Here is a 144,179-nt window from a genome sequence, read left to right on the forward strand (position 1 = left end):
ATAAAAGGCATTGAGTACTTGACTCAAGACATTTCAGATTTTCATTTTTAATTAATTTGTGAAAATAATCTACAAACAATTCCACTTTGACATTATGGGGTATTGTGTGTAGGCCAATGACACAATCTCAATTTAATCCATGCTCTAACACAAAATATGAAGGGGTGTGAATACTTTCTGAAGGCACTGTGCAGTGGAAACAATTCTACATACAATGTGGGATTGAAACCTCATTGGTTCATCGCAATTTTCATGCCTGAGCTAGTTCAGGTGGATTTCTCACTTCATACAGTTTGTATAATCACTTGATTTTAGAAGAGATGTGGAGCTTTAAAACAGAGAAACAAGTCTCAGATATCCAGTTGACCTCAGATTTATTATATTTCCTAATTCTTATAAAAAAGATGATCTTAATGTTCATGTGTAACACCATTGCCTTGGACATAGGTTTAGTATGGATGCACTACTGATACGTACTCCATGGAGAACTAGAGTTTTCAATATTTCACACCTATGTTCATAACAAATCAGGTCCCCAAGAAATAAAAACCAAAAGGCATAATTTTGACATCAGTATTCTGGATTATTCCATACTAGATCAACAACCATATAGTACCAAATATAGGGATTGTATAGCAAAGGATAAGAAACCAACTAAATTGATGTGCAGTACATCCTCAGCATTCAATCAACTTACACATGTAACTTCATCTCCATTGGTGAATAAACTATATCTAAACAAGTGTTATATATGAAACAATCAACACTTCTGTTGACATTTTAAAGTGGTAATGTTCTCAACTCAACTTCTGACCTGAGCTTTTCCATTGTGGCAGATAATACATTTTCAACCAATATAAAATCATACCGTTCGTCTGCCTGGAGGTAAACTATGATAGAAACCACTTCAACAAATGTTGCCTACTGTAATGGAAAAACACAATCCAGGCACTATTGGATTATCTTGAATTATTTGGGTGAATGAGTTGACAGAGGTGCGAAGAGGAATACGTTTATCAGTTTTCTTTAAACCAGAGTGGGCATGTTTTGCAATTGAGTGTACCTTCATTTTAAGAGGTAATCTGGTCTTTATACAACCAAGTACTATGATTAAATCCATACTAATAATGTGATAGAATCACATTGCTCCAAAGAGTAGGGTATGAATGTTTTCCTTCCCACCTCATTTCCCAACTAGATGTTGACATAAGTGATTACCATTTAAGAATCAAGACATGACAAAAATTCCAGAACAAATAAATACAAATAGTTTGTAAGACTGGAAGGAAGCACTGGAAGGAATTAATACTCTCTGAAAAGAACAGAATTGCCCACTGAAGGTCTTTCCTTCCTGGTGGAGACCGAGAAAAGAGGCGTAGCAGCTGTTGTGTTGCTTCTGTTGCCAGAGAGAATCAGGTCAAGGATTAAGATTTTGTTCATCATGCCACTCATGCTTCACTCAGTACCTGTGAAGAGTAAAATAGTATGGATAAAAGTGAGACAAAGGACAGAAAATACCTGGTGTAGGAATTTCACTAGGGTGGGAGAAATGCCCTTAATTGCTGTATGAGGTGTCTGACACGTACAGTAAATGATTGTATTTGTAACAGGGTTACCTTTCTTGCAAATTCAGGGAGGATGAATGATGCTCTGTGGATCTCCGGGTTGTAATACCTCAGGTTCATACTTTCCACTTCATTTGTTGAGAGTTCTCTCACTGGATCTCTGAAAGCGGTTTGCTAAATACAAAAAGACAATTATTGTAAGAATATGGGACTGTGACTGACCTTGGAAAAAAAGTAATCACTACGGAAGTGGGTTTCAGAATGTTTTTAAATACTTTGCTTGTTTAGAGGCCTGAAATACGACTTTCTCACGTCTTGGAATAGACCTGTCAATGTAAGGTTCATACATGCATTATAAACCATCTGAAGTCATCTTTTAACATATGAATCCCAGAAATCCTTACATGCAATTATTTAAGGACTTCATGCATGTTAGTTAAGCGCATGCCTTTTTTGATCACAGTGAGAATAAATCAATAGAACAATTATGAATGCATCCAAAGTTAGATATACAGATAAAATGTTCTACAAGTTGGATTGGGAAGGATCTTAGACCATTCATCCATACGGAATCCTTCCAGATTCTTTATATCCTTAGTCTGCGCTTATGGAGTTCCCTCTTCAATTCAAACCACAGGTTTTCAATGGGTTTCAAGTCCAGAGACTGAGATGGCCATTAAATGTGGATTTTGATGTGTGCTTGGGGTTATCATCTTGCAGTCAAGTTTCAGCCTCCCCGCAGAGGCAACAATGTCCTGGTACGGGGTAAAGTTCATGATGTTGTTGACCTTAACAAGGGCCCCAGGACCAGTGAAAGCATAGTAGCCCCATAAAAGATCCACCATATTTTTACAGTAGGTGTGGGGTTATTTTCTGCTCATGCATTCTCATTTCGACATCAAAACCCACCACTGGTGTGTGTGTGTGTGGCCAAATGGCTCTATTTTCATGTAAACGCCTGGAGTTTGCTAAACGTCTTTGGCACTTGGATTGGAACCGAAGCTTTGCTCAGTATTAGACCTTGTTAGTGTCACTTCTCTCTTTCACTGCATTTATTCAGAAACAAAGTAGCCTAATCCCAAAAATATATTTAATTTAACTAGGCAAGTCAGTTAAAAGGCCCCTTTTTTCTCCACTTCCTGTCTGAATGACGTGCCCAAAGTAAACTGCCTGTTACTCAGGCCCTGAAGCCAGGATATGCATATAATTGGTACCATTGGAAAGAAAACAATGTAGGAGAGTATAACAATAGATATGGTGGGAGAAAATCCAAAGAAAAACCAACCAGAATTATTTTTTTTGAGAGACCATGCTCTTCCAATGACCAGTATAAGGGAATACTAAATTCTAGCTCCCAGGATGCAATTCCTATGGCTTCCACTGGGTGTCAGCAGTCTGTTCAAGGTTTCAGGCTTGTAACTTGAATAACGAATAAGAAATACGTTTTAGTACGAGGACACCGGCATGGAAATCCGTGTTTGCGCGCGCCAAGACGCACCTGCTAAAATCGGTTTCCTATTGAACATACTTCTTTCCGTAATAAATATTATAGTTTGATTACATTTTAGGGTATCTGAGGAATAAATACAAATGTATTTTGACTTGTTGAAACAAAGTTAAGGCGTAGATTTTCGGACTCCTTTCTTTGCATGTTGAACGAGTGGATTACTCAAATCGATGGTGCCAACTAAAGACTTTTTGGGATATAAAGAAGGATTTTTATCTAACAAAACGACACTACATGTTATAGCTGGAACACTGGATGAAAAATCAGAGGAATTTTCAAAATGTGAATATTTAATCGCTATTTGTAAATTTATGAAACCTGTGCCAGTGGAAAAATATTTTGATGTGTGGCGCCGTCCTCAAACAATCACATGGCATGCTTTCGCTGTAATAGTAACTGTAAATCGGACAGTGCAGTTAGATTAACAAGAATTTAAGCTTTCAACCGACATGACACTTGTATGTACCTAAATGTTTAATATTCACAATTTTTATGATTATTTATTTGAATTGCGTGCCCTCCAGTTTCACCGCTAGCTGGAGGCCTAGGCTTAATAAGTAATTAAGAACACATTTTTATTTTCAATGACAACTCACTGTTCCCCGGTAGGCCAACTGCCTTGTTCAGGGGCAGAATGACAGACTTTTACCTTGTCAGCTCGGGGATTTGATCCACTAGGCTACCTGCCGCCCTGGTTGGACAAGCAAATGTATAGGCTACAGATGAGATGGCATTTCAGCTGCAAATACATTGATAATTTTCAACCCGATCAGAAACATTGTGGTCACAATCTTACTTCCTAAATGGTATCACTGATGTCTCTTGTTGAATTTGGGTACTATTTCACGATAAGGATTTATCGTGGACTCCCGAGTGGCGCAGCATCTCAGTGCAAGAGGCTTCACTACAGTACCTGGTTCGAATCCAGGCTGTATCACATCCGACTGTGATTGGGAGTCCCATAGTGCGGCTCACAATTGGCCCAGCGTTGTCCGGGTTTGGCCGTCATTGTAAATAATAATTTGTTCTCAACTGACCTACCTAGTTAAAGGTTAAACATTTTAACGGTTTTTCTTTAATCCATTTAGATATCCTGGGCACAACACACATTAGTATTCATTCCATAGAGGCTATCAAAGGCAACTGTTTCCATTTTTTTATAGATAAGTACATTGTGGCCTGCCTTCCTGTAATGTCAATGATCCAAATCAATAATTCCATATTGTCCTTTTTTTTGTCAATCGCTGGCTTGTAACCTGATGAACAATGTTAATTGGCAGATGGAATAATTTCCAATTATGTTGTAAGGTTAAAGTAATGAGGTTACAGGATGGGCCCAAGCACACCTAAGAATTTATTTTAACTCGGTGCACACACCTGCATGGACGGAGAGCAACGACGTGGTACGTGGCGTTGTACACACACAGGCTTACACATAAGACACGCACTCTACACACACATGGATTTTGTATTGTAGATATGTGGTAGTAGAGTAGTGGCCTGAGGGCACACAATGTGTTGTGAAAAGTCTTATGAAATGTAATGTCATAACTGTCTTAATGTTGCTGGACCCCAGGAAGAGTAGCTGCTGCCTTGGCATCAGTTAATGGGGATCCTTCATAAATACAAATACATTTTCAGGGACCTTTTTTTGGCTGTTGAGCACTAGTTTCAAAACTACTTGCTTAAAAAGTATACAAAAACATTAACATGTCTTTAACTCATTAAATTCCATAGGTAATGAACCACTAAGAATTACGTTACTGAAGACAGAAAAAAGCTAACCGGGACAAAGACTGACACTTACAGCATTTTTACTGCACAGCATAAAGCCAATCTGACCACTTGGGTAGGTGGGAATGGTGCAGTAGGCATAATCTACCACTGGGAACAGTGTCTTGCAGAAGGTCCGCATCTCTTTAATCAGCTCCAAGTGGAGCCATTGACACTCTCCTGTGGAATTTAGAGGCAAACAAAAAAAGGTGGGTCAATTCCGTCAGTGTTATTGATCTAACCGACTGCTATAGAATCAAACTATTTCCTCACAGGGCAATAAGTAAGCTGCTGAGCAACATTTGCTGCAAATAAAGATAGGGATGGTCTTCTGACTCCCCTCACCAATTGAGCATTTATCTTATTGGCAATCTTGCTATAATAATGTGATATAGGTAGCAACAGGTTCCTGACAAGTTTAGATTGGCTGTCTATTTACCTCGATACTGCTATGAATTGCACACACTTTGCCATCTTTTTTCTATTAACGATATCTGAAGCGTCAGTAGAAATCATGTCACCTTGGCAACAAAGAATTCCACCATCTCGTAAGGCTGTCTTCATTAGTTCATAATAAGACTCTTTGAACAAACTCTCAGCAGGCCCTGTAACAGCAAGAAAAATATAAGTAACTGGATTAGACTTACAGAAAAGTGAACAAGCACACTAATTACACAGAAATATGAGTAAATAAAACACTCATGTCGCAGGCATCTGTTTCCTTACCAACAGGGTCAGATGAATCTGTTATAATGATGTCAAAGGCATCCTGGTTCTGTTTCATGAACTCAAATCCATCCCCAACATTCAGAGTGAGTTTGGGACTGAAGAACCCTTGCGCCATACCAGGGAGGTATTTCTTCGACACATTGATTACATCCTTAAGGGCAAAGTGAATATTATAACAAACTTCACACTTCTGTGTCTTCTATGCTGTTACCAGTCAATTATATTTTGAGAAAAGAGCACGATTCCAGTCAGTGTTTGGTACCTACCTCATCGATTTCACACTGAACCACTGATTCAACAAGTGGGTGCTTTACCACTTCTCTCAGGACGCCACCATCTCCCCCACCAATAATCAGGACCTGCAAAGAGAAGGGAATATTCATTATAATAAGTGATACAAGACACCAAATTCCAAAACTTCCCCAAAAGGTAATCTGTCCTGGATTCTCTACAAGGCACAATTAAGTCTTGTAGTATAATATGTTCAACTGAATTTATGGTGGGATGACTATACCTTTTTGGGGCAAGGGTGGGAGCACAGAGGTAGGTTGGCTATCATTTCTTGGTAGGAAAACTCATCTCTCTCTGTGCATTGAATAACTCCATCCAGCACAAGTACATTTCCATAGGTTTTGCTGAAAATATATGGTATGAGATTACTTACTTGAATGACTAATTAGTGCAAACAAATAACCCCAGAAACCACTAGAAGAGCAGGAACAGGTCAAAAATGGACAGACTGGATGTGGTTGCATGATAATAAATCAGGGATGGGTTAGGGGTGTCAAATACAAGTCATGACTGGCAAGATAAAGCTAGCAACCTAGTTAGCCAACTAACGTTATGTATATGAGACAAGTTGTGCCAAGACATGCTAACTAATGTAGGCCTACTTACGTTACTTAGCACACATAATATTGCAGCAATTTCAATGACGAAAGTGAGAGATGGCAACATTTGGGTTCATGACATCTGGCAAGTTAAACTAGCTAGATAGTTAGCTTTGGCTAGCTAACGAGCTAACATGAACAAAATGACCGCGACACACAATCAAAACAAATAACTAGCTAGAAAACCTTGGGACACATTTCCTCCCTTAGAACCAATTAGGTAACTATAGTAGCTAGGTTAACGACGTTAATGTATTGCTGTCAGCTAGCTAGGTAGATACGTTTGCTAGCTAATTAACGTGAGCTAACTAGTTAGCGCTAGCTAAACTTCTAGCAATAATGATTAGATGAGAGATCAGTTACTTAACCTTTCAATTTTAAAAGCAGCCTAAATACTAGCTAGCCAGCCACTCAGCGTTACATAACTAGCTAACTTGGCTAGCATAAACAGTTGTATTGCTGGCTAGCTAGCGTTAGCAACCTAGTTAAATAGCTAGCTACTTACCTCCTGAAAACCATGACATCTTGAAATTTAGATTTTTGTTGGTAAAGAACCTCTTCTACTTGCAGACTCATCGCTTGTCCAGGCCATAACGTACACGTTTCTGTGAACCATCCGTCTTTTATGCTGTCCATTATTGATGCAGTCAAAGTTTACAGTTCGTTATATTAACAAACAAAAAATATTTGTTAATGTTTCATTCAAAATAAATCTGACTGAGTTGTGAACCACGTTGGGGCGTGTAGCATGCCTTCTTCGCTTTGGTATCTTCTTCGGTGGGTTTATCAGCGGTTGGCATCCAACGTTATGTTTCATTACCGCCACCTACTGTACTGGAGTGTGGGACAGAGAGGGAGAAGCTAAATCCCACCTGCCAGCCCGTTGCTCTTAAAAATATATAAAATATTTGAGACTATATCTAATGACGTTCTACTCAATATAATCTTTAAACTAATTTCCTGTATCCCCCTTCTTCCTCAAACTAGATCTCAGCTTCCCTCTGATACTGCCCACACTATAGCAATATTTAGGCTCCTGAGTGGCGCAGAGGTCTAAGGCACTGCATTGCTGTGCTAGAGGCGTCACTACATATCCTGATCCGATCCTGGGCTGTATCACAACCGGCCGTGATCGGGTGGCGCACAATTGGCCCAGCGTCGTCCGGGTTAGGGGAGGTTTTGGCCAGGGTAGGGCATCATTGTAAATAAGAATTTGTTCTTAACTGACTTGCCTAAGACGTGGATGTTGATTTAAGGCAGCCCCCCGCCCCTCTCTGATTCAGAGGGGTTGGGTTAAATGCATTAGACACATTTTAGTTGAAGGCATGCAGTTGTACAACTGACTAGGTATCCCCCTTTCCTTTTACCTTAAAGGTTAAATAAAAAATAAAATATGCTCCATGGTCTCTGTTTCCTGGCAATAATCACACTTTCCTGTTGGATGCTTTCCTATCACATTTAAAGTCTTATTCAACCGGCTTTGTTCCACCCGTAATCTAGTAAAAATAGCCTCCTCTCTTCTGTCCTTTGCTGCCGTCCCTGACTTTCCTCTGTACTTGAAATACATGCCTGCCCTTAGTATCTCTATTCCCCTGCTCCTGCCATCTCTGCATCATCACTGTCCATAACAGGCCTTTTGCCTCTGCCTTGCTCATTGAAACTGCAACATCAACATCCCCACTACTAAGTGCTTGTTTAGCCAGTACATCAACTGCCTCATTCCCCTCCACCCCACATGGGCTGGGAAGAAAGTAAATATTCTGTATACCCATCTGTCTAATCCTGCCATGGGTTTGTAGTACATCCTAAATTAGGTCTCGTCTGCTACGTAATCTAAAGGACTGCAGACTCATCAACATCGCATATGAATCAGAGAAAAGAATTACTCTGTCTGGTTTAACTTCTTCCACCCACTGCAAGGCCAACAGTAACGCCATCAGCTCCGCCGTATATACACAGTACAGCCAGATGATCTGTAATGATCCGTCCTGTCCTTGGATCTTTTGAACCATCTGTGTAAATGGCCACAGAATCCTGATACACAGTATCCAGACGTCTATTAAACAAATCAGATCAACACCCTCCCTTTCTTTCAGTAGTCTCTCCAACACTAGATGAACGAATGGAGGCGGGAGTAGCTTGACTTTGGTATCATGGCGTTCAAACATTTTGTTTGTGCATGGCGTCACCTACTGTGCCGTAGTGTGTGGTCGATCGTGTTAGATTTTGTGATACAAAAAATTGAAAGGAAGTGTGAAAAAATGACCACCAACTAACCCTACATCAATTTACCACTATTTCATACAAATTAAATCACCACCCCATTCCACTACTTTGACAGTGGTGGTCAGTGTGGTTTAAGATGATGATATTTATTTTTTTATGAGCATGGCCTTATTTCTTTTACAGCATATTTCGGACGACTGTCATTCCTATTCCATTCACCCAGCTCAATGTATCGTCGATAGGTTTTGGCCTTTACATGATACTCAAATTTTCTCTATACCCATCATGAGGTTGCTACAACCTAGCCTATGAATGAAAGTTTACAACGTAGGTGCACAGGTCAAGAGAAATTTGAGTAATCAAGGTGACAGACATTGACAAATTCAATACCGCCTTGCACAATGCTGCCTGCATCTAACTGCAACTGTTGGACTTATAACACCCTAGATCAAACAAGAGCTTCTATTAGACAAATTCAGGTATGTTTTTCAACGTTTCATTCCGTTTGCGAAACGTTTTTCAACAGAATCGTCAGAATGAATACACCCCATATCACACACAAACACAGTTAACTTTTATAGCAGCCACATACAAACAGCATAATCCCTTTGAACGCTGGATGATTCCTTCTCGCATCTACGCGCTCTCATTCTCTCACCTTTTCCCTTCAGTCCACAACACATCAGCTGACTGTGACCAGGCAACAAAAATCTTTCCAAGCCAAACTTGCATATCATAACCGCTACACACAGCCTACATCGTTGTCAACATATTAGCTAACGTCAAGTAAACATAGCTACAAGAACTAACGTGTTAGTAAACCCGCTACAATCATGCAGTACAGTGTACAGTTAAGCAAGCAGTTACACCGGCAGGCCTCAGTGTGTAAAGGAGTGCATAACTGGCTGCAGGGAAGTCAGGTGCAGGAGAGCAGAAATGGGTAGCAAACGGAGCCCTTTATTGAGGCGAACAAAACACGGCACTCAGAAAACTAAACACACTCAGGTTACAATAACCCGGCGCAAACCAGCCTGGAGTACACGTACATTTACATACAGTGGGGAGAACAAGTATTTGATACACTGCCGATTTTGCAGGTTTTCCTACTTACAAAGCATGTAGAGGTCTGTAATTTTTATCATAGGTACACTTCAACTGTGAGAGATGGAATCTAAAACAAAAATCCAGAAAATCACATTGTATGATTTTTAAGTAATTAATTTGCATTTTATTGCATGACATAAGTATTTGATAACCTACCAACCAGTAAGAATTCCGGCTCTCACAGACCTGTTAGTTTTTCTTTAAGAAGCCCTCCTGTTCTCCACTCATTACCTGTATTAACTGCACCTGTTTGAACTCGTTACCTGTATAAAAGACACCTGTCCACACACTCAATCAAACAGACTCCAACCTCTCCACAATGGCCAAGACCAGAGAGCTGTGTAAGGACATCAGGGATACAATTGTAGACCTGCACAAGGCTGGGATGGGCTACAGGACAATAGGCAAGCAGCTTGGTGAGAAGGCAACAACTGTTGGTGACTGTTGGCGCAATTATTAGAAAATGGAAGAAGTTCAAGATGACGGTCAATCACCCTTGGTCTGGGGCTCCATGCAAGATCTCACCTCGTGGGGCATCAATGATCATGAGGAAGGTGAGGGATCAGCCCAGAACTACACGGCAGGACCTGGTCAATGACCTGAAGAGAGCTGGGACCACAGTCTCAAAGACAACCATTAGTAACACACTACGCCGTCATGGATTAAAATCCTGCAGCGCACGCAAGGTCCCCCTGCTCAAGCCAGCGCATGTCCAGGCCCCTCTGAAGTTTGCCAATGACCATCTGGATGATCCAGAGGAGGAATGGGAGAAGGTCATGTGGTCTGACGAGACAAAAATAGCTTTTTGGTCTAAACTCCACTCGCTGTGTTTGGAGGAAGAAGAAGGATGAGTACAACCCCAAGAACACCATCCCAACCGTGAAGCATGGAGGTGGAAACATCATTCTTTGGGGATGCTTTTCTGCAAAGGGGACAGGACGACTGCACCGTATTGAGGGGAGGATGGATGGGGCCATGTATCGCGAGATCTTGGCCAACAGCCTCCTTCCCTCAGTAAGAGCATTGAAGATGGGTCGTGGGTGGGTCTTCCAGCATGACAACGACCTGAAACACACAGCCAGGGCAACTGAGTGGCTCCGTAAGAAGCATCTCAAGGTCCTGGAGTGGCCTAGCCAGTCTCCAGACCTGAACCCAATAGAAAATCTTTGGAGGGAGCTGAAAGTCCGTATTGCCCAGCGACAGCCTCGAAACCTGAAGGATCTGGAGAAGGTCTGTATGGAGGAGTGGGCCAAAATCCCTGCTGCAGTGTGTGCAAACCTGGTCAAGAACTACAGAAAACGTATGATCTCTGTAAATGCAAACAAAGGTTTCTGTACCAAATATTAAGTTCTGCTTTTCTGATGTATCAAATACTTATGTCATGCAATAAAATGCAAATTAATTACTTAAAAATCATACAATGTGATTTTCTGGATTTTTGTTTTAGATTCCGTCTCTCACAGTTGAAGTGTACCTATGATAAAAATTACAAACCTCTACATGCTTTGTAAGTAGGAAAACCTGCAAAATCGGCAGTGTATCAAATACTTGTTCTCCCCACTGTATAACAAGACATGGGGGGAAACAGAGGGTTATATGCAAGATGAGTAATGAGGGAATGCAAACCAGGTGTGCGGGAAAACAAGACAAAACAAATGGAAAATGAAAGGTGAATCGGCGATGGCTAGAAGACCGGTGACGTCGACCGCAGAACGTCGCCCGAACAAGGAGAGGGACCGACCTCGGCGGAAGTCGTGACACAGTGGCAATACATTTATAAAACCAAAAGCTTACCTTGACTTGGAAGAGTTCCAGTGTTGGATAGCCATAGCCAATTAGGTAACATAGCATCCTTCTCTTTTTGAGCCGGGTGTTTGAGTAGGCAAAACTGGCTAACTGCATTCTCTAGCTAAAAAAATACAAAATCTCTCTTGCTTCTCCTTAATTTTTAAATAATTACATTTGTTCAAAACTGTTCAACAATTGTCTTTCTTTGAGTCAACTACTCACCACATTTTATGCACTGCAGTGCTAGCTATCTGTAGTTTATGCTTTCAGTACTAGATTAATTCTGATCCTTTGATTGGGTGGACAACATGTCAGTACATGCTGCAAGAGCTCTGATAGGTTGGAGGACTGTCCTCCAGAAGTTGTCATAATTACTGTGTAAGTATGGAAGGGGGTGGGAACCACGATCCTCCTAGATTTTGTATTGTATTGTTTGTATTAAGTCAATGTATCCAGAGGCTACACCATGACTCTACCCTAGAGAGTGCTGTTGAGGCTACTGTAGACCTTCATTGCAAAACAGTGTTTTTTAATCAATTATTTGGTGACGTTAATATATTTAGTATAGTTATCTAAAAGGATAATTTTAATGTTTCACTATTTTTATTTGTATGAAATTCACTGAGGATGGTCCTCCCCTTCCTCCTCTGAGGAGTCTCCACTGTGCTTTGACCCTAACTGATACTACACCAGGCTAGGGGTTTTCTAGTTCCCACCACAACTTTACTTCTTGTGTTTCTCTTCTTTTTCGCCACTGTAACCCACTCATTCTCACTCTGTGCTATTATCTTCACCCGACTCACTAGCAGTTTAAAACAAAACCACAGTTTCCTCCATCTTTTCCTATACTCTCCTTCATTCCGAATCATCCGGCCGCTCTTTGAGCCACCTTCTGTTCTACTCTGACCCTAGCCCAATATTGGACTAAAGGAGCCTAACGTTACTCCTTAGTCCAAGGACCTTACATGTTCTGTTTAAAGGCCGAATTGGCTCAGGAAGCCAAAACAGACAAAAACTCAATCTAAATGTGAATTGATTCTCAATTGCGGTACGGTTCTAGAAACATAAATCCCTCTACTTTCACATCACATCAAAATAATTTCATAAATGCAAAATACACTGTTTTAACACATCTGCAGCAAACAGTATTTTTCAGTGAAAACACATTTGTGGCACCTGTCTTCCGTTTACACACAGGTGTTCAGAGACTCAGATAGCTAATTAGCACAGGTGGTCCACTCTGTCTTCCATCTGTTTTCCGTAAACAAGCGCCGTAACATGGAAATATGGCCATGTGGGAACCCTAACCCTATAAAAGGTGCGTATCAATGTAACCTTTATTTTATTATTATTTATTGACGATATGAAAGATAAAAGGTCCTTATTCTTCCAAAACCGTACCGCAAGCGATGCGTATTCATTTTCAGACCAAGCACCACAGCTTTTAAGAAAACTACCCCCTACAGAAGATGCCTTCGTCCAATTACTTATGTGTAATGTAATGGAACTGAGAGTCATGATCAAGGGCTACTCTGACCCTGGCAACCTAAACCTGTCTCTCACGCACTGGACACTCCTGATCCTCAGCAACATGGGCACTCCCACAATTGACACGTTTTTTTTCGTCACCGATACTACACATTCCTTTGTCCCATGCCCTCCTGCACACTTCTCACATCTCGGAATCTCCCTACTACACACTGCTACAACATGACCATAAGCTTGGCATCTGAAACACCTTAATGGGTTCAGCACAAAAGCTCTCATGGGATAACTGACATATCCTAACATGACTTTATCAGATAAAGACTCTGCTTCAAAACTCAAAAGGACAGACAGTGTCTTCTCAGTTTCACCACGCTCGCCATCAGGTCTACTTCACACCAAACGGCGGGCGTCACAGACTCAGGGAATCTTCAATTTCAGTTGCATCACCTCAACCCTTAATGTCACCCCAGTAATCACTCCTTTCAAAGGCACCCTGCTCCGGAGAGCAAAGCAAGTCACAGGTCTTGTCCCTAGGCGAGTGACACAAAGTGCCTTTTCCCTCTGGATGGAAGAAACAAAGAAGATCATCACAAGTCCACTTCAAGCTACCTTTACCGACTTCACAGTACCCAACTTCTTTTCTACCCAGCCTGATACTACATATGGATCAGCCAAAAGGCAGGGATCCACTTTCTCCAAAAATGCAACTCCCACTGGGCCCGAATCATCCTTTGCATGACCTTCGGGCGAGGCTCAGACCACAGGTAATTCATCTTCAATCTTGTCAAGTAAAATTTCTGAGCCATCAGTATTTGGCCCCATTCTTCCTCAACACACATCTTCCCAATGCACTTGGCTCTTCTCCTTCTTCCTCGCTGTCCATAACCACATCTACCCGTTCACCATGCTCATACCGTGCCTTCATCCGCTGTACTGCTTGCAGAACATGCACTGATGGCCTTTCTCCAATACCCACCTTCTCTTCCTTAGCCCAATTTACTAGTCTGGCTATCTCCGGCCTCTCCATGCTCACAAAATATGGGTTACTCTGCCCGCTTGTTGACATCAACCAGTACGTCACATTATGACGCACCTAGCATGCGTTCTTCTTCTGTGATGTTTTATGGCGAATGACACGCAAAAAGATGACTGCACCTCTACATGCGTCTTCCTGAAGAAATGTGCCTGTCCATTAGGCTGCCTTCCTTGAACCCTCCATAAAGGTACACGTGAACTTAAAAATATACACTTCCGTTCAAAAGTTTGGGGGGCACTTAGAAATGTCCTTGTTTTTGAAAAGAAAAGCACATTTCTTGTCCATTAAAATAACAAATTTATCAGAAATACAGTGTAGACATTGTTAATGTTGTAAATGACTAGTGTAGGTGGAAACGGCAGATTTTTTATGGAATATCTACATAGGTGTACAGAGGCCCATTATCAGCAACCATCACTCCTGTGTTCCAATGGCACGTTGTGTTAGCTAATCCAAGTTTATCATTTTAAAAGGCTAATTGATCATTAGAAAACCCTTTTGCAATTATGTTAGCACAGCTGAAAACTGTTGTTCTGATTAAAGAAGCAATACAACTGGCCTTTTTTTGACTAGTTGAGTATCTGGAGCATCTGCATTTGTGGGTTCGATTACAGGCTCAAAATGGCCAGAAGCAAAGAACTTTCTTCTGAAACTTGTCAGTCTATTTTAGTTCAGACTCCTCAAGTCCTCAACTGGCACCTTCATTAAATAGTACCCGCAAAACACCAGTCAACGTCAACAGTGAAGAGGCGACTCCGGGATGCTGGCCTTCTAGGCAGAGTTCCTCTGTCCAGTGTCTGTGTTCTTTTGCCCATCTTAATCTTTTATTTTTATTGGCCAGTCTGAGATATGGCTTTTTCTTTGCAACTCTGTCTAGAAGGCCAGCACCCAGGAGTCAAATGTAATCTATTACTTCTGTACTGCCATAGTAGTAGCATATACTCAGATCCGGGCGGCCCTATACGCTCACTACGCAAGTTGCCTGGGGCCCCGCAAATTACGCAAAGGCCCCGCTTCCCCCTCGTGTCAAAGCAGGTGTCAATGTTTACAACTTCGATGAGAGGATGAAGCGGAACTATCCTTCATGAACAGAGAAAAACAACATGGAGAGTGAATTGCGGGAACAGCAAGTTTGATGTCAGCAAATAACACTAACATTAGGTTGATGTGCTAGCTTGCAGTGCATCTCTCTCTAGTCTGTCTGTCTTGCTAACCTAGCTGGGCAGTGCATCTCTTGGTCTGTCTGTGTCTTGCTTGCCAGCCACTTCCAGGGCTGTGACTTTGTGCCTGACAAAAGTGAGAGTGAAATACAACTATTTATTACGTTTGATAAACGCCAATGGGCAACGGTGTTTATAATTTGCAGCTGGGAAAAGATAACTGCGTCGTGTGTGAACATGCGTTCATATTCACGTGCACGAAATGAAACTTGCACTTTCCAGCAGCAACCTCTGGAGACAAGTCCAGACAATATATGGGCGTGATGGCACTCCGCATAGGTGCACAATTTTAAAATAAGACAATAATTATCTAGTCTCTCAGTCAAGGTTTAGTTACAACTCTGGACTAATGCAAGATGGAAAGCAATGGATTGACATTGACTATTGATTTATATATTGAATTTAAAATGTTGATTAGCTGTGCATACTGGGAAATACGGATGCACATCTCTCAGTAAATAATAACCATCAAGTATTCAGCCAAGCCATAGTATAAATAGTATTTTATATTTGAAAATGTATAAAAAGGAAATCTGGGGGAGCCAGTTTGAATGGGCCTGATGCAGCTGATAAAATGTATAATAGTATTGTTATCTATAATTTACAGGTGCTGTGCTTAAGTTTGTCAGTAGAAGAGATGCTGGATCATCAACCAGTACAAGCACCTACTCAGTTGATCCACATCCAGCCTCAGACAGTACTAACACAGACCCAGTACAGCCGGCTTCAGCAAATACTAAAACAGACCCAGTACTGGCAGCTCAGCAAGTACTAACAGACCCAGTACAGCTGGCTTCAGCAAGTACTAACACAGACCCAGTACAGCTGGCTTCAGCAAGTACTAACACAGACCCAGGTGAAGTACAGGCAGCCTCAGCCAGTACTAGCACACCCAGAGGTGTTCAGCCAGCATCAGATACAATAAGCTCAGACCCTAATAGAACAGTTGCTGCTCCACCAAATGACCCAGCAGATTGGCCCCCAGTGTTAACAGACTTTATGAGGACTGAGTTTGTGCACAGAGGTTCATTCAAACCAGGACTGTATTTTTCTTACCCTAAAGACAAGTCTAGAAGAGGTTTCCATTCAGGCTTATTACAGAGACAGATGTCAAGAGACAGATGTCAAATGGGGAAAAGATTACCAGGAGCTGGCTTTCATACTCAATCAAAAACAACGCTGTGTATTGTTTTTGCTGTAAGCTCTTTTCTACAAAAGACTACAAAATAATAAAGGAAGGCGTGAATGACTGGTCAAATATCTACGCCATTCTGAAACACCATGAGGGTAGTCCTGAACACACACACAATATGATTAAGTGGAGAGAACTTGATCTGTGCCTAAGTCGGGGACAGACTCTTGACCAGATACAAATGACAATTTTGGGGGCTGAAAGAAAGATGGCGGGATGTCCTTACACGTTTAATAAGTATCACCCAGTCTCTGGCGGAAAGAAAGATGGTGAGATGTCCTTACACGTTTACTAATAATCACACAGTCTCTGGCGGAAAGAAACCTAGCATTCAGGTGTTCATCAGACAAACTCTTCCAACCAGATAATGGAAACTTCCTAAAAGAGGTTGAATTAATGGCAAAAATTTGACCCCGTTATGGAAAATAATCTCAGCAAAATTAAAGATGGAGAGACACATCCTCGTTACCTTGGGAAGCGCACACAGAATGAGCGGATACAGATTGTGAGTGACAAGATTCTGGAAGCAATAGTGACTCAAGTAAGAGACTCAAAGTACTTCTCCATTATCTTGGACTGTACACCTGACATTAGTCACCAGGAGCAAATGTCCATTATTCTGAGAAGCATGGCTTTAAAGGGAAAGCCAGAGATCAAGGAGCACATCCTCGGCTTTGTGAATGTTGAGGTTACAACAGGCTTGAATCTGTCCACTGTCATCTTAGATAAGCTAAACGAGCTGAAAATTCAATTTGAAGCTTGCAGAGGGCAAGCTTAAAATAATGGGGCCAACGTGAAGGGCAAGTACCAAGGTGTACAATCCAGACTGCTAAAAAAAAAATCCCAGAGCCGTGTTCATCCCATGTGGAGCACATACTCTAAATCTTGTCATTGTAGATGCTGCCAAATCTTCAAAAGATGCAGTTGGGTTTTTTGGGCATGTGCAAAAGCTCTTAACCTTCTTTTCAGCTGGCACACAAAGATTGAGTGTTTTGAAGAAACACGGGAACATAACCGTGAAGTCATGGAGTGATGCAAGATGGGAGAGTAGGCTCCAAAGTGTTCATGCAATCAGGTATCAGGCTTCTGAGGTTTGGGAGGCATTACTGGAAGCCAGACAGATGATCAACGATCCTGTGGCCAAAGTGAAGGCACAAGCACTTGCAGAGGAAGTTGGGTCCTACCGCTTCTTGATTTGCTGTGTCGTATGTGTGATACTGACAATGACAAACAAGGTGAACAAGCTCCTCCAATCCACCTCAATGCAGTTAGATATCGCAGTGAATTTAATCTCAAATGCAAAGACCTCTCTCACTACATACCAGGAAACTGGATTGTCTGAGGCCCAGACAACAGCCAAAAGCATTTGTGAAGAAATTAATGTGGAGGCTGTTCTGAAAGAGAAGAGACTGTGAAACAGCAAAACACATTTCAGCTATGAGGCTCCTGATGAACCAGTGACTGATGCACTGAAAAACCTTGAAGTCAACTACTTCAACATTCAACACAGCGACTCCGCTGTGACATCCATGGATGAGAAATTTGAAACACTCAACCAGGTGAAAACCAAATATGGAGTGCTGCTGAACTTCAGCACTGCCTCTCAGATGTCCAGTGAATCTTTAAAGGCTCAGTGCATGGAAGTTGAAAACTCTAACCTTCAGAGATGACTGTGACATCAGTGGAATGGATCTGACACACGTCATTCAGAATTTACCCGATCTGCCATCAGATAAGATGACTGCATTTGAGCTGCTTTCCTTTCTCTGTGAGAAAAACCTGGAGGAACTAAAAAAAAAAAACTGGAGGAATTCAATAAATATTGTTTGTTTATACCTCCTTCTGTTCTGTATAGGTCTACTTATTCTTAGACCGACAGATGGAGCAAAATGTTTTAAAGGAGGGAGGATTGTAGTGGGAGCACTGGGGTGTCAGGTGTGAGTGTGTGGCAATGGCAATCGGTTTACATGTCTCACGGGTCAGGTAGGAGGGCCCCTTAGCAGAATTTTGCTTAGGGCGCCAGGGAGGTCAGGACCGCCTCTGCCTATACTATATCACATTCATTACCAAGCTTAATTGCATTGAACTAATTTTAAATATTTTAAGTGTCCATTCTTTTCTTTTTATCTCTAAGCATATCATAATATTTCAAAATACAATCGCGGGAAAACGATTGGGGAATTTTTGCAGTACATACAACCGGCCTCACAACCAGTATTTGTCTCCCCTTTTCATAGGTTGCAGACAAGCCTGCATAGCTACGGGAAGTTGTTTTGAGTAGCGGGTGCTGAACACAAAATACAAAAAAGAAATCAGCATTGCATGCATCTATGCAGACTAACACAATCCAAGTCCTAATGTGATGAGTAGCCTAAGCATAGGACAAGATTCGCTAACAGTATCACTGCAGCCTAAATTAATTTAACTCATGGCTGTTTGCAAAAAAGCCTGTTGTGAACAGCACGCACATTTCTTTATAGATTACCGCATAATTACAATGGGTTTGTGTGTGAGTGAGAGAGATAAGAGGGTCGTTGTAACTAAATGAATATACGCAAGATTGTAGCTAATAAAACTGAGCACAAAAAGAAACGGTTTCAATACCATTGACAGCTATGCGAGCCATTGCGAAGAAAACCTCTGCCTTGTATCCAGCACTGGCAGGTGGAAAACTCACAGGGCCTTGCCCAGCACTGATTTGCTTAGTGGGCTAGTAAGCCTATATGCTTGCCATTATCAGCAACAGACGTGCGAGCCATGGGTGAGAAAATGCCATGTTCCTAATCTAATATTGTTCTCATACCCCGTTCGCCAAGTTTAGAATTGTAAAAAAAAAAAAAAAAATAGATTTTCTACCCCCAACTTCATCGCAGGAAAACATCGTTTGGGATGAAAATCGCTATTGGTGTAAAGAGAAGACAATGAGACGGTCTTTTACTTATCAAAATTCTAAATTTGAGCGAACAGTAGTCTATTTTATTGGCACCAGCAGAGAGCATCGTCCATATCCCTGTGACTAAAACCTGCAACATTTTCTCTGTACCCCATGACAAAGTGTAGAATTTCAGAAGATAAGCTTTAAAACAGTTTGCGTCATGAACAGTGCTTAAATAGATGTGGTGTGCGTGCAGGTGCAGGATTTTCCCCTATGCTGAAAAGGGGGGGGGGGGGCCTGAGTGAAAAAATTCTGGAACACTTGACCTACTGGATTGGAGAAGAGTTTGAGATTAAGAGTTTTTCAGTGATAACACAAAATTCTTAATTTTTTTTTATTTTTAAAGCGCTCCTCCTGCAGACCCCTCGCCCCAGTTTCGGAACAATGCATTAGGTAGTCAGATTTTAGTCAGGGATAATTTTGTCTTGCCTCGTTTTAGTCAACTGAAAAATCCTTTTTGTTTTTTTCTAGGTCTATTTAGTCAGTTATAATCCCGCCAATTGCCACTGAAAAATAGGTGTTTGATGAATACTACTGTTGTTTACGAAATTAACACTGGGTCACTCATACGAGAAAAAAAAAGCACAAATCCTTGGCTGTGGATAAAAGCTTCTGCTAAATGGCATATAATATACAGTATATTTTGTCATTTATCATCTGCGTATTTTGAGGTAGCCTAGAATAGATATGTCAATTTGGTTACTTTTTTTTCTGTCTTTACAAGATAGTATCAGTCAACAGACATTACTACATACTTTTTCAGAGCAACAGTCAGTATAACAATGGAGATTTCCTATGTTCCTGTACTTTGGCTCTCCCCTCTCAACCATTACTTTCAGCCAGGTATAATAGAACTTGTTGCCCATCAGACAAGTCAGGTAAAGTACTTGTTGCACATTAGACAACAGTCACTGGTTGCTGTTCATTTACACAACTAATCTTGGAAAGGTACTCAATTTATGAAAACTACTGCAAATGTCTTCAAAATGATAATTCCCAAAGTCAGCATAGTTTTGACCAGTTCCTCTTTTAATGAGCGGCAGCCAATAACTGTATGAGCTATAACAACAAGTGCGTTTAAAAATGTACCTGAAAGTCTAGTCGGAATGTTTGCAAGCACATTTTGTAAGGATTCCATCAACAAAGAAAATAAATTAGACAAATTCCCTTAAAAACGATTTTAATAAGCAGGTTGCAAATACTTTGTTAAAGAAAAAAATATTTTCTGCACCATTGTATTAATATAGGGTAAATAGATCCAGACAAAAAAAATCTAATTTTAAAACATGTTTCCTTTTTGAGAAGAGAAGTTCATTGATGGGTAGACCTATCTTTTAGGCCAATTACGACGGACTCCTCTGCAAGATGAATAAAGAAAACCAACAGTAATATTAGTGGAACAATCAAAACTGGAATTGTGATAGGCATAGAAAATGGATATGCATGGATGCACGTCACAATGGTAAAATGTAAACTGGAGACACCCGCCATTTTCTAGCTAGCAAAAGTAGAAGAGTGTTAATTAACTGTAAACAATTTTAGGTGGCTAGCTAAGCACCATGTCTAACTGTGGCTAAGCAATTAACTTATTTACTTCTTCCTTTTTTTTTTTTTTACAGCAAATATCTTTGCAAGCAAGTGCGATGGTGTCTCCAAAACAGCAAGCATGAATCTTGTTACCTTTCGGATTTTCCACCAAAAAAGGACATACTTCGGTTTCCAGCACAGGCGTTCGATTTTTGTGCTTTTGCATTTTTCTACAGAAACCAAAAGGAATGTTCACTTGATATTACAATAATCATGAGAACTGTTACTTTCCCACAAATATCTTGCCAGCGTTAAAGGTAGACTTAGCAAGATGATGTTGAATGCACAATGTACACACAGTGGGTCAATTTGGCAAATGTAATAATTATAACTTGATGTTAATAATACCTTTTTCCTGGGTTCATGGCCTTGTCTGTCTGGATCAAACTGTTTACCATCATTTCCTTTGGCCCCTAGAACATCAAAAAAGTATTTATTTCACCACATACAATGAGAAAGGAAGGTCATGTGTGGAGATGCAAAATAATCTCATCAGCCAACTACAAATATCATGACCAAAGTCAGATAGAACATAAACAAATACATGTGGTTGCATACCAGCAAAGACCTTGAAATCTGACTGGCTGTAGTCATACGGTTTGAAAACCAGAGGTGGTGTAGAGTCCTCGTTTTTCTTCTCAGCAGCTTTCATTAGTTTCTTGTTAGGTTTTGGGGTCGACTCTCCTGTCTCACTGGCAACCCTCTCCCTTTTCTTTCCTCCTGGTTTTATAGATTCCTGATGGAAATGTAAACACAATGTAATGAGATAACTTGCCTGCACAGAATTGAAAATGTTTTCTTATAGCTCTGAAGAAATGTGAAAACTACCCACTGAAGCTTGCTGACGCACAGTCGCAACATTCTGAAGTGATTCCTGGTAGCTCTGCTTGGCCTTCTTCCTTTCCTCTGTAGGACAAGAAATCTCACAATATTCACAAAGGATGGTTGGAAATAATATTAGAAAGTTAATTTGAATCAAGTCAAGTACACCACACCTGCTGCTGCCTTTGCCTCTTCCTTCGCTTTCTTTTTGGCCTCTACCTCCTTCTGCTGCTGTTCCATACTCTGCAGCTTCCATCTATTACTGATCTGTTGAAACATCGTGGATAATATAACACAAGCAGGACAAATGAAGTTCGACAGTTCGAACTTCAAGATAATATTGACCATCTCCGAGTTCAGACTTCAGTGGCATCATTTCTGCCACAATCATTATGAACAAATATCAATGAATTAAATACCTCATATATTTTCGTAGAGGGGTCGAACTTAGCATTTTTGGAGATATGGATGTCGTTTGACGGTAGATACTAAAAATAAGAGGATGCATTATAGCAACACAAAACAAAACACATCATTGGTTAACCAAGCATTACCAGGTCAATGCATCTTACCATTCGGAAAGGGTTCTGAAAAGACTCGACAACCCTGCATGCTTTCTGTTGAGCCACTGTGAGGTGACCAGGGTATTTGACTGTGTCCTCCTTCAAAAGAAGCACAAAACACACAAGTCACCAACCGACATCATTACAGTCACATTTCAAACAGTTTTATAACAGACAACAAATCTGAGAGGTGTACTGTAGTGTACCATTCATTCATGGGCCAAAACACAAACAGACATCAGATAGTTCTTACCTCAAACAATGTGATTTTCGCTGAAACCACTAGACCCATCATTTTATGCATGTCAACCTCCTCTCCCTGCTCCTCGTCAGAAAAGAGTGCCCCCTTTTTGGTTGAGAGTTCTGAAAGTAGACGCAAAGTACATTTTCATTTGTTTAATTGACTATAGCCAAGGACAACATAATGTTAACAATGGACTTAAGATATATCTTACCATTTGGGGTAAAGCTGGGGAAATCACTTTCAGAGACTCTGGATGTATCATGAGGACCAAAAAGAGGAATTTCTGGCTGCAAAAAGAACCAATCCATGGCACTTCAGATATAGGCAGTTTTGCTCATAAATGACCTGTGAAAATGTATAACCAAGTGGATGTGGTATCAATTAATTAGTTTTACAAACCTTTATGGGCGTGAGTGCTTTCTTCTTCTCAGCCACAATTTCAGCCTATATACACACACACACGGAAAACATTGATTAAAGTGAAACCCATGGTATAAAACGCAGGGGGCAAACTACATGCCCTCCATGACACCTACAGCACCCGATGTCACAGGAAGGCCAAAAAGATCATCAAGGACAACAACCACCCGAGCCACTGCCTGTTCACACCACTACCATCCAGAAGGCGAGGTCAGTACAGGTGCATCAAAGCTGGGACCGAGAGACAGAAAAACAGCTTCTATTTCAAGGCCATCAGACTGTTAAAACAGCAATCACTAACTCAGAGAGGCTGCTACCTACATTGAGACCCAATCACTGGCCACTTTAATAAATGGATCACTAGTCACTTTATACAATGCCACTTTAAATAATGTTCACATAGCTTACATTCCTCATATCATATGTATATACTGTATTTTATACCATCTATTGCACCTTGCCTATACCGCTCGGCCATCACTCATCCATATATTTATATGTACATATTCTCATTAACCCTTTTAGATGTGTGTATTAGGTAGTTGTTGGGGAACTGTTAATTACTTGTTAGATATTACCGCACTGTCGGAACTAGAAGCACAAACACAAGCATTTCGCTACACTTGCATTAACATTTGTTATCATGTGTATGTGACCAATAAAATTTGATTTGAGTACCTTTATTCACTAGTTACTTATTTGACACTATAACAGCATCAAGTCACCCAAACCAAGATGTGTCAGGCTGGTTAGCAAGGTTGTCATCATTGAAAATAGATACTACTCAATAAATTCAGGTAGTTGATTGGGGTTAAATATAGGAAACAATCAACACTGCCCCCAGACATGTCTCACCTTGAGAAGGGGCATCTCCCTGGCCTGCTGCACCAATAGGTGGAGCTCGTTGACCTGCTGCCGCACCAATGGGGGGACAGGGTTACAGCAAGCAATGATGCCCTGAGGCTCTCTGGTAGAAAAAACAAACAGATGGGGATTGTTTAACATGGTATTAATGTTTGTGTGTGCATGCGCGCAGGTGTGTGTTTTGGGGGGGGGGGGACAGGCATCTCTCAACTTACTTGGGCAGGATGTCAGAGATCTTAATCATCATATGATTGGGCAGGACATATCTGAAACACACGGCAAGCAAGTTTAAATAAAAGTCATATACTTAACAAAAACCCTTGCCATTTTTATTATTTCTATCTCAGTTTGAGATGAATCAGGTGATTTTACATCTCAAGCAGTGTGAGAGGTGCTTACTGGGGAAAGAGGGTAGGAAATATAAAAACAGTTGTATGTAGCAGACAGTATAAAGCTGGCTTTCATAGACCAACTTCACAATCCTAACCAAATACTCTTGAGCATCAGCTCCTAAGCGAGCAAACGGCAAATGGGTCCATAGGCAAGACCCTCCCTACCCAGTGCTCTCATCCTCCTGTCTGGCCAGCTTGTCCCTCCAGCCGTACAGCAGTCGGAAGGCAGTTAGCTGCTGCGTGTTGAACGCCTTCTTCTGCTTCCTCAGCAGGTCCATGTAGGAGTTCTCAGTGAAGAGTGGCTTCATGTATTTCTGCAGAGAGGGGTTTTCGTTGTTAGTGTCTGAACAAGTTAACTAGGCCTAGGTGGTGCGGTAATGTTCAGTCGCGCTATTCAGCTTGAGAAGCATACCTTCAATGAGATGTCTTTGCTTTTGTGCCAGACCATCTGCAGCAGGGCAGGCTGCCCGTTGCCCACTTCCCACAGGTCCACCCTCAGCCGATCGTAGACATAGAGGAGGTAGTGGGTATCTGCCCGGGCATACTGAAACATCTCATCTGGCAAAGGCCTAGGGAAAATCAAAAGCAATTCAATCAAATCATATTTTGCACCCAGGCCAACATGAACAGATTTAAGTGAAAACTATTTAGTACACATTCATGAACAATCAGAGCACACATGAACATCTACAACATCAAAGTGCATAATAGAGGGTTAGCGAAATGACATTACCGTATTCTCCAGTCTGCCAGTTGGTAGCGTTTGTCAGAGTCCACGTTGCAGAACAGCTTAAGCAAGTGGTCAAGCGAGTGCCTGCCCAGGTTAAGGGTACGTGATGCCTGGTGGGTGTCAAACATGTTGACAATGTAAAGGCCTAAATCCTTTTGCAGCCACTCAATATCAGAATCGGCACCATGGAAAACCTGCAAAAGTCATATAAACCTACATTAGTGACTCAAATTCTAGGCTATACTGAAGTTTCTGTAAACTGAAATGCTAAGCCTGCTACCATTGCCATTATTGGGCATTGTGCTGTGAAATCCAAAATGTGCCTAGACAACCAGGCAATGACCTTGACGATGGCGGGATCTGTGAAAGCCTCATTGAGTATGTACAGCTCACTACGCAGCACCAAGGTGTCTATAATGAAGTCTTCATCCCGTGTTGAAATCTGCATCAGGCAGGTGATGCCCAAAAAACTTCTGTAGGAGTGGTGCTAAGAAAGAAGATACACATGATTCAACAGAAAATAGGATGGGTAGGACAGATGAGAGGTGACAAAAGGCTAAAACTAGCAAGCGTTCATTTTCCCCATCTTTAAAGCTTAGTTATTTGAGGTACAATTTACCTCCAGATCTACTGCAAACTCCGACGTCTTGGCCAGTTTCTCGTTTACTGCCACCAGATCCTCCAGATTGTCAATGAATGAGCACTTTGTCTCAGCAAGTGGTTTGTACATCTGAAAAATCAAAACACAGAAAATGAAGTCTGGCATCAATTGAGAAAATGTGTCACACAAAGATAAAAAAACAAACATTTCCTTAATCGTGCTAGAGGCGAACTTGACTAATATTAGCTTTCAATAAAGATATCCAACAGCTTTCAATAAAGATATCCAGCAATGTCAAGGTCAACAAAGTGCCAGGCGTCATGGTCAAAATGCTTCATGACCGTGTATTTAGCTATTCAAAAATAAAAGTGACACCGGATGGACTTGACAAGGTCTCAGGCATGATAATGCACATTTTTGTTTGCAGCAAAGTAGCCCAATGTTGCAGGTTTTGCTGAATATATTATTGTAATCTGCAACAAGCACCCATGTGGGGCATTTTCAAGTGAAAATATTGGACTTTATTATTTCCTATATACTTTCATGGTTGTTTTTATTGACTCTCCCCTTTAACTGCCCCTAATACAGGGATGAAACTAGACACCTTTTGTCGAAATTCCCCGTTATGAAACCAAAATAGTTTGTATCTTGCTAGCTGGATCGAATTATCCGTTATAGCGTGCCAGAGAAATGTTGAGCAACATTAGCCAACTGAACTGATCAAATAATTTAGTTTATGGTGTGAAAAAGTCAGACAGCTAACGTTAGCTAGCTAATGTTACAACATCAGATGACCCAACGTTAGTAACCTAAACAATTCGCTCTAGTATGATAACGTTATACGACTCCTTGCCGTTCCTCAAGTTAGAACGCGTTAGTTACTTACTGGACCCTGGCAATCTGAAATGTTAACTAGCTAACGAACTATCTGTGAACTAATGTTTTCCCTCCACAGTACAGTAAATTCATTTTCAGAATGAGAGAATTGTGTGAAAATGAGGCGTTGCTTGTTAAACAGTTAAGTGTCGCTGGGGCTGGCTTAAGCTGGATGCCACTATAGAGGTGAAAGGACCACCACACACTTTCCCTCTTTCTCACGTTTTCAATACAGTGGATAAAAAGGGGTATGGCAGGTGTACTCTCTGCCTGAAAGAGATCAATTATGTCAACAAAGGGTATCATGCTCTGCTGGCACATTGTACACTTTCTGCCTGTGGACATCTGTTCTACAATGTAATAATGTGCAGTAGCCCAAAGATACTGCTTTTGTTGTGTTGAATTTGACAGTAGCACTTGTGAGTGAGGGGGGATTATTACATTTTTTACTCAGTGAACTTTATTTTTGCACACATGTAGCCTTGTGCACTGGATCAATGTCTACTATAGTGGCCACTATAATATAACAAATTCCTCGTTTGGCCGCCTCTCCTTCCAGTTCTCTGTTGCCAATGACTGGAACGAACTACAAAAATCTCTGAAACTGGAAACACTTATCTCCCTCACTAGCTTTAAGCACCAGCTGTCAAAGCAGCTCACAGATTACTGCACATAGCCTATCTATAATTTAGCCCAAACAACTACCTCTTCCCCTACTGTATTTATTTTGCTTCTTTGCACCCCATTATTTCTATTTCTACTGTGCACATTCTTCCACTGCAAATCTACCATTCCAGTGTTTTACTTGCTATAATGTATTTACTTCACCACCATGGCCTTTTTTTGGCTTTACCTCCCTTACCTCATTTGCTCACATTGTATATACTTATTTTTCTACTGTATTATTGACTGTATGTTTGTTTTACTCTATGTGTAACTGTGTTGTTGTATGTGTCGAACTGCTTTGCTTTATCTTGGTCAGGTCGCAATTGTAAATGAGAACTTGTTCTCAACTTGCCTACCTGGTTAAATAAAGGTGAAATAAATAAATAAATGGGCCACTATAATAGAGCAAAAATAGAATGCCTGTTTGTTTCATTCTATTTCTACTTAACAGGATCTCAGCCGAAAGAAGTTAAGATGTTTTTTCCCCAAGTGCAATATTTAGATGTGTGTGGTCACAAGCGTTCTATTATAAAAGGCTGGCATGGCTAACAGCAAAATCAGTGTATTGTTTTTTCTTACCTTGAGTGTCATTTGCAATAAAGTCGAGGCAACAAATAATTGGAATGCTTTCCTTACATTTTTTTTTGCTGTGAGTTAGGTTCACATTAACCACTTTATTTTACACAGACTGATCATGTAGGTCATATTCTTTGTTTAATTAGTTAAAACCTGCATTTCCCCCTAGAAGGGATTTTTTGCATGTTTCAGTGAAAAAAAGAGAAAAATAACCTTTTTGGGCCCTCACCAGTTTGCATCCCTACTAATAGAGTCCATCATTAATTTTGCCAACACAACAGTGGTGGGCCTGATAGCCGACGAGACAGGGAGCAGGTGAGAGCACTTGCAGTGGAAAATTACATCTCCCTCAATGTCAGCAAAACCAAGGTGATCGTGGACTACCGGACACAGGAGGGGACACCCCCCATCAACAGGTTGCAGTAGAGGGTCAAAAGATTCAAGTTCCATGGCATACACATCACAGAGGACCTGACATGGACCAATCACACAGACAGTGGTGAAGGCACAACAGCGCCTCTTCAACTTCAGGCAACTGAAAAAAACTTGGCATGGGACCTCAGATCCTCAAGAAGTTCTACAGCTGCACCAATGAGCATCTTGACCGACTACATCATTGCCTGGTAGGGAAACTGCACCACACACAACCGCAAGACTCTACAGAGGGTGGTGAGGATGGCTCAATACATCACCGGGGGCGGGCTCCCTGCCCTCCAGGACATTTATAGCATCCGGTGTCTGAGGAAGGCCCGGAAGATCAAGGACTTCAGTCACTCGAGCCATGGACTGTTAACTCTTACCATCTGACCAACAGGCTCTGAGACAGCTTCTACCACCAGGCCATCAGACAGATAACCCTAGCTGTCTACCTGCACCTCAGAGACTATTTGCACTGACTCTCCACACAAGCACACAACCACAAAGTCAATGCTGCTGTTCTATTTTATAACATTTATTCAACTGCGCGACCAAAACACTATCCATTTTATATTTGTATACAGTCATACTTGTCATAACACATTAATTTGTACTGTATATACTATTGTGGACATATCAGTTATAATACTATGTATATACCTTATAATTACTAGTAATTTTTTATTTGACCTTTGTATATTATTGATATTGTACTGCAATGTTGAGTGAGCTAGCACAAAAGCACTTTACTGTACTTTTATATCTGCAGTGAACTGTGTATGAGACTAACACAATTAGATTTTGAGTCCGTTAAAAGAGTCAACTTGAGCAAAGTGAGATGTATAATAATTGATCTACAAATAATATTCCCTGCTAAATAATAGGTTTTGTGCGATCAAGATTCAGAGCCTCCCCTGACTCAGGCAATCCCCCCACCAAACACACACACGCACAACCAGACATTGATTATAGACAACTTGTGTAAATAACATTTCCTCTAACTCTTTACCTGCAGCGACACTAGCAAGATAATGCTTAAAATACCGGTAAAAGCAGTGTCTAATTTTATCGCCCAAAACGCAGGATCCTAGTTATGACGCTATACCTCAAATAAAGTGTTAACCAAACAATTTACCTGGAGTTCAGGCTTGGACAGAAGATTCTCGGGTAACGCAAGGTGATCCAGTTCGTATTGGTATGGGTGAGCGAACCTATGGAGGAAAAATTATAGCAATGTCAGATGGGATATTATCACATTTCTACCTTGGAACAAGAAAGTACACTGACTCAGAATGTCTTACATGTCTTCTACATGCTCCTGAGTTCTCTGCTGGTGAATGAAATCAGCCAGGGCGGCAGGGACATCCAAATCCTCTGGTCTCTCTTTGCGAATGTGTTTGTTGGTAAAATCTACGACAGGAAAGGTGGGATCAATGGACGTCTTCATCGCACTTCATTATTGCATGTACAATTTATTTAATTGGTACTTTTTAGTAAATAATTGTATTTTTGGCAACTACATGGAACACAATGATACATAGTTTAGTTATCTTATGAACCCTTAAGAGGCCAAAAGAGTTGTGATCAGGTGATCATATTGGGTAATACAATGCTGATGTGTCATTTCTAAATACCAGGAAAGTGTTGGCACAAAAATTAAGTTACAACTGAATTTATTTGAAATTATGGCAAACGCGACTTACATGAAGGAAGTGGTTTTATTGCATTGGGCTTGACGAAGATCTTGGGAGTAAACGGTGTGTTGCTATTGTCAACTTTTTCCCGGAATTTCAACTGAGGTCTGGTGACGTTTCTGGCTTGGAGGAGTCGGAATGTCTCTGAACTACGTCCAGAACCAGAGTCACCCCCCTGTTCAATAAAGACAAAAAACAATAATACTACCATAGAAGAGGAACATTGCAAACAATGTTAGAAACATTAACTTTTCGTTAGATGTGGACATTTTATCTCCACTTCCTACCGCCAAAAGGACAACCGGTAAAGTACACTAGCTTTCAAAAGTTCAGGGTCACTTATAAATGTCCTTGTTTTTGAAAGAAAAGCAATCAGAAATACAATGTAGACATTGTTAATGTTGTAAACGACTATTGTAGTTGGACACGGCCGATTTTGAATGGAATATCTACTTAGGCGTACAGATGCCCATTATCAGCAACCATCACTCCTGTGTTCCAATGGCACGTTGTGTTAGCTAATCCAAGTTTATCATTTTAAAAGGCTAATTGATCATTAGAAAACCCCTTTGAAATTATGTTAGCACAGCTGAAAACCGAGGCGTCTTTCTCAAACTAGACACTAACGTACTTGTCCTCTTGCTCAGTTGTGCACAGGGGCCTCCCACTCCTTTCTATTCTGGTTAGAGCCAGTTTGCGTTGTTCTATGAAGGGAGTAGTACACAGCGGTGTACAAGATCTTCTATTTCTTGGCAATTTCTCGCATGGAATAGCCCTCGTTTCTCAGAACAAGAATAGACTGACTAGTTTCTGAAGAAAGTTCTTTGTTTCTGGCCATTTTGAGCCTGTAATCGAACCCACAAATGCTGATGCTCCAGATACTCAACTAGTCTAAAAGGCCAGTTTTATTGCTTCTTTAATTAAAACAACAGTTTTCAGCTGTGCTAAAATAACCCTTTTGCAATTTTCTAATGATCAACTAGACTTTTAAAATGATAAACTTGGATTAGCTAACAATGTGCCATTGGAACACAGGAGTGATGGTTGCTGATAAATGTAGATATTCCATTAAAAAGAAAATCTGCCGTTTCCAACTACAATAGTCATTTACAAAATGAATGTCTATACACTGTATTTCTGATCAATTCGATGTTATTTTAAATGGACAAAAAATGTGCTTTTCTTTCAAAAACAAGGACATTTCTAAGTGACCCCAAACTTTTGAACAGCAGTGTACGTTTAAATATTTTTTTCAACATTCTGTCTGGTAGAGATTATTGCGTCTTTTACAGCGACTTCTTTCAGACTGATATCCATGGCGTAACATGATAACAGTCGTGATGTTTAGACAATAGTTCTGACAGGTCTGTAATTTTGTGGCCCCTGTGCCAAGAAGCTTTGTTTCTGCACCTTACGATTCCAACTGGATACGACGATCTTAGGGGGCTGAAAACCTGCGGGCATGACAGGTTGCTGGCTCCTGTTGACTCCGGCAGCATCATCAAGCAGAATACCCTGAAAATCAATTTTTAAAAAGTGTTGACTTCAGAATAATGGGGAATTAGAAAAGTGATTAGTTCAGAATATGCTGCCACTTTGGTATACATACCACTTTCTCAAGAATTACATCATTGGAGTCAACCACCAAGTCAAATCTTTCCTCCAACCCCGTCAGTTTGTTGCGGTCTCTCATGTGAGCTCTGCAGCCATGGTGGTGCATTATCTGACTCATACTGATCATGGGAAGAAAAATACAAACATGTTGGGAAGATGGTGCACGAGTGACTTTTATGCCAACCATTTTTCATGGCAGCAATGTCAAACTGTTTACAATCCAGTACTACTTTACCAGTATGTACATGTGGCCCGACCACAGCTAAGGGCCGTTTTCTTATGGACACAGACCTTAGCCGTGGTATATTGGCCATATACCACAAATACCCAGGGTGCCTTATTGCTATTATAAACTGGTTACCAAAGTAATTGGAGCAGTAAAAAGAACACCCGTGGTATATGGTCTGACATATCATGACTGTCAGCCAATCAGCATTCAGGGCTGCTGATGTGAAGACGGGTCATAATAATGACTGGAGTAAATGGAATGGTATCAAACGTTTGGAAACCATGAGTTCGATACCATTTCACGAATTCCATTCAAGTCATTACTATGATCCCATCCTCCCCAATTATGGCACCACCAAGCTCCTGTGAAATAAAGCAATGCATTATGGGGTTACAAATTATAACTCACCAATGCAACAGTCCATCTCCTTGAGTTTCACAGAATTCTTGAAATCCGGGGAAGCTGCGATATAAGTCATATTCATCCCCTACTTGCGGTAGACTGGCAGATGCCTTGGTAGCTGCTACGACAGTGCCAAGTCCATACTATAGAAGAGAAAGGGTAAGGCTTACTCAAAGATAAAATTACCTTTATGCATAATCCATCTTGCTAGCGTCACCAAAAATGGATATACTGACAAGATACATGGTTAAATGCTACTAGCCTCATACCATGAATAGCAATCTCAGACAACTCCCGAGTGTTTTTTCTCAAAGTTTCCGGGATGTCACGTGTCCTACTCACAGCAGTACACTCTTAACTTAACCATTATGAAACTTCTATTCGAGCAAATAAACAAACCTCTCGTAGAAAATAAGTCATAATTTTTTTGTTGTTGACCCAATGTGACATTCTCATTGACCTCCATACAAAATATCCTTGCTTTGTCTAAACAACGAAAAAACTCCACCTGCTGGTGGGAAACAGGGTTTACGCTGAGTTGGGCCTCTGGTATTACTGTGTGAGGATTCTCCCTAGCTAGGTAGCGAGAAGTGGAACCTGGCGTGACCATCCTGAACACCCGAAACAAAGCTTTTGCTTATGTTGTGCATAAATTATTTTGTTAGAATCCATGTTAAAGCATTAGATCGGCTTGCTAACGTAGCTGCTGCTACTACTACTGCTATTACGAGACATATAGCTAACGTTAGTTAGCTAACGTTAGCTGGTCCACGTTTTACACGCTGCACACAGTATAGCTCGTTAGCCAGCTCACTACCTTCACAAATGCATCCACATCCTTGAACCCGGGACAAAACTCGTTGTCCACACCAGCTTGGTCTTCGTTAAGAGATTGATTATTATTTTGTTTGTTACTGTTTGAAGAATCCATCTCTAATTTCTGTACATGCGAGTGGCAGGAAGCAACCGCGCTTGGTTTTTCTTCTTCACCATTAGATTTTATGGGTAACACTAACATTAGATGAGCAATAGCGCCACTATCCGGACTGGAGTATAGAGCAGAGACAGAACGCACCATATTTCAGTTGTTTTGAGTAACTTAAAAATAAAAATATATATAGCATATATCACTCACATACAATTAAAACCCCTAAATGACTAGAGTGCCCTTAGTAAAATAACCCTAGAATTGTTTGTTCTGTCCCCCATCTCCCACTGCTCAATAGCCTATGATCTACCAACTTGCACCCACCCTGTGTTGGCACTACTGTGAAATGCACAAATATTTTATTAAGCTTTGTGTAGGCATAGGTTAATTAAAGGGCAGGCCTGTTTTTGCGGCCCCTGCATTCTATTTCTCTCCTCACACAAGTCCATAAGGCTGTTGTAATTAGAAGATTGTACCAGCGGATGGCAGTGTTCATCTGAGTATTGTCCCCATCTTCCTCCATGTATATCAAAATGTACACAGATTTGCAGTTGTTATCGCAATGCAGCGAAATGCTTGTATTTCTAGCTCCGACAGTCCAGTAATACCTATAAATACAAAACAATACACACATAATCCATAATCAAGTAAATAATAAGAAATTAGGAACTATCAGAATGAGCAATGTCAGTCGTTAATATACAGTATATATATATATATATTACAGACTCTGAAATTTTCCACCCACATAAAAAGCTTATTCCTCTCAAATTTTGTGCACAAATTTGTTTACATCCCTGTTAGTGAGCATTTCTTATTTCACAAAACAATACATCCACCTGACAGGTGTGTCATATCAAGAAGCTCATTAAACAGTGTGATCATTACACACGTGCACCTTGTGCTGGGGACAATAAAAGGCAGTGTGCAGTCGCAATGGCGATTGCATCGTCCTTGGATCTGTTGGGGGCGGTATGTGAATTGTAGTAGGTCTAGGATGTCGGATAAGGTGGAGGAGATATGGTCCTTAACTAGCCTCTCAAAACACTTAATTGTGACAGAAGTGAGTGCTATGGGGCGATAGTCATTTAGTTCAATTACCTTCGCTTTCTTGGGTACAGGAGCAATGGTCTTTCAGGTGTTAAAGTGGTTTCCTTTTGATCCACTGATCAATAGCATGTGTAGTGCAGCGCTCTGGGCATTGACACATAGACAAGTCTTTATTTGGATCTGTGGTGTGTGGAGAGGAACCTTTTCTTTTCCATTCCTCTTCATATTGATCTTTGTACAGGGTCCTTTTTTCTTATTATCTTAAATAGATTTTTCCTGTGTTTCATATATATTTCCACACTATAAGGTTCAGATTGTACTATGAAAATTATGATAATGCCCTTTTAGTGTAAGAGCTGTTTGAAAAGACCGCCTGAAATGTCAGCCTGTTTTGGTGGGATGAACCTTCACCAGGCAGTAAATTATTTAATACACCAATAGGAAAGAGTTCCAAACCTCTCTGCCAATTACAGCTAGTCTTCAGTTTTCCCTTCCCCACTATTTTATTTAACCAGGCAAGTCTGTTAAGAACAAATTCTTATTTACAATAACGGCCTACCCCAGCCAAACCCTAACGAAGTTGGGCCAATTGTGCACAGCCCTCCCAAATACAGCCTGGAATCAAACCAGGGTCTGTAGTGATGCCTCTAGCACTGAGATGCAGTGCCTTAGACCGCTGCGCCACTCGGGAGCCCTAAGACCACTCCCAGACAGTCCTAGCAAAATTCTTGCTAGAGAAATCGCTTTTTTTCTAAGAAACTATTTTGTTTCTTTTTGACATTTTTTTATTATTAAACAGTCACTGTAAGGTACTTAATTGTTACCCGAAAATGATTTCATATTGAGATAAAAACGGCTGCATTGGACCTTTAAAAGCGTCTCTGCAACACTGGGTTGATAGATATTTCAGCACATAGAGTACCTTCATATGCTGTTTGTGAGAGGAAAGGGGCTGGACTTGAACAGTGGACACACAAATCAAATCAAAAAAGTGTATTGGTTTAGCAGTAGTTATAGCGGGAGCAGCAAAATGCTTATGTTACTAGATCCTAACGATACAGTAAAATGTCAGACAATTAAAATGTAAGAAAAAAAATATTACAAACTATGTAACCATAAATTGTACTGCAGATCCATAGATGGTAGATCTATCATGATACAACGGGAGATAACGAGCAGCGTTAGTTCCCGTGCTTTGGATAAATCACGATTTCGCAGGTGTTCGCGTTCCACTGCTTAGACGTTGCATCATCAACCAATGGTTGCATGCCACGGTATCGACCGTGTCATCGACCGACAGATTGCTATAAAATATGATATGGTTAGTTGATAGGTAAAATACTGTAATGAAACAGCAGGGCGCAGGTCTCGAACCCTCGACCCCCTAGCCCGAGGTCCGGCGCGCTATCGACTATTCCGCAAAAGCATGCTCGTGCGGTAAAGTCGATTTCCGCGTTTATAAACCCACGGTCGTTACACTACTCCCTCCAAAGAGCGCGTCCTCGCGCAAGCTTGCGACTCTACGTCAGGAAGAGTACAGGAACGCGCTCACCGGCCAAGCACACGCACTGTCCGATCACTTCTGACACCAGTGTAATGAAACAGCAGGGGGCAGGTCTCGAACCCTCGACCAAGGTCCGATCACTTCTGACACCAATGTAATGAAACAGCAGGGGGCATGTCTCGAACCTTCGACCTTCTAGCCCGAGGTCCGGCGCGCTATCGACTGTGCCGCAAAAGCATGCTCGTGCGGCAGAGTCGATTTCCCGCTTATAAACCCTGGGTCGTTACACTACCTATCCAGGCTTTGTAAGATCTGGCAACGTCAAAACAGTCGAACGCAACCAGCATCTTTCGAATTTCGGAAGGGTAGGAGAAATTTGGCCCATAAACTTGCGGGTAACTTGCAAAAGAGGGTGAAGCTCTTCCTTCCGGTTTCGATCGTCGTTCTATCTCTTCTCTTAAGTATGGACCCAGAATTTAACCGAGCATCTGACCAATTACGCAAGACTTTTGTTCTGCCTTAACCGATATTAATGGACACATGGCTGTAATCCTGAAAAGTTGTTATTATAGTAGCATTATGCTTGTGTCCAGTACTATCATTTTCTTGTGATTGCAGTTATGCAGTGTCTGTGCATATGTCAAAAATCTATTTGATCTTTTAAAAATAGGAAGACACAGAACTAAGTCTTTAATGGTGCACTCATGTGCACTTCATGGAAGGATCCTTTGGTCAGCTGTTCAATGTCAGCAAATCAATATCAGTAGTTGGACAAATCAGAAAAAGATATGAATGAAATAAATACTGACTATTCTACTTTCTTGGTCAAAGTAGACTGCCATTATACAGTATAAGTCACACAACTCAACAACACTGAAGAGAACATCCTCTGTAAATCGTTTTCCTTTAATTTTTTGTTTTAGAAAACATAAATGCACCAAACAATATTGTACATGCACAGATTCAGTATACAAGATCAGCCAATTACTTTTCATCGTGAAAACATTCTTGATACAATCTCATGGAGATCACTTAACATTGTTTTAATACTGCAGTGTGAAACATAAAGACCAAGTGTTGCTAACCACAGCCCCTAAACTTTTTTGTCACGAAAGACTGGCATTATAGGTGACCAATTAACTATACAGTACTGTTTGATGTCAGTCTTTACTTTTAATAATGCATTAGTCAAGCTCAATAAGTTTGAATCATGTTGTACAAATATAGTGCTACAAAAAACAGATGATCGGTTTTCCAAGTACCATTCATAAGGGAAAACGTTGCTGTCCGTTGACCAAATCGTCACAATATCACTCTGGTATAGTTAAGAATTCTTGAATTTAATAGGGATTGCATTCAAAATTAATATTGCATTTTGGGGACAAATCAAATTAAAGTTTCCTTCAAGGTTTTACACCTCTTTGAGGGCATTGGTCCATATCATAGTACATGGGAGCGACAGACCAATCAAAATGTATTTCTAAACAAGTTAGAACTTATTTTTTATCTCTTTAAAGCAACACTTGACCTTTGTGTAGAATTGTCAACTAAAAAAGCCTGTAATCAAACATAAAAAAACAAGATCTCCACAGTACTTACGGTATACATTACAAAACAAAGATGGAGGTGACCTTTCTGCATTAAGGACACAAAGTTCATAGACTGTATATTGTGAGTTTCTAATCAGTTAAACATTGAAATCAGTCATAAAGATACAGTTTCTTTTGTAAACACTGGTTGGTTTGTAATGAAATAAAACAGAGTGTACAGATGAACCACGAGAAAGCCACGAAAACAAGCATATCAACAAAAACACATTACTCAAAGACAGCTTTCTTTAAGTTGCCAGCAGTGGTAATGAGATCTGATCTTATCATCCAACAAAGCCCTTTACAACTGTTGCCTTTTTTAAACGTATCGGTTGAACTTGGATCGTGCTCATTAGGGCACGCAATGGAAAACATTTTGCAATGGGAAGTGAAAAGGAGCCTTTCTTAGTCCAGGTAGTCCCTCCATGTTTGAGTTAGTTTTCTTCCATTTGGTGCTTAATAAACACAACTCCGTTTACACCATCGCAGATGTGCAACTTCATGGTGTTGTTATTCTATTTGAAAGTGAGCACAAAAATGTCCCAAATGTTTGATTGCCAGAACAATAAATTATTTGGAGCTTTATAAAAATGACTCACTGGCCTTCCAAAAGACACCGTCATCTTTTTATTATTTTTTTATTACATTTTTTACTTTAGTTAATTTGGTAAATTTTTTCTTAACTCTTCTTGAACTGCACTGTTGGTTAAGGGCTTGTAAGTAAGCATTTCATGGTAAGGTCTACACTTGTTGTATTCGGCATTATGTGACAAATAGTGTTTGATTTGATGCAAGGTAATATGCATCTATTAACACACACACACACACACACACACACACACACACACACACACACACAACCATATTTCCATCCTGATGGAATCGTTCTGATTTAGCTCCTCTCACTGAATCCTGATACATTAATCTTCTGTGGTGTCATAGAACCATTAGTCCTATGCCCTTTCCCATAGAGGCCCCTAGGCTCACTCTAATTTATTAATATGTTTTAATTGCTGCTAAATCATGGCAGATATCAGACTTTTCATTTGTCAAGTCAGGGCATTAAATAGACCACTGTATCATGTGCTGTCAGCCGTCTGATATAGCTGCTCTCTGCTTTATGACCAGTGAAGTTGGTGTGTAAAAGACTGAACACCTGAGCAGTTGAGGCTACGCTGAAAAATATGTAGGGCCTATAGTACAATACATAAGTTTCAAGAAAAGGCTAATTGAACCTTGAACAAATGATAGGCAAGTCTAGTACATATTTAACACAGCTGACTATAAGTCAATGTCATGCATGAGTTCCATATACAGTAAGGCTCCATGGATTTCTTGGGGGTAAATGACTTTGCCTGCTTGGGTCTCAGCTAGTGGCTCAATTTCAATGTCAGACTGGCACATTTGGCACCATTTTCACCACGCAACAGGCGAGCACTCTGGCACAAAATGGCTGCCGTGCATCACCCAGGTGGGTGTCATATTGGTAGTGGGTGCGGTGCGGTAAAGACAGTCCTCCTATTAAAAGCAATCTATCCATCCACTGTAAGGTCAGTTTTTAGATTTTGTCTCATTATAGTTGTAAGGAGCCCTCGTGATACAATCAAGTCTCTACCACAATGACAAAATGAAAACATTGAGAAAATGGCTTGCACTCTCTCAAACAGCTCTCGTCTTATGGGTTTCATGTAGCACATAATTATACGATAATGATCACTTAAAGAGCTCTGAAATGCTGCACAACACTGACTATAAGTCAAGTGAAGCGATTTTCTTTGTCACACTCTTACACAGATCTTCAAAGGCACAGGCACAGGCAAATGGTTGTGTCTACTCAATGAGTAAGCAAGAGAACTTAACTTGGCTCAGCCAAACACCAGTAAAAGTTTTTGCTTCGATGACCACCTCAGAGTACGTCAAAATTACAAAAGTCAACTTCATATCGCAACCTTGAAAGTTTAAATGACAAGTATTATTACCATAGGTAATAACTTTCATAACTAGCTTTGAGTGTGACAAGGTTTAATTACAAATGAAAATATGAAGGGAAAAAAAGCATGGCATCGCTAGCTTAACATTTAGCCTACAACTAAACGATTCAAACTACTTTGGCACATGAATGGAAGTAAGGCATTTGTATCATTCAGGGCTCCAAAAAGTCAAAACAGCACATTCATCTGAACATCCACCTAAAATGTACAACCCAAGCAGATACCTTCAGAAGTTGACAGCACTTGACCTAACACAATGTTCATCAAAACATGTGCCCAAACAACAACAAAAATTTCTTCACAAACTCCCTAAATGAATGCGCTTATTGTCTTGCCTCCAAAATGGATGGTCTCTACCATTACTTTCACACAGTTAGAAAAAATTATAATTGTAGATGGGTCATTTGGAATGGAGCAGAGACAGCTTATTTTATCTGTAAACCAGATAGTAGCCTGACATTCTGTCACGATGTAGACCTGAACGTTGAAAATGCGATGCCGAGGAGCAGAGAGACAGGGGATGTGTTCAGACTCCAGGCCTTCGAGCCTCGCGCACTCATACCTAGAACAAAGCACAACACCAACATTAAGGATTTACGAAACAGAGAGAGATAATACCTCAACGTAGGTATTTGCCCCATGTAATGTTATTTTTGTGTTTTTTTCCCCTCCTATTTTTTTATATAATAGAGCCAAATAGCAGTTATGAGATGCAGACAAATCGAATAGTGAAGGGGTGGGACTAGGGAATCGAACCCTGGTCTCCAGGGGCGATACATGTAATCCAGAGTCGGCAGCACTACCTCTAGACCAACTTACACCACCCATGTCATTTTCACATGAATAATAATGCATTCCTATTAATATACATCCCTAGCTAATTAACACATGCCTTCAACACAGCATGTTACATAATCAAATATAACAATTAAGACCAAATGAAAGCTGACTCAAGAGAAAAATTAGGGCGAAGCAAATTTGCTAATACGGTTTGTGCTTCCACACAAAATGGGTGTTAAAGGAAAACAAAAAAGAAGTACAAATACAGACTCTGTTTATTTCTTTATTTTCAGACAAAACAAATATACAACATAGAGGGGGGGGACACTTCTTATCTGAAAATACATTTTATAAATAAGGCCAGTTTAGAATGCAATCCTCTCCATCCTTTTCAGTGGCTCAACACAGAATATCAATATTACAAAATATAGCTGCAAGCAACCATAGCTGGGTTCAAAACTCATGGCACCACAGTGCCATTATCAGGACAAAATGGGATTCTCGATGAGCTACTTCTGTACTCCTTAAAGCTAGAATCCTTAGTAGAAACAATAACAGAGCTGCCACCCCGCCTCTGTTTTGGTAAAAAGCTGAGGCATGGGCCTGGAGAAATGTAACCACTCTCAAATTCATAGACAGAGCTATGTATACAATGACTGACCATCCACGATGTAAAAATTATATACTGAACAAAAATATAAATGCAGCATGTAAAGTGTTGGTTTCATGAGCTGAAATAAAAGATCCCAGAAATGTTCTATACACACAAAAAGCTTATTTCTCTCAAATTTTGGGCACAAATTTGTTTACATCCCTGTTAGTGAGCATTTCTCCTTTGCCAAGATAATCAATCCACCTAACCAGTGTGGCATATCAAGAAGCTTATTAAACAGCATGATAATTACACATGTGCACCTTGTGCTGGGGACAATAAAAGGCCACTCTAAAATGTGCAGTTTTGTTACACAACACAATGCCACAGATGACTCAAGTTTTGAGGGAGCGTGCAATTGACCTGCTGACTGCAGGAATGTCCACTAGAGCTGTTGCCAGACAATTCAATGTTAATTTCCTTACTATAAGCCGGTTGTTTTTGAGATATTGGCAGTACGTCCAACCAGCCTCACAACCGCAGGCCACGTGTAACCGCTTCATCCCAGGAACTCCACATCTGGCTTCTTCCCCTGCGGCATCATCTGAGACCAGAAACCTGGACAGCTGATGAAACTGTGGGTTTGCACAACCAAAGAATTTCTGCACAAACTGTCAGAAACTGTCAGATGAATCCCGGTTTCAACTGTGGTAGAGCGGTTTGCTGATGTCAACATTGTGAACACAGTTCAACATGGTGGCGGTGGGGGTATGGTATGGGCAAGCATAAGCTACGGACAAAGAACACAATTGCCTTTTATCGATGGCAATTTGAATGCACAGAGATACCGTGACATGATCCTGAGGCCCATTGTCGTGCCATTCATCCGCCACCACCACCTCATGTTCCAGCATGATAATGCACAGACCCATGTCGCAAGGATCTGTACACAATTCCTGGAAGCTGAAAATTTCCCAGTTCTTCCATGGACTGCATACTCACCAGACATGTTACCCATTGAGCATGTTTTGGATGCTCTGGATCGACGTGTACGACAGCGTGTTCCAGTTCCAACCAATATCAAGCAACTTCGCACAGCCATTGCAGAGGAGTGAGACAACATTACACAAGCCACAATCAAAAGTTTGATCAACTCTATGAGAAGGAGATGTGTCGCGCTGCATGAGGCAAAGAGATGCATATCTGTATTCCCAGTCATGTGAAATACATAGATTAGGGACTAATTAATTCAATTCAATTGACTGATTTCCTTATATGAACTGTAACTCAGTAGAATCTTTGAAATTGCTGCATGATGAGTTTATATTTTTGTTCAGTGTACTTTTAACCATGTTTTGAGGATATACAGTGTTGGTTTACATTTACATTGTTTACAAACATTGGAGTTAAACAAGCTTATATCTTGGGTTCTGATGGGGTATTACAGTTGAACAAAGCTCATGGAGGCATATATAAGTTCTATTCTTCAAGAATCAATGGGTATACACAGTGTACAAAACATTGGGAACACCTTCCTAATATTGAGTTTGCCGCCTTTTGCCATCAGAACAGCCTCCATTCCTCGGGGCATGGACTACAAGGTGTCGAAATCATTCCACAGGGATATTGGCCCATGTTGACTCCAATGCTTCCCACAGTTGTGTCAAGTTGGTTGGATGTCCTTTGGGTGGTGGACCATTCTTGATACACACAGGAAATTGTTGAGCGTGGAAAGACACAGCAGCGTTGCAGTTCTTGACACACTCAAACCGGTGCGCCTGGCACCTACTACCATACCGCGTTCAAAGGACCTTAAATTGCATCTGAATGGCACACATACACAACCCATGTCTCAATTGTCTCAAGGCTTAAACATACTTCTTTAGCCTGTCTCCTCCCCTTCATCTAAACTGATTGAATTGGTTTTACAGGTGACATCAATAAGGGATCATAGCTTTCACCTGGATTCAACTTGTCAGTCTATGTTCCTAATGTTTTGTACACTAGTGTATATCAGTCATTTATGTCTAAAAATCGATGTTGCAACTAAGGATTCTAACTTTAACACACCTGCCAAATATCGTAACTCCATATCAAATAGATCATGCAATATGCTTTTGATGGATTTTTAAAAATGTTTAATGATGTTGACAACTGAACGTATTTTTTGCCAGAACCACTGGACTGACCGACACCAAATTTGGTAAATAGCTTCTATGGACCCACGTCTTAAAACCCACGTCTTTATTTTCGAAGACTCTAGTTTAAACAACATGGCCGTTATAAGCCAATGATCTTGCGTTAATGTTTTTTTCCTGTCCAACAGCGCCACCTTGGGCCAAACTGACCATACTCTAGAGGTTAGCTAGGCTCACATCGCTGAGCATGTGTGCCAAAGTCAAACAGATCAATAGATATAAATATGTGCCTGTCGTAGAGCCACAGTGTTGTTAATCTGCATGTGCTTGCATATGTTGAGTCTTGACAGTGTTTGTTACAATGTATCAATATAAATATCCATGTCAGATTCATATGCATTTATGTGTCAGGTCACGCCCACTTTAATGTTTATTTGTCCATAGCTGCCATGTTGTTTGTGATACTAGTCGGAAAAATATTGTTTTCAGAGACCTTGGTCCATAGATGCTATATATCAAGTTTCATCCAGGTCTGCCCAGTCCTTCCGGTCTGCCCAGTGTTTTCCACAAAATTCTGAATGGAGGAATATCCATCATGGCGGACCTATGTACCTATGTATTTTGCGACTCTAGGTCAAACGGGGTGAGGGGCATTTTCAATTGTGTGTTATAGCGCCACCATCTGGCTAACTGGCATGGCATTGCATGAGAGGGTGTGGACTATAAGCCTTTACCATCATGCCAAGATGCACCCTCCTAGGCCTTACCATCTCACAGACATTTGCATGTTAATTTTCTGTGATGGAAGAACCGGTTTAAAAATAATGACAATAGGATTTCTCAATGCTTTGCAGCTCGAACTACTAATAATGAACTTCAACAAAAACAATAAACAGTGCCGGCTCTAGCCTTTTGTGGGCCCAAAGCGAGCTTCGCTGCTTGAACCTCTAATTAGCATTTAAAGGAAAGGAAGAGGTCTCCTCCTGAAGTCTCCCAGGAAGGTAATATAGTATCCAGTGAGAAGGGAAGTGAAACTTAGTGACATAGATAGATTGTGCTGCATATTTCAGCAAAATATGAGCCTGCGGAGCCCAAAAGAGGGCAGTCACAGGAGGACAAACTGTCTTGGCTAGGTTATCAAGTTCCTAAATGACTTAATCTAGAGAACAACTGTTGAAAAACTGTTTTCATCTTGATGGAAATAGTGTTTCCAGTGCCATCTCAGCTGTAACTACCTGATGGTAATATAATGGCAATATGCGCTCACATAATATCGATATAACTAGTTTTGGATATAAGCTGAGACAAGACTCTTGGTCCCTCTGAACTGCTTCTCCTTTGTGAGCAGAACGTATTAAATCTACAAAAGACTCTGGTCAATCGCTTCTTTGATTCAACACCCACGGTCTACACATATTTCCAAGATCCATCCATTTCTAATAACCTGCCCCTGTCCCGATGGAGATTGAAACATCACATTATGTCACATTAAGTTTGTCCAAGGGCCTATCGTATTTTGTTAATATCTTCATTAACAAATACAATACCAGTCAGAAGTTTGGATACACCTACTCATTCAAGGGTTTTTCTTTATTTTTACATTGTAGAATAATAGTGAAGACATCAAAACTATGAAATAACACATGGAATCATGTAGAAACCAAAAAAGTGTTAAACAAATCAAAATTCTTGCCTTGATGACAGCTTTGCATACTCTCAACCAGCTTCATGAGGAAGTCACCTGGAATGCATGTGCCTTGTTAAAAGTTACTTAATGCGTTTGAGCCAATCAGTTGTGTTGTGACCAGGTAGGGTTGATATACAAAAGATAGCCCTATTTGGTAAACGACCAAGTCCATATTATGGCAAGAACAGCTCAAATAAGCAAAGAGAAACGACAGTCCATAATTACTTTTAGCCATGAAGGTCAATCTGGAAAATTTCAAGAATTTTAAAAGCTTCTTCAAGTGCTGTCGCAAAAACCATCAAGCACTATGATGAAACTGGCTCTCATGAGGACCGCCACAGGAAAGGAAGACCCAGAGAGTTACCTCTGCTGCAGAGGATAAGTTCATTAGAGTTACCAGCATCAGAAATTGCAGCCCAAATAAATGCTTCACAGAGTTCAAGCAACAGACACATCTCAACATCAACTGTTCAGATGAGACTGCGTGAATCAGGCCTTCATAGTCGAATTGCTGCAAAGAAAGCACTACTAAAGGACACCAATAAGAAGAAGAGACTTGCTTGGGCCAAGAAACACGTGCAATGGACATTAGACTGGTCTGGTCTGATGATTCCAAATTTGGGATTTTTGATTCCAACCGCCATGTCTTCGTGAGACGCAGAGTAGGTGAACGGATGATCTCCGCATGTGTGGTTCCCACCGTGAAGCATGGAGGAGGAGGTGTGATGGTGCTTTGCTAGTGACACGCTCAGTGATTTATTTTGAATTCAAGGCACACTTATCCAGCATAGCTACCACAGCATTCTGCAGCGATACGCCATCCCATCTGGTTTGGGCTTAGTGGGACTATCATTTGTTTTTCAACAGGACAATGACCCAACACACCTCCAGGTTGTGTAAGGGCTATTTGACCAAGAAGGAGAATGATGGAGGGCTACATCAGATAACCTGGCCTCCACAATCACCCGACTTCAACCCATTTGAGATGGCTTGGGATGAGTCGGACCGCAGAGGAAGGAAAAGCAGCCAACACGTGCTCATAGTATGTGGGAACTCCTTCAAGATTGTTAGAAAAGCATTCCAGTTGAAGCTGGTTGAAAGAATGCCAAGAGTGTGCAAAGCTGTCATCAAGGCAAAGGGTGGCTACTTTGAAGAATCTAAAATTTAAAATATATTTTGATTGGTTTAACACTTTTTGGTTTCTACATGATTCCATATGTGTTATTTCAGTTTTGATGTCTTCACTATTATTCTACAATGGAGAAAATAGTACAAATAAAGAAAAACCCTTGAATGAGTAGGTGTTTCCAAACTTTTGACTGGTACTGTATATTTTCGCTGAACCCAGATCAGTTAATGCTTTACATTATGAGCAGCTTACTTAGTTTGTGGATGCGGATGGGATCTGTGGCTGGGCCAAGCCCTCCCTCGCTCAGCGACCTTATGTGGATGACATAGTCTTCGTTGTCAACGAGGGTCAGCTCGGCTGTGGAATTGTTTGTCAAGAGCATGTTCTCTTCCTTATGTTTCAGACTCCTGTAAGACAGCTGACGGGGAGGAAAATAGAAAACATGGAGTAGCATTCTTCATAATCAGCAAGTTGATTGGTGAAAAATTAGGATGGGATTTATCATTAGAAACTATACTGGGTGATGGACCAGACAACCACTCAAGGTATGTGATTCTTCCTGGACATGTATCAGAAATAACTAAAAGATGTAGGTACAGCAGAAATATGTAGTACAGCAGATATTGATAAATATGTAGCTGGACTAATTTGCCATTACTAGTTTGGAAATAAGTGGGAAGTTAGAGGATAATATGAACTCACTTGGTAACCGGTGACCTCTGACTCTGTTTCCATGGCTACCACCGGCTCCCAGTATATAGTGATCTGGGAGCCAATCAAGGTCCACTCAACATTTAGAGGAGGTTGTCCGGGTGCTGTTGGACACAAGCAGCATTCTGTCGTTAAGTTTCTTTGTATGTTACCATAACAAGTCATGACCTCACCCAGTCATCATCACCAGTCATAGTGTCTCTATGGCCTGGCTCATTCTACTCTACACACTTTTCTCCTGACAGCTACCCACCATGCAGTTAAAATGTACCCTTTAAATTAGAGCCATTTCCCAACCACTGCCGTGACAAAAAGTAAACGTGCCGAAATACGTTAACGCCCTCCTCTGTCCTCCCCACTTGGCATTAATTAAAAAGAATGGTGAACACTACACCTCTGTCCACTACACATTTGTCCAGTTTATTAATACATTTTCCCTTTTGCTGAGCAATTGATGGAATTCCCTCCATTGACCGTCTAGGTCAGTATTTTAGTGTGTTCAAGACACCTACGTGATTTCTTGGTGGTGGCGTTGATGGCGGGGAGGAAAGGGCCAGTACCAGCTGTGTTGAAAGCGCTGACTGTGAGAAAATACTGAGTGTTTCGCTCTAAGCCACTAACAGTGACTGAGGTTTGACTCCCGGGTACCCTCACTTTCCCCATCGTCTCTGGCTTGGTGTCATCCTCCCAGTACACCACCTGTTGAAATTGGAGGAAATGGGAGTTTATCTTTTCATCTATTACTTGAATATGGACAGAAGTAAACACATTGACACACTGAATAAACAACCAACCAATGCTACAGACTTGTGGACATGTGGAGACATCTCAAACTGGGGATTTGGTTTATGCTAATATCTGAGCTCTGGTTGGCTATACGCCTTTTACTCCCGCCTCGCTTAAGGTAATTATTTTCATGAATCCCGAAGGGTGATACTTTAAGCAAGAACTTGGTAAAGGTTAGGTTTAAGGTTAAGTTTAGGGCAGTGCTGCCAACTCCCAGGCATTGGGGGTGAGACACACACATTTGACCCTCTTCACACGCCACACCTCTTATTTCTCATGCATTGAAAAAAGTACTGCTTTTATTTTCTATTTAATCCAGTGTATATTCAGTGCATTCACATTTCAACCGCGGCATCTCAACCTGGGAGATGCTTCAGCTTCCTGCCACCGCATTGTGAACCCCGTCACATTGAGGCTTGTGATTGGTTTAGTAAGGGTCAGGTACAAATGGTGATTGGATACGTGTTCGTAAAGAAACACCTCCCACGATTGTGGAAGACAGCCACGACAGACTGGACAGGCATCTTCGCTCTACGCTGAACAAAGTTTATGAACTCAATTGTCAAAGAGCAGCACAACAACTTGTAGCACTGTTTTGTACACATAATTATCAACAAATAAATTTGCTGTCACAACCTGCCCCTGTCGCAAAATGCTTCCTTTTGACAGTATGCGATAATATAGCCTACCATAGTGATTTAATTCACCACTTGCATTAGCCCAGATCCATAGGTCACATTATTCACATAATTTGTTCAGCAGGAATTTTGGAAGGGTGACCTGATTTTGTATTACTGTATAATGAATATTATTTTGCCCAGATTGTGAACCCAAATGTTTAACTGGCTCTAGTTGGGGGGGGGGGGGGGGTCTTTCACAATAATGTATTTGGTCTAAGTCACTAGAACAATATCCATCCCCTACAATGGGCTAAATATGTGACCCGCTTCAGGAAACTAGGCGTATGTCGCAGGTGACTACTTCACAAGAGATCCATTTGAACATAAACTATTTTTTTGTTGGCAGAATGCCTTCTGAACATGTGAACTTTCATGTGCCTTAATAACAAACTTGTATGCCATCTGTAAATACGAATAAAATTGTTCAATTACGAGCCTAGTTGGTTAAGCCACTTAAAAAGTCACCAACCTTCCCGCTAGCCATGATTGGCTGAGATAATGTGTGGGCTGAAAATGCAGAGAGATGAGTTTGAATTGGTCTGCCATGCTTCTGTCTTTTTGAAGGGCTCTCCAGTATTTGTACCAAAAGATTCAAAGGCCATTTCCTCAAAAACTTTCAAAGCAAAATTACTTTCCCATTGTTTCTCAACTGTAGTGTATGATAAACCATTGTATGATACTCTAATTTTATCCAATGTAAAAAACATCTCAACTTTTGTTATATAAGACCGATTTGAGCCGGTCGGTCACATATAGATTAATTGGTGTGCCTATCTTAGCAAGAACACTACTGTTATTCCCCATAGTTTTACTATTTCACTTCTTACCAATTTTGCTGGTGTAATTAAATGTGAAATCTGATATGCCAACTTGTCTTTGAATGGATCTTTTTTGTTTTTTTAACAATTCAATGAGGGCTATTCAATGAGGGCTATTCAATGAGGGCTATTCAATGAGGGCTATTCAATGAGGGCTATTCAATGAGGGCTATTCATTTGTGTACGCATTTATGGGCAGTGCTGAATATAGGCTACGTCATAAAATGAGAATAGGCTATATTGAAATGCCCCTTGTCTCAAATATCCTGTTTTGACATTTTAGTACTGTGCACAAGCTGCTAGACAGATGTGGTAGGTATGAATGCAAAATATGTTGCCTATGTACAGAAAGATGATAGAAAGGTTTTGAAAATCAGCCTCAACCATCTGAAGATTGATATTCTTTAGATCTTTTTGAATGTGGGGTAATTTGTAGAAATCAAATGTCACATGTTCAAATCCCCAGTATTTGGGAAACATAGATCAGGGGTGGCCAACCTTCTTGGGGAGCTTCCTCTATGCAGGAATTTCTACATTCCTAATTTAAAGGGATAGTTCACCAAATTAATTACATTTTAACTTGTTTATTTCTTATGGACAAGGAGAGACTGCAATCCATCCTATGGTTAGCCACGGCCACCAACCGTTAATGTTAGCATTTTCCACCAGTTGGCAGTCTCCAAATTTCATGTTCAAATAATCTTAAAGTAACTTAAAACCAAGTCGTTGAGATTTGAGTGTGTATTCAATTTTAAATTAATCTTGATTTAAAAAAAATTGTATTCCACCCTGGTCATGGCCAAAGCTGTGTGAAAATATACAGAATTGCAGAAAATTTGCTTTTGGGTGGAGCATTCAGATTTATGATAGCTTGGAGTGAGATTTCCTATCTTCAAAAGTTGGCAGCCCTGGTTTAGGGTAAAGGTTCTGGAAAGTGGTTAAATGCTTGGCATGTTTCTGGCCCAAAAACACAGCCTGCGTCATGTGTTTGTGGTGTTGAGTACAGGTGGCAGGAAGTAAAAAAGCAGGTAGATCAGCATTTTGCTTTGTATTCTTTAAAAAGGGCCAAAGTGCTCTCAGGATGCTGCTGTGAAGGCCTGGATAATTTGCCACACAAGTCATCCAATTAAATCAGCCGTTACCATGGGAACATGACATTTGAAGTTGAGGCTTTGAGGTACACTGTGGGTGACGACAGGCATTGTAATTGTGTTGCACAAACTCGCTGTTTCATTTACATTTAAAACAGGAAATATACCTCGTAGCCGAGAACTCTTTCAGGAGTAAAGGATAGAGCCTGCCAATTCACTTCAATTTCTGAGGCGGAAACACTTCTGGCCCAAACTCCCCCTGGCATACCACTCGGCTCTGAAAAGACACAACCGAGGAGAGTTTCACCCATTATTGAAAAACAACCAAGGCAAACGACTCTACAGACAAAGACAACCCCTTTCAAACAAACATTTATGATCCTTCTTCAGTTTATTGCAGTGGTCACCAACCTTTTCTGAGTCAAAACAATACTGTTAAAAACAATACTGTTGCAATGAGGTCTGTGCAGTAAGCTATAGGCTCAATACATTAAACAGCATACTGGCTTTGCATGAATTTACCTGCCAATGCATTGTTGTTCGGGACATTCTTTTAAAATTAGATTTCAAAATTTGAGGTAGGCTATATGATCACACTGGTAATATTTCCATTGTTGTATTACTTGTGAGGCACAGCTGAGTAGGCATACATTTAAATCATTTGCTTTTTATTTTACTGGGCTGATGGTGCCTGCATCTGATGGTCAGTCTCAGCGGAGGGAAAGAGCAGCAGACTGAGGGACGTCTCTCAACATCCCTTCGCTCTCCCTTTCCTCCACTGACACTGACCAAAAAGGGACACCGTCTTCCAGCTGATGGCGAAATTCGAGTCGCACCGCACCGCATTATTTCTGCCTCATGCACAATTCCATGTTGTTACTCCTATGAACAGAGAAAGTGAAATATTCCTTGATATTAAAAATGACCCAAGCCGCTAATAATAACAATAACGCAAGCCTATATACACTTTCCTACTCATTCATTACTGCTGCACTGCTTGTTGTAGCGCTGAGTGGAAATAGGAAGAATGCGCATTTTATGGGTTGTTGAATTTTATGGGTTGTTGAATTTTATGGGTTGTTGTCTCTCATGGTTTTAAACGTTAGGAATCTCACAGTATCAAATTTGCCGTAGTTTTCTTTTATGCCTGCTAGGTTACTGCAGACTCGGTCACCTGAGCAATCTGATTGGCCAGCGGTGGCATAATGCACTTGATTTCCTCTCCAGGCCTACCTTCAGACACATGAATTGGCAACAGTTTACCTACACGGCGCGCAGGGCAGCTGAATTGGCTGCACCTACCACCAACAGCCCGAGACAACAACAAAAAAGAGCACAAGGCTTTATCGTTGGGTTTTCTACAGAAATGTTTGGTGATTGACTAGAAATGCCTTGGAGATCGACAAGTCGATAGCAATCGACCGGTTGGTGACAACTGGTTTATTGTAAACTCAGCAAAAAAAGAAACGTCCTCTCACTGTCAACTGCGTTTATTTTCAGCAAACTTAACATGAGTAAATATTTGTATGAACATAACAAGATTCAACAACTGAGACATAAACTGAACAAGTTCCACAGTCATGTGACAAACATAAATGAAATAATGTGTCCCTGAACAAAGGGGGGGTCAAAATCAAAAGTAGCAGTCAGTATCTGGTGTGGCCATCAGCTGCATTAAGTACTGCAGTGCATCTCCTCCTCATGGACTGCACCAGATTTGCCAGTTCTTGCTGTGAGATGTTACCCCACTCTTCCACCAAGGCACCTGCAAGTTCCCGGACATTTCTGGGGGGAATGGCCCTAGCCCTCACCCTCCGATCCAACAGGTCCCAGACGTGCTCAATGGGATTGAGATCCGGGCTCTTCGCTGGCCATGGCAGAACACTGACATTCTTGTCTTGCAGGAAATCATGCACAGAACGAGCAGTATGGCTGTTGGCATTGTCATGCTGGAGTGTCATGTTAGGATGAGCCTGCAGGAAGGGTACCACATGAGGGAGGAGGATGTCTTCCCTGTAACGCACAGCGTTGAGATTGCCTGCAATGACAACAAGCTCAGTCTGATGATGCTGTGACACACCGGACCCTCCACCTCCAAATTGATCCCACTCCAGAGTACAGGCCTTGGTGTAACGCTCATTCCTTCGACGATAAACGCGAATCCGACCATCACCCCTGGTGAGACAAAACCGCGACTCGTCAGTGAAGAGCACTTTTTGCCAATCCTGTCTGGTCCAGCGACGGTGGGTATGTGCCTATAGGCGACGTTGTTGCCGGTGATGTCTGGTGAGGACCTGCCTTACAACCGGCCTACAAGCCCTCAGTCCAGCCTCTCTCAGCCTATTGCGGACAGTCTGAGCACTGATGGAGGGATTGTGCGTTCCTGGTGTAACTCGGGCAGTTGTTGTTGCCATCCTGTACCTGTCCCGCAGGTGTCATGTTTGTGCAGATGTTGTTACACGTGGTCTGCCACTGTGAGGACGATCAGCTGTCCGTCCTATCTCCCTGTAGCGCTGTCTTAGGCGTCTCACAGTACGGACATTGCAATTTATTGCCCTGGCCACATCTGCAGTTCTCATGCCTCCTTGCAGCATGCCTAAGGCACGTTCACGCAGATGAGCAGGGACCCTGGGCATCTTTTTTTTGGTGTTTTTCAGAGTCAGTAGAAAGGTCTCTTTAGTGTCCTAAGTTTTCATAACTGTGACCTTAATTGCCTACCGTCTGTAAGCTGAAGGTGTCTTAACGACCGTTCTACAGGTGCATGTTCATTAAATGTTTATAGTTCATTGAACAAGCATTGGAAACAGTGTTTAAACCCTTTACAATGAAGATCTGTAAAGTTATTTGGATTTTTCCAAATTATCTTTGAAAGACAGGGTCCTGAAAAAGGGACGTTTATTTTTTTGCTGAGTATATTAACTTTGGTACTTTATTTAAAGTAACTGTCCAGTGAAAATCTCACTTTTAAAAGTTGATATTCTGTTAATTCATACCCAAACAATGTTGTTGACATTATATGACTCATCCTATACTTGTATTTGTGGCCAAAGCATAAATTGGATTAAAAAAACACTTCACAAATCCCACTTCAAACTTGTATCTCAAACAGACCTTTAAAAAAATGTTTGCTATTTCCTCGTAAATGATGATGTCATCTTCCTGAAGAGGATGAGCTGGCCAATCAGCTGTCTACTCAACTTCATATTTTTTATGACTGGTATATTCCCACACCCTTCCAACACAGAAAAGCTGCTTTTTAACCTACTTAATCCCCATTTTGTTGGATGGAAAACTATTTCACTCATATTTAAAATAATTATACAATTATATATACATATATTTCATAGAAATTTGGAAACACTGGACAGTTACTTTAAGATAGTCCCCTATAGATGGTTTATAGATATTCAACAAACTAAACTAGCTATCCACTAACCCTAACACTAGCTCTAATTCTTGCATGTTGTTGTATTTCAATCAACAGAGTTGCAGTTGATAGTTTGTTGATATTTTGAGCATTTGTAGACCATGTTTAGGGGACTATCCAAATAAAGTGGGGTACGCTTTGTTTTGATTGATTTATAGTTACATTTGAGTATATTATCATAATGTGCACCTCCCTAACACAACAATGCATTCTTTCAATATGTGAACTGGGGTTGTGTCTGAAATAGCTCACTATGGCTCAGGTCAAAAGTAGTGCACTATATAGGGAATAGAGTGCCATTTTGGACACACAGTACAACAGTCTGTCACACCCTGGTCAGTTTCACCTGTCCTCGTTATTGTCTCCACCCCCTCCAGGTGTCGCTTGTTTCCCCCAGTGTATTTATCCCTGTGTTTCCTGTCTCTCTGTGCCAGTTCGTCTTGTACGTTTCCAAGTCAACCAGTGTTTTTCCCGTTCTCCTCCTTTTTGCATTCTCCCTTTTCTCATCCTCCTGGTTTTGACCCTTGCCCATTTCTGGACTTTGTACCCGCCTGCCTGACCATTCTGCCTGCCTTGACAACAAGCCTGTCTGCCACTTTGTACCTCCTGGACTCTGATCTGGTTTTGACCTTTTTGCCTGTCCACGACCATTCTCTTGCCTACCCTTTTTGATTATAATAATCATTGTAAGACTCCAACCATCTGGCCTCCTATGTGTGCATTTGGGTCTCGCCTTGTGCTTTAATACAGTCAAACAGTCAGGGTACATGGAATAAATCCTATCATACCCTTTCAAATGAGTGGTTGTGGAAACCAATGAAGCAAGGAAAGGACATTTTTTTGGAACTGTTGGAGTATACATGGTTTATCTCTCACCTTCCTCTGCAGAGTAGATGGTGACCACGGGACTGAACGGGCCCTGCCCTTTGCTGTTATAGGCTCCCACCTTCACGTGGAAGGGTGAGAAGGGAGCGATGCTGTCGTTCCGGTACACATAGCGGGATGCCCCTGGAGCAGAGGTGGCGACGTGGGTCCAGGTCATCTCACCGAGGCCACGGAACGCAATAATGTAACCGAAGCTCTCACCGTTCTGCAGTTCCTCGGGAACAGGCTGGGAGTGAAACACAACTATAGTGATATTAAAACACATACAAAACACACATTCAGAGAGTCATCACGCCAGACACCAACACATCCAATCTCACAACCATGACCTGCAAATTTGTTTTCTTTGCTACCTGACTATAATTGAAATGAGCAAGAAAAGCAGATATTAAAACTATTGGGAGCATTATATATTTCCCTGTAGCCTTTTTAATGGAACATTATTCCCACAGTTATTGAAATTAAATCTTTTCAATAATAACACATTAGGTGAAGAGTAGAATTCTTAATGTATTTAGCTTATATCATCATTACATTATTTGTTTGGCACTTATGATGCCTAAACATTTGTTCTGATGTAACTTTGCAGTACTGCAGTTTTGCAGCAGTGTGGGATTTCCAAGGTTCTGATTTGATTGAATTGTACCCTTTTAACCATTCAAAGTATCATTAATTGAAAACAATTCATCTGTCAGGTGGCATGTTCTGCTTTTGTTTGCCAAGGGCTTATACGGGCGCCTCAACTAAGGAATTACAACCGCTGCTCCGGAGCCACATTTCAACAGCTCTGGATTTACAACACCCACAAGCCAACTAACTGATTTAATGTAAAATAATAAGCACCTTATTCAATGATATACAAGTAAGGACAACAGTTTGCCTTTACAGGGGCGGCAGGTAGCCTCGTGGTTAGAGTGTTGGACTAGTAACCGAAAGGTTGCAAGATCAAATCCCTGAGCTGACAAGGTAAAAATCTGTCGTTCTGCCCCTGAACAAGGCAGTTAACCCACTGTTCCTAGGCCGTCATGAAAATAAGAATTTGTTCTTAACTGACTTGCCTAATTAAATAAAGGTAAAATAAATAAATTAGAGGAGACTGGAACAAAAGATGACTTACCTCCCATGTAACAACCAACTCTGATCTGCTGCCGCCCCCTCCTCCAACGTCAGTGGGTGCAGCATCAGGAACTACACAACAGAGACCATGTTTATGACAACACTAGTCTGGCACATGGGCACATGTCTTTTGTTTCAGATAGCTTGAGACATTTGTATTGACATAGCTATTTGAAGCAGATCTGGGTTCAAATAGTATTTGTTTTGCTTTATACTTTGAACATTTGATTGAGTCTGTCTGGAGTTCCAGATGGTTGGGGTTTGTAGTTTTGGGACTTCCAATTCCATTGGTTCCACTGTGCCAGGCAAGTTCGTTTAAACACGGCTTAAGAATCTTTTATATAAACAAATACTGTTTGAGCCCGGGCCCGATTGGAGGAGGGTTGTATCCAACAGCTGGGTCATTCCACCAGTTGAGTGCCTTTTGGGTAGTGTAATTTGCAAAAAAAAAACTATTTCACCTATGACATTCTGTTATAGAAAATTGTATAAAGTAATAAAGAAAAATTAATAAAGTAAGTGCCAATTAACAGGGTTGACGTAACAGGGTTTAATTTCATCTTAAATTAGCCATAACTCTTGTGACATGGAGAATGGAAGCTTGCTGTGTGCAACAGGGAGGGGCAATTGAATGCAAGCTTCACAAAAAAATGTAATTGCTAAAACATTTCTAGCCTATCTATCTATAGGAAACAGGGTTGACGTGTTATTGTCATCCGTCTCAGTTTTCCACCACAAAACACCAGTAGATCCAACTCACCTGCTTTTACACTATGATTTGACTACTAGATGTTCAAAGTTTTTTTTGTTTTTGGGGGGAATAATATCACCATATTAAAACGAGAGTTCAGTTCACTTAACAGCGTTGACCTTAAAATGAGGGACAAAGCTAAATTAATCACGTGAAATAAATAATAATCTTCAGAAATTACGTTGAAACTCTTCTAGAAGTCAGAAAAACATGAGGGACATGTCAAAATGCAGATTTTTTGGCACTTTAACAAGTCTTTATTCATATTGAAAATCTGATTTATAAATTTTTCCATGTGGTCTATATTAAAGGATGAGTAAGTTATTTCAGAAGCTAGTAGATTCATTACTTACAAACAACAGCTGCAAATCCCAATAAAACTACACCACATTTTGAAGTTCACTTGCTTTGTATAATAACACTATCATGACTCTAGCAAAGATGTTTAGTGGGTCAGAGTTCAGAATTGTTTAAATCTCAAACTTTTGCCATCAAGTTTCTCACGCTGGCTGTAGCCGGGTGAGGGGCAGGCCTGCCCGGGCAAGTCCAGGAGGGTTGCCGAGCAACCTGCTCCTCGGAAAAGATCAACATCTGCATGGTTTACATTAGTTACCACAAAATGTAATAATTTAATGTTAGAGTTAGGCAAAAGTTACCAGTGTGGTTAAGGTTAGCGCTAAGGTTAGGGCTAGATTTAAGAAAATAAATTGTAGAAATAGGGGGGGTTCATGACTTGTGGCAACTAGTGGCGTCGTCCATGCTATCCGGGATCCTTGGGACGTCTCTGCATAGCGCGACTGTCACGTTCTGACCATAGTTCTTTTGTGTTTTCTTTGTTTTAGTGTTGGTCAGGACGTGAGCTGAGTGGGCATTCTATGTTGTGTGTCTAGTTTTCCCATTTCTATGTTTGGCCTGATATGGTTCTCAATCAGAGGCAGGTGTTAGTCATTGTCTCTGATTGGGAACCATATTTAGGTAGCCTGTTTTGTGTTGGGTTTTGTGGGTGGTTGTCTTCATGTCTTCGTGTGTCTGCACCAGACAGAACTGTTTCGTTTTTTTCACATTTGTTGTTTTGTATTTTGTAGTGTTCACGTTTATTGTCTTTATTAAACATGATGAACACTAACCACGCTGCGCTTTGGTCCTCTCCTTCGTCCACAGAAGAAAGCCGTTACAGCGACAAATCGCCTTGATTCAATGCTAGGTTCGGACAAAGCAAGAAATGTAAAGAGAAGCAACTGTCATATCAGTGCTTGACTTGGGATGAGAGGTGCAGGAGCAGTGGCGACCCGTCATTCAGGGCAGGGGCAGAGCCCCACCTATTTTGAGCCCCACCTGTTTTGCTAAAACAAAAATATATATATACAGCACCAGCCAAAAGTTTGGACACATCTACTCATTCCAGGGTTTTTCTTAGTTTTAGTAATTTACCTACATTTTAGGTAAATAATAGTGAAGACATCAAAACTATGAAATTACACATATGGAATCATGTAGTAACCAAAAAAGTCTTAAACCAATCAAAATATATTTTAGATTCTTCAAAGTAGCCACCCTTTGCCGTGATGACAGCTTTGCACAATCTTGGCATTCTCTCAACCAGCTTCACCTGGAATGGTTTTCCAACAGTCTTGAAGGAGTTCAAAACATATGCTCAGTACGTGTTGGCTGCTTTTCCTTCCTCTGCGGTCCGACTCATCCCAAACCAGTCGGGTGATTGTGGAGGCCAGGTCATCTGATGTAGCCCTCCACCACTCACCTTCTTGGTCAAATAAGGTCATTGTACTGTTGAAAACAAATAATAGTCCCACTAAGCCCAAACCAGATGGGATGGCGTATCACTGCAGAATGCTGTGGTAGCCATGCTGGTTAAGGGTGCCTTGAATTCTAAAAAAAATCACTGACAGTGTCACCAGCAAAGCACCCCCACACCTCCTCCTCCATGCTTCACGGTGGGAACAACACATGAGGAGATCATCCGTTCACCTACTCTGCGTCTCACGAAGACACGGCGGTTGGAACCAATAACCTCCATTTGGAATCATCCGACCAAAGGACAGATTTCCACCAGTCTAATATCCATTGCTCGTGTTTCTTGGCCCAAGCAAGTCTCTTCTTATTATTGGTGTCCTTTAGTAGTGGTTTCTTGCAGTAATTCTGTCACCACCGATAAATCCACTATAATTGAGAATTTCAATAAGCATTTTTCTACGGCTGGCCATGCTTTCCACCTGGCTACCCCTACCCCGGTCAACAGCACTGCACCCCCCACAGCAACTCGCCCAAGCCTTTCCCATTTCTCCTTCTCCCAAATCCAGTCAGCTGATGTTCTGAAAGAGCTGCAAAATCTGGACCCCTACAAATCAGCCGGGCTAGACAATCTGGACCCTTTCTTTCTAAAATTATCTCCCGAAATTGTTGCAACCCCTATTACTAGCCTGTTCAACCTCTCTTTCGTGTCGTCTGAGATTCCCAAAGATTGTAAAGCAGCTGCGGTCATCCCCCTCTTCAAAGGGGGGGACACTCTTGACCCAAACTGCTACAGACCTATATCTATCCTACCCTGCCTTTCTAAGGTCTTCGAAAGCCAAGTCAACAAACAGATTACCAACCATTTCGAATCCCACCACACCTTCTCCGCTATGCAATCTGTTTTCAGAGCTGGTCATGGGTGCACCTCAGCCACGCTTAAGGTCCTAAACGATATCTTAACCGCCATCGATAAGAAACAATACTGTGCAGCTGTATTCATTGACCTGGCCAAGGCTTTCGACTCTGTCAATCACCACATCCTCATCGGCAGACTCGATAGCCTTGGTTTCTCAAATGATTGCCTCGCCTGGTTCACCAACTACTTCTCTGATAGAGTTCAGTGTGTCAAATCGGAGGGCCTGTTGTCCGGGCCTCTGGCGGTCTCTATGGGGGTGCTACAGGGTTCAATTCTTGGGCCGACTCTCTTCTCTGTATACATCAATGATGTCGCTCTTGCTGCTGGTGAGTCTCTGATCCACCTCTACGCAGACGACACCATTCTGTATACTTCTGGCCCTTCTATGGACACTGTGTTAACAACCCTCCAGACGAGCTTCAATGCCATACAACTCTCCTTCCGTGGCCTCCAACTGCTCTTAAATACAAGTAAAACTAAATGCATGCTCTTCAACCGATCGCTGCCTGCACCTGCACGCCCGTCCAGCATCAGTACTCTGCACGGTTCTGACTTAGAATATGTGGACAACTACAAATACCTAGGTGTCTGGCTAGACTGTAAACTCTCCTTCCAGACTCACATCAAACATATCCAATCCAAAGTTAAATCTAGAATTGGCTTCCTATTTCGCAACAAAACATCCTTCACTCATGCTGCCAAACATACTCTCGTAAAACTGACCATCCTACCGATCCTCAACTTCGGCGATGTCATTTACAAAATAGCCTCCAATACCCTACTCAATAAATTGGATGCAGTCTATCACAGTGCCATCCGTTTTGTCACCAAAGCCCCATATACTACCCACCACTTTGACCTGTACGCTCTCGTTGGCTGGCCCTCGCTTCATACTCGTCGCCAAACCCACTGGCTCCTTGTCATCTACAAGACCCTGCTAGGTAAAGTCCCCCCTTATCTCAGCTCGCTGGTCACCATAGCAGCACCCACCTGTAGCACGCGCTCCAGCAGGTATATCTCTCTGGGCACCCCCAAAGCCAATTCCTCCTTTGGCCGCCTCTCCTTCCAGTTCTCTGCTGCCAATGACTGGAACGAACTACAAAAATCTCTGAAACTGGAAACACTTATCTCCCTCACTAGCTTTAAGCACCAGCTATCAGAGCAGCTCACAGATTACTGCACCTGTACATAGCCCATCTATAACTTAGCCCAAACAACTACCTCTTCCCCTACTGTATTTATTTATTTATTTAGCTCCTTTGCACCCCATTATTTCTATTTCTACTTTGCACATTCTTCCACTGCAAATCTACCATTCCAATGTTTAACTTGCTATATTGTATTTACTTCGCCACTATGGTCTTTTTTTGCCTTTACCTCCCTTATCTCACCTCATTTGCTCACATTGTATATAGACTTATTTTTCTACTGTATTATTGACTGTTTGTTTTACTCCATGTGTAACTTTGTGTTGTTGTATGTGTCGAACTGCTCTGCTTTATCTTGGCCAGGTCGCAATTGTAAATGAGAACTTGTTGTCAACTTGCCTACCTGGTTAAATAAAGGTGAAAAAATATATATATATGAAGGCCTGATTCACACAGTCTCCTCTGAACAGTTGATGTTGAGATGTGTCTGTTACTTGAACTCTGTGAAGCATTGATTTGGGCTGCAATTTTTGAGGCTGGTAACTCTAATGTACTTATCCTCTGCAGCAGACGTATCTCTCTGGGTCTTCCTTTCCTGTGGCGGTCCTCTAAGAGCCATTTTCATCATAGTCCTTGATGGTTTTTGCGACTGCACTCGAAGAAGCTTTTAAAGTTCTTAATCTTCCGGATTGACTGACCTTCACGTCTTAAAGTTATGATACTCTGTCGTTTCTCTTTGCTTATTTGAGCTGTTCTTGCCATAATATGGACTTGGTCTTTTACCAAATAGGGCTATCTTCTGTATACCACCCCAACCTTGTTACAACACAACTGATTGGCTCAAACACATTAAGAAGGAAAGAAATTCCACTATTTTACTTTTAACAAGGCACATCTTCCAGGCACATCTTCCAGGCACATCTTCCACATCTTCCAGGCTTCTTATGAAGCTGGTTGAGAGAATGCCAAGAGTGTGCAAAGCTGTCATCAAGGCAAAGGGTGGCTACTTTGAAGAATCTCAAATATAAAATATATTTTGATTTGTTTCACTTTTTTGTTTACTACATGATTCCATATGTGTTATTTTATAGTTTTGATGTCTTCACTATTATTCTACAATGTAAAAAATAGTAAAAATAAAGAAAGATCCTGGAATCAGCAGTGGTGTAAAGTACTTCAGTAAAGAAAACTAAGTCGTTTTTTGGGGTATCTGTACTTTACTTAATTATTATTTTTTTGCAACTTTTACTTCACTACATTTCTAAAGAAAATAATGTACTTTTTACTCTATAAATTTTTCCTGACACACAAAAGTAGTCTTTACATTTTTAATGCTTAGCAGGACAGGAAAACGGTCCAATTCATGCACTAATAAAGAGAACATCACTGGTAATCCCTACTGCCTCTGATCTGGTGGATTCACAGACTCACAAAGCACAAATTCTTAGTTTGTAAATTACGTCTGAGTGGTTGGAGTGTGCCCCTGGCTATCCAAAAAATGTAATTACTTGCTTAATATAAGGAATTTGAAATGATTTATACTTTTACTTTTGATACTTAACGTATATTAACATTACATTTACTTTTGATGCTTAAGTATATTTAAAACCAAATACTTTTAGACTTTTACTCAAGTAGTATTTTAATGGGGGACTTTCACTTTTACTTGAGTCATTTTCTATTAAGACATCTTTACTTTTACTCAAGTATGACAATTGGGTACTTCTTCCGCCACTGGGAATGAGTAGGTGTGTCCAACTCTTGAATCGTACAGTAGTTCTCAACAGTGCCGGTGGAAAGACGACAACGAGTCTACAACGTTAATGCTTATAGCTAAAAAGTTAACTAGCAAGATAACTAGCCGTACTACAAGCTATGCTTTGAATTGGCTATATAGTTAATCTAATTATTTTCTAGGCTACCTGCTGCTGAAATGTCTCTCTCTCCTCGAGCAACAGCCCATTCGCACTGGCACACATGCAGATGAAGCACAGCACACACAGAGAGACGCACTGAAGGGTAGGCCTAATTCTGATCATGGCTGATATGTACATTTTTAAGTGATTGAGCATATATTTAAAAAATGAAAACATGTTAAAATTCCATGCATTTTCCAGGATTTTCATGACCGTAAGAACCCTCATTTGGCAATTTGGAACAGCACATCCTGCACATTCAGTCTGGCGCATTCTCAATCTGCGAATTCTCAAACTCGAACAGACTACTGGCACGTATACACCGGATTCACAGACTAGCGGCAAATAAACTTGAACAGTTGAATCAGGATATGAATGCCCACTCTCCATTGTTATTCATTGCAGATCTCGCCTTAATTCCGCTTTGATCAACTTTTTTTTTACACTGTGTGTGTGTGAATCCAGGCTGGTGATAAGGCACTTTCTTTTATAGAGGAGCCCATACGACGTTCCCCCAAAATTGGAGGTGCCGTGACGGCACTCCGGACAGTTCCGGCCTAAGTCAAGCACTGAGTCAGATGCATCATAATACCCCGGAAGTAAAGCCACACTGGGAGCCAGATTTTAAACGGAATTACATTGAAAACAATGAAGCAGGGTCGAGCATATTAAAACTCAATTCAATGTATTTTTGGGAAGGTCTGTGATCACAATTCTAGTAATAAATTACATATATACATCAGATGGTTTTGGGGAGTTATTTCATAGTTTTATCACGGTTCCATTATTTTCCTATTTTCGTCTTATAGCAACCCTATACCTGTCATGACTGTATACAGCCTTTTTGTGAAGGAGAGCAATGGCAGAGCAGACCGTCATATGCCCCGAAATATTTTTGTGCAACCTGGAATTACAATTTAAGAGGACCAGTGCTTCTATAGTGAAACAAATCTCACACCTGTGCCGTTTGCGAGCAATTGTTGTTACATTTTACAGTATAGTTTCTTCTGCAGACCGCACTAGCGAGCAACAACATAATGTCACTTCACAGAGAGAACCACAGAGAACCATGAGTTCTTCAAGTTTAGCACTGTATCCACATATTTTTGAAGATCGTGAAGGGGGTGATTGAATTTACGAAATGCAACAGGGTTTGGCAACAAGGTTTGGTCTCCAGCCAATTTCTTCATGAGCTTGTAGCTAGTCAGCGGGCCAGAACAGCAAAGGCTAGCAAAGACTCGCAGCCCAATTCATAGGCCTACACTACACATTGAACACATCTGGTTAGTGGGCTAATTAATTAAATGACAATAACATAAAAATGTCAATGTCTCTATTAATACCCTATTAAGTGATATTCATCTTACCATACTTCTACGATGCCAAACCAGTGTCTTGTTTGCAACAAAACTGTCGCTGTAAGCAAATAATTAAATATGAGACGTCGTCATGAATCCACCCCAGACATGAGGCCTGAGTCCGATGAAGAATTTGAAGCTGGCTACTCGTCCGTGGCTTAACCCAAAAGCAGAAGGTACAAGTGCGTCCCTAAAAGCTGCCTGGGCTTAAAAACATATTCTCTTTTACATAACATGAATATCTCAATTGATAGCAACAGTCACATTGTGATTGTATTAGATTACTAAATACTTACCAAACAAAGTCAATATTGTTGGTGTCCTCGACCTGCAGAAGGCCGTAGCTCAACCTCTGAATGTCATAGACTAACCAAATATACTTTATCTCCGTGTGCATCAGAGCCGTGTCTTTCTTGTGTATTTTACAGCTTGTTTTTAGCACAAAGTATTGTGTTAATCATCGAGTTTATCATCGTTATTGATTGCTTTATATAATCTGGATCCATTTTATTTCCTCCCTCAAGCTAACAAGGGGTATGCTTTTTGCCCTTTACCCCCTCAATTCAAGCCTTTTTTTCAACCATACACCAAGCCCTCCACAGACATAGAGGTAGGCCTGGTGACAGTATTTGAGGAAATAGCTAGGCCTACCAACAAATATATTAATAACATTACTGCATCTATCAAACAGGTAAGCCTATCTCTTATTTCTTAAATAGGGCTCCAACAAAGCCCTCTTGTTATTAAATTAGTCTACTCAACTTTCAGCACCAGGTGATGTCCATATTGATTTTAGGAATAGCAATCCACACACGAGTGTTGGCTGCTTCTCAACTAATCTTTTTTCTAATGTATCCAATTAGATTTAATTCTCTTGTTTTTATCATGGATATATTCCATCGTTTATGTAATTAAGCTTTCACATGTGTGTTTCAGTTTTTATCAAGTGTGTTGGTGCTTGCTTCTAAATATGGCAAAAACAATTGACCGCTGTAGGTTGAGGTTCTTGTTTCCTATTCCCTGACGAAAATAAGTTGTTACTGGGGGTTTATTACGATATCTTTGTGATATTTTAGTTATATTGAATTTGACAAATGAAATTAATTAAATTGCTCTGCCCAAAGCATCTTATAAAATTGAAATGGGATAATAATGGACCCATAAAAAAAACAATTAAATAGCTTGTCAATAGCATCCGCTGCAAATACAGTGCATTCGTAAAGTATTCAGACCCCTTGACTTTTACACATTTTACAGCCTTATTCTACAATGTATTAAATACATTTTCCCTCATCAGTCTACACACAATACCCTATAATGACAAAGTATTCAGACACTTTGCTATGAGACTCGAAATTGAGCTCAGGTACATCCTTTTTCCATTGATCATCCTTGAGATGTTTCTACAACTTCAATGGAGTCCACCTGTAGTAAATTCAATTGATTGGACATGATTTGGAAAGGCACACACCTGTCTATATAAGATCCCACAGTTGACAGTGCATGTCAGAGCAAAAAACAAGCCATGAGGCCGAAGGAATTGTCCGTACAGCTCCGAGACAGGATTGTGTCGTGGCACAGATCTGGGGAAGGGTACCAAAAAATGTCTGCGTCATTGACGGTCCCCAAGAACACAGTGGCCTCCATCATTCTTAAATGGAAGACGTTTGGAACCACCAAGACTCTTCCTAGAGCTGGCCGCCTGGCCAAACTGAGCAATCGGGGGAGAAGGGCCTTGGTCAGGGAGGTGGTCACTATGACAGATGGAAGAATTTTCCAGAAGGACAAACATCTCTGCAGCACTCCACCAATCAGGCTTTTATGGTAGAGTGGCCAGACGGAAGCCACTCCTCAGTAAAAGGCAAATGACAGCCCGCTTGGAGTTTGCCAAAAGGCACCTAAAGGACTCTCAGACCATGAAAAACAAGATTCTCTGGTCTGATGAAACCAAGAAACCAAGAAATCTTTGGTCTGAATGCCAAGCGTCATGTCTGGAGGAAACCTGGCACCATATCTATGGTGAAGCAGGGTGGTGGCAGAATCATGCTATGGGGATGTTTTTCAGCGGCTGGAACTGGGAGACTAGTCAGGATCAAGGGAAAGATGAACGGAGCAAAGTACGAAGAGATCCTTGATGAAAACCTGCTCCAGAGTGCTCAGGCTGGGGAGGATCACCTTCCAACAGGACAACGAACCGAAGCACACAGCCAAGACAATGCAGGAGTGGCTTCGTGACAAGTCTCTGAATGCCCTTGAGTGGCCGAGCCAGAGCCCGGACTTGAACCTGATCGAAAATCTCTGGAGAGTCTTAATAATAGCTGTGCAGCAATGCTCACCCATCCAACTTGACCAAGCTTGAGAAGATCTGCAGAGAAGAATGGGAGAAACTCTCCAAATACAAGTGTGCCAAGCTTGTAGCTTCATACCCAAGAAGACTCAAGGCTGTAATCGAGTAAAGGGACTGAATACTTATGTAAATGTGATAGTTCAGTTTTTTCTTTGTCATTATGGGGTATGGTGTAGATTGATGAGAAAAAAAATGTGGAAAAAGTCAAGGAGTCTGAATACTTTCCGAATGCACTGTATTTAATTTCTTAGTAGAATTGTGACCACAGACCTTCCAAAAATACTTAATGGGTTTTTTTCCACCCTGCTCCATTGTTTTCAATGTAATTCCATTTCAAATCTGTCTTCCAGTGCGGCTTTACTTCCGGGATATTATGACGCATCTGACTGTTCCCTCTCTTTACATTACTTGGTACCAAGGCCCCAGGGTTCCAGTCTAGAAGCACGCTTTTCACTGTACCCAGAGGACACTTTCGGTATTGCAGTTTTTCTGAAGTCAAGCCCAAAATTAACATTCTCATAGATGGGGGAAAGGGGGGTACCTAGTCAGTTGTCCAACTGAATGTATTCAACTGAAATGTGTCTTCCGCATTTAACCCAACCCCTCTGAATCAGAAAGGTGCGGGGGGGGGGGGGGAGGCTGGCCTTAATCGACATCCACGGCGTCCGGGGAACAATGGGTTAACTACCTTGCTCAGGAGCAGAACAACAGATTTTTACCTTGTCCCCTCAGGATTTGATCCAGCTACCTTCCAGTCACTGGCCCAACGCTCTAACCACTAGGCTACCTGCCACAACTCCCATAGAGAAGTCAAATGAGAAAATTGCAAATAATACACTTTCCAAAAACATCCATTAAATTATTAAAGTAAATTGTCTTACAGGCTGATTTTTTCCATCACTCACAGCTGAAGATATTAACATTTTATATGAATTCACTCTGTCAAATTTCTGGATGACCTGATGATGTTGTCACTTCTCGCGCTGCTCCAGTGCGCATTAAGTGCTCATGCGCAGGCGTAATCAGCTCTCTAAAATCGAATCTGGACAACCACGAAACAGTGCATGCAAACATGAGTAGATTACATTGAAACAATGGTCGTCCGTCTTGAACTCGGCCTCTAGTTCATATATAGCTCAGTGGCTTGGACCGAATAGCTAGCATGACAGCTAAAATGAAAAAAATCTAATAGCGAGCAGTATCTAACAAAATATCTACATTATGGCATTCACTTATCATAAACTATTTACATATAATAGAAATGTGGGTACAATGTGAGGACAAAAATCGAACTTACTCAACCTTTTAAAGGGCACTTCCATTTAATATAACAGGATTTTAAAATTCAATATGGTGCACAATTTCTACTTAAAATCAAAAGAGATGCAAAAGGCACTCTATTCGTGGAATGACCCAGCTACTTGTCATGAAAAGTTTATGAAGCGTTTTATGAAGCATTTTATGAAGCGTCTTATGGAGTGGAATTTGTGTGAACAACTCACCTGCATCCTCTGTCCGTGTCTGGAGGGAGGTGGGACTGGGCTCGCCCACTCCCACACTGTTCTTTGCCACAACTCGAAACTCGTACTCCACCCAGGCATTGAGATCCACCACTGTGGCTGTCAGTGTGTTGCCATCAATTACCTCAGGAACTAGGGACAGAGGGAAATAAGGCTAAGATCAGGCATCCCATCAACGTAGATAAACCATAATTTCAATCGAATAGTCCCTTATGGTAAAATAAATAAGGATAGGGCATCTACATGATCTGTTGTTGTGGTTCAACATTAAATATTCTTTCACATGTTCATTATCACATTTTTTATTTTATTTAACCTTTATTTAACCAGGCAAGTCAGTTAAGAACAGATTCTTATTTATAATGACAGCCTACCCCGGCCAAACCTGTACGAAGCTGGGCCAATTGTGCGCCGCCCTATGGGACTCCCAATCACGGCTGGTTGTGATACAGCCTGGAATCTACCAGGGTCTGTAGTGATGCTTCTAGCACTGAGATACAGTGCCTTAGACCGCTGGATCACTCGGGAGCCCAAATGCAGGGATGGAACGTATGGATATTGGGCACTGGCCAGCCGGCCAAGAAGACTGCAAATTTTACTAGCCCGGGTCCAAAATCTGTGCCAAGCCATATTTGAAAAGACAGAATTTCACTAGCCGGCAGGCTAGTTGGGCACATTTTCTGCTATCCCAGTCTGAAAAGAACTAGCCACGGACTAGCGGGCTAGCTTAATTTCCATACCTGATGAAATGTATGACCTATCAATTAAATCTTCACAGATAAATCTTCACGGTTAGATCAATGTGCAGGCCTACCTGTGTCCACCCTCTGCCAGCCCACAGTGAAGGGGGTCCTGGTCTGGATGAGGTAGCTGGTGATGGGGCTGCCGTTATCCCTGCCGCGGCTCCATGAGAGCTGGGCTGTGCTGTCCGTCACCTCCTCCACTGCCACTGTGTCTGGAGGGCCAGGGGGGCCTGACTCGATCGCAAAATAAGCAGAGTTAGAGTCCCCCCTACTGTACACGCACATGCAGGCACGTACACACATACCCCTCTTTATTATCTGCTGCTGCAACAGCTCCTTAATTCAGCTGCCATCCACACTGAGCCAATCTCAAATGACTCCCTATTCCCTATACAGTGCTACTATATGCGCGCAAGACTGTCGGTCACTTTGGATAAAACTGTCCCTGAGCGGTTTCCTTCCTCTCCGGCAACTGAGTTAGGAAAGATGCCTGTATCTTTGTAGTGACTGGGTGTATTGACACACCATCCAAAGTGTAATTAATAACTTCATCATGCTCAAAGGGATATATATATATTTTTACCCATCTACCAATCGGTACACTTCATTGCGAGGCATTGGATGACCTCCCTGGTTTTTGTAATTGAATCTGTCACGACATGGCGCCTTTTGGGTGTAGATCGTGGCTCCCCCTCTCTCATTCTCTCTCCCAAATCAGGTTTTACAATGGTTAAAAATACCTGGTAGAAACTGCCATGCAGTATTGAGGGAGAGAGTCTATGGAGAACAGAGCTTCTCTTGCCGAAACTCATAATCCCCAAAATGGGAGAATTAAACAATATTTCTATTTTTGAGAATGTGGGAATGGTCCGTGGACACTTAAGGGACAGTCATGTTGAGTGTGTTTCATTTGGTGATATCATGAAGGACAGGAAACACACATAACTGTATCTCTTAAAGTGGACATTTCCCAACTGTCAGGTTTACTTCTGAATGTTGCATAAGATGAATGAATAATAGGGGTGAAACGGTACGTGTATTTGTATTGAACCGTTCGGTACAGGGTCCAGGATGCACGGTTCGGTACGTACTGCGAACCTAACAATACATTAATCATTTATTCCAGCTAGGAAGATATATATATATATATATACAGTGGGGAGAACAAGTATTTGATACACTGCCAATTTTGCAGGTTTTCCTACTTACAAAACATGTAGAGGTCTGTACTTTTTATCATAGGTACCCTCCAACTGTGAGAGACGGAATCTAAAACCAAAATCCAGAAAAACACATTGTATGATTTTTAAGTAATTAATTTGCATTTTATTGCCCCACTGTATATAAAAATTACAGCCCTCTACATGCTTTGAAAGTAGGAAAACCTGCAAAATTGGCAGTGTATCAAATACTTGTTCTCCCCACTGTATATATATATTTCAATGTAAAAAAAAATATTATTGCATAAATCTATGGCGTATAAATTAATGTGGGAAAAATATCTATATAAATCCAGCAAAAAAAGAAATGTCCTATCACTATAAACTGTGTTAATTTTCAGCAAACTTAAGATGTGTAAATATTTGCATGAACATAACAAGATTCAACAACTGAGACATAAACTGATCAAGTTTCACAGACATGTGACTAACAGAAATGGAATAATGTGTCCCTGAACAAAGGGGGGGGGGGTCAAAATCAAAAGTAACAGTCAGTATCTGGTGTGGCCATCAGCTGCATTAAGTACTGCAGTGCATCTCCTCATGGACTGCACCAGATTTGCCAGTTCTTGCTGTGAGATGTTACTCCACTCTTCCACCAAGGCACCTGCAAGTTCCCAGACATTTCTGGGGGGAATGGCCCTAGCTCTCACCCTCTGATCCAACAGGTCCCAGACGTGCTCAATGGGATTGAGATCCGGGCTCTTCGCTGGCCATGGCAGAACACTGACATTCCTGTCTTGCAGGAAATCACACACAGAACGAGCAGTATGGCTGGTGGCATTGTCATGCTGGAGGGTCATGTCAGGATGAGCCTGCAGGAAGGGTACCACATGAGGGAGGAGGATGTCTTCCCTGTAACGCACAGCGTTGAGATTGCCTGCAATGACAACAAGCTCAGTCCGATGATGCTGTGACACACCGCCCCAGACCATGACGGACCCTCCATCTCCAAATCGATCCCGCTCCAGAGTACAGGCCTCGGTGTAACGCTCATTCCTTTGACGATAAATGTGAATCCGACCATCACCCCTGGTGAGACAAAACCGCGACTCATCAGTGAAGAGCACTTTTTGCCAGTCCTGTCTGGTCCAGCGACGGTGGGAATGTGCCCATAGGCGACGTTGTTGCCGGTGATGTCTGGTGAGGACCTGCCTTACAAACGGCCTACAAGCCCTCAGTCCAGCCTCTCTCAGCCTATTGCGAACAGTCTGAGCACTGATGGAGGGATTGTGCGTTCCTGGTGTAACTCGGGCAGTTGTGGTTGCCATCCTGTACCTGTCCCGCAGGTGTGATGTTCGGATGTACTGATCCTGTACAGGTGTTGTTACACATGGACTGCCACTGTGAGGACGATGAGCTGCCCGTCCTGTCTCCCTGTAGCGCTGTCTTAGGCGCCTCACAGCACGGACATTGCAATTTATTGCCCTAGCCACATCTGCAGTCCTCACGCCTCCTTGCAGCATGCCTAAGGCACGTTCACGCAGATGAGCAGGGACCTTGGGCATCTTCCTTTTGGTGTTTTTCAGTCAGTAGAAAGGCCTCTTTAGTGTCCTAAGTTTTCATAACTGTGACCTTAATTGCCTACCGTCTGTAAGCTGTTAGTGTCCCGTTCCACAGGTGCATGTTCATTAATTGTTTATGGTTCATTGAACAAGCATGGGAAACAGTGTTTAAACCCTTTACAATGAAGATCTGTGAAGTTATTTAGATTTTTACAAATTATCTTTGAAAGACAGGGTCCTGAAAAAGGGACGTTTCTTTAGTAATAAAGTTGTCTTAAAAAAAAGTAAGTTGTTTTGTCTCGTATACAGCTCCGCTCATTAATTATTTCACTCCAGCGAGAACAGAGCTGAGAGACCGTCGTAGCAGCAATTAGCTGATGAAGGAATTAGCAGTTAGCTAAATGCAAAGGAGCAACATGGCAAGCCAGAACTAGAAGACGCCCCAGTATCATTCAGGTCTGCCATCTGGGAACATTTCGGTTTCCCTGTAAACTATAACAGGGATTACCAACGAGAGGTGGATAAAACTTCTTCAACATGTAGGCTCTGTTCATTGCCGATAGACTATTCGAGTGGCAATATGAGTAACATGACTACTCATTTGCCCCGACATCACCCCAAAGTGCGGCTGACTCCGGTAGGGCTAAAGAAATCAACGCAGCGATAGCAAAATTCATTCAGATATGAGACCCTTCTCTGTGGTAGAGCATGCGGGGTTCAGAAACATGTTTAAAGTGGTTGAGCCGCGCTTCACTATTCCTTCCCGTACACATTTCTCCCAGACATTAATACCTGCCTCATACAAAAAAAACAAAATGACAACTTGAGAGCGAGTTGTCTGAAACGCGGTCTGGTGCTCTAACAGACAGTTGGACGTCTAGAGCTACAGAGAGCTACCTTACTGTAACGGCTCATCTCAATACGGCAGTGGGAGATTAAAAGCCATGTCCTTCAAACACATCCCCTTGAGAGTAGTCACACCAGTGTAAACTTGGGGGAAGAGCTAAGGGAAGTAGTTGCAGTGTGGAAGTTGGAGAGGGATGATGTAACAATTCCTGTGACCACTGACAGCGCTAGAAATATTGTAAATGCATTTGCACTAGCTGGATTGGGGCCACAGATAAGATGCTTTGCTCACGTAATTAATCTAGCATCTCAAAAAGAAATGTCAGTGAATCCAATCTCTCGCCTCCTAGCAAAGATCAGGAAGGTGGTATCCTTCTTTCATAAAAGCACAACTGCTGCACATTTTTTCAAGATAAAACCAGGAGATGCTGGAGCTGCCAAATCACAAACTAATCCAAGATGTCCCTACTAGATGGAATTCAAGCCATGACATGGTTGAGAGATACCTTGAGCAGAAAGTTGCGGTGTATTCTACACTGACTGATCAAGCTGTGAGGAAGAATGTCAAATATATTGTGACTTTGTCTGAAATGACATAAGACTAGCAGAGGAAGTTATCCAAAGTGTGCAAACCTCTCAAAACAGTCACAACACTGATCAGCACTGAGAGCATTCCATCAGTTTCCATGGTCCTGCCAATGAAAACAATGATCCTGAAATCAATGGTGGCATCTGATGAAGATGAACCCACAGTAAGGGATGTCAAGACTGCTATCAGAGTTAACCTGGAGCCTAGATATGCTGACCCTGGTGTCCAAGATTTCTTACACAAGAGCACCGCTTTGGACCCCCAGTTCAAGTCCCTGCTGCACTTAGATGCTGCTGCTCGTCTGAGAGTCTACAATGAACTCACAGCAGAGATTGTGACCAATATACAACAGGTATTGTATTTATTTTGTTCATGTGACATTTATTATTTAATTAATTAGTGATTTATTTAACAATTAATTATAAAGTAATAATTGTAATAAGTGTCTGATATATACTTCTAACAACAAATCATATTTTTAAAGCCACTTCAGAGATAGTCATTTCCATCTAATTTCATTCTGCAGGGTCAAGCTATAGATACCACAGGAGCCAACCCCTCTCCAGAGACGTTAGACGACAGGGGTTCTCCTCCAGAAAAGAAATCTGCCATGGCTGAGCTTTTTCTGGAGTTGTTCACGACCCAGGAGCAGGGAACTAAGTCAAAGGTCAAGGTGATAGAGGAGGAGGTGACCTTATACAGGGAAGTGGAATGTATTCCCCTGGATGCTGATCCACTTACAGTTGAAGTCGGAAGTTTACATACACTTAGGTTGGAATCATTAAAACTCGTTTTTCAACCATTCAACAAATTTCTGATTAACAAACTATAGTTTTGGCACGTCAGTTAGGACATTTACTGTGTGCATGACACAAGTAATTTTTCCAACAATTGTTTACAGACAGATTATTTCACTTATAATTCACTGTATTATAATTCCAGTGGGTCAGAAGTTTACATACACTAAGTTGACTGTGAATTTAAACAGCTTGGAAAATTCCCGAAAATTATGTCATGGCTTTAGAAGTTTCTGATAGGATAATTGACATCATTTGAGTCAATTGGAGGTGTACCTGTGGATGCATTTCAAGGCCTACCTTCAAACTCAGTATCTCTTTGCTTGACATCATGGGAAAATCAAAAGTAATCAGCCAAGACCTCAGCAAATAAATTGTAGACCTCCACAAGTCTGGTTCATCCTTGGGAGCAATTTCCATATGCCTGAAGGTACCACGTTCATCTGTACAAACAAAAGTACGGAAATATAAACACCATGGGACCTCACAGCCGTCATACCGCTCAGGAAGGAGACGCGTTCTGTCTCCTAGAGATGAACGTACTTTGGTGCAAAAAGTGCAAGTCAATCCCAGAACAACAGCAAATGACCTTGTGAAGATGCTGGAGGAAACAGGTACAAAAGTATCTATATCCACAGTAAAACGAGTCCTATATCGACATAACCTGAAAGGCCGCTCAGCAAGTAAGAAGCCACTGCCCCAAAACCGAAAAGTTTAAATGTATTTGGCTAAGGTGTATGTAAACTTCCGACTTCAACTGTACATGGTGGAAGACCAAACAGTTAATATACCCTCATGTTGCCATGTTAGAAAGGCGCTACCTGGCAAGCCGATCTGTGCTCACTGCAGATCATTTGGATAGACTAATCTTCTTAAAGAAAAACTTGAAAATCGGATAAAAATGTTTTGATTTTAGATTTTTTTTCAAATAACCTGTCTCAAGTGGTCCTATTTTGTTTAAGACACTGCTATTTGACAAAATGTTGATATATGCTGCTGGACTATGCACTCTTGTTGAAGTTCTGTTTTAAATGACTAGGCGCTGCTGTTTTTTGTTGTCCCTTTGTTTCCATATGCTCCTGGGAATTCAAGCTACCCATGTTTACTATGATAATAAATGGAAAATCTAAATACAAATGACATATTTCTCAGGCATTTATTTTGTCGATGTATCGAAACCGTACCAAACCGTGATGCCACTGTACCGTATCATACCCAACAGTGAGTTTTGTGAACTGTTTCACCCCTAATGAATAAGTATAAGAATACTTTTGAAAAGATAACAATAGGCCCAGGAGACCAGACAGCGTGTAGTGTTGACTACACGGCTGGAAATGGTTCAACTCTGAGACTATCGATTACTACAGAATAAGAACAAATCCTAGACGTAGAATTACTAGTCTGCAGCTGGAAATTATGTAAATCTAGCGCGAGATAACCAATAACCGCGGAAGCATCTATTCCATGCAACGACCATCTGTACGCCTGACGTATGCATTACAACAGACACTATCCAGAGTCGCTGAGATAGCGACAACTATGAAAGACATTGTGACTTCTGGGGAAGTTAACCAGAGACTCTCTGATGAACTGACTCGCCAGCAGACGGGCCTGTGATTCCAACAGAGAAGACAACAATGGCATACGGGCGTAAATACATACATTTCAATTAATATAATTATCAACTGTGTGTAGTGGGTCCATTTTATCTTTCCTGCTTTTTATCTGTTCTCACCCCTTTCCATTGTCTACCAAGCCGTCATACTGGTTTAGCCCACTAGGGACTTATCAATGCATTGTGTTAGTAACCAATAACTATATTGTTTGTTTATGTAATTCTGTGATTTGATTAGTTAGTTAGTAAATAAACAATTAAACATTATGGAGGCTAGGGTTTGTGCAGATATCCAAGGGTTTGTGACGTTCAGTAATGAGAACTGATGAGGTAATAATAATACATAAATACAAGACTGTACTCGATAAGATATGAAAATATCTGAAGAGTCGTTTCGGGAAATAGAGACTAGACTGTATGTGTGGGGTACAGAGATGAGATGTGATTTAAAAATCATGTTAAACACTATTATTGCACACAGAGTGAGTTGATGCAACTTACAGATGGATGAAAATGTACAGAATGGTTATCTGAAAGAAAATGGGGGAGGGTCATGCTTTTTTAATTTCAGTGAAGGGGAGGGTTTAGTATTTTTTTTTTTTACATCTAGTCAAGGGGAGTGTCATGTAATTTGTAATTGATGAAATTTCAATATTTCTCAGTGTTTTAGAATTAGTTGCTTATTAGGCTATACTGTATATCGATGTGTGCCCTCATCTCTGATTCTCAGCTGGGCGCGCAATATCACACACACAGACTTCACCATTCTGTATACTTCTGGCCCTTCTTTGGACACTGTGTTAACTAACCTCCAGACGAGCTTCAATGCCATACAACGCTCCTTCCGTGGCCTCCAACTGCTCTTAAATGCAAGTAAAACCAAATGCATGCTCTTCAACCGATCGCTGCCCACACCTGCCCGCCCGCCCAATATCACTACTCTGGACGGTTCTGACTTAGAATATGTGGACAACTACAAATACCTAGGAGTCTGGCTAGACTGTAAACTCTCCTTCCAGACTCACACTAAGCATCTCCAATCCAAAATTAAATCTAGAATCGGCTTCCTATTTCGCAAAAAAGCATCCTGCACTCATGCTGCCAACATACCCTCGTAAAACTGACCATCCTACTGATCCTCGACTTCGGTGATGTCATTTACAAAACAGCCCCCAACACTCTACTCAACAAATTGGATGCAGTCTATCACAGTGCCATCCGTTTTGTCACCAAAGCCCCATATACCACCCACCACTGCGACCTGTACGCTCTCATTGGCTGGCCCTCGCTTCATACTCGTCGCTAAACCCACTGGCTTCAGGTCATCTACAAGTCTCTGATAGGTAAGGCCCCGCCTTATCTCAGCACACTGGTCACCATAGCAGTACCCACCCGTAGCACACGCTCCAGCAGGTATATCTCTCTAGTCACCCCCAAAGCCAATTCCTCCTTTGGCCGCCTCTCCTTCCAGTTCTCTGCTGCCAATGACTGGAACGAACTACAAAAATCTCTGAAACTGGAAACACTTATCTCCCTCACTAGCTTTAAGCACCAGCTATCAGAGCAGCTCACAGATTACTGCACCTGTACATAGCCCATCTATAACTTAGCCCAAACAACTACCTCTTCCCCATACTGTATTTATTTATTTATCTTGCTCCTTTGCACCCCTGTATTTCTACTTGCACATTTATCTTCTGCACATCAATAACTCTAGTGTCTAATTGGTATAAGTTCCGGGCTGGAGCTGGAGCGAGTAGTCGCACTTCGCTTCGCTCCACAGGCAATATTACATTTCATTACAGTACAACGGTTTGATTTGTTTGATCTGAGCAATTTTTCTTAGCTAGCTACATAGCCGTCTTTGTATCAAAGATAATTGTGTAGTTTAGAGTAATTATCGAGGTTAGCTAGCCAGCTATTTTCGTCCTTCTAACGTAGTCAACACTGCTAGCTAGCCAGCTAGCCAACTTCTACCGAATAGCAGCACTGTAGAAACTATTACATTACAACGGAACGACTTGATTAGTGTAGTGTTAGCTAGCTACATAGTTGTCTTTGCTGTCTTTGTATCTAAGATAATTGTGTAGTTTAGAGTAATTATCGAGGTTAGAGTAATTATCGAGGTTAGCTAGCCAGCTATTTTCGTCCGCCGCGCCTCCGTTCTCCTACCTAGTCAACAACTGCTAGCTAGCTAGTCAACTTCTACCGACTAGCAGCACTGTAGAAACTAATACATTACAACGGAACGATTTGATTAGTGTAGTGTTAGCTAGCTACATAGTTGTCTTTGCTGTCTTTGTATCTAAGATAATTGTGTAGTTTAGAGTAATTATCGCGGTTAGCTAGCCAGCTGTTTTCGTCCGCCGCGCCGCGCCACCGTTCTCCTACTAAGTCAACAACTGCTAGCTAGCTAGTCAACTTCTACCGACTAGCAGCACTGTAGAAACTAATAATACATTACAACGGAACGATTTGATTAGTGTAGTGTTAGCTAGCTACATAGTTGTCTTTGCTGTCTTTGTATCTAAGATAATTGCGTAGTTTAGAGTAATTATCGAGGTTAGCTAGCCAGCTATTTTCGTCGCCGCGCCACCGTTCTCCTACCTAGTCAACAACTGCTAGCTAGCTAGTCAACTTCTACCGACTAGCAGCACTGTAGAAACTAATAATACATTACAACGGAACGATTTGATTAGTGTAGTGTTAGCTAGATACATAGTTGTCTTTGCTGTCTTTGTATCTAAGATAATTGTGTAGTTTAGAGTAATTATCGAGGTTATCGAGGTTACCTAGCCAGTTATCGAGGTTACCTAGCCAGCTACACTTTCAAACAAAGTCAACAACGCAGCCACTGCTAGCTAGCCTACTTCACCAGCCAGCAGTACTGTATCATTTTAATCATTTTAGTCAATAAGATTTTTGCAACGTAAGCTTAACTTTCTGAACATTCGAGACGTGTAGTCCACTTGTCATTCCAATCTCCTTTGCATTAGCGTAGCCTCTTCTGTAGCCTGTCAACTATGTGTCTGTCTATCCCTGTTCTCTCCTCTCTGCACAGACCATACAAACGCTTCACACCGCGTGGCCGCTGCCACTCTAACCTGGTGGTCCCAGCGCGCACGACCCACGTGGAGTTCCAGGTCTCCGGCAGCCTCTGGAACTGCCGATCTGCGGCCAACAAGGCAGAGTTCATCTCAGCCTATGCTTCCCTCCAGTCCCTCGACTTCTTGGCACTGACGGAAACATGGATCACCACAGATAACACTGCTACTCCTACTGCTCTCTCCTCGTCTGCCCACGTGTTCTCGCACACCCCGAGAGCTTCTGGTCAGCGGGGTGGTGGCACCGGGATCCTCATCTCTCCCAAGTGGTCATTCTCCCTTTCTCCCCTTACCCATCTGTCTATCGCCTCCTTTGAATTCCATGCTGTCACAGTTACCAGCCCTTTCAAGCTTAACATCCTTATCATTTATCGCCCTCCAGGTTCCCTCGGAGAGTTCATCAATGAGCTTGATGCCTTGATAAGCTCCTTTCCTGAGGACGGCTCACCTCTCACAGTTCTGGGTGACTTTAACCTCCCCACGTCTACCTTTGACTCATTCCTCTCTGCCTCCTTCTTTCCACTCCTCTCCTCTTTTGACCTCACCCTCTCACCTTCCCCCCCTACTCACAAGGCAGGCAATACGCTTGACCTCATCTTTACTAGATGCTGTTCTTCCACTAATCTCATTGCAACTCCCCTCCAAGTCTCCGACCACTACCTTGTATCCTTTTCCCTCTCGCTCTCATCCAACACTTCCCACTCTGCCCCTACTCGGATGGTATCGCGCCGTCCCAACCTTCGCTCTCTCTCCCCCGCTACTCTCTCCTCTTCCATCCTATCATCTCTTCCCTCTGCTCAAACCTTCTCCAACGTATCTCCTGATTCTGCCTCCTCAACCCTCCTCTCCTCCCTTTCTGCATCCTTTGACTCTCTATGTCCCCTATCCTCCAGGCCGGCTCGGTCCTCCCCTCCTGCTCCGTGGCTCGACGACTCATTGCGAGCTCACAGAACAGGGCTCCGGGCAGCCGAGCGGAAATGGAGGAAAACTCGCCTCCCTGCGGACCTGGCATCCTTTCACTCCCTCCTCTCTACATTTTCCTCTTCTGTCTCTGCTGCTAAAGCCACTTTATACCACTCTAAATTCCAAGCATCTGCCTCTAACCCTAGGAAGCTCTTTGCCACCTTCTCCTACCTCCTGAATCCTCCTCCCCCCCCCCCCCCTCCTCCCTCTCTGCGGATGACTTCGTCAACCATTTTGAAAAGAAGGTCGACGACATCCGATCCTCGTTTGCTAAGTCAAACGACACCGCTGGTTCTGCTCACACTGCCCTACCCTGTGCTTTGACCTCTTTCTCCCCTCTCTCTCCAGATGAAATCTCGCGTCTTGTGACGGCCGGCCGCCCAACAACCTGCCCGCTTGACCCTATCCCCTCCTCTCTTCTCCAGACCATTTCCGGAGACCTTCTCCCTTACCTCACCTCGCTCATCAACTCATCCTTGACCGCTGGCTACGTCCCTTCCGTCTTCAAGAGAGCGAGAGTTGCACCCCTTCTGAAAAAACCTACACTCGATCCCTCCGATGTCAACAACTACAGACCAGTATCCCTTCTTTCTTTTCTCTCCAAAACTCTTGAACGTCCCGTCCTTGGCCAGCTCTCCTGCTATCTCTCTCAGAATGACCTTCTTGATCCAAATCAGTCAGGTTTCAAGACTAGTCATTCAACTGAGACTGCTCTTCTCTGTGTCACGGAGGCGCTCCGCACTGCTAAAGCTAACTCTCTCTCCTCTGCTCTCATCCTTCTAGACCTATCGGCTGCCTTTGATACTGTGAACCATCAGATCCTCCTCTCCACCCTCTCCGAGTTGGGCATCTCCGGCGCGGCCCACGCTTGGATTGCGTCCTACCTGACAGGTCGCTCCTACCAGGTGGCGTGGCGAGAATCTGTCTCCGCACCACGTGCTCTCACCACTGGTGTCCCCCAGGGCTCTGTTCTAGGCCCTCTCCTATTCTCGCTATACACCAAGTCACTTGGCTCTGTCATATCCTCACATGGTCTCTCCTATCATTGCTATGCAGACGACACACAATTAATCTTCTCCTTTCCCCCTTCTGATAACCAGGTGGCGAATCGCATCTCTGCATGTCTGGCAGACATATCAGTGTGGATGACGGATCACCACCTCAAGCTGAACCTCGGCAAGACGGAGCTGCTCTTCCTCCCGGGGAAGGACTGCCCGTTCCATGATCTCGCCATCACGGTTGACAACTCCATTGTGTCCTCCTCCCAGAGCGCTAAGAACCTTGGCGTGATCCTGGACAACACCCTGTCGTTCTCAACTAACATCAAGGCGGTGGCCCGTTCCTGTAGGTTCATGCTCTACAACATTCGCAGAGTACGACCCTGCCTCACACAGGAAGCGGCGCAGGTCCTAATCCAGGCACTTGTCATCTCCCGTCTGGATTACTGCAACTCGCTGTTGGCTGGGCTCCCTGCCTGTGCCATTAAACCCCTACAACTCATCCAGAACGCCGCAGCCCGTCTGGTGTTCAACCTTCCCAAGTTCTCTCACGTCACCCCGCTCCTCCGCTCTCTCCACTGGCTTCCAGTTGAAGCTCGCATCCGCTACAAGACCATGGTGCTTGCCTACGGAGCTGTGAGGGGAACGGCACCTCCGTACCTTCAGGCTCTGATCAGGCCCTACACCCAAACAAGGGCACTGCGTTCATCCACCTCTGGCCTGCTCGCCTCCCTACCTCTGAGGAAGTACAGTTCCCGCTCAGCGCAATTCAAAACTGTTCGCTGCTCTGGCACCCCAATGGTGGAACAAACTCCCTCACGACGCCAGGTCAGCGGAGTCAATCACCACCTTCCGGAGACACCTGAAACCCCACCTCTTTAAGGAATACCTAGGATAGGATAAAGTAATCCTTCTAACCCCCCCCCCCCCCCTTAAAAGATTTAGATGCACTATTGTAAAGTGGTTGTTCCACTGGATATCATAAGGTGAATGCACCAATTTGTAAGTCGCTCTGGATAAGAGCGTCTGCTAAATGACTTAAATGTAAATGTTAATGAAGCGGTAGGAACTGCAAGAAGGTCCCTTAGAAATCTGGATTCCCAATGAAAATCCATTGAAAAGAGAGTGACCTCAAAAAAAAACATCTGAATGGTTTGTCCTCGGGGTTTCGCCTGCTAAATAAGTTCTGTTATACTCACAGACATGATTCAAACAGAGTGCCTTCTATCCAAATCTACTAATAATATGCATATCTTATCTTCTGGGGATGAGCAGCTGGCAGTTTAATTTGGGCATGCTTTTCATCCAAAATTCAGAATGCTGCCCCCTACCCTAGAGAAGGTAACGAGTCTGACGCAAAGGATATACTGCTTTTTAGGGAACGGGCCCAAATCCCCGTCAATTGCGTGAAGAAAAAACAGAGAAAAAGGGGACGGAGGTCAGGCTGCCTTCTGAGAATTCGTGGGAGAGTGAGTAAAACTGCACTACGAGCCGTTATATTGGCCAACGTGCAATCATTGGAGAACAAAATGGATGATATACGATCAAGACTATCCTACCAAGGGGACATTAAAAACTGTAATATCTTATGTTTCACCGAGTCATGGCTGAACCACGACACGGATAATATAGAGCTGGCAGAATTTTCCATGCATCGGCAGGACAGAGAAGCTACGTCTGGTAAGACGCATTTCAAGCATTTCACGGTAAGGTCTACAACTGTTGTATTCGGCGCATGTGACAAATAAAGTTTGATTTAGTTTGATAAAACTAGGCTGCATTACACAGCGCAATGGATATTCCAACCCTGAGCCCCGGCCTGCTCTGCTCTTTCTGATCAAATACACTGCTCAAAAAAATAAAGGGAACACTTAAACAACACAATGTAACTCCAAGTCAATCACACTTCTGTGAAATCAAACTGTCCACTTAGGAAGCAACACTGATTGACAATAAATTTCACATGCTGTTGTACAAATGGAATAGACAAAAGGTGGAAATTATAGGCAATTAGCAAGACCCCCCCAATAAAGGAGTGATTCTGCAGGTGGTGACCACAGACCACTTCTCAGTTCCTATGCTTCCTGGCTGATGTTTTGGTCACTTTTGAATGCTGGCGGTGCTCTCACTCAAGTGGTAGCATGAGACGGAGTCTACAACCCACACAAGTGGCTCAGGTAGTGCAGCTCATCCAGGATGGCACATCAATGCGAGCTGTGGCAAGAAGGTTTGCTGTGTCTGTCAGCGTAGTGTCCAGAGCATGGAGGCGCTACCAGGAGACAGGCCAGTACATCAGGAGACGTGGAGGAGGCCGTAGGAGGGCAACAACCCAGCAGCAGGACCGCTACCTCCGCCTTTGAGCAGGAGGAGCACTGCCAGAGCCCTGCAAAATGACCTCCAGCAGGCCACAAATGTGCATGTGTCAGCATATGGTCTCACAAGGGCTCTGAGGATCTCATCTCGGTACCTAATGGCAGTCAGGCTACCTCTGGCGAGCACATGGAGGGCTGTACTTTTGTGTGTGTTGCTTAACCAATGGCTGTGCTGTGTAGGGCTACGGTGACAGTTTAGGAGGAGTGCCAAAGGTTTCTTTAGATTTTTTTGTTGTTGATTAGGCCTAGTCCCAAAAATGCATGGACTAGCCTATAGCCTATGTTCTGTTCAGTTTGAGAAAGAGAGTGCAAAGATGAGGAGGGCCAGAGGTCAACTTTGATAGCTTGCTACTACCATAATAGATTTTTATTAAAAACATTATGTTTCTTGGCCGTGATGTATTTATCAGAGTTATTGACCTCACAATAAGCCAGATTGGAGTCATTTACATAGTGGTGCTGAAACTTGTAGCAGAAGCAGTGGCACAATTGGAAATGGACAGCTCATGATGCAGAAAGAAGACAAATTCGAGTAGGCATAATTCATTTCAACCGCCTATATTTTATTTAGACTTTGCTAACAACAAGAGGGCTTTTGTGGTTAAGGTTAAATATTTCTTCCTATTTAAGAAATAAGAGGTAAACCTACCTGTTTGACAAACAAACGAAATTAGGCTACAGGCTGCTATAACCAATAGATTTGTCGGTCAATTCCTCCACGCACCACTTTAAATAGCCTACCTCCATGTCAGTGAAGGGCTGTTAAGTTAAAAAAAGAAACAAGCCGTAAAATACCTGGGAAAGACATCACTCCGATGCATATGGGGATATAATTGTTTTGTTTCTTTGACATTCAGAGGCTGGCTTTGCTTGGGAAGTAATCTAATTCGGTCACTATCAATTGATTAAGCTATTCACTTTCTGTACAATAGATGTTTAAACCCAGACAACTTTTAGGGAAACACTTCTGATCATCTCTCATTGGGTTAAGCCACGGAAGAAGTAGCCAGGAGATGAAGCGTACATTTTTCTGCGTCGGTAGGTCTACTCTGTCTGGGGTGGAAAGATAGGCCTAACTTTTGAAAATACCATGCTCAGATTCCTAACGACATCTCAGATTCAATTATTTGTCAACATGGACAGTTTCTTTACAAACAAGACACACTGATTTGGCATTGGAGAAATATGATAAGATGAACACATCTCTCTGTGTCACGACCTGACCTTAGTTATCTTTGTTTTCTTTATTATTTTGGTTAGGTCAGGGTGGGACGAGGGTTGTATGGGTATTTTAGTCTTGTCTAGGGGTTTTTGTATATCTATGGGGTTTTGGTATTGTCTAGGTAATATAGGTCTATGGTGGCCTAAATTGGTTCCCAATCAGAGACAGCTGTTTATCGTTGTCTCTGATTGGGCATCCTATTTAGGTTGCCATTTTCCATTTTGGTTTTGTGGGTTATTGTCTATGTGATGTTGCATGTCTGCACTCGTTTCTTATAGCGGTCGTTTTTGTTATTTTGTATAGTTTGTTCAGTATTCATCTTTATTAAAGGAATATGTATTATAATCACGTTGCGCCTTGGTCTCCTCACTACGACGTTCGTGACACTCTGTCAATTCTTAGCCTGTAATTTTGGTAATTTGTGTGCTATTAAAAAAAGACTTCGCTAATATGTGAAATGATGTTGAGTTGCATGAAATGTTTATAAAAGGCCGACCTGCAAATACAATGCAATGCTTTTACTATAAAGGAGATCTTACACCCCATGTTGTCTGCGTACCCACAACCTTCTGGCCCGCAGCCCTGTGTCCTATCAAAATTCACGCATTGCTATGTAATGCTTACAAGACGAAGAACAGTTTCTAAAACTGCACATCTTAGGCTCTGGCCTGTCCAAGAAGTGGGGCTAAACGGTAGACATGTTCTCTTTGTTTTATTTATTATTTTGGGTATAGGGTAGGGTTACTTGTTGTTTTTTTCAACCATTTAGAGATGGTTAAGGTAAATATATATTTTGCTGAAGGGATGGCCATCCATTTTCATTTCAGAGAGGTCCGATTTTCTCCATGTAACCCTTATTATAACTAATGTTCATTCCAATATTATGTGATTGTTAAGCAACATTTACTCCTGAACTTATTTAGGCATGCCATAACAAAGGGGTGGAATACTTGACTCAAGACATTTCAGCTTTTCATTGTTCAGTAATTTGTAAACATTTTGAAAAACATAATTCCACTTTGACATTATGGGTTATTGTGTGTTCAGGCTGTAACACAACAAAATGTGAGAAAAAGTCAAGGGGTGTGACTACTGTCTGAAGGCACTATATATTATTGTATATTATCTTGTATTGGCCAGAGCCAAAATACAGAGAAAGATATGTCTCTTGCCCAAAGCTCACTATGTGCTGTAATGGAAAAAACACTATTAATAAGGAATTGGAAGCCACTTCAGGCTTATACATTTCCCCCTCTAATTCTCCTCCTCTCACTCATCAACAGTACTGTAGTAGTCACAGGGCTACATTAAAAGGTGAAAATGAAAACCATCTCTGTAGCCTTCGAGAACCCCCTTTTCAATTATTTCGTTTTATTATCCAACCAATTGGAGGGGCTGATGTTTAAAGCTCATCTGCTGTTTCCTGTTGTAATGAAGGTGTCAGTTCGCCGAAGCTAATACATAGACCACCAGCGAACAATGATAGTAAGAACCACAGAATTAAATAGATATTTAATATTTATGCTAGGACCACTGACACTCCTCATTTGCTGGAATTTGAACAGAATTCTAAACAACATTTCAATTATTAGAGCATTTTGCCAGTGCAACACTTCAAAAACATGATAAAGAACTGCAAACGTGACTTGATATTTAATCAAATAATGTATAATAACTGTCAAAAGTTGTTGTGATTCGCACGTTAACAATTTGAGTCGTGTCGTATTGTGCATTAATTGTATTAATGTTGTTTAACAACACCCACCTGTTCTTCAAAGCCTCAACACTGTACTGTAAATCTATGTTCTATAATAAAGACATGCTAAATATATTATATTTAGAATGTCAACATCAGCTTAATTTTTACGATATCGATCTATGTAAAACTCATTAGCTCTTTCCAATAAGAAGCTTTGATATGTCGCCCTCATTAAAACCTATTAATGGAACCTACAATCAAGGATCAATTCTTTATCTCGTTAATTATATTTTCTTGGCAGGGCCGAGAGAATACTGTCAGAATCTCAGGGGTGTTAAAATAGTCTGAGATTAAAATGAACATACTAGATTTGCTTTGTTTTAGGCATCACTACAATGGGAATTAAAAAATGTCAAATTTTTTATACAGTACACTGTATGGACATATTTAGGTATTTTTCATTCACAACAAGTTTATGAAACACATTTATGAGTATTGTAGTATGATTCATACCAACCTTCATAAAAATGTTTTTCAATATCATTAGTAAGGAGTTTTCTAAATAAAAGTCCCTTTTCATTTCAGAACTAAAAGGTATCAGTAACACTGAAATGGATCTTGATTTATCTATTGTACAACATACATTTGTACATACATTTGTGTGTTACCCTAAGAATACATTTTTGGCAAAGAGCACGGTGTAAGCCCAAAATGACATTGACGATTGATGCCCCAGGACAGAACTCGCTTTAGGCCCGGTAGGCCTACTCTATTTCCTTCAGATCCGCCATCTACTGGATATTGTGACAGAAAAGTGATGGAATTCAGTAAGATAATATTGATGACGACTCAATGTACAACCTAAGCTGACATTGGCAAAATGCTTATCATTAATTTAATATAAATGTGTCATGTAGTCCTTAAAGGGCCTCTCTCTCAATAGTTAAGAATGCCTCATGTGTGTCAGTTGTACGTTTCCCCCTAGCAACAACAGCTCAATTATATGATGCTATTCTATGTCTGTAATTAAGCTAACCACTATATTCCCCTGTAAACGGTGCTACTAAATGGGCCTTCAACCATACTCCCTCTGTGTTTACAGGAACTGACTCCAGTTATAATTAGTGAGTGGTAATTCTGCGAAAAGGAGGGTTTCTTACCTTTTACAATCAATATGGCCACTGCTGACAGGCTCTCCACGTCTGTGTCCACCACGCAGATGTACTTCCCGGCATGATTCAACTGGATGTTTCTGATCATCAGATCCCCAGCTGTTCTCTACAAAGGCAATCATAAGAAATCCCAAACAACCTGCGTAAGCAAAGGGCATTTGTAATGTAACCCCCTCCTACGTCTATGGGTCTTCGGGCAGTTTTCTCCACTGTAATTAAAAAAAAAAAATAGGGCCCTGTAGATTTTCATTTCTGAAGACGACTGCCAGCAGCGAATGCTAAATTAAAGGTGGAATCCCTTCCTTTGGCTGTGGTGGAGGGATAGTGGCGAGGCTGATCTGGTTTAATTATGGAAATTAATTCCTTGAAGCGGGCAAGTTAGTTGATAATCTCTTTGGACTTGGGGACATTATAGAATTTTTGAGGAGTGAATCTCATTAGTGATAAGAAAATTGTCAGTCACACACACATATGCCCGATGTATAATCTCAGAGTGTGTGGGTGTTTCATTTCATCCAGTAATATTTTTTTGTAGTCCAGGACCTGCATGACGCAATTTTATCCCACTGATATCCAATACAGTTGAAGATCTGTTCCAAGACCTTGATCAGTGATCATTTTGCAGCTGAACATCAAAATAGAAAACCTCAGAGGATACAACAGAGGCAAAAGATTAATGTTAGGTTGAAAAACTCAGACACTGTAAAATGTACTTGAAACCAAAGATGCAGTAGAAAGTTTAATATGTTTTGATCAGGCTAACTTAATAAATCATGTTGAGCTACTATTGACAAACTACAATTGGAACAATTGATTGAAGACTGATCAAAGACTGCTATTGAGTTTTTCAAATTAAGAGACAGACAGACAATGTCTAGTTTGATATTTGCGTGCGAGCCAGTGTGTGCAAGTGCCAGAGAAGCTTGAAAATCGAGACTCAACAAGTGTTTTAATTACTTCCGGTAACTCCCGCGAGCATGCGGAAGATTCAGACAGAAGCCAATGGGAACGTGCCACTTTCTTATTTACATGAAAGTAAAGCTCATGTCTCTCAATTTTCAAGCTTCAGTGTACTTAGCACAAATTGGCTTGCACGGATATTGCGCAATAATGGGTATGTGCTATTGACCACAGTAACCAACCCAGAGCTACAACTAGCCAAAGGCCCTGCTCAAAAAATACTTTAAAGAATGCCTGCTTGGATCACTCATCTGACATGGCTGGATTTTTATTTAAATCTTAACCAGACAAGTCAATTGAGAACTAATTCTTATTTACAATGACAGCATGGCTGGATTGGTTAAGTTAAAGGTATGTGATAGAGCCATTGCTTACAGAAATCAATGTGTTAGGAAGAGTCTGTGCGTTTAAAGTATTTGAACAGGGCCAAAGTCTCCCCTAAAAACAAATAGGGGAAATCAGGGGACACTGCACCCTGGAGTTGAACAAATGTGACCGAATTGAGAAAGATATGCCAGATATCCAAATGTTCAAAGAAATAGTGTAGAAGAAAGTGTCAGTCACTCACCCCTCCCACTAGCTCAAAATGCCTGTCTGTCTTGGTGATGAGCTGTCCGTTGAAAGCCCAGGAGAAGAAAACATCAAGGACAGGGTCACAGGCGATCTGGCAGGGCAGCACGATGCTCTCACCCACTATGATCTCCATGTCCACTGGCCCCTGAGTAATTCTTGTTGGATCTGTCCAAAATGTACAAACAATCCCACGCACAAAGGCCCACGCACAAAGCACCAGGGATGGGGTCAATTACATTTCAGTCAATTCAGGAAGTATACTGAAAATTCCAATGTATGATCAAATGCTATTCAGTCAAGCTATTCTGTTTGTCTATATCTTGTTCAATAACAAACAGGGTTGGGGACTAACGGATTACATGTCATCCATTACATGTATGGGATTTTTTTTTAAACGGTAACTGTAATCCGTTACGTTACCAGCAAAAATATTGTAGTCAGATTACAGATACTTTTGTAAAACTAAATAATTACTTCAAGGATTACTTTTACATTCAGAAAGGATGTTTGCAAAAAATAAATCATTGACACTTCTCTGTTTTCTCAATGACATTCAAATCAGCATTGAAAAAAGGCACAAGTTTAAGTTAGTTACACCTTAGCGTGTCTGACCACAAGTCAGAGAACACTATGATGACACACCAAATGTGTTTGATGGATTGCGGGTATAGAGCAGGAATAGTATTTTGTAGGCTACAGTTCAAGCTATGTCTTCCAATGGTGCGACTGCTGTTGGCATCCAAAGATTATCCAACGTGAATAAACGCTTGGAGTTAAGGATGACTGCAGTGGTGTAGTCTACGGCGATACAGATATCACGTATTATTGATATCTACATAGCGCATTGATGTGAATCACAGTGCTGCTCTCTTATTTGCGTCTTACGGATTGTGGGTGTTGTGGATGGCTGTTCACGAATCTAAATGTGTATTTAAACCAATAATGGTTGAATTCAAGAAGTATAAACTGTTTTTGAAACCAGTGGACAGCCAGTGAAAAATGCACTCTTGCAACAGCTACATAGTGCAGATCCCAGCCTACATAAAAAACAGTTGACTTTGGTTTTTAATGTAAAGATATAATTTAATCGTATTATTATTATGTAGTAGATAGCGATGGGTTAGAAGAAGCCTACATAACCAACCCAATAAAGTAAAATGTAACATCCATATATGGCCAGCTACATTGATTTATCCTGCAATAGTTCAATTAGTAACATACAATTTTGTCTTCTTCTAATGCCTCCTACGGGGAAAGTAATCTAAAAGTAACTGAATGTAATCATATTACGTTACTGAGTTTTGGTAATCCAAAAGTTACGTTACTGATTACAATTTTGGACAGGTAACTAGTAACTGTAATAGATTACATTTAGAAAGTAAGCTACCCAACCCTGAAACAAGGTAATTATGGATAGTGGAAATGTTACACTTGCTGTCATAAACAGACAGGTTATGTAAAGCAAAAAGTCTTACAGTATTCAGGCCAGAATTATGGAAGTATTACAACAGATTAGCCAAGTAAAGGGTTATTAAACAGGCTTGTTACTAATAAGAGCTGATACTGTTTGCTGACATGACTGGAATAATCTTTTGTAATCCTGAAAGCAATTACAATACCCAGATAAATCCGATAAAAAAGCAGAGAGGTGATTGATACTTCGAGGTGGTGGGACTGTTATCCACGAGATGAGTTAACCCACAGACACACATGCTTACACACACACAGCACCTGCTGACCACACAATAAGGGCACACTGAGTTGCAACAACTACAGCCATTGTTTGTCGGAGGCCGCTGTGCATCAAAAGTCAGGGCAATTAATTAAAACCTTGCTCTATCTTGCTAAATAAAATCAATAAATCACAAAAGAAAGAATGAAGGGATAAAAAATGTATCACTATTGCAGGGATTGTATTTGGAGCCTCGGCATGAACAATGATATGTAAAAGATGTCTCATGAGTCTCTATATATCTATTCTCTGAATAAATCCTCAGAAAATGCAACTACCACAGTACGGTTTAAAAATAAATGCAGTGTTTGGCAGCCAAATTATTGGACAGTTACCATTCGGCTCACCTGTTAACCTCTGAGGGGTTGTTCTTTTGGCCCTGTTCAGGGCCCGGCGAGTGTAGGGGGTATCCCCCCATATTTATTTTTGTTCTAAAATTGAAATTGACATATCATTTGAATGCTACAGCCCTTGTCTTTTTGGATATTGAACTCAAATTGTACTGCTGGAAATGTGATTACCTCCACCCCCCACCACACCTCCATAAAGGCCATAAATCATGAGCTATAGTCATATTCATAGAGTATGCTATGCAGATCAAGTCACCAAAAGTGAAAACATTTAGTATGCATGGAAAGGGTATACCCTGATGGTCAATATAAAGCAATGCATTTCCTTATCTATCCACATTTCCTTTGTGTGCATCCTCCACATGCGCCGTTGATCTATCTCACTAATATACAATAGGAAAAGTGAATGGGAAAATAGTTAGACGTTTTCTCACCTGTCTGTGTTTTATTTTAAAACATTAACCCAATAACTTGAAAGGCCTGATTCCTATGGTCATTATAATATGTCATGCTTGAAAATCTGTTCAGACATTTTGGAACAGTGACTCACTACCCAAACCAGACACAACTGGTTTCAAGTGGCCAAGAGATGTCATGTGATCTCCTACTGCTCTCTAGTGGATGAACTGGGAATCAGACAGGGGATATATTTGCATCAATGGATAAATAGAGACTAAAGCTTTCACCTCATTATGTATATCATTCTTGTAAGACAAAAAAAGATTCCTATGAGACAAAAAATTACGTTGCACAAGCCCAACCCCTATAACAACTTTGTTATTTCGGCTCAGGGGCATTTCATTTGTTTGAGTCAATTGGTTGGCTGCATCCAAGTATACAAAGATCAAGTAGTTTCACAAACACCTTTCCAATGCATTATTATACCTACTGCAAAATGTACAGTAGGGTGTACTCTACAGTAGGGAACACAGCTCAACGCAATGAAATTCCCATGACAAAAAAAAACTGTGGGATGCAAACCATGAATCTGGTAATGTTTTCTGCCCTCAAATCTGAGCTCAGTATCAGAGAAGAGCTAGCTTAGCTCTTACCTTTGGTAACCCTTAGTTAGACAGAGTGTAGGTTGGTTAGGGCTAAACTACTGTGTAATGCAACACCTTACCTGTGATGAGGAGTCTTCCAGTGGTGCTGGAGGTCCCAAATCGGTTTCTGGCAAAGCAGGTGTAGCTGCCTGCATCATACTTGGTCATATTAGTGATTCTCAAAGTTCCATCTGGAGAGAGAGTGATTCTGTGGGGGTAGATGGAGAAGCTGGTGACACGGGTAGAATCTGAACCCCAGTCTCCCACGGGAGAAACCGTCTTAACTGTTAGTCGAATAGGAAATTCCATCAGGGGCCGAGGCTGGCACTAGTATTAGTAGTATTTATTAGGATCCCCAATTAGCTGCTGCCAAGGCAGCGGCTACTCTTATGGGGGTCCAAACAGAAATCAAAACACAACAAATAAAATACATAATATACAAAACACTACATGTACATCACAATTTAGTAATTTAGCAGATGCTCCCATCCAGAGCGACCCACAGCTAGTGCATTCATCTCAAGATAGCCAGGCGAGACAACCTCGCATTACATATCACTACGTAATACAATACATAATACAATGCAAAATACAGTCCAAAATACATCAAAATGTCTGTGTGTCTATTCAAAGTCCCCGTCGTGCCGTATGGTGTTCTTTTATCTGTTTTTAAAAAATCTTATTTTATTGCTAGTTTGAGTTACCTGGGGTGGCAGAGAGTTACATGTAGTTATGGCTCTATTTAATACTGTGTGTTTCCAAGCTTCTATGCTAGACCTGAAGACTGTGAAAAGACCTCTGGTTCCATATCTTGTGTGGTACAGATGAATGTCCAAACTGTTTAAGCAGACAGTTCGCGACCTTCAACACATCAACATCTCGCACAAAGACCAATAGCAATGCAGTCACTCTCTACCCAACTTTGAGCCAGAAGAGATTGACATGCATGTTTCAGCCAATCATCAGTCATTTGTGTCAGTGCCGAGCATGTTGAGTGCCCTTTCAAATAAGCATGCTGAAAGTATGTTGTTAATTTGTTTTCTGCAAAATAACATTGTATTTGGTAGAACAAAAAGTTTGCTAAGCGCTGGTAACAGACTGATTGGTCGGCTGTTTGAACCATTAAAGGGTGCTTTGTTATTCTCCCAGGCAGGGCTACCTCACCGGGATACCATAAGCCTGACTCATGTCCTCTACACTGGGTCATTTTCATTAAGGCATTGAACGGAAAACTTTTAAAAATGTTCTGTAATGGAAAACAAAAATGAGTTTGTCTGTTTTCTTGCCAAATGAACATGACCCTGTTTACATTCAACTTGTCATGTGTTAATCCTATCAACACCAGTGGGCACCAGTGCCTAAAATTCTTTGAAATAAATCTACCCACTGGTTAAAAACTGGTTGAATCAATTTTGTTTCCACATCATTTCAATGAAATTACATTGAACCAACGTGGAATAGACAATGAATTGACGTCTGTGCCCAGTGGGTAAATTCTAACCCATTGACCTTGAATTGTGTCTGTTATTCTGAACATTCTATTTCAACATTTTTAGTGTACACAATCAGTTATGAAACTAATAGCAAGTCATTGACATTTAGATATTTTCTTGATATGATTTCAAATTATATAAGTAGAGATTATTTTTATGTAAGCTCTTCCTTCTTGAAAAAACAACTACAAGGTCTTTATCCTTTTGGAGGTTGTATGTACTACCAAAGAAAAATTACCAATTGAGAAATACATCCTTTCTTGCAGAAATCAGTATCTTCTTGTACTTGTCTAAATAAGGCTAAAATAAATTAGGAACAGATCATCGTCTGATCAATGTAATTTGAAACACTAATATGGGTGGAGAAGAAAGGGGGAATCGAACCATATATAGAATGTACTGTAAGACGTTACCTGTCATTGGTGTGGATGGGTTGGTTGCCTTTCTTCCACAGGATGCTAGCGGTGGGGTAGGCTTGGGGCTTACACTCTAGAGTCACTATGGTGCCGGCCTTGGCTTTAAGCAGGGCTCTGAGCAGGTTACCAGTGAAGTCTGGAGAAGAGGCTGAAGGGACACAGGAAATGTAAAAAACATTATTATTGACCCCATTATTATCGAATCCTTCTAACCTTTCAAAGAACAGTAATATGACCTTTTTGATTTGTTGGACAGTCACACAATGTTTAAGAAATGGATAAAAGCCACCATACCTAAGACCATGAGCTCAGTGCTGAAATAGATGACACCATATTTATTCTCAGCCACACACTGGTACATCCCGGCATCAGACAGGTTCAAAGACGAGATCAACAGGACCCCATTGTCAACGTAGACCCTCTCCTGACGAGGCACAGACACAAGTAGCATGTGGAGTACAAGTAAATGTTAAGGTCATATGAACATAATAAAACACATTTATCACAGTAAAAATAACCATTAGGAGGGTTTTGGTAAGGAGTGAAATTAAACAAAATATCCAGCTAATGTAAACAATAACAAAGTGGTAGAAAAATGCATGCGCTAGAAATATCTAGATGCACTTCTCTGGGGGATTAAGTTCGGTTTGCTACCGTGTACTTTTCACAGTAGACTAACTCAATCCGCAGAAGCTTGAACATGGGCTATGAATAATGGAGAGTGTTTGCCTGTTCTCTTGAAATGGAGCAGCTTGTCGAGAGTCTGATACGCTATCTTTCTCTCACACACACGCAATATCTCTCTCCATGCACACCCATGTCACAGGTGCAAAGCAATGTTTCAATGTAAGGAAGGTGCCTGGATATTGCTTATACTCCTAAAAGTTGGATTCGATTGTGAAATGTTCAGTGTGCTAGCGCCTTCATTTCTGTAAGACGGACAAAGAACTCATGAGAGATGGATGGGAAGGTGGGGTTTACCTCAGTGATCAGCACTTGGCCATTTTTCAGCCAGTTGTAGGAGGGTTTGGGCTTCCCGTTGGCCCTGCACTCCCAGTGAAGCCTCTCCTCTATGGCCAGGGCTGTGTCTCTCATGGTCTGAATCCACTGAGGTTTGGCTATGAAAGATCCAAAATACTCCATGTCAATGACTGACTGCATATTAGTAGAGGGTTTCAAAGGGGAAGTCCTCTTACAGTTTTTCTCGATTGCTTGAACACTGTGAAGGAAACTGGGATCTACGTGAGCAAAACTGGGATCTACGTGAGCAAAACTGGGATCTACGTGAGCAAAACTGGGATCTACGTGAGCAAAACTGGGATCTACGTGAGTAATTTCTCATTGTTTACACACTAAATGCAAATGCGAAACACTTTTTTTGCAAAACAGTAGACAAAACTCTACTGTATTTTTTATTTATTAAAATTATTTAACCCATATTTTACGAAGTAAGTTGACTGAGAACACATTCTCTTTTAGAGCAACGACGTGGTGAAGAGTTGCAAGGGAGAGGGGAGGGGATGAATGAGCCAACTGAAAGCTGTTGGTGATTAGCTGGCCATGATGGTATGAGGGCCAGATTGTACATTTTAGCCAGGACACCGGGGTTAACACCCCTACTCTTACGATAAGTGCCACGGGATCTTTAGTGACCACAGAGTGTCAGGACTTCCGTTTAACGTCCCAACCCGAAAGCTGCACCCTACACAGGACAATGTCCCTTTCACTGCAAAGGGGCAGTATCTACTGTATCTGCTATCTTTAGTAACACAAACATGTACTTGGCTTCACAGTGAGGAACAATGTGCAATTCTCTGTTCAAACTGTGTCACCCTCTGTAAGCAGCGCTATCATGTACTTGAATGCACTAGAGATTTGGGAATTCTTACAGAGATGACACAAAGCTCTTCACCTGCAACGCTCCCAGACTGTAATGATCATAATTCAAATCGGTTTCACAGCCCAACTCACCTCTGACCTATTCCCAGCACCAAACTCGGTTTCAAGGAGCTTTTGCAGAAAGTCATTTAACACCATTGTCACTTGTTAACATCCTGTCAACTCCAATTAGAAAAGTGTTATTTTGCCTCAGCCACGAGACCATGGGAAAGAAAAGGAGAGGAAGCAGAAGCAAAAAAATGAAATAATTGAAGTAAAAACATTACCAAATATACTTCCAATATGAGACTATGCCTGTCCCAACTGGAATTGTTTTCTACCAGAATGATAACTGAAAATCAAAAATAGAGTTGCCTGCAATGCTTACAGATAACAACAATGCACACTAAACAAAAATATAAATGCAACAAGTGTTTGTCCCATGTTTCATGAGCTGAAATAAAATATCCCCGGAATGTTCCATACATCCCTGTTAGTGAGCATTTCTCCTTTGTCAAGAAAATCCATCCACCTGACAGGTGTGGCATATCAAGAAGCTGATTAAACAGCATGATCATTACACAGGTGCACCTTGTGCTGGGGATAATAAAAGGCCACTCTAAAATGTGCAGTTTTGTCACACAACACAATGCCACAGACTGCATGAATGTCCACCAGAGCTCTTGCCAGAGAATTTAATGTTCATTTATCTACCATAAGCCTCCAACATAGTTTTTGAGAATTTGGCATTTATTCGAACCGGTCTCACAACCGCAGACCACGTGTAACCACGCCAGCACAGGACCTCCACATCCGGCTTCTTCACCTGCGGGATTATCTGAGACCAGCCACCCGGACAGCTGATGAAACTGTAGGGTTGTACAACCGAAGAATTTCTGCACAAACTGTCAGAAACCGTCTCAGGAACCTCATCTGTTTGCTCATCGTCCTCACCAGGGTCTTGGCCTGAAAATGTGGGAAAATGTTAATCTTCGATGGCCACTTGCATGCTGGAGAAGTGTGCTCTTCACGGATGAATCCCAGTTTCAATTGTACAAGGCAGATTGCAGACAGTGTATGGAGTTGTGTGGGCGAGCGGTTTACTGATGTCAACATTGTGAAAAAAGTGCCCCATGGTGACGGGAGGGGGGTTATGGTATCGACAGGCATAAGCTATAGACAAAGAACACAACTGCATTTTATCGATGGCAATTTGAATGCACAGAGATACCGTGACGAGATCCTGATGCCTATTGTCGTGCCATTCATCTGCCGCCATCACCCATGTCGCAAGGATCTGTACACAATTCCTGGAAGCTGAAAATGTCCCAGTTCTTCCATGGCCTGCATACTCACCAGACATATCACCCATTGAGCATGTTTGGGATGCTCTGGATTGACGTGTACGACAGCGTGTTCCAGTTCCCGCCAATATCCAGTAACTTCGCACAGCCATTGAAGAGGAGTGGGACAACATTCCACAGGCCACAATCAAATCAAACCAAATTTTATTGGTCACATACACATGGTTAGCAGATGTTAATGCGAGTGTAGCGAAATGCTTGTGCTTCTAATTCCAACCGTGCAGTAATATCTAACAAGTAATCTAACAATTTCACAACAACTACCTTATACACACAAGTGTAGAGGAATGAATAGCCTGATCAACTCTAATTGAAGGAGATGTTGCGCTGCATGAGGCAAATGGTCACACCAGATACTGACTGGTTTTCTGATCCACACCCCTACTTAAAAAAAAGGGGATCTGTGACCAACAGATGCATATCTGTATTCCCAGTCATGTGAAATCCATAGATTAGGGCCTAATTCATTGATTTCAATTGATGGATTTCCTTATATGAACTGTAACTCAGTCAAATCTTTGAAATTGGTGCATGTTGCATTTATATTTTTGTTCAGTGTAAAATCAATAAACAAACAATATATTATTACATTATAATACCAACAGTGGCTGTACTTTGCCAATGAGTAGTAGCAACTGTCAGGATTTCAAAAGTGGTGAGTGAAGGAGTCAGGCGCAGAGAGCAGGGTAGTTCCAAAAGACGTGGATTTAATATTCCAAATAACCAGAGAGACGGTCACGCCACACACACAAGGGCGCGTAAAGTCCCAGTCCAACAAACAGGACGAAACTGAACAGGAACAGACACCACAAGAATAAACGAACACCACAAACAGAAAAACAAGCCCGCACAAAAGCCGGCGGGCCAACTGGGTTTAAATAGCCCACAACCAAACCTAAACATGAAACAGGTGCAACAAATCAGACACAACTAAATGAAACAGAAAAGGGGATCGGTGGCAGCTAGTAGGCCGGCGACGACGACCGCCGAGCGCCGCCCGAACAGGAAGAGGCACCATCTTCGGCGGGATTCGTGACAGCAACAGCAATATAATGATGGCATGAGAGCCTGTGCATTATCTTGAATATAGCACAGCTTTCATAATGACCAATAGTGTGTGTTCATGGTTGTTAAATATAGTGAACATTTTCCAAATGGATAAATCCATCCCTCTTGAAAGTAGGATGGTATGCTTGTTGTATTTGATGTCCTAACAAATGATTGCTGACCATATATGGATTGTTTTTACTGTTTGTTCTGTTCTTGCCATGTGTTTTTGTCCTTTTGTATTGTGATGGGCCTGTTGTCCGGACCTCTGGCAGTCTCTATGGGGGTACCACAGGGTTAAATTCTCGGGCCGACTCTTTTCTCTGTATATATCAACGATGTCGCTCTTGCTGCGGGTGATTCCCTGATCCACCTCTACGCAGACGACACCATTCTGTATACATCTGGCCCTACTTTGGACACTGTGTTAACAAACCTCCAAACGAGCTTCAATGCCATACAACACTCCTTCCGTGGCCTCCAACTGCTCTTAAATGCTACTAAAACTAAATGCATGCTTTTCAGCCGTTCGCTGGCCGCACCCGCCCACCCGACTAGCATCACTACTCTGGACGGTTCTGACTTAGAATATGTGGACAACTACAAATACCTAGGTGTCTGGCTAGACTGTAAACTCTTCTTCCAGACTCACATTAAACATCTCCAATCCAAAATTAAATCTAGAATCGGCTTGCTATTCCGCACCAAAGCGTCCTTCACTCACGCCGCCAAACATACCCTAGTAAAATTGACTATCCTACCGATCCTCAACTTCGGCGATGTAATTTACAAAATAGCCTCCAACACTCTACTCAGCAAACTGGATGCAGTATATCACAGTGCCATCCGTTTTGTCACCAAAGCCCCATATACCACCCACCACTGCGACCTGTATACTCTAATCGGCTGGCCCTCGCTACATATTCATCGCCAGACGCACTGGCTCCAGGTCATCTATAAGTCTTTGGTAGGTAAAGCTCCGCCTTATCTCAGCTCACTGGTCACGATAACAACACCCAGCAGGTATATCTCACTGGTCATCCCCAAAGCCAACACCTCCTTTGGCCGCCTTTCCTTCCAGTTCTCTGCTGCCAGTGACTGGAACGAATTGCAAAAATCGCTGAAGCTGGAGACTTATATTTCCCTCACTTACTTTAAACATCAGCTATCCAAGCAGCTAACCGATCACTGCAGATGTACAAAGCCCATCTGTAAATAGCCCATCCAATCTACCTACCTCATCCCCATATTGTTTTTATTACCTTTTCTGCTCTTTTGCACACCAGTATTTCTACTTGCACATCATCATCTGCACATCTATCACTCCAGTGTTAATTTGTCAAATTGTAATTACTTGCTACTATGGCCTATTTATTGTCTTACCTCCTCACGCCATTTGCACACACTGTATATAGACTTTCTTTTTTTCTATTGTGTTATTGACTGTACGCTTGTTTATTCCATGTGTAACTCTATGCTGTTGTTTGTGTCGCACTGCTTTGCTTTATCTTGGCCAGGTCGCAGTTGTAAATGAGAACTTGTTCTCAACTAACCTACCTGGTTAAATAAAGGTGAGATAAAATTAAAAAAGTAAAAAATGTCGGTCTTGTTTTGTAACTTTATTGTACATATAATTTTCATTATCTATTGCTGCACTTGCCTCTAGCCACTTATCAGGCTGTCATTGTAAAAAGGAGTGTTTTTAACTGACTCGCCTGATGGTTAAAATTATATTTGCGATCCCACGGGGTGACAGTACCATGGAAGGCCAATCGGCCTGTAGCGATGTTCTTCCCCATCTTGTTTTCGGCCACACACTCATAGCCACCTGTGTCATCCTGTTGGAAGCTGGGGATCTCCAAGACGGCATTTGAGTACTTCATCTTCACTTTGCTGGGGAACGGGACTCCATTAGCCCTCTTCCACGTAATCTCAGGGACAGGGCTAGGAAAGACAGAAAGCAAAACATGTTAGAGATCTAGAGTGTCGACTCATCTTCTCTGTTAGACCATATCTGACGAGATTTTATGCAACTTATTTTCGTATTCTATCCATTAAATAAAGAGAGAAAGTCATTTGAAGAAAGTATGCATGTGGCCCTTCACAAACTGACGTTGACAATCATTGCATTCAAAAACTGTTCTGACGAATAATAGAGAGATGCCACAGTCTAACAAACATAATTGCCCTAGTGACACTTCTCTATAAAAATCCCAAAATGCTTTAAGTGAGTGAAAGAAGAGGGAAGATTGAAAACATGCTCCAAGAAATACAGCTTACTTCCCAAGAGCAAAACACTCCAGCGTAACCACTGATCCTTTTGCTGCTGGTACGGTGTCGGGAAAATGAACTTCTATTTTCGGCTCATATTCTCCCATTACTCCTATGACGTACAAGTACAAGTAGTTGTTGTTCATGCTTCCATTATTCATGACTTACAAGCTATATATACCTTGCATTGTGAGGCCCAACAAAAGCATGGTAAAACAGAAAAAATACATGCATAAACACTATTTCTTAGGTGAACTGAACTACTACTCCACTTAAAGGTACACTATGCAGAAATCGCTCCATCATTTCCTGGTTGCAGAAATTCTAATAGTTCACCTAATTTCAGTTTATGTGACAAAACAAGCAAGTATAGTGTAGATAATCATTGTACCATCTAAACTGCTGTGAAATATATTTTCCATAACCAAACATATTGTATTTTCTGCTGTTTGAAACTGGTGTGCAAAACCGAAAGTAAAAGAGGCAAAAACGACACTTAAAGAACAGGAAGCATAGAAATAGCGCACATAGGACAGATCTGCAACTTCTTACACTTGTTTTTAATGAATTTGTAAGGGTCGCCCTAAAAAGTTACATATTGCAGCTTTAAGCATGCAGTCGAGGGAGAGTAGCGAAATAACAGCATCAAATAATTTAAAGCCTCAGTTCCTGGGTGGAATACACTAAGGTTATCTCTTGAGGGTCTGGCTGATTTTGAATCTATGGTTAATATTTAAATGTTTAATTCAACCCAAAGGCAGTGTTTACTTTCTGCAAAAGCGTGAAGAGCTGCAGAGAAACTGTAGTTATAAGGAACAGTTCATTGGATTCCTCCAAGTACAGGCAGTTGTTAAAAAAGCAGAGCAAGAAAATAAGGCACCTGGATCATTGGTGATAAAGCCTACATAGTGCTATAATGAACATGGCCTGGCAACTAAACAATGCATATCAGATAATAACAATGTTAGCTTATACGAAGGAGGTATACTGTACATAACGCCTTTACGAAACCAGTCATGACACCTTCATGAATGTCGCTGTATCATTCATACCACATTCATAACACATTTATTCAACATCATGTTTAAGGTGTCTTCAAAATAAAAGTCAATTTTTATTATACTACAAAATGTTATCTGGCTCAATGAAAGCCTACCTACAATGCCTGCTATCTGTATGTTATGAATCATTATGCAAGGTATTCTGATGAATAAGCTTACCGTCTTTCCTCAGGACCAGAGATGTGGGTGAGCTGTGAACTTTGCCCTTTGTGATGCTGTTCATCACCACACAGGTATAGTTGCCCACATCTGAGGGCTCCACTTTGGCGATGTACAGGTTGCCAGTCTCCTGAGATACGAAGCGCCGGTTGTCTTGCTGGACAAAGTATGGGTATTCATTGAAGACCCATGAATAACTAAGGTCTAGAAAAGGAAATGCGGGGGAGATTTAGCCAACTACTGATATGATGTAACATTCAAAACTTGAAACCAAGAACACAAATGCTGCATTTATACAGGCAGTCCAGTTCTGATCTTTTGCCCAATTGGCAAAGATCTGATGTGATTTGTCAAAACACCAATACCCTATGAAAGTGATGCTAATTGTTACTTCTGGGATCCTCGTTTTGTAGGCTAAGAATGGGCTTCAAAAATGTATCCTCAAATCCATGAAAACGTGGTAATTTAAGATATATATTAAAATGTATATGTGTTTTGAAAAAAGATTATGCGAATTTGACGCCCAAGAAAAAGTACGAAGCCAAAAAGTTACAACTCTTTCATTTGAACTACAGCCATAAACAACAACTGCTTAAAGGTGTTTCGACAGCTTGCCAGTCTTCAGAAACATATATTATTTTACATTTTCAAAAAGTACTGGGTGGCAACATTCACCAAAAAAAGCATCTACTATGAAACACATCAAATTGCCTGTAGCTAACGGGTTCTTACCATCCTGTATGTCCTCAGCTTGAGCAGGCGCGCTCCAGCATGCTAACAACGCTGCAAGAGACTTTTCTAATTTTCAACGATGTGTCTTACTTCTTGAGCATCAAATATTTTGATGAAAGGCATTGGGTGTGAGTAAATCAATAAACAAATACGATTATAATTGTATATATCTTAAATGACCGTATTTTCATACATTTTATGATATAATCTTGAAGTCCATTCAAAAGACCCGGGAGATGACATGATCCGGAAGTATGACTTCACATTCACAGGTTAATAGTGTAAAAAAGATCTGAATTGGGCCACTTATGTAAACACAGCCATAAAGACAATGTGTCTTTGGGATGGATTTAATTTGGATTGGATTTGTGTATAAAGGGTGACATAACCACTCCCTCTATAGGGTTTATAGCCAAATATGTCAATTTTTCAAAATGCTATGCTTTATAAAGGGTGGCATAACCCCTTATACCTGGCGTCACGTGTTTTGAGGAAAGCTCCCAAAGGGATGGAGAGAGGACAAAAGGGATGTGTCATGAGACAACCCCTACCATCAAATTACTTTTTCCTCAGTGCCAACACCTATGCACAGTCAACATCCATATACCTACACACTGCTCTCAGATATTATATATGTTAAATAGGTTATATTTATATTTATGTTATCTATATATTAAAGTAAATAAATGTCATTCTTAATGTAAACAGTACTCATATTTCAGAGAGCACGGTAAGTTTTGAAAAGACACCAAGACTTACTTTGTAGCATCTACAGACTAATCATTGTAGTGTCTTAAAGGAGACCTGGGTAACAACAAAATCTCACAGATGTTACAACTTTATTTAAATATTTCTTAATTCCCCCAAACAACCTTTGTATGGATTTTATTCGAGGAAGATCGAAAACATCATGACTATCTTCAGGCCAAACTGGTGTGGAATTGACCTATATGTAACTTAATTGAGCAACACAATCAATCTAGGACAATATTTTAGGACAATTTGGACATGAAGCCTTTCTGACTATTTGAGTTTTGTGCTATCAGTTGAAAACATTGCACCAAAAGCACTGATTAAACTGTAATATGACTACAAAATCATGCTTAAGTAGTAGTGCTAAAGTATAGTTGAAATGCCGTGTCGATTCATATAAATCTCGCGTCTTGTGACGGCCGGCCGCCCAACAACCTGCCCGCTTGACCCTATCCCCTCCTCTCTTCTCCAGACCATTTCCGGAGACCTTCTCCCTTACCTCACCTCGCTCATCAACTCATCCTTGACCGCTGGCTACGTCCCTTCCGTCTTCAAGAGAGCGAGAGTTGCACCCCTTCTGAAAAAACCTACACTCGATCCCTCCGATGTCAACAACTACAGACCAGTATCCCTTCTTTCTTTTCTCTCCAAAACTCTTGAACGTGCCGTCCTTGGCCAGCTCTCCTGCTATCTCTCTCAGAATGACCTTCTTGATCCAAATCAGTCAGGTTTCAAGACTAGTCATTCAACTGAGACTGCTCTTCTCTGTGTCACGGAGGCGCTCCGCACTGCTAAAGCTAACTCTCTCTCCTCTGCTCTCATCCTTCTAGACCTATCGGCTGCCTTTGATACTGTGAACCATCAGATCCTCCTCTCCACCCTCTCCGAGTTGGGCATCTCCGGCGCGGCCCACGCTTGGATTGCGTCCTACCTGACAGGTCGCTCCTACCAGGTGGCGTGGCGAGAATCTGTCTCCGCACCACGTGCTCTCACCACTGGTGTCCCCCAGGGCTCTGTTCTAGGCCCTCTCCTATTCTCGCTATACACCAAGTCACTTGGCTCTGTCATATCCTCACATGGTCTCTCCTATCAATGCTATGCAGACGACACACAATTAATCTTCTCCTTTCCCCCTTCTGATAACCAGGTGGCGAATCGCATCTCTGCATGTCTGGCAGACATATCAGTGTGGATGACGGATCACCACCTCAAGCTGAACCTCGGCAAGATGGAGCTGCTCTTCCTCCCGGGGAAGGACTGCCCGTTCCATGATCTCGCCATCACGGTTGACAACTCCATTGTGTCCTCCTCCCAGAGTGCTAAGAACCTTGGCGTGATCCTGGACAACACCCTGTCGTTCTCAACTAACATCAAGGCGGTGACCCGTTCCTGTAGGTTCATGCTCTACAACATTCGCAGAGTACGACCCTGCCTCACACAGGAAGCGGCGCAGGTCCTAATCCAGGCACTTGTCATCTCCCGTCTGGATTACTGCAACTCGCTGTTGGCTGGGCTCCCTGCCTGTGCCATTAAACCCCTACAACTCATCCAGAACGCCGCAGCCCGTCTGGTGTTCAACCTTCCCAAGTTCTCTCACATCACCCCGCTCCTCCGCTCTCTCCACTGGCTTCCAGTTGAAGCTCGCATCCGCTACAAGACCATGGTGCTTGCCTACGGAGCTGTGAGGGGAACGGCACCTCCGTACCTTCAGGCTCTGATCAGGCCCTACACCCAAACAAGGGCACTGCGTTCATCCACCTCTGGCCTGCTCGCCTCCCTACCTCTGAGGAAGTACAGTTCCCGCTCAGCCCAGTCAAAACTGTTCGCTGCTCTGGCACCCCAATGGTGGAACAAACTCCCTCACGACGCCAGGTCAGCGGAGTCAATCACCACCTTCCGGAGACACCTGAAACCCCACCTCTTTAAGGAATACCTAGGATAGGATAAAGTAATCCTTCTAACCCCCCCCCTTAAAAGAGTTAGATGCACTATTGTAAAGTGGTTGTTCCACTGGATATCATAAGGTGAATGCACCAATTTGTAAGTCGCTCTGGATAAGAGCGTCTGCTAAATGACTTAAATGTAAATGTAAATGTATATAAGACTGTCAAGTGTAAAAGAAGATAACAAAAGTAATTCAATACCTCCTGAGGAGTTGGGTGTTCCACAGAGTAACACAACTCCTTGTCCTTCTCGAACTGACACCGCACTTCTTGTATGGAGTTTAAAATGATCCAAGTCTAGAAGAGAAACAGGTCAATTTATGACATCTAAGAATATAAATACAGCACTGATGACACTCATTTCCCCCTATGAACCACCTGCATGTAAAGCATTATAATGCATTTATAAGGTATGGAGTGTTATTATCAATGGTGACAATTTAATAATGCAATATAATGCAGTGTAACAGGAGGCAGTATTATGGCCTGTTCTTAACTTACAGGCAAACTGTAGGCTTGCTCTTCTGCTGAGAACGGCTCCTATTGTGTTATAGGCTGTACACTGATACCTTCCCCCATCCTGGTAGCGGTCCAGACTTCTTATGATGAGGTTGCCCCCAGACAACCGACGCCGGTGGTCCAACTCCAGATTTATGAGAGTTCCATTCAGTGACCATCTGTGAGGGAAGAAATACCATCAGCTGCTGGCAATATTCACAAAACATCTCTATCTATTGACCACAGTGGATTTATGGGAGCAAATTGAAAACTAAAACTCAATAAAGGCAGCAACCGTTATTTGGACGGTACTTAAAGTTTATTGTTATTTTGAGGTCAATGATAAAAAATAACATATACAGGTAGGTATGGTTTATGGTTGTTTGTTGCTTTTGTTGTTTTGTCATTTCAAATGAAGGGACATACTGTGCATGAGTCTTTACTATGTCAATATTTGAAGTACATATCAATATCCATAACCATTAATAACAATGTGTAAATCTTCAAGCTAAGATAAATAAAAATAATGCATGTTGAGATAAGTCCATGTCCCAGGCCATCTCCTTTGTAGGTCCAGCTATATCCCACAATCCCAAATGAAATACTAAGAACCATATCATTACCAGATTTGTGTTATCCTTTCCATTCAATTGGATACATACTGTATACTGTAGTTGGACCTACACAACGGATGGCAAGGGAATGTGGACTCATCTTGACAGACTTCTTTTGGAGTTTGAAGACATCCGACAAACTTAAATTGTGTGTCATGTCCTTTTAATAATATGCAAATGCATTCATAATATTTAGTGTTATTACAGTTTTACGGTTGATATGGATATCCCATCCACTTAAAACAAACTCTCAAATACATTGTTTCCACTCTCCACAGAGGCCTATTGGTCAAAAATACACATACTATAGTCACAAACAGTAGCACCTTGTTCTTTTTCGATTGGTATAATATGCTCAGTTCTTCTCTGTTTAAATAAGAACATTAGCACCATGAAACACCACAGCAGGTGCAAGCTCACACTACCCACACAGCAATGCTTTCACACATTCCTTTCATTGCACCCTTTCTGCACTCTCATAGAAAAGAGGACAATAATCAAAGCTGGTATTAAGCCCAAGGAAAATGTTAACATCATTCACTTCCTAAATCTCGCAAATCTCAGTTTTGGAATATACTGACTTTATGACCAAAGTTATCCTACTTACACTTTTTATTCAATTTTGGGACCACAGTTGATGTTTATGACTACTGCTGACGCCACATAGACCGTTTTTAACCAGAAAAGTAATTAAAAAAAGATGTCATAGTATTTGAGAGGTAAAGCACCTTGAAACTCAGTCCATCAATCCCGCTACTATATCATGGCAATTAATTGTTAGGATTTGATGACCTGGGGCTCTTGCCAAACAGGGGAAGGCAGAGGATCTTATTAGATCCCAGACAGTGACTTGTGGCATATATAAAGGCTGTTAAATTGAGCTGTGAGCTGTTATGAATGCTTATAGCAAGTAAGTTATAATGCACTATGGGGTGAAGCCCCCACAGCACTAAACATGTGCCATAAAAACATATTAGTCTATTCATAATGCATTATAAACAGCATGGTTACATTACTTGTGTTATTATTTTTCTATTTTTCTAAATAAATTCTTTCTGCATTGTTTGGAAGTAAGCATTTCCCTGTTAGTCTATACCTGTCGTTTACGAAGCATGTGACAAATACAATTTGATTTGAATTATGTAGTTCAGTTTCTCTTTATCTCAAATAATAAACACCGTTTACATGTTCATTGATTGTATGAGTCCAAATATGCAGCACAAGACCAATGTCTTTCTGTGTTTTACCTCAGAAACCCTGTTCCCAGCTTTGGGGTATGAGAGCATGAGTGGCAGGAGTGAGAGAGAAAGCAAGGGAGAGAGAGAGAGTGCGAGAGAAGATAAAATGGAAGGAGCAGTGTATTCCATTTACACTTCAAGAGAGGAGCTGAGGAGGTGTTGAGGGCATGTGGTGCAGAGCACAGCAAGCCTGAAGAGATGCAGTGCTAAACACTCTCGTCTCGACCTTTAATCAGAAAATGGAAATATCTCATCTTAGCTGGGGAGATACCAACCAGATGTGATTATGAACGTAGTGTGAGCTCAATACCACTTTTATTCTTCTCATTTACACCGGCTGTGCTGGAGTAGTGTGGGTTACACAGCAAAGACAGTTGACAGTCAATGCATCTTTTGTTTGCGCAACTGTTTTTTTCACCCCTCTGTAAAATAGCAACAAGCTATTAATGTGAAAAGCATGAGCAGGGGAGAAGCGCCACATAAACCTGACCCATTAAAGTCCCTGATCGGCCAGACAGTCAAAACACCTAATTTCACAGGTGTAAATTAGTTGCTGATTGAAAAGCAAAGATTAAAACCAGTAGACCCTGCGGCACTGGTGTAAAACGTAGTCATAGTTGTAGTCGTAGTCATATGGAAATTCAAACCAGGTGAGTGAGTCTGAATCCTACCTGTATTGAGGAGGGGGGATTCCTTTAGCGTCACAAGTAAGAGTGGCCTCCTCTTCCATAGAATCAACAGGGATAAACAAGTCACCGGGTTCCATCCTCCATCTTGGACCATGGAATGATCCACTGTCCAAACATTCTGGGGAAGACATACTCTTCAATGTAGCAGAATGTTTAACTCATATATTCTGGTTGTGACATGAGTTCCAGCTTTTTTGGATGTCACACTCAAATCGTAAATGTCCCTACAAAAGAATCATTACACATAAAAAAAAAAAAATTCTACCTGCGAGACAGTCGATGATTGATAGCAGAAGAAGCTGTTTCCATGGTAACGTCATCTTTGGCAGGGAAGGACGAATAAGACTTTCATTCAATAAGCTCTAAACGACACTCTTTTCTCCGGAACAGACAGGCCTGACCTGTAGGAGACAGTCATTATAGCAAAAACACCAAACTCAGCATACATGTCACCTCATGAAAACTTCAAATATACTGTATCTATTTTCGTGCTTAGCCATCATTTGGACATGCAGGGAAGACGGATATGGAATTGACATTGGCAACATAGAAATATTGAGTGATGGAATGTTGGGACTGAATGTGGGAACCTTCCATTTCTCTTAACCATGTTTTTTTCAATATCCAGTTTCAACATTCCCATTGAGCAACAGCGTTAATGAATCCTGTGTATTCTGATATGGAAACAAACAATACGAGCAAGCAAGGGAGCACTCATTGGCATATGGGACAAGACAGGCGCCAATCTATTAGGAGAACAACTGTTGACCCAGCTCCATCTTTCACAGAGACAAATCTATCCTCTCAGGCGCAAGGAGCCTGGACCTGTGAATTGGGTGCCATCCAATCAATTAGTCTCACCGACACCAGCATGTCTTGCCACATGCTGAGGGAATCTAGAGAGCTTGATGAGAAATCCATTCCCCACAGGTACATGATCAAGGGCGAGTGGCTGGTCATTGCGTGGTCTGCATTGCAATACTAAGGTTAATTGCAGTAGAGCAGTGATTCCCAAATACAAATAAACTAGACACAAATAAACTGAAGAACAAAACACACACAAATGTGATACCACACAAATGCTCTGTCTCTCTCTCTCTCTCTCTCTCTCTCTCTCTCTCTCTTTCTCTCTCTCTCTCTCTCTCTCTCTCTCTCTCTCTCTCTCTCTCTCTCTCTCTCTCTCTCTCTCTCTCTCTCTCTCTCTCTCTCTCTCTCTCACACACACACACAAACACACACACAGATTCAAACATGATGTACACCTAATTTAAGGTATAATCCTCGGGCTAGTCTGCTTTAGTGGTGTAGTTATAGGGGCTAATTGTGTTGGCTGCTGTAATGTCAGATTTGTAAGGTCTCAGGGAGTATTTCCTCCAGTCTTTCATGTTTACTGGGTCTTTTCTCCTGCTGGAAGTCTCCTAAATGGGATTTTCCACGCCTTCTCATGAAGAATTCTGCATGCTTTACCTCTCCAGTAGGTCTACAGTACAGCCCTGCAAACTGTATAGGCTTCACTGTGGGCTGACGATTGTTGTGTGATAGGAGTTGTGTAAAATAAGTTATTTGAAACCTGAGCTGCTCAATAAACGGTTTCATCTGTTTGGTCACCATACATAGAACTCACATCATGTGACACCACATGTGCTGGTGATAAATAGGCCAAAGAATTGTAGCAGGATGAATGACAGATGATAAGGAGTTGTGTCACTTCCTGTATCACAGCAATTGAAACCCATAAAAGCAGCACATCTCCCTCTCTTCTACTCTGCATCTGCAAGTAACCAAATAACACAGCATTTCAACAGCAAGGCAACCCAAACTGAAAGAGGCCACATCTGCATTCATAACAATAATAGTACTTCCCACTGACTTACTCAATAGAAGAATATGCATACTACTTGATTATTGTTTTTCTTCCCCAAGCATGAACAGACAGACTCATTCATTCAGAGCCATACCTTGGCAGGTTAGTCAGAATCTCTCTGCATAGAGAAATATTCAAGATACTGAACTAATAGGCACCCACCCACCTCTCATTGTTTGTCCCTTGAAAAATGTATCATTGAGCAGCAGCTCATTGGAAACACCTACATGGTTCTATCATGGCAATGCAATGAATTTTCAATACACATGCAGCTTTGAGTGCAACCCCCATTAGGCCTATGTACAATTTTACATCTATGCTTTGTTACATTTGAAATGGTAAAATTAGATGTGATGTCAATAGATGTTGATAACACCTATGGGTTCTATAGGAAAGTGAAAGAGATGTGAAAGATGAGGTAAGAAATATACAATAACTAATTTAACTGACAAACAAGCATTAGGCTGGCTATATGTCAAATAGCTTCAGAAATGAACTGTACAAAACAACAAATGTGTATCAATGGCAAACACATCGTGAGTGCTTGCAGTTTCTGCGAGTAGCCTAGGCTATATGCTCCTCAATCCTCAATCAACGTTAATCAAACCAAACACACAAACCATTATATTTCCAATATCTATTATTATTATTATGTTACTGTTATATTGAGTTTATAATTGAGAGGAAACACCTCATGTCAAAGCCTATAGGCATATGGCTTTGGTAGATAGATGCCCACCAAGAAAACGAATTAGGCTACCAATCAAATAACAATTTATTGAAAGTAAATTGGTTTTATTGTCACCAAGGCCATCATAATGTACATCCAGCCATACATTGTTTCAGTGATTTTTCAGTTTCAATGGCATGGCCACACATGCCAAGCTTGATAATTTCCTTACCTAGCGGCCGTTTTCTCCTTATCTTGAAATATATTCAGACCAGCAGTGCACTAATTCAATTCTTTTAGCCATAATAAATAGTTGACCCGCCACGGACGCGTTTTCCACCGATTTATGTCGGAAACACAAGCTCGTTCATACAGGTTAAACCGAAACACTGGTCAGTCAGTGTAAGAAAAAACAGGCAATCAACGAAGGCACTAAATAGGCAAGCGTCTCATAGCCTACGTCGTTTTCTCTTTCCCAAAAACAACACCCACACAGTTTGCTCATGAATCAAATCGGCAACGTTACGAAAGATGAGCACAAACGCAGACCTATCTCCGAGCCACATTCATGTTGGCAGATTATGTTAAAAATAGTATTTTGCGGAGATCTCCGTATTCCCTGTGAAGTAGCTATAGCAGACGATAGAAGCAGAAAAGATGGAAAGGTATGGCAGACGCACCTGCCGAAGCCAAAGAACTGCGCCAGCCTTCGCCAGAGATCTGAGCAGACAGAAAAACTGTGGGGACATCACTGCGTAAAAATGATCAGGATATCAAAATGTATTGATAGGATTATGAAAATTGATATGTTGATAACTGCACGGTCAGCCTGGTCTCAGAAGAGTAGATAACATAGTAAACGTACATTTGGAACACTCAAATTAGTACGTTAGCCTATGTTACATTTGATATGGTTACATAAGACAGTAGGTTACTTAAATTGGTTGGGGTGGGCTATAATGGCAATGTCTAGAAACCCAAAGTTAGAATCTCATCTTTAGCCTTTTTAGCTAATTATCTACTTTGCAACTACTTAGCATGTTTGCTAACCCTAACCTTAAAACCCTTTAACCTAACTCCTATCCCTAACCTTAACCCCTACCCTAGCTTTAGCCACAACAGATTGGAATTCGTAACATATCATACGTTTGATAAAATTGTAATTTATTGTACGATTGCAATTCGTAACGTATTGTACGAATTTCAATTGATAACATATGATACAAATTGTAATTCACAACATATCCTACGAAATGGATGAATAACATCCAGAAATTAATACATATCATACGAAAGGTAACATATCGTACTAATTAGAGTGTCTCCGATTTACAATTACTATGTTACGTCTACGCCTGAGTCCTGGTTGGCCCGTTATATATTGTGTACTTGAAATATTGCACAGTGTAGATCCATGGCGGTCCGAATCTGCCCCAATGCTGGTGTAGACTGAATAGAAGCTATGATCAATTATTGTGGGCAACGCTTAATTGTGTATAGTAACCTTTCAACTGATCAAAGTTTTGGGAAAATATTGACATTTCAATGCACTTGATAGGCTACAGTAGGCTAATTAAACATGAATAAGCGATCTATAAATCATATTTTACATGGTTTCAATGTGTCATAATAACCCCCCTTGATCTGTAGGCTACTTGAAGAAGACATTTCTGCATAAGAATTCTGTTATTTCCTAGGCTAAAGGTTGGACAGGTGGGCCAGCAACTGTAAGGTCGCCGGTGTAAATCCCAAATCTGACTTGAGCAATGCACCATCTGGTGTACATTGTGTCATAGTGCAGATGGTTCTGAGTTTGTGTCCTGGATCAGTTATATTTGCTTTCCAACATTCCTTTCACACAGAGTAAAGGAATAATAATCAATGCTACTATTCTGATGACAAAGTAAGATAGGCTATTAATCTATTTCAAGTCCTCTAGAGAGAACCTCTCCTCTAGAGAGAACCTCTCCTCCCCACTCTATAACTGTAGTTCATAAATTATCTTCAGACAAGGCCCACATATTATCAGCCAGTTGTCTGTCTTTAACACATATGCTCGCTCACACACACACACACACACACACACACACACACACACACACACACACACACACACACACACACACACACACACACACACACACACACACACGGTCAATAGCTGGGACAAACCCAGTGAAACAAACTCTTTTTTACTACAGTCAGTGCCTGTGTAGTCTACCAGATGCCTATTAAACACACATTGATCATCCTCTCTTCAGCCCAGGATTCTTTAACATGGCCAGGGCATCGTTAATAATGCTCCATACAGCCACCATTTGACATTTCCTTTAATTATCTCCGTAATGTATTCATGCACTTGATCCTAGGAGCTTGTTGTGGAAAGCCGCCTCTAGGAATATTTTTATCCCGCCTCGAGGCACCACGGATTAGCACGAACCCTGAAGGTATTACCTCCCTCTGTATGTGTGTGTGTGTTAAGCTGTAAAAGTCATTAGGCTATATTTCTCAACCGTTCAGAGAAGTGAATGTAAATGCTCCACCATGACTAGCTTGTCTAATACCCGGAGTTACAAAGAAAAGTGCAAATGGATGCAAGATAACATGTTAATAGCACAATGGAGCAACCTCCATGTTTGGCCCAGTTTTAGAGAATAACAGCCTCAATTAATTTGTTCCCTCTGCATGTCTATCTTTGAGCTAGCCAAGTACCTCAACTCCTCCATAGTTTTTTAAATTAACCTCCAACTCCTTCGGGTCGCTATGTATTGATACTTAAGAAATTAAAATTCTTAAACCCTTACCGTGTACCTATGTTGTTGCGTGCCTTTCTTTTCAATAAAACGTTAATCAAATATAACCACTGACTGTTTCCTTATTGAGATTCATTTGGCACATGGGCATGCTGAGTTGCCCTCTTAGAGCAACAGCAATGAGGAAACAGTCAGTGGTTGTATTTGATTAACGTTTAATTTAAGAGTATGGATTTCAGCAAACAAAGAATGGCCCGCAACAACAAAGGGAAAACATAGGTACAGGAAAGGGTTTAAGAATGTACATTTTTTAGGTATCGACGAGTCCGAGGTTAATTTTAAGAACTCTAGTCTGCGCTCAACTTCATGGAGGAGTTGAGGTACTTGGATATCTTTGAGCCAGGCAGTAAGACTCAGCCATTTCTACCAAAGAAGTAGAAGTTTAATACACAAACAACTAAATGTCCAAGTTTTAAGATTCCCTTTTCACACAAATATGTTGTGTGAAATATTCACAAGTTACCTTTATCTAGTTACTTGTATCTTCAATACTGTGCAAGCAATGAAGCAAAAAAAAGCAATATTGTTTTCATAATTAAAACTGCTCATAAATACTCTAAAGCATAAATGCATTAAACTATACAGGACTGAAAATCCTGTTTCCACCATAATCCTGTTTCCACCTTTGTATTCTAGACTAAACAAGACTTTACCATGATTTGTACAAACTTTTTATGAACATAGCTGTAAAAAAACTAAAAACTTTGCTTTGTCATTGAGCTGTTTGCTAATTTAAGAATGCACTGAGGAAGGATGCCCTCCTTGGGTTGCTTCATTAATTCCTACACTCTATGGTTGACTCTTGGTGTAGCCTTACTTCATTAGCCAGGATGGTTTCAACAGCCTTGCCTAAGACTAACGACCCGGCATACCTTTTATTGCCCACTGCAGCTCCATGCGTGTGGGGTCCATTAGGTCCGAGTACCTTGAATTCTCTCTCTCTATGAGGGAGCCCAGGCCCCATTAAAGAAGGGAGAGATCCAGTTTGGGATAAATCCTGTTCTTGGTCAATACAGTTTAGCTGCTTCTAGAGGACAATTAGAGACCTGCTTTGGGAGGACTGGGCTATAGTCCCCGGAACCTCAGACAGCACTATGGGCACTATTCAATCAAAACCGCTACCTGGGTAACTGGAGTTAGTCCAAAGCCAGGTAGAGACCGTAAAGAACATTCAGTGTTTTTTTTGCTGCAAGAGAGTATGTTTGACTTGTTATGCACTATATATTCTTATATATAGTGTAATATATAATAATATAGTGTATTATACTTGCTATAAGCTTTAGTAACAGCTAATGTCACCTTATAAAAGCCTACATAAATTATGAAGTGGTTCATAGAAAGTGTTACAAACATGATTTTAACAAATACATTATAATACAAACGTTCACTCTCACAGAGGAACAGGTGGCATGCATCTCCCACCACATCCAAGTGCAAAGCACATGTTGACTGTTAAAAGCTTCACTGACAAAATCAAATGGAGTGATAACTGAATGGAGATTTCATCTAATGTATTCAGAACAGGAGTTAGTTTGTCAGTGTATCAGTAAGGATCATGCTACAGTTAGTGTCCAAGCACCATACCAAGGATTTTCTGTAGTATCCCAATGGGCACAAACTGGTTGAATCAATGTTGTTTCAACGTAATTTGTCAGCATATTGTGAAGTGGAATCTACATGGAAAATATATTGGATTTGAAAAAAGTCCTCAACATTAACTGTTGTTTTGAGGGTGAAATTACAACCTCAGGATTATATCATCATGATAACCAAATTTAAATTGTATAAAATATGTTGAATTTGTACCTTGAAAACAACTTCAGATCTTTACTTCACCAATCAGTGCAGATAGAGCATCTTGCTATGGAGTGGGTAAGCGATTTAATCTATATAGGAAAGTCGTTAAGAGAAAATTGTATTTTGCCGTAACAGCATGGTTTAATCATAATGAAAGACAAGCACACACACTGTGCTGCCAGTCACTTTGTAGGGCACGAGAGGCAACTGAAATTTTGCCGGTGAGAGAGGATGAGGAAGCTTGCTTTGAAGCGCTGGGCATATTGTTATGACATGCATTATCTGAATTAGGCCCACAGAATTATATCTACGAAGGAGCGTCTTCTATGGAGGAACTTTGAATGTCTTTGAATTTCCGAGTTGGTTTAACGTTGGACCAGAGTGTCACAAACGCCAGGAGTGGTGGGTGCAGAGTCAGATGCAGAGAGCAGAGGATACTGGGGAAACCGACTTTATTAGGATCCCAAAACGAACGCCCAAAACAACGGGCGAAAATCGACAGAAAATAGTCCAACCCAACACAGGGCACAAACGTACAGGAACACAAACACGCACAACCTGACGAACAGAAAAACAATCCTGCACAAAAATAGGCGGGCCTAACAGGCTTAAATAGACAAGAATCAAGAAACAAAATAAGAGACAGGTGCAACCAATAAGACCAAACAAACAGAAAAGGAAAAGGGGATCAGTGGCGGCTAGTAGACCGGCAATGACGACCGCTGAGCTCCGCCCGATCAGGCAGGGGAGCCACCTTCGGTGGGAGTCGTGACAGTACCCCCCCCCTGACGCGCGGGCGACCCAGGGGGCGAGGCGCAGGGCGATCCGGGTGGAGGCGGTGGAAGTCCCTCAGTAGTGATGGGTCCAAAATGTCCCCCACCGGTACCCAGCACCTCTCCTCCGGACCGTACCCCTCCCAGTCCACGAGGTACTGCAGGCCCCTCACCCGGCGTCTAGAGTCCAGAATAGAACGTACAGTGTACGCCGGGGACCCCTCGATGTCCAGAGGGGGCGGAGGGACCTCCGGCACCTCACCTTCCTGCAGGGGACCAGCCACCACCGGCCTGAGAAGAGACACATGAAACGAGGGGTTAATACGATAGTAAGGAGGAAGTTGTAACCTATAACACACCTCGTTTATCCTCCTCAAGATTTTAAATGGCCCCACACACTGCGGCCCCAGCTTCCGGCAGGGCAGGCGGAGGGGCAGGTTTCGGGTCGAGAGCCAGACCCGGTCCCCCGGTGCGAACACGGGGGCCTCACTGCGGTGCTGGTCAGCACTCCTCTTCTGCCGTCCACTAGCTTGTTTCAATGATTCCTAGACGTCTCTCCAGGTGTCCTTCGAGCGCTGCACCCATTCCTCCACCGCAGGAGCTTCGGTCTGGCTCTGATGCCATGGAGCCAGGACCGGCTGGTAGCCCAACACGCACTGGAAAGGTGACATGTTTGTGGAGGAGTGGTAGAGGGAATTCTGAGCCACCTCCGCCTATGGGACGTACCTCGCCCATTCACCAGGCCGGTCCCGGCAATACGACCGCAGAAACCTACCCACATCCTGGTTCACTCTCTTCACCTGCCCATTACTCTCGGGGTGAAAACCCGAGGTCAGGCTGATCGAGACCCCCAGCCGTTCCATGAACGCCCTCCACAATCTGGACGTGAACTGGGAACCCCGATCAGAAACGATGTCCTCAGGCACCCCGTAGTGCCGGAAGACATGGGTGAACAGAGCCTCCGCAGTCTGTAGGGAGACTTAGGGAGACCGGGCAACGGGATGAGACGGCAGGACTTAGAAAACCGATCCACAATGACCAGGATCGTGGTGTTTCCCTGAGACGGGGGAAGGTCGGTGAGGAAATCCACCGACAAATGCGACCACGGCCGTTGTGGAACGGGGAGGGGCTGTAACTTCCCTCTAGGCAGGTGTCGAGGAGCCTTGCTCTGAGCACACACCGAGCAGGAGGAGACATAAAACCTCACGTCCTTAACCAAAGTGGGCCACCAGTACCTCCCCCTAAGACTCTGCACTGTTCTCTCGATACCAGGATGACCCGAAGAGGGTAGTGTATGGGCCCATCGAATCAAACGATCACGGACACCAAGCGGCACATACTGAACACCCGCTGGACACTGAGGGGGTGCAGGTTCCAACCGTAACGCCCGCTCGATCTCCGCGTCCACCTCCCATACCACCGGTGCTACCAGACATGAAGCTGGAAGGATGCGAGTAGTATCGATGGACCGCTCCTCGGTGTCATAGAGACGGGACAGCGCGTCGGCCTTCATATTAAGGGAGCCTGGCCTATAGGAGATCGTGAAACGAAATCGGGTAAAAAAACATGGCCCACCTGGCCTGATGCGGATTCAATCTCCTCGCTGCCAGGATATACTCGAGATTACGATGGTCAGTCCAGATGAGGAAAGGGTGTTTAGCCCCCTCAAGCCAATGTCTCCACACCTTCAGAGCCTTGACCACAGCTAACAACTCCCGGTCCCCCACGTCATAGTTCCGCTCCGCCAGACCGAGCTTCCTCGAGAAGTAAGCGCAGGGGTGGAGCTTCGGTGGCGTGCCCGAGCGCTGTGATAGCACGGCTCCCACCCCAGCCTCGGACGCATCCACCTCCACTATGAACGCCAAAGAGGGGTCCGGATGAACCAGCACGGGAGCGTCGGTGAACAGCTCCTTCAGGCGACTGAAAGCTCTGCCCACTTCCGCTGACCAGCGCAAGCGCGCCGGCCCCCCCTTCAGCAGTGAGGTAATGGGAGCAGCCACCTGACCAAAACCCCGGATAAACCTCCGGTAGTAATTGGCAAACCCTAAAACCGCTGCACCTCCTTTACCGTGGTCGGAGTTGGCCAATTACGCACGGCTGTAACGCGGTTACACTCCATCACCACCCCAGAGGTAGAAATGTGATAACCCAGGAAGGAAACGGCCTGTTTGGAGAACACACATTTCTCAGCCTTGACGTACAGGTCATGCTCCAGCAGTCTCCCAAGTACCCTACGCACGAGAGACATGTGCGCGGCGCGTGTGGCAGAATAGATAAGTATATCATCGACACCACACCCTGCCAGTGCAGGTCCCTGAGAATCTCGTCTACGAAACATTGGAAAACGGCTCGAGCATTCTTCAACCCATACGGCATGGCGAGGTACTCATAATGGCCAGATGTGGTACTAAACGCGGTCTTCCACTCATCTCCCTCCCGGATACGCACCAAATTATACGCACTCCTAAGGTCCAGTTTTGTGATAAAACGCGCCCCGTGAAATGATTCCACCGCCGTGGCGATGAGAGGTAGCGGGTAACTAAACCCCACTGTGATGGAATTTAGACCTCTATAATCAATGCACGGACGCAGACCTCCCTCCTTTTTCTTCACAAAAAAGAAGCTCGAGGAGATGGGTGACGTGGAGGGCCGAATGTACCCCTGTCCCAGAGATTCAGTGATATACAGTGGGGCAAAAAAGTATTTAGTCAGCCACCAAATGTGCAAGTTCTCCCACTTAAAAAGATGAGAGAGGCCTGTAATTTTCATCATAGGTACACTTCAACTATGACAGACAAAATGAGAAAAAAAATCCAGAAAATCACATTGTAGGATTTTTTATGAATTTATTTGCAAATTATGGTGGAAAATAAGTATTTGGTCAATAACAAAAGTTTATCTCAATACTTTGTTATATACCCTTTGTTGGCAATGACAGAGGTCAAACGTTTTCTGTAAGTCTTCACAAGGTTTTCACACACTGTTGCTGGTATTTTGGCCCATTCCTCCATGCAGATCTCCTCTAGAGCAGTGATGTTTTGGGGCTGTTGCTGGGCAACACGGACTTTCAACTCCCTCGAAAGATTTTCTATGGGGTTGAGATCTGGAGACTGGCTAGGCCACTCCAGGACCTTGAAATGCTTCTTACGAAGCCACTCCTTCGTTGCCCGGGCGGTGTGTTTGGGATCATTGTCATGCTGAAAGACCCAGCCACGTTTCATCTTCAATGCCCTTGCTGACGGAAGGAGGTTTTCACTCAAAATCTCACGATACATGGCCCCATTCATTCTTTCCTTTACACGGATCAGTCGTCCTGGTCCATTTGCAGAAAAACAGCCCCTAAGCATGATGTTTCCACCCCCATGCTTCACAGTAGGTATGGTGTTCTTTGGATGCAACTCAGCATTCTTTGTCCTCCAAACACGACGAGTTGAGTTTTTACCAAAAAGTTCTATTTTGGTTTCATCTGACCATATGACATTCTCCCAATCTTCTTCTGGATCATCCAAATGCTCTCTAGCAAACTTCAGACGGGCCTGGACATGTACTGGCTTAAGCAGGGGGACACGTCTGGCACTGCAGGATTTGAGTCCCTGGCGGCGTAGTGTGTTACTGATGGTAGGCTTTGTTACTTTGGTCCCAGCTCTCTGCAGGTCATTCACTAGGTCCCCCTGTGTGGTTCTGGGATTTTTGCTCACCGTTCTTGTGATCATTTTGACCCCACGGGGTGAGATCTTGGGAGATCAAGGGAGATTATCAGTCCCACAGTTGATTTCTTCAAACCAAGTTGCTTACCTATTGCAGATTCAGTCTTCCCAGCCTGGTGCAGGTCTACAATTTTGTTTCTGGTGTCCTTTGACAGCTCTTTGGTCTTGGCCATAGTGGAGTTTGGAGTGTGACTGTTTGAGGTTGTGGACAGGTGTCTTTTATACTGATAACAAGTTCAAACAGGTGCCATTAATACAGGTAACGAGTGGAGGACAGAGGAGCCTCTTAAAGAAGAAGATACAGCTCTGTGAGAGCCAGAAATCTTGCTTGTTTGTAGGTGACCAAATACTTATTTTCCACCATAATTTGCAAATAAATTCATCAAAAATCCTACAATGTGATTTTCTGTAATATTTTTTCTCATTTTGTCTGTCATAGTTGAAGTGTACCTATGATGAAAATTACAGGCCTCTCTCATCTTTTTAAGTGGGAGAACTTGCACAATTGGTGGCTGACTAAATACTTTTTTGCCCCACTGTATGTCTCCATAGCCACTGTCTCCTCCTGGGACAACAGGTACACGTGACTCCTGGGAAGTGCAGCGTTTACCAGGAGGTTTATTGCGCAATCCCCTCGTCGATGAGGTGGTAATTGGGTCGCCCTCTTCTTACAGAAGGCGATAGCCAAATCGGCATATTCAGAGGGAATGCGCACAGTGGAAACCTGGTCTGGACTCTCCACCGTCGTTGCACCGATGGAAACTCCTATGCACCTACCTGAACACTCCTCTGACCACCCTCGGAGAGCCCCCTGTCTCCATGAAATCTCAGGATTGTGATTAGCCAACCAGGGAATCCTCAGCACCACTGGAAACGCAGGTGAATCAATAAGGAAAAGACTAATCTGCTCCTTATGATTCCCCTGCATTACCATGTCCAGTGGAACCGTGGCCTCCCTGACCAGCCCTGACCCTAATGGTCGGCTATCTAAGGAGTGCACGGGGAAGGGTTGGTCTAGCGACACCATGGGAATCCCTAGCCTTAACGCGAGCCCACGATCCATAAAGTTCCCAGCTGCGCCTGAATCGACTAGCGCCTTATGCTGTAGAGAGGGAGAAAACTCAGAGAAAGAAATTAGTAGGAGCATATGACCAACAGGGAGCTCTGGGTGAGTCTGGAGCTGACTCACCTGGGATGAACGAGGAGTGCTCTGCCTGCCATCCCGACTCCCAGACGAGCTCCCCCAGCACCGATCGGCAGTGTGTCCTCTCCGACCACACCTGGTGCAGGAGGAGCCTCCTCCTCCGGTCCCCCTCGATGCGGCCCCCCCTAACTCCATGGGGATTGGAGCGGGAGGGCCTGGAGGTGGAACCAACAGGGCCCGTTCTGGACGCCCGCGGGCAGCCAGCAGGTTGTCTAGTCGGATGGATATGTCAATAAGTTCGTCGAGGGAGAGGTTGGCGTCCCGACAAGCTAGCTCCCTGCGGATGTCCTCCCGGAGGCTACAGCGATAGTGGTCCATCAGGGCCTTGTCGTTCCACCCCGCCCCTGCGGCCAAGGTCCGGAACTCCAGCGCAAAGTCCTGCGCGCTCCTCGTCTCCTGTCGCAGGTGAAACAGCCGTTTACCAAAGAACCGGCGGGTGAACTCGGGGTAGTGATCCCTCGCCGAGTCTGGGCCATTCCACACTGCGTTGGCCCACTCCAGGGCTTGACCCGTCAGACAGGAGACGGGGACGCTCAAGCTCTCCTCCCATGAGGGAGTCGGACGAACGGTAGCCAGGTACAGCTCCAGCTGTAGTAAGAACCCCTGGCACCCAGCTGCCGTTCCATCGTACTCCCTGGGGAGCGCCAGACGCAGAGCACCGGATACGGACGCCATAGGAGGGGTAGGTGGTGCTGGCGGAAGAGGAGCTGGGGGTGAGGTGGGGAGGCCACTCCTCTCTCATCGGTCCATCCTCTCCATCATCTGGTCCATTGCCGACCCGATGCGGTGGAGAATGGCCGTATGATGGAGGACTCGCTCCTCCATAGATGGGAGAGGAAGTGCAGCTGCTCCTGCTGACTCCATTTGAAGGTGCGGGATTCTGTCACAAACGCCAGGAGTGGTGGGTGCAGAGTCAGATGCAGAGAGCAGAGGATACTGGGGAAACCGACTTTATTAGGATCCCAAAACGATCGCCCAAAACAACGGGAGAAAATCGACAGAAAATAGTCCAACCCAACACAGGGCACAAACGGACAGGAACACAAACACGCACAACCTGACGAACAGAAATACAATCCCGCACAAAAATAGGCGGGCCTAACAGGCTTAAATAGACATGAATCAAGAAAGAAAATAAGAGACAGGTGCAACCAATAAGACCAAACAAACAGAAAAGGAAAAGGGGATCGGTGGCGGCTAGTAGACCGGCGACGACGACCGCCGAGCGCTGCCCGAACAGGCAGGGGAGCCACCTTCGGTGGGAGTCGTGACACAGAGCAAACGTTAGCTAGCTAGCTAACATGCTTGTGTGTGCAGAGCAGCACAATAATAAAAAACACATCTTACCATTTTAAAGTTAACAAACGTGATTACTATAATATCCTTAACTAGCATTGAATAGGTTAATCCATTATTTTAAACATCTCTCCCTAATTTCTGAATCATGCTTGTAACGTTGTCAGTAGGCTTCAGAGGGGAGGGAAAGGTAGCCTACACACACACCCCTGACACAGATTTCCAGCTGGCAGGCAGACGCTGGAATAAGTTTTTGAGTGAGAGTGAGGGCTTTGCATAGGCGCTGTGTTGCGATTTTTGTGGGACTGGAAAAAAATTCCCGGAATGTAAAAGAATGTAAATAACCGGTTCCCATGCTTTTAAAATAACAGTTCTGTTCCGGAAGAGGATATATCACTTTTTTCCATTTTGGGTTCCGTTCCTCAAATCATTTCTATATTTTCTGGTTTTTGGTTCTGTTCCCTCAACCGGTTCCAACCCTTGGTTTTAACCCAGCCCTGCTTAGCTATGATATTTGTCACTGACTATTACCAATTGTGCTGTCTTTAGAATGATTGTTGAGAGATCTCCACTTAAAAATGAAATAGATTCACTGTTGCTATCGAAGTCATTCCAAAGGGTAGGTTTAACAGAGAAAATGAAATGTGACCATACTTTATCACTCATATATCATTAATTATGCTATTTAGGCCTGAGATGGAGACATGAATCCATCATATCAATTATTAATTCATAGACAAACTGGAATTAAAGCCAGACTAAGTCAGTGGCACAGATGGAACTATCAAGTTCAAGTTTATTTATTTGTCATATACACATGATATACAGTGCCTTCAGAAAGTATCAATTTGGGACCTCCCAAGTGGCGCAGCGGTCTAAGGAGGAGACACTATGTATCACAACTGGCCATGATCGGGAGTTCCATAGGGTGGCGCACAATTGGCAAAGCGTCGTCTGGGTTAGGGGAGGGTTTGGCTAGTGGGGCTTTACTTGTCTCATCACACTCTAGTGACTCCTTGTGGCGGGCCGGGCGCCTGCAGGCTGTCCTCCGTCTTCAGTTGAAAGTTTCCTCCGACACATTGGTGCAGGCGGGTGTTAAGAAGCGCGGTTTGGCTGGTCATATTTTGGAAGACGCATGACTCGACCTTCGCCTCACGAGCCCATTGGGGAGTTGTAGCGATAAGACAAGATCACATTTTTTTATTTTTCTATTTTTTTAAGTCTTCATTCAAAACCCCTTGACTTATTACACATTTTGTTGTGTTACCGCCTGAATTCAAAAACTATTAAAATATATACGTATATATTCTTGCCCACCTACACACAATACCCCATAATGACAAATTGAAACCCTTTTATAAATTTTTTATCAAATTTATTGAAAATTAAATACAGAAATATCTCATTTACATAAGTATTCACACCCCTTTGCTATGACACTCCAAATTGAGCTTAGGTGCATCAAATTTCCTTTCATAATCTTTCAGATGACTCTACAAATTAATTGAGTCCACCTGTGGCCAAGTCATTTGACTGGACATGATTTTGAAAGAAACACACCTGTCTATATACACTGAGTGTACAAAACATTAAGAACACCTTCTTGATACACATGGGAAACTGTTGCGTGTGAAAAAACCCAGCTGCATTGCAGTTCTTGACACAAACTGGCGTGCCTGGCACCTACTACCATACTCTGTTCGAAGGCACTTAAATCTTTTGTCTTGCCCATTCACCCTCTGAATGGCACACATACACAATCCATGTCTCAATTGTCTCAAGGCTTAAAAATCTTAAAAGTCTACTCCCCTTCTGCTAAACTGATTGAAGTGGATTTAACAAGTGACATCAATAAGGGATCATAGCTTTCACCTGGATTCACCTGTTCAGGCTCGGTCATGGGAAAAGCAGGTGTTCTTAATGTTTTGTACACTCAGTGTAAGGTCCCACAGTTGGCAGTGCATGTCAGAGCAGACACTATACCATGAAGTTCAAGGAACTGTTCAGTTTGGTCGGACGGCCAGACTGCATAGAGCTTTCTAAAGTTCCAAAGTTCAGTATTTTGACATGTCCCTCTGTGCACCCTCTGTGACTTCTTGGAAGATTTTAACCCATTTAACCCTAACATTTCTCCATGTTTTCACCATAATTGTAAAGCCCTAGTTATGCCCTAGTTATTTTGTTGATTTGACAAAGTCATTTCTGGAGATTATTACTTATTTACTTATTAGTGATTCATTTCTGTCAGTCCCTCATTATAAGGTCAACCCTGTTACGTGAACTGAATTAACATGTTAATATGGATAATATAGAGCTGGCGGGATTTTCCATGCATCGGCAGAACAGAGGGGTGGGGGTGTGTGTCTATTTGTCAATAACATCCGGTGAGTGATGTCTAATATTAAAGAAGTTTCGAGGCATTGCTCGCCTGAGGTAGAGTACCTTATGATAAGCCTTAGACCACACTATCTACCAAGAGAGTTCTCACCTATATTATCCGTAGCTGTCTATTTACCACCACAGACCAATGCTGGCACTAAGACCGCACTCAACCAACTCTACAAGGCCATAAGCAAACAAGAAAATGCTCTACCAGAAGCGGCGCTCCTAGTGGCCAGGGACTTTAATGCAGGCAAACTTAAATCAGTTTTACCAAATTTTTACCAGCATGTCACATGTGCAACTAGAGGGAAAAACACTCTAGACCACCTTTACTCCACACACAGAGATACATACAAAGCTCTCCCCCGCACTCCATTTGGCAAATCTGACCATAATTCTATCCTCCTGATTCCTAGTTACAAGCAAAAACTAAAGCAGGAAGTACCAGTGACTCGCTCAAAACGGAAGTGGCCAAATGACACGGATGCAACGCTACAGGACTGTTTTTCTTGCACAGACTAGCAAAAGTAAGAAAACATTTAGGATGTTATTTCGTATTTCTGTGTAAAATGTTGACTCCTATTCTCCGCCGTGTTGGTGAGTGCTGTCTCACAATAACGCAAGCTGTATGTTATGGTAAAGTTATGTTTAAAAATCTAACACAGCGGTTGCATTAAGAACCAGTGTATCTTTCATTTGCCATACAACAAGTATTTTTATGTAAAGTTTATGATGAGTTCTTTGGTCAGATTAGGTGAGTGTCCAAAATATCTCCGGACATTCTGGGGAAATGTTGCTACGTATTCACAATGTATAACCACGATTTGCAGCTCTAAATATGCAAATTTTCGAACAAAACATAAATGTATTGTATAACTTGATGTTATAAGACTGTCATCTGATGAAGTTGTCCAAAGGTTAGTGATTAATTGTATATCTTTTGCTGGTTTTTGCGAAAGCTACCTTTGCGGTGAATAAATGCGTTTGTGTGTTTGGCTATTGTGGTAAGCTAATATAATTCTATATTGTGTTTTCGCTGTAAAACACTTAAAAAATCGGAAATATTGGCTGGATTCACAAGATGTTTATCTTTCATTTGCTGTACACCATGTATTTTTCATAAATGTTTTATGATGAGTATTTATGTATTTCACGTTGCTCTCTGTAATTATTCTGGCTGCTTTGGTGCTATTTTTGATGGTAGCTGCAATGTAAAACTATGATTTATACCTCAAATATGCACATTTTCGAACAAAACATAAATGTATTGTATAACATGTCATAAGACTGTCATCTGATGAAGTTGTTTCTTGGTTAGTGACTAATTTTATCTCTATTTTGTCGGTTTTGTGAAAGCTACCTATGCGGTGGAAACATGGTGAAAATATGCGGTTGTGTGTTTGGCTATTGTGGTTAGCTAATAGAAATACATATTGTGTTTTCGCTGTAAAACATTTTAAAAATCGGAAATGATGGCTGGATTCACAAGATGTTTATCTTTCATTTGCTGTATTGGACTTGTGATTTCATGAAAATTATATTACATGATATCCCTGTCCCGTTAGGCTAGGCTATGCTAGTCAGCTTTTTTGATGAGGAGGATCCCGGATCCGGGAGAGAGAAGTGGTAGAGGATAAGAACTTAATATAGTATTTTTTTATTTAACCTCTTGAGATGAGATTTTTTTATTAAGTTTAACATGTGCTCTTTATGACAGAATGTTAAAATTAGGTGAAATAACACATTTTGTTTACAAAGTTACACTACCTAAAAGGTACTCAATTGGTGGAACAACCCAATATTCAACTTAACAACAGCATCATTGTACCAATGATATAGCAGGTATAATATTTTTCATCAACTATGTTGTATCAAATCAAATGTATTTATATTGTCCTTCTTACATCAGCTGATATCTCAAAGTGCTGTACAGAAACCCAGCCTAAAACCCCAAACAGCAAGCAATGCAGGTGTAGAAGCACGGTGGCTAGGTAAAACTCCCTAGAAAGGCCAAAACCTAGGAAGAAACCTAGAGAGGAACCAGGCTATGAGAGGTGGCCAGGTGCCGGGTGGAGATTATAACAGAACATGGCCAAGATGTTCAAATGTTCATAAATGACCAGCATGGTCAAATAATAATGATCACAGTAGTTGTCGAGGGTGCAACAAGTCAGCACCTCAGGAGTAAATGTCAGTTGGCTTTTCATAGCCAATCATTAAGAGTATCTCTACCGCTCCTGCAACTCGAGAGTTGAGAGTTGAAAACAGCAGGTCTGGGACAGGTAGCACATCCGGTGAACAGGTCAGGGTTCCATAGCCGCAGGCAGAACAGTTGAAACTGGAGCAGCAGCACAGCCAGGTGGAATGGGGACAGCAAGGAGTCTTCATGCCAGGTAGTCCTGAGGCATGGTCCTAGGGCTTAGGAGAAAGAGAGAAAGAGAGAATTAGAGAGAGCATACTTAAATTCACACAGGACACCGGATAAGACAGGAGAAGTACTCCAGATATAACAGACTGACCCTAGCCCCCCGACACATAAACTACTGCAGCATAAATATTGGAGGCTGAGACAGTAGGGGTCAGGAGACACTGTGGCCCCATCCGATGATACTCCCGGGCCAAACAGGGCCAAACAGGCAGGATATAACCCCACCCACTTTGCCAAAGCACAGCCCCCACACCACTAGAGGGATATCTTCAACCACCAACTTACCATCCTGAGACAAGACCGAGTATAGCCCACAAAGATCTCCGCAACGGCACAACCCAAGGGGGGGGGGGGGGGGGGGCGCCAACCCAGACAGGAAGATCATGTCAGTGACTCAACCCACTCAAGTGACGCACCCCTCCCAGGGACGGCATGGAAGAGCACTAGTAAGCCAGTGACTCAGCCCCTGTAATAGGGTTAGAGGCAGAGAATCCCAGTGGAGAGAGGGGAACCGGCCAGGCAGAGACAGCAAGGGCGGTTCGTTGCTCCAGAGCCTTTCCGTTCACCTTCACACTCCTGGGCCAGACTACACTCAATCACATGACCTACTGAAGATATGAGTCTTCAATAAAGACTTAAAGGTTGAGACCGAGTCTGCGTCTCTCACATGGGTAGGCAGACCATTCCATCAAAATGGAGCTCTATAGGAGAAAGCCCTGCCTCCAGCTGTTTGCTTAGAAATTCTAGGGACAATTAGGAGGCCTGCGTCTTGTGACCGTAGCGTACGTGTAGGTATGTACGGCAGGACCAAATCGGAAAGATAGGTAGGAGCAAGCCCATTTAATGCTTTGTAGGTTAGCACTAAAACCTTGAAATCAGCCCTTGCCTTAACAGGAAGCCAGTGTAGGGAGGCTAGCACTGGAGTAATATGATCACATTTTTGGGTTCTAGTCAGGATTTAGCACTAACTGAAGTTTATTTTGTGCTTTAACTGGGTAGCCGGAAAGTAGAGCATTGCAGTAGTCTAACCTAGAAGTAACAAAAGCATGGATTATTTTTTCTGCATAATTTTTGGATAGAAAGTTTCTGATTTTTGCAATGTTATGTAGATAGAAAAAAGCTGTCCTTGAAACAGTCTTGATGTGTTCGTCAAAAGAGAGATCAGGGTCAAGAGTAACGCCGAGGTCCTTCACAGTTTTATTTGAGACGACTGTACAACCATCAAGATTAATTGTCAGATTCAACAGAAGATCGCTTTGTTTCTTGGGACCTAGAACAAGCATCTCTGTATTGTCCGAGTTTAAAAGTAGAAAGTTTGCAGCCATCCACTTCCTTATGTCTGAAACACAAGCTTCTAGCGAGGGCAATTTTGGGGCTTCACCATGTTTCATTGAAATGTACAGCTGTGTGTCATCCACATAGCAGTGAAAGTTAACATTATGTTTTCGAATGACATCCCCAAGAGGTAAAATATATAGTGAAAACAATAGTGGTCCTAAAACGGAACCTTGAGGAACACCAAAATTTACAGTTGATTTGTCAGAGGACAAACCATTCATAGAGACAAACTGATATCTTTCCGACAGATAAGATCTAAACCAGGCCAGAACTTGTCCGTGTAAACCAATTTGGGTTTCCAATCTCTCCAAAAGAATGTGGTGATCGATGATATCAAAAGCAGCACTAAGGTCTAGGAGCACGAGGACAGATGCAGAGCCTCGGTCTGACGCCATTAAAAGGTAATTTACCACCTTCACAAGTGCAGTCTCAGTGCTATGATGGGGTCTAAAACCAGACTGAAGCATTTCGTATACATTGTAAGTCTTCAGGAAGGCAGTGAGTTGCAGCGGAACAATTTTGTCAACATTTTTTGAGAGGAATAGAAGATTCGATATAGGCCGATAGTTTTTTAAATATTTTCTGGGTCAAGGTTAAGCTTTTTCAAGAGAGGCTTTATTACTGCCACTTTTAGTGAGTTTGGTACACATCCGGTGGATAGAGAGCCGTTTATTATGTTCAACATAGGAGGGCCAAGCACAGGAAGCAGCTCTTTCAGTAGTTTAGTTGGAATAGGGTCCAGTATGCAGCTTGAAGGTTTAGAGGCCATGATTATTTTCATCATTGTGTCAAGAGATATAGTACTAAAACACTTGAGTGTCTCTCTTGATCCTAGGTCCTGGCAGAGTTGTGCAGACTCAGGACAACTGAGCTTTGGAGGAATACGCAGATTTAAAGAGGAGTCCGTAATTTGCTTTCTAATGATCATGATCTTTTCCTCAAAGAAGTTCATGAATTTATTACTGCTGAAGTGAAAGCCATTATCTCTTGGGGAATGCTGCTTTTTAGTTAACTTTGCGACAGTATCAAAAATAAATTCCTGAATGTTCTTATTTTCCTCAATTAAGTTTGAAAAATAGGATGATCGAGCAGCAGTGCTCTTCGATACTGCACGGTACTGTCATTCCAAGCTAGTCGGAAGACTTCCAGTTTGGTGTGGCGCCATTTCCGTTCCAATTTTCTGGAAGCTTGCTTCAGAGCTCGGGTATTTTCTGTATACCAGGGAGCTAGTTTCTTATGACAAATGTTTTTAGTTTTTAGGGGTGCAACTGCATCTAGGGTATTGCGCAAGGTTAAATTGAGTTCCTCAGTTAGGTGGTTAACTGATTTTTGTCCTCTGATGTCCTTGGGTAGGCAGAGGGAGTCTGGAAGGGCATCAAGGAATCTTTGGGTTGTCTGAGAATTTATAGCACAACTTTTGATGCTCCTTGGTTGGGGTCTGAGCAGATTATTTGTTGCGATTGCAAACGTAATAAAATGGTATCGACTGGAGTATACATTGTATAGACACTGCTACTGTACCAAAGTACTGAGAAATCCCAAAGTCATAATTATCCCATACGGATATTCTACAGTGGCAAGAAAAAGAATGTGAACCCTTTGGAATTACCTGGATTTCTGAGTAAATTGGTCATAGATGAAGATCAGATCAAACTTTAAGTCACAACAATAGACAAACACAGTCTGCTTAAACTAATAACACACAAACAATTATACGTTTTCATGTCTTTATTGAACACACTGTATAAACACAAAAGTATGTGAACCCTTGAAGTTAGTAACTGGTTGACCCTCCTTTGGCAGCAATAAACTCAACCAAACATTTTCTGTATTTGCAGATCAGACCTGCACAATGATCAGGAGGAATTTTGGACCATTCATCTTCACAAAATTGTTTCAGTTCAGCATTATTCTTAGGATGTCTGGTGTGAACCGCTCTCGAGGTCATGACACAGCATTTTAAATCGGGTTGAGGTCAGGACCCTGACTGGGCCACTCCAGAAGGCATATTTTCTTCTGTTGAAGCCATTCTGTTGTTGATTTACTTCTGTGTTTTGGGTCATTGTCCTGTTGCATCACCCAACTTCTTTTGAGCTTCAATTGGTGGACAGATAGCCTAACATTCTCCTGCAAAATGTCTTGATAAACTTGGGAATACATTTTTCCGTCAATGATTGCAAGCTGTCCAGGCCCTGAGGCAGCAAAGCAGCCCCAAACCATGATGCCCCCTCCACCATACTTTACAGTTGGGATAAGGTTTTGATGTTGGTGTGCTGTGCCTTTTTTTCCTCCACACAGAGTGTTGTGTGTTCCTTCCAAACAACTAAAATGTAGTTTAATCTGTCCACATAATATATTGCCAGAAGCGCTGTGGAACATCCAGGTGCTCTTTTACAAACTTGAGACTTTTTTTGGACAGCAGTGGCTTCTTCCATGGTGTCCTCCCATGAACACCGTTCTTCTTTAGTGTTTTACGTATCGTAGAGTCGTCAACAGAGATGTTAGCATGTTCCAGAGATTTCTGTAAATCTTTAGCTGACACTCTAGGAGTCATCTAAACCTCATAGACAATTTGTCTTACTGTGGATTGATGAACATCAAGGCTTTTAGAGATACTTTTTTAACCCTTTCCAGCTTTATGCAAGTCAACCACTCTTAATCTTAGGTCTTCTGAGATCTCTTTTGTTTGAGGCATGGTTCACATCAGGCAATGCTTCTTGTGAATAGCAAACTCAAATTTTGTGAGTGTTTTTTATAGGGCAGCTCTAAACAACTGCACCTATTCTAAACAAGTGCGCTATTCTGCAATAGGTACTGAGCGTTTTGGATCTGGTCCTGGGTGCCGCTGATGGTGATGATGCGATCCTCAGAACCCTCCAGTGGCTCCACAGTATATATTATAATTCAGAAATGTTCACAAGTTGTACACTGTTTTCACAAGAAACAGACTGACACACATTTTCTGTTTTGCACCTAAACAACATCTCCAATCTCGTCTCATTGATTGGACTCCAGGTTAGCTGACTCCTGACTCCAATTAGCTTTTGGAAAAGTCATTAGCCTAGGGGTTCACATACTTTTCCCAACCTACACTGTGAATTTTTATGATGTATTCAATATAGACAAGAAAAATACAAGAATTGGTGTGTTTGTCTATTGTTGTGACTAAGATGAAGATCAGATCAAATTTTCTAACTAATTTATGCAGAAATACAGGTAATTCCAAAGGGCTCACATACTTTTTCTTGCCACTGTATATGAACCTTTTCTATCTAAAATGGAGAGATACAGAAAATGTATTTTGCTACAGTGTTGCTCATTGGAAATATCATAGGGACATGTTGCTGCTAGCGGGATAAACAATGCTTTGAAAATTATTTTACTGCATTTATTTACAGAGAAGCCCCATCTACTGTTTTTTGTGACAGCACAGAACAGAACATTGCCACAGTGTGTTGTGTTAAATTTGACAGATTCCCCATTCAAGGAAGCATGGACAGATCTACAGTATATTCCTTAGACATAGAGAACCATGCAAGGTTATATGCCGGTGTTGGAGATTTCAGGGCTCTTATACTGTGGTTGAAAATTACAGTTTTTTACAATCGCTTACACACTAAAAGTGGTACTTGAGGTACACTCAGTGAAACCATTAACTCATGTACCTAATCTTCAGACCAAGTCTGCAAAAACCGCAAACACATCATCTGCTTTACACTCAGTTTGCAATTGCAAAACACAGTTTTTGCAAAACACTAAACACAGTTCTCTACATTAGACACATCATTCAAAAGTAACAGGTCTTGTGATTTGTTTGGAAAACACTGCCATTAAAAATGCCACACTCTTTTACCGATTACCTACACCCAGAGCTTAAGTGTGAAAACACTTATAGCTAATTTCTTCGCTTAGAAATCAGAGCTTGAGCACTATAAATACAGGCTTCAGGTTGGCTGTCTTGGTTTGGACAACAATGGAGGCCAATTTTGGAGAGTTAGAGGAAGAGGAGTGAGAGTAAGAGGAGGACGAGGACAAGGACAAGGAGAAGGCCTGTGGTGACTGGGACAAGGGGGCATGCCAGGGCTGGATACGCCACTCCAGATGTTACTTCCCCTGCCTATTTGTTCATCTTCTACTGTATTTCTTTTGTCTGTTACTGTTCATCCCAAAATCTGGATGAAAATACAATGTTTTGAGAAGGAAATACATGTTATCCCCCCCTTGCATTTCTGTTTATAGTGTAAATATATACTGAATATGCATACATACTGTATATATTTGTGCACATACATGTACGTGTGAATGCTATGACAAACTGCCTTAGACTCCACTGCACACTAAACACGCAAAAGACACAAGATAGTAGTGTTTTACATTTTTCACATCCGTGTGTAGTTGGCGTGTATAAGAGCTAATCATTTGATAGTTTATGTGTAGAGTTTTGATGCAAAAACACAATTTTGAGAAGAATTTAAATAATTTTGAATTAAGTGTTTGGTTTTGCAAGAGATGTGTGACGTTTTGCATGTTGTGTGTGTTTGGGGGTTTTGTGTGTAGACTAGAGAAAAGGAGCCATAGTTTCAGAAATCATGTGTAAGCAATTGTCAAACTGTATGTCCTCTCCTTTGACACTGGTCTGGGAAATAGAACAGCGTCCTCTGGTGGATTGTAGTGAAAGTACTGTAGAAGACTTACGCTTTGATCACACTGACAGTGTCAATGCATTTTGGTACACCAGAATTAAATTAATTTACTACGAAACGCTATGTTTGCCTTGCAGCATTGCATTGCAGGGGCAGTTGCAGTGCGTTCTGTGTGGTGCATATGTTGGATTCATCGAACGTATGCGTCAAACTGTATGTGTAGACGGCTTGACAGAAATGGTAGCAGAAGGTGAATGTTGAACTTTTGTTGCATACATATCCAGATGATGCTGCGTACTATTTTGCGCAAACGCCGTTGGTGTGTTCGAACTGTAGTTCCTCCCATTCCCTGCTAGACCATTAGAATTGGTCCTACGTGGCTTAGTTGGGAAAAGTGTGATGATAACAATAATGTTGTGGTTTAAATTACCACGAGGATCATAAATACAAAACAATGTCTGCAAGCTCACTTTGGATAAAGGCAGCTAAATTGCATTTCATTCCCTTGCGGCCAAACTGTCATTATAGTTTTAATATAGCTCTGCCTATGACCATGTATTAGTTATTTTGGAATGCACTATCCAAGCTACAGTTGAAGTCGGAAGTTTACGTACACTTATGTTGGAGTCATTAAATTGACTCATCTGAGTCAATTGGAGGTGTACTTGTGGATGTATTTCAAGGCCTACCTTCAAACTCAGTGCCTCTTTGCTTGACATCATGGGAAAATCAAAAGAAATCAGCCAAGACCTCAGAAACAAAATGTAGACCTCGTGAGCAAGGTTCATCCTTGTGAGCAATTTCCAAACGCCTGAAGGTACCACGTTCATCTATACAAACAATAGTACGCAAGTATAAACACCATGGGACCACGCAGACGTCATACCGCTCAGGAAAGAGACACGTTCTGTCTCATAAAGATAACGTACTTTGGTGCGAAAAGTACAAATCAAACCCAGAACAACAGCAAAGGACCTTGTGAAGATGCTGGAGGAAACAGGTACAAAAGTATCTATATCCACAGTAAAGCATTTCAAATTGACTGAAAATGTCACTTCCGTCTTTTTGGCACCAACAAAATCAAGTCCTTTACTGTAATCTTATGTCTAATTTGCATCACTTTTGCCCTTTTTGCACACTGGGTCTACATGTTGTTACACTATATTTCTATAAAGGTAAGGATTTCAGAATGGTCTTTTTTTCAGTGGATCGAGCTCACCAAGAGCTTTCCAGAGCCAGTGATTATGACAAAAGCCTTATATTTTTTCAATAAAATGCTCTGGTCCCATACTCATAAAGTGTCCTAGAGTAAGAGTGCCGATCTAGGATCAGCTTTGCCTTTTAGATTATCATAAATGGACCGGGGGACCAGCGCTCCTAATTTAAGACACTCGAAAACCATACCTGATGATGATAATGGGTTTTAGAGTTGAATGGTGTATAGCTGTCTATGGACAACTGATATCACTAGAGGGCAGAGTTGTACTACAGGGGAATCAGTTGTCTGGTTGGTATTCTCACATAGCCAGACACCCTATTTTCCCATTTGCTCTGCATCCTGGCAAGCAAGGCTATCAAGTTGGCCATAACCTTGCTTTAATCACCATGACAACAAAACCTTCTATGCTATACGCACTTTTCATTTTGAACATGATTTGAGTTATTTGCTTTACCTCAAGGATGACAGGTCAGCTTTAAACCAGAAGAGCTGTACTTGTGATGGTACAACACCGTACGAATGTAAAATGGCTTTTTCTGCGATAACTTTTTATCCCCGCGCTGCTGACGGCAATTTTGGTCCACTCATACACAAGTAATAAAGGCCCAGTGCACTACTTTTGTTTAGGTTTAAAATTCTGATTTATCAGGGGGTGCTGCAGCACCCTCAGCACCCCTACTCCATGTGGCTATGTGTAAAATCTCTCTTTTCAGAGGTTAAACATGCTGTAGTAGAGCATCGGAGTCTTTTCTAGTAGTAGCATCGGCCCCTACTCTCTGTATCCCTTTGTATCAGTCTCCCTCTATACAGTTCTTTCCGACTGTCACTGTCTGTAACATATAGCACACTGAGGCAGGGATGCGGATAGAAGAACAAAGTGTATATCTGAGGACATGGGTCAAGTTCAAGTACAGATAATCTCATCTAGTAATTAGTAATAGCGCCACCCTCAATCACTCCAGGTAAATACACGTATATGCACGACACTGTCCCTCAACAATAAAACTTTTTTTTAAACAAACTAACACAAATGAGTAGTAGATTCCCATCCTTGCTAAGAAAAATTACTATTTACTATTGATAATGCACCAAATAATCTTTAAGTTCTAAAGCCCTGTGTTCATGGTGGTCCATTTTGATGATTTCATGGGTTGATTTTAATTCTGTACTGAGTGGTAAAAACGGTTTAATTGAATGTGACTAACACTACATTAAGTTGGGTAGTAAGTCTCTCTCATCAGTCATATTATATATTTGACATAGGAGGGCTATAACGTCGCTATAACGTCGCTATAACTTAGGTAAAGAGAGCTGTGACATCTGTGTAATATTTACAATATCTCTTCATTCTCTGTGCTCTGAGTGAGCTTAATCCTGTGAATTAAACAAAGTTATCTGTCATTGACACAATTCATAAAATAAACTGTATTCTATTGAGATTGAAAATGTGGGAGCCTATAAAACTAGTCTGCTGTCCATGGACTTAATCTCTGCGATTCAAAGTAAAATAATTTGTCATAGAACGTGTGCCACCTCAATCATCTGGTAAGAAGCGTGTCCTTTGTCAAATGCCATCCTCCAATTATTCTCTGTGAATTTGAAGTTACTGCAGTATTTGTTGAGATTAGATGAAGAAAAGAAATGTCCAGCCAGTATGTGAAATGTCTTTAGATATGTGGAGAGGGCAATAGCATGCATGACTGAACAATGATTGTCCTCTATAATCGCCAATAACACATGTAATTGGAATTTATAATGAAGGTTAGATCTATTTTATTGAATATGCAGTATGCCATGTGTGATCATCCAGGGTTTGGACCTGGTCTCCAGCACACCACAAGACTGTATTAGCATGCTGAGCTAAAGCCTAGGCACTAGCTTAGGAAGCAAGCAAAATGTTTTATGTCTCAGGCAAGGACAAGGTTACTCATCACACTGAAGTGCTTTTTTTGATTGGTATGATAAAAAGTGGGTTTTGGTTCATTTAACCTATTCAATTCATATTAAATTTGGCAGAAATCAAATATCGAATTTGACAGATCAATGTGATTTTGGGAATTGAATGAAAGCTTCTAAATTGCTTTCAACACCCCGTGCGCATGCACATTGCACAGCGGTGGGGGAAATCTATTGCCAGCTACATACATTAAATATTAGTTTATATTTACCAGTATATTATTTAATCACGTGGGTACCAACGGTGGCCTCACCTGTGATGATTCTGTATATCGCTCTGTCTAACCAAAAGCTGAACGCAATTACCGCCGTTTTTCTCGACAGTTTGCATGACAAGGAGTTGTATTCATTTGTTTCCGATGTATAAATTATGCAAACGTTTGGGTCATTCTCTTGACAACCGGCAAAGTGATTTATAGGCTAAACTCTGGGGGAGCGCGAGCTCGCTATTATCCAAAGTTGATTGAAGCACCACATGCAAATCATCATTACGTTGGATTTACTTTATTTTACTACGAAGGTAAGTATTATTTAACATACATGGTCTATATTGTAATGTCAGTGTGATCATTTTAAAGTCTAGATTATACGTAATGCGGTCGTCATACTGCATATGACTTTTCGCACAGACTGAGTGTTGTATGCAAGTTTCACATTCACAGAACTCTTCGGATGTTGTATTTTATTTTATTTTTTCTGAACATGGTGTAGCATGAATATGTTCGAACAACACCTATATTGCTGTTGATCGTGCATTATAACGATACGTGTAAATTTGTCATGGAAAATGCACAGTTCCTTTTGCCCATGCCTGTCCTCACGTGTGACTGTAATCAAAGTATGAAACCATCCTGATTTACAGCCGTTGTCGGTTGACTTTTATGTTTTGTTTTTTCTGGGCAGGTTTTTACATGTAATGTGTCACATAAATCTGCTTTAACTTGGACTGATACATTCTTGCGCAAGTTCTCCCCTAGAGGCTTCTTCTACTCTTTCTCTTTTGTCCCTCTTCATAGCACTATGTGTTTAAATTACCAGTTTTGTTGGATGATATTCCATTCATCCAGCTCAATGTAACATCAATATGTTTAGGGCACTACATGATACTCAAAATTAAATACCACCTTGCACACTCTTGCCTGCATCTAGCTGGTCTAGGGTGTAATTATTAATCCAAACAGTTGCAAACAAGAGTTTCTATTGGACAAATTCAGGTAGGTTTATCCCCATTTCATTCTGTTTGCTTACACCCCTGATCACCCCGCACACACAGTTCACTTTCATAGTAGCCTGATACAAACAGCGTTATCACTTTGCTCATTGTATAATTCCTTCTCGCATCTATGCTCTCTCCTCCTCTCACCTTCACTTGTGGACTTCAGTGCACAACACAGCAGCAGTCTGTGACAAGGCGAAAAAACCTTCATACCACATAACCACTAACCGCTACACACAGCCTATATAATTGTCAATGTCATCATATTAGCTAACGTCATAGTCAACATAGCTACTAGAACTAACGCATTAGTAAACCCGCTACAATCGTACAGTGTACAGCAAGCAGTTTAGCAGTTACACTGGTGGGCCCCGGTGGCAATAAATGTATAAAACCAAAAGCTTACCTTGACTTGGAAGAGTTCCAGTGTTGGATAGCAATAGCCAGTTAGGTAACATAAATAGCATTCCTTCATTTGTTAAAAACTGTTCAACTATTGTCGTTCTCTCTCTTTGTCAACTACTCACCACATTTTATTTAGGTTGGAGGACATCCTCCGGAAGTTGTCATAATTACTGTGTAAGTCTATGGAAGGGGGTGAGAACCATGAGCCTCCTAGGTTTTTGTATTGAAGCCAATGTACCCAGAGGAGGACGGAAAAAAAGCTGTCCTCCGTCTACACAATGGTGCTACCCCAGAGAGTGCTGTTGAGGCTACTGTAGACCTTCATTGCAAAACAGTGTGTTTTAAATCAGTTATTTGGTGACGTGGATATATTTAGTATAGTTTAATCTAAAAAGGATAACTTTAAAAAAAATGTTTTACTATATTTTTATTTTCATGAAATTCACTGAGTAGGATGGTCCTCCCCTTCCTCCTCTGAGGAACCTCCACTGGTCTGTGTTCAAGCTGTGAGTGTTCTCTCTATATCTCCTTCAACTGAAGGAGAATAAGAGGAGGTTTCCCAGGGCATTGGCCACGGTCGGTCCTCTGAAGCTTGGCTATTCAGTCCACTGCAGCTTTATACAGGGAAATGGTTCGAGCCTCTTTCATTGTGACCCAACTTGACTGCTTTGGGGAAATTGGGGAATCCAGGGATACTTAAACTCCCCGCTGTGTTGTGATGTTGGAGCCAGCGTTCAATGAATACATTTACAGCACAGCACACCAAACTGCTACATAGGAATTCATTTTCATCCAGTCCTGTCCTGAAAACTTTTATCATAGTTCACACTTTGGCATGCTCTCGCAGCTCCTTTCCTTGTCATTCATTCACAGCAAACACAGAAAGCTGCACACAAACACTGTTAGAGACTTTGTTTTTTCTCTTGATTGGATTTTTTGCAGTTGTTTCTCTTTGGGTGTGGCGTACTGATTGGAATCATCCTTGTTGGCCAGGATGCGTTGCACCTGTGCTAGCACAGCTAATATGTAGGGGCCACTGGCCCAGTGCTTCAGTTGGAAAAAGAGATGTTGGAAGAGTGACACCTCTGTTTAAGGTTGTTTAACAGAGCCTTTACCTTATTTGTTTCCCCCAATTTTGGTTTCACTACCTATCCTAAATTGGTGTGGTTTTTCTTCTTCTTTTAGTTGGTTTGATATCAGAGAAATCCAGTTAGTGTCCATGATGGGCATATTTTAAGACCCAACTGGAGTTTCTTGGTGATTTGAGACTGGGACGGAGGTTCACCTTCCAGCAGGACAATGAACCAAAGCATACTGCTAAAGCAACACTCGAGTGGTTTAAGGAGAAACATTTAAATGTCTTGGAATGGCCTAGTCAAAGCCCAGACCTCAATCCAATTGAGAATCTGTGGTATGACTTAAAGATTGCTGTACACCAGTGGAACCCATCCAACTTGATGGAGCTGGGGCAGTTTTGCCTTGAAGAATGGCCAAAAATCCCAGTGGCTAGATGTGCCAAGCTTATAGAGACATACCCCAAGAGAGTTGCAGCTGTAATTGCTGAGATGAGATGAGATGAGATGAGAAAAAAGAAGAAACCACACAGTTAAGAACAAATTCTTATTTACAAGAAGAGCCTACTCCTTCCTCCCCGTCGGGGAATTGAACCCCGGTCTCCCACGTACCCTGCCCGCACGACACGGGGATTCTTTAGCTAAATAGCCCAGTACTGTACTCCCGACCATCACGTTGTACAGCTCCATATTTTCCATTCTATCCTAACGGAAACCCAGAGGGTTTTTTGTTTTTCTTGGAATAGAAACACCATAATATTAATTAAGCAAGTACCATTCAAAAGTTTGGACACACCAACTCATTTCAGGGTTTTTATTTATTTTATATATTTTCTACGTTGTAGAATAATATTTAAGACATCACAAATATGAAATAACACATATGGAATCAGTTAAGGACAAATTCTTATTTACAAGGACAGCCTACTCCTTCCTCCCCGTCAGGGATTGAATCCCGGTCTCCCGCGTGCCCGCATTCTCTAGTACAGCCATTATTGAAGGTTATCAAATGCTTCTCAAAGATGCCCTCTGGTGGTCAAACTAGCCCTAACTAGCATTAATGGTAGCAGTGGTCCAAATAACATGCCATAGAATTCTGCAGCACCATGCAAGCTGCGCCGCAGTACGCTACAACTTTTAATGGAAGAACTACTGTAGTCACCTTGAATGCATTTCAATTAACAGGTGTGCCTTGTTAAAAGTTCATTTGTGGTATTTATTTCCTTAATGCGTTTGAGCCAATCTGTTGTGTTGTGACAAGGTAGGGGGTGTATACAGAAGATAGCCCTATGTGATAAAGACCATGTCCATATTATGGCAAGAACAGCTCAAATAAGCAAAGAGAAACGACAGTCCATCATTACTTTAAGACATGAAGGTCAGTCAATCCAGAAAATTTCAAGAACGTTTAAAGTTTCTTCAAGTGCAGTTGCAAAAACGATCAAGCGCTATGATGAAACTGGCTCTCATGAGGACCGCCACAGGAAAGGAAGACCCAGAGTTACCTCTGCTGCAGAGGATAAGTTCATTAGATTCACCAGCCTCAGAAATTGCAGCCCAAATAAATGCTTCACAGAGTTGAAGTAACAGACACATCCTCCTCCTGTTCAGAGGAGACTGCGTGAATCAGGCCTTCATGGTCGAATTGCTGCATAGAAACCCCTACTAAAGGACACTAATGAGAAGAAGACCTTGCTTGGGCCAAGAAATACGAGCAATGGACATTAGACCGATGGAAATCTGTATTTTGGTCTGATGAGTCCAAATGTGAGAATTTTGGTTCCAACCGCCGTGTCTTTGTGAGACGCCGAGTAGGTGAACGGATGATCTCCGCATGCGTGCATCACCTACCGTGAAGCATGGTGGAGGAGGTGTGATGGTGTGGAGTTGCTTTGCTGGTGACACTGTCAGTGATTTATTTTGAATTCAAGGCACACTTAACCAGCATGGCTACCCCAGCATTCTACAGCGATACGCCATCCCATCTGGTTTGGGCTTAGTGGGACTATAATTTGTTTTCAACAGGACAATGACCCAACACACCTCCAGGCTGTGTAAGGGCTATTTGACCAAGAAGGAGAGTGATGGAGTGCTGCATCAGATGACCTGGCCTCCACAATCACCCGACCTCAATCCATTTGAGATGGGAGTTGGACCGCAGAGTGAAGGAAAAGCAGCCAACAAGTGCTCAACATATGTGGTAACTCTTTCAAGACTGTTGGAAAAGCATTCCAATCAACCAGCTTCATGAGAATGCCAATGTGTGCAAAGCTGTCATCAAGGCAAAGGGTAGCTACTTGGAAGAATCTAAAATAGAAAATATATTTTGAATTGTTTTACACTTTTTTTGGTTACGACATGATTCCATATGCGTTATTTTATAGTTTTGATGTCTTCACTATTATTCTACAAGTAGAAAATAGTAAAAATAGAGAAAAGCCCTTGAAATGTTAGGGTTGTCCAAACTTTTGTCCGGTACTGTATGTGGTGGTGAACATTAGAGTGATCTTTAGCTCTAGTGGGTCTTCTTTGTAGCAGTTTGTCTCATGTTTTGTCCAATGCCAAATCAAGATCCTCATCCACACATTTTGGAGAGTAGACTCTTCTTAGAAACCTATTGCGCATCGCCGCTGCTTTTTCTAGAAAGTCCTCTGTGGAGTGACATACGCCGCAGTCTGAAAAACTGGCTTCTTGGAAGTCCTATTTTTTATGCCTCAGGGTGGAAGCTGTCCCACTGTAATAGAGTATTTCTGTCCATTTCTTTTCTATACAGTGTTGTTAACAGGGTTCCATTTGATTTCTCAATCCACATATAGAGGTAATGAACACATTTAGTGTCACATTCAATAGTGAATATGAGATTGAGGTCAATGTCATTGAGTAATGCCATAAAGTCTGACAGCTCTTCTCCCGTTCCTCCCCATATGCAAAAAATGTTGTCAAAATATCAATACCACTTCAGGACTTTATTCAAAATTGATTTTCGTTTTCATTGTCAAATAAACATTCTTCAAAAAGACCCACATAAAGGTTAGCATAGCTCGGCGCAAATGTGGAGCTCATCGATGTTCCATTCGTTTGGAGGTAGTAGTCATCATCAAACCTGAAATAGTTATACGTCAAAACATATTCAGCCAGCTCTAGAATACAGTTTGTTGGTGGAGACTTGTTAGTATCTCGGTCTCTCAAATAGTGAGCTAGGGCTTCCAGCCCCCCCCCCCCCCGAATGGGGAATGCTGTTATATAGACTCTCGACATCTAATGTGACCAAAATACAGTCTTCTGTTAATCCCATTATTAGTGAGATCTTATTTATGAAGTCTATAGAGTCTTTCACATATGATGGCAATGCTTGCACATGAGATTTAATAAAAGAGTCTACGAAGTTTAACAATGGCTCTAGCATTGAGTCTATTCCTGCAACCACTGGTCTGCCTGGATAATTGCCTTGTTGTGTTTTAGGTTTGTGTAATTTGGTAACACTTACTTATTTTCCCTTGACTTCAATCCCATTCAATGCATGGAACGCAAGTGGGTGGAGCTATGTCTACATAAGGGTGCTAATTTAAAAAAACTCACAAAAGCTCTGACAAAGGCCTTGAGGCCAATACGTAAAGCTTATTAAATAGTGATACCATCGAGCAGTGTGTGGGTTTCTTCTTTATATTAAAGATCCCAGAAATGTTCCATACGCACAAAAAGCTTATTTCTTTCAAATGTTGTGTTTTTCTTTTTTACCTCCCTGTTAGTGAGCATTTTTTATATGCCAAAATAATCCATCCACCTGACAGGTGTGGCATATCAAGAAGCTGATTTAACAGCATGATCATTACACAGGTGCACCTTGTGCTGGGGACAATAAAAAGCCACTCAAAAAGCCGTCTCAAGTTTTGAGGGCGCATGCAATTGGCATACTGACTTCAGGAATGTCCACCATACTGTAGCTGTTGGCAGATAATTAAATGTTCTGTTCTCTACCATAAGCCGCCTTCAACGTTGTTTTCGAGAATTTGTCAGTGGGTGGGCCTGGCACACATGTCTGCGCCCCTGCCAAGTCATGTGAAATCCATAGATTAGGGCCTAATGAATTGATTTCAATTGACTGATTTCCTTATGAACTGTAACTCAGTAAAATCTTTGAAATTGTTGCATGTTGCATTTATATTTTTGTTCAGTATATTTTTGTTCAGTGTATATAATTTTACCCTGAATTCATTAGATTTTCCTGATTGTTTGAAATGCAGTGTATTGACTGTTAATTGCGCAAAAAAGATTATTTAGAGAAAACGTTAAAATTGAGATACAGTATATATCGTGATTCGCCCATAAGTTAAAAAAAAAAAAAGAAAAAAAAAAAAAGAAAGAAAGTTGATATGATTTTTAGGCCATATCGCCCAGCCCTACTCTGTAGCCACATGCCATGCAATCTTTGTCCCCACCCTTCCACTCTGCCTGCTAGATAGCTAGAACAGCTAATTACCCCTTAGCTACCCCACATACTGTAATTGTCTAATTGAACCCTGCTGGGAAGGGTTTAGAACCTAGCCAATACCTGACTTTGTAGGTATGGCAAAGTGGCGGAGGTATTCCATAATGTGCCATTTCAATACCCCAATCATTATACTAGGACTGCATGAGTCAAATGCATTTCAGGAGAAATGCTTGAAAGAATGCTTACATGTGGTGTGATGGTGACACAAAGCCGCAAACGGTAATATGCTGTCAATGTCACAGCCTGTATGAACATCCTTTGTTGTTATCCATTAGGAACAGCACAGTGCTCTATAAGAGCTTTATCAGGCAGAGAGGTATTCCTGAACCACTTATCAATGTAGCACGGGGAGGGGGGGTAAAAGCCTCGTGCCAGTCCAAGATAATCAACACTACAGTGGAAACAACCTGCAGGGCAGGCTGTGTCAAGCCTTAAGATGTTTTCTGCTGAAAGGATAGCGTCTAAATACCAAAAAGCCAGAATAATCCAATTTACTCGTAAAATGGAACTATCTAGATTGCAAATAACCTTGCTTCACCCCTACTATTTCAGGGGGGGGGGGGGGTTTCCCAGAGCCTAATGTCTGGGTTTAAATTATGCCAACCGTTTCAGTCTCCCAGTCCCTGCCGCTGAAAAACATCCCGAATAAACTAATATCCTAGCTGGACTATTTTGCCGACATTTATTTATTCCTGAAGAAATGTGATTCCAAATAAATGTGAACGTGCATGAAGATAGCAGAATTCAGATATGACATCATTGTTTTAGCACCACTAAGTTTTTAAATTACGGCGAGCGATACGGTTCCATGTGCCAATAAATAAGCACAATCTAATTGTCTTGAAGCTAAAATTTGTATAATGTATAATCTGCTAATGACCATACAGCTAATGACCATACAAAAAAAAGTAACGGAGAGCAATGTACACTGAACAAAAATATAAACAGAACATGTAAAGTGTTTCATGAGCTGAAATAAAAGATCACATAATTTTCCCATATGCACAAAAAGGTTATTTCTCTCAAATTGTTCACAAATTTGTTTACTTATCTGTTAGTTTGCAGTTCTCCTTTGCCAAGATAATCCATTCACCTGACAGGTGTGGCATATCAAGAAGATGATTAAACAGAATCATCACACAGGTGCACCTTGTGCTGGGGACAATAAAAGGCCACTCTAAAATGTGCAGTTGTCACACAATACAATGCCACATGTCTCAAGTTGAGGGAGCGTGCAACTGGCATGCTGACTGCAGGAATGTCCACCAGAGCTGTTTCCAGAGAATTGAATGTTAATTTCTCTACCATAAGCCGCCTCCAACGTAGTTTTAGAGAATTTTGCTGTACGTCCACCCGCCCTGAAAACAGCAGACCACGTGTAACCACGCCAGCCTAGGACCTGCACATCCGGCTTCTTCACCTGCGAGATCGTCTGAGAACAGCCACCCGGACAGCTGATGAAACTGAGAAGTATTTCTGTTTTGTAATTAAGCCCCTTTGTTGGGAAAAACTCTGATTGGCTGTTTCTGGCTCCCCAGTGGGTGGGCCTGGCTCCCAAGTGGGTCAGCCTATGCCCACCCATGGCTACACCCTGCCCAGTCATGTGAAATCCATAATATTTATTTTATTTAAATTGACTGATTTCATTATGAACTGTAACTCAGTAAATTCATAATTTTTAGCTTGTTGCGTTTATATTTTTGTAAAATACAAGGAATTTGTGTAGAGTGCATGGGGGCCACCATCTTTATGCACCTCTGCTATTGTGATTGACATTATCCTACTTGTAGAATTGGGTGCAGAAAATTGAGATTATGCACTGACCTAGGTCACAATAAATCTCTCACTTTTGGTGTGAGCAGCCATCACAAAAGGACTTAATGTTTGAGAAAAACAAGAACATGACCAATGCAAAAATGATTGCTTTCCCAGAGAGTGCATTTGGAAAGTATTCAGACCCCTTGGCTTTTCCACATTTTGTTGTTACCTTACAGCCTTATTTTTAAATGGATAAAAAGAAAATCCTCATCAATCTACACACAATACCCCATAATGACAAAGCGAAAATAGGTTTTTGAAATGTTTGCAAATGTTTAAAAAAAAAAAGATAAAGAATCCTTTTTCCATTGATCATCTTTGAGATGTTTCTACAACTTGATTGGATTCCACCTGTGGTAAATCCAATTGATTGGACATTATTTGGAAAGGCACACACCTGTCTATGTAAGATCCCACAGTTGACAGTGCATGTCAGAGCAAAAACCAAACCATGAGGTTGAAGGAATTGTCCTTAGATCTCCGAGACAAGATTGTGTCGTGGCACAGATCTGGGGAAGGGTACCAAAAAATGTCTGCAGCATTGAAGGTCCCCAAGAACACTGTGGCCTCCATCATTCTTAAATGGAAGACTTTTGGAACCAACAAGGCTCTTGTTGGGGGAGAACGGCAGCACTCCACCAAACAGGCCTTTATTTTGTTAATATT

General features: G+C 41.8%; 3 protein-coding genes across 4 annotated transcripts; all 3 read right to left on the reverse strand.

Annotated features, from left to right (window-relative positions):
• Nucleotides 1-357: 357 nt before the first annotated feature.
• On the reverse strand, nt 358-7,229 carry srm (spermidine synthase). Of its 2 annotated transcripts, XM_039008283.1 has the most exons (8): nt 6,970-7,229; nt 6,089-6,209; nt 5,841-5,933; nt 5,572-5,725; nt 5,367-5,450; nt 4,880-5,025; nt 1,617-1,739; nt 358-1,466 (listed from the first exon to the last, which is right to left on the reverse strand). In XM_039008283.1, the coding sequence occupies exons 1-8, from the start codon at nt 7,098-7,100 to the stop codon at nt 1,449-1,451; spliced, it is 870 nt and encodes a 289-aa protein (XP_038864211.1). In that variant the 5' UTR covers nt 7,101-7,229; the 3' UTR covers nt 358-1,448. The 2 variants fall into 2 exon arrangements, with proteins under 2 accessions (XP_038864211.1, XP_038864212.1); XM_039008284.1 differs by lacking the exons at nt 358-1,466; nt 1,617-1,739 and having other exon boundaries at nt 4,929-5,025; nt 5,285-5,450.
• Nucleotides 7,230-20,461: 13,232 nt separating this feature from the next.
• On the reverse strand, nt 20,462-33,130 carry exosc10 (exosome component 10). Its single transcript, XM_039008285.1, has 25 exons — nt 32,968-33,130; nt 32,157-32,293; nt 31,515-31,638; nt 31,316-31,420; nt 29,915-30,080; nt 29,513-29,621; nt 29,347-29,422; nt 25,695-25,805; nt 25,419-25,562; nt 25,079-25,269; nt 24,758-24,914; nt 24,511-24,659; nt 24,169-24,219; nt 23,945-24,056; nt 23,069-23,113; nt 22,881-22,956; nt 22,679-22,788; nt 22,435-22,524; nt 22,282-22,350; nt 22,036-22,129; nt 21,873-21,946; nt 21,599-21,776; nt 21,389-21,453; nt 21,134-21,210; nt 20,462-20,811 (listed from the first exon to the last, which is right to left on the reverse strand). The coding sequence occupies exons 1-25, from the start codon at nt 33,079-33,081 to the stop codon at nt 20,781-20,783; spliced, it is 2,655 nt and encodes an 884-aa protein (XP_038864213.1). The 5' UTR covers nt 33,082-33,130; the 3' UTR covers nt 20,462-20,780.
• A 3,400-nt stretch (nt 33,131-36,530) lies between these two features.
• Nucleotides 36,531-106,739, reverse strand: LOC120059321 (contactin-3-like). The gene is made up of 22 exons (XM_039008287.1): nt 106,675-106,739; nt 106,402-106,518; nt 103,882-104,057; nt 103,582-103,677; nt 99,953-100,156; nt 98,742-98,844; nt 98,221-98,405; nt 93,154-93,290; nt 92,467-92,596; nt 92,170-92,320; nt 90,344-90,471; nt 87,134-87,303; nt 85,594-85,711; nt 67,575-67,733; nt 66,743-66,892; nt 55,054-55,124; nt 53,928-54,162; nt 49,792-49,901; nt 46,762-46,948; nt 46,241-46,353; nt 45,791-45,956; nt 36,531-39,774 (listed from the first exon to the last, which is right to left on the reverse strand). Exons 1-22 carry the CDS (start codon nt 106,737-106,739, stop codon nt 39,677-39,679), a joined length of 3,069 nt encoding a protein of 1,022 aa, XP_038864215.1. The 3' UTR covers nt 36,531-39,676.
• Nucleotides 106,740-144,179: the final 37,440 nt, after the last annotated feature.

This window comes from Salvelinus namaycush, chromosome 14 (assembly GCF_016432855.1).
Source record: "Salvelinus namaycush isolate Seneca chromosome 14, SaNama_1.0, whole genome shotgun sequence".
Taxonomy (NCBI): Eukaryota; Metazoa; Chordata; class Actinopteri; order Salmoniformes; family Salmonidae; genus Salvelinus; species Salvelinus namaycush.

Bases quoted from the DNA above. Each gene is read 5' to 3' on its own strand.
- srm (XM_039008283.1), bottom strand. From the start codon at position 7,100: ATGGACAGCATAAAAGACGGATGGTTCACAGAAACGTGTACGTTATGG. The intron at 5,934-6,088 runs GTATAGTCATCC...TTCTCTTTGCAG, and splicing joins CCCACCCTTGCCCCAAAAAG to GTCCTGATTATTGGTGGGGG. The intron at 5,726-5,840 runs GTAGGTACCAAA...TTTGCCCTTAAG, and splicing joins TTCAGTGTGAAATCGATGAG to GATGTAATCAATGTGTCGAA.
- exosc10 (XM_039008285.1), bottom strand. From the start codon at position 33,081: ATGGATTCTTCAAACAGTAACAAACAAAATAATAATCAATCTCTTAAC. The intron at 24,660-24,757 runs GTATGCTTCTCA...CCCTCTCTGCAG, and splicing joins GCAAAGACATCTCATTGAAG to AAATACATGAAGCCACTCTT. The intron at 22,525-22,678 runs GTAAGAACTATC...CTTCTTTTGAAG, and splicing joins CGAAAATCACATTGTTTGAG to GAGGACACAGTCAAATACCC.
- LOC120059321 (XM_039008287.1), bottom strand. From the start codon at position 106,739: ATGACGTTACCATGGAAACAGCTTCTTCTGCTATCAATCATCGACTGT. The intron at 85,712-87,133 runs GTGAGTGACTGA...TTGCCTTTGTAG, and splicing joins ATTTTGAGCTAGTGGGAGGG to AGAACAGCTGGGGATCTGAT. The intron at 45,957-46,240 runs GTGAGTTCATAT...CCTCCCCGTCAG, and splicing joins CAGAGGTCACCGGTTACCAA to CTGTCTTACAGGAGTCTGAA.